This window comes from Cupressus sempervirens, chromosome 2, assembly GCF_028749045.1.
Source record: "Cupressus sempervirens isolate cs-2001-9-10 chromosome 2, ASM2874904v1, whole genome shotgun sequence".
Lineage (NCBI taxonomy): Eukaryota > Viridiplantae > Streptophyta > Pinopsida > Cupressales > Cupressaceae > Cupressus > Cupressus sempervirens.
The window spans coordinates 122,609,050-122,753,228 of record NC_143119.1 but is presented as its reverse complement, the minus strand read 5'-3'; the positions used below and the strand labels follow the sequence as shown (position 1 = coordinate 122,753,228).

Below are 144,179 nucleotides of genomic sequence, written 5' to 3'. Positions count from 1 at the left end.
ATGGAATTGTGACCCACAAGTGTTTCTTGAATCCTACTACTCCCACTTCAATCAAGGAAAAGGGCTTTGATTTGCTCTTGTTATTGTTATTGTTATTGTTATTGCTATTATGAGCTCTATTTCCCATGCTCTACTGCTGTTGTCATACTGGCTATTTATGTTGCTATGAACCACATTTGATGCCAAAAGACCTCAGAACTATAACCCACAAGTGTTTCTCAATTAGGTATGTGAGAAATTAACTTGATGGTATTTGAAACAAGCAAAAATTGTCTAGAGATGGTCGCTTGAGGACTGTCTTGACTATTTTTCAGCATTGAAGGACTTGTGTTGTTTAGGGAAGTCCAAAAGGGCTATCTCTCATCTCTTTGCAAACCAAAGGTGGCGTTCTCACTTCTTTTTTACCAATTTATTTTTTGTTTTTGCTTTTTTTTTTTGGTATTTTTAATTTTTTTTATTTTTTGGTATTTTTGATGTTTTTCTCAAAGCTTTTAGACATAAAATTGTTTGAGATGGATGCTATTGATAGGTGTAGACACCTAAATATGATTACATCACTTAAGTAATCCTATTTAGTCATCTCCTACGACATCATTAATTAAGTATTTAATATTTAATTAATCTATTGTCATCCCCTAGTTAATTAGTTAATTTAATTAACTATAGTCCAATTGATAAAATTAAAAGATCACCCAAAATCAATTTATCAATTAAATCCCTATTCCTCTATTAAATTGAATAAATCCTCAAAACTATTCAATTTAATTCCATATCCCCATTTTATTAAATAAATCATTTAATAAAATATCTAAAATCCTAAAAGCCTCCCTAAACCCTATCCTAACCCCTAATCCAACCCATTCACACATACTAACCTCACTTAGCCACCTAACTAACCCATCCCATCAAATCTAAGCCACTTTCCCCCTAATCCCCCTCTAATCCAAGCCTAATCCTCACTCTAACCATGTACACAACCTTAATCCTAGATTAAGAATTCCTAACCTAAGCCAAAGTCAAGACTTCCACCCACCTCATATTTTAATATTCAAAATAAAGACTTCATCCCCCATTTTAAAGTCACAACTTCCACCCACCAACCATTTTAATATTCAAACAAAGACTTTATCCTCCATTTTAATATTCAAACAAAGACTTAGCATCCTCTTTTAATATATTCAAATAAAGACTTGACCTACCCAAACCACTTGCCTCTTAATCTCATCCTAAGCTAAGCCTAATACCTTCCTTAAGCATGTGCACAACTTTAACCAAGGGATAAGAAAGTCTTAAACCGAACCAAAGTCAAAGTTCCACCCTTAAAGTATTGCATTCCTATTCAAGAGCCTTAAAGGCTCTTTAAAGACTTTTTAAACCTATTTTCCACACTCATCCTCCCTTTTCTTCCCTCATAACTCCCTCTAACCACCTATCTTGACCATCTTTCCTATCCAATCCCTTTGTGACACTTGTCACAAGGCTAGAGCTTTGAAGAAGCACAATCCATGTGCTCTCTTCTCCTTGCATCCTAGCCCTCCTTAACCAATTCCCCTTCCTTGCATCCTAACCCTCCATCTCACTACCCCTTGGCCTATAAATGAAACCCTCTCCCTTCACAAATATCATCCACTTCTATGCTAATGTTATAATGCTATTTTGAGAGACTAAGGACTATCAAAATACCATCATAATGGCAAAATCTATCCACAAATCCACTTTGATCCATATTTTTCATTGAAGCTTGAGCAACATTATTGAGCACACATCTCCATCCAACAACACATCTACATCAAAGATGCATCTACAAAATCAAGGAGGCTTTTGGAGTGATATTCCTCTTAGTTTTCACTCTCTTACACCTTCTTTTGTCTAATCTTATATGTGAATATAGTTTTAGTTTGTGAATGTTTTCCTTATTGTTAATGTTCTTTGCACACTAAATCTTGTTCTACAATAGGTTTTGCTAATTTTGTACCATCACAATCTGAAAGTTGGTAAGTACCAGTCCAAAGGATTCTATGATAAGATAAGGACCAATCTAGTTGGCCTCCCATTTGCCTTTCTTTTCCCTTGTTCCTTGGTTCTTAGGGTTTTCTGTGAGCACTAGGTCACCAATCTGAAAGATATAGGGTTTGACCTTTTTGTTGTAATGCCTTGATAATCTATTCTGATACATTTTGAGAAGTTCATGTGTTGTATGCTGATGTTCTTCTAACAACTCTAGATGTTCTAGACGGGCCACTCTGTAATCCTCATCTGATAGGACATCTTGAAGAGTAACTCTTAAGGATGGGATCTCAACCTCTAAAGGGAGAATAGCTTCACAGTCGTAAACCAAAGAGAAAGGTGTCATGCCTGTAAGCATCCTAATACTCGTCTTGTAGGCCCAAAGGGCGGGGTTTAACTATAAATGCCAATCCCTACCAACATCATTGAAAGTCCTTTTGAGGATGTTGATGATGGCTTTGTTGGTAGCCTCTACTTGGCCATTACCTTGGGGATAATAAATTGATGAAGAATGGTGTATAATGTGAATTTTTTCACATAATTCATCAATTATTTGATTTTTAAAATACAAGGCATTATCTATGAGAATGGCATGAGGTATGCCATACCGACAAATGATATGGTTGAGAATAAAAGAGGAGATCTGCTTTCCTGTAGAGTCGGCAAATTGTGCCGCTTCGACCCACTTGGTGAAGTATTCAGTGGTGGTGATAATCCATTTATGCCCATGGAGGAGGGTGGATGGATGGCTCCAATCAAATCAAAACCCCACTAATAAAAAGGCCATGGTGTGGCCAAAGGGTTTAGCTCTTGGGCTGGTGCATGAACAAGGTTACCATGGATTTGACATTTTTTGCAAGTTTTGACATAGTCAATAGAATCCTTTTCCATAGTTGGCCAAAAATAGCCCATTCTAAGAATCTTCTTTGCTAATGTAAACCCACTAGAGTGTGACCCGCAAATCCCTGCATGGACTTCCTGCAGAGCGACTCTAGACTCATCCTTTTTAAGACATCTAAATAAAGTACCATCAAGACATTTCCTATATAGTGTATCAGCCACCAAGGTGTAACGGGAGGCTTATCGAATGAAATTTCATTTTTGGTTATGTGAGAGGTTAGACGGAATGGTGTTATCATGGAGGTAAGTGATAATGGGACTATACCAAAGGGAATCGAGAGTGTTTAGGTGGCAAGTAATAAGGGAATCAGGTTGAGTAAACGTGGGTTGAACCACCTCTTCCACTAGGAACTCATACCGCTTGTGCTATTTCAAAAGCTGAAGTAAGGAGGCCAAGGTGACCATAGCATTTGTTGCTCTGTTCCTTTCTCTGGGAATTTGTTCAAAAGTAATGTGAACAAAACATGCCTTGAGTGTATCAACTATATGTTTATAAGGCAATAATTTTTCATCTTTGGTCTGATAAGTGTTAGTAACTTGATTGATGATTAACTGGGAGTCTCCATAAACATCTAAGACTTTCAATTTCCATTCCAAAGCTAGCTTGAGACCCAAGACCAAAGCTTCATATTCAGCCATGTTGTTGGTGCAAGGGAAGAGTAGTTTGTAAGATTTGGGGATGGTAATACCAAGTGGCGTGATGAACAAAATCCTAGCGCCTAATCCATGGTGTGTGTAGGAACCATCAAAATAAATTTTCCATGTTACTGGCTGTATCTAAAGGATGTGCATATTAGGGAAGTCAACTAAGATAGGATTGGAACTTTCTATAGGCACATTTGTCAATTGATTGGCAATGGCATATCCTTTTATCGCCTTCCTATCAACATACTCAATGTCAAATTCGCTTAGGATCATCACCCATTTAGCTAGTCTACCCATTAATGTTGTCTTCTGTAGAAGGTATTTGAGAGGATCAATTTTGGAGATGAGCTTGACTTTGTGCGTCAAGAGATAATGACGTAGTTTTTGGGAAGCAAAAACTACAGCTAGGCAAGCCTTTTCAATGAAAGAGTAATTAAGCTCATAGTTGACCAAGGTATGACTGATGTAGTAAATGGCTCATTCTTTTCCTTGGTCATTTTCTTGTGCCAGGAGGGCTTTGATTGATTTATCTGTTACAAAAATATACAATAGTAATGGTTTGTGTGATACCAAAGGTACCAACATAGGCAGATTCATCAAATAGGTTTTAAGTGCTTCAAAAGCCTTTTGACACTGATCATCCCACTTAAAATTTATGTCTTTATGTAACAGGTGTGTGAAAGGTATACACTTTTCCACCAACTGAGAAATGAACCATTGAATTGATTGAAGCCTACCTTGAAGAGAGCATAATTGATTTAGGTTCTTCGGAGGTTGCATACTAATTATGGCTTGTACCTTCTCGGGGTCAACTTCTATCCCTTTGGCTAAGACAATGTATCCTAGGAGCTTGCCTGATTTGATGCCAAAAGTGCATTTCTTGGGATTGAGCCTGACCTTGAATGCTTCTAGGCAGGTGAATATTTTGGCTAGTATGGGAAGATGTTCTTCTTGACTATGGGATTTGTCAAGAATGTCATCCACATAATCTTCCATGAAGATGTGCATCATATCATGAAAGATAGTGGTCATGGTCCATTGATAGGTAGCCCCAACATTCTTTAACCCAAAGGGCATTATATTCCAACAAAATGTGCCCCATGCACAAGTAAAAGTTGTTTTCTCTTGATCTTCTAGTGCTATTTTGATTTGATTATACCCGGAAAAATCATCCATGAGTGAAAACATAGAATGACTTGGTGTGAGATCAACAATGGTGTCGATATTAGGGAGGGGAAAGTCATATTTAGGACATGCTTTGTTTAAATCCCAGAAGTTGATACAGATGCATATGTTGCCATTCTTCTTTGATATGGGGACAATGTTGGATATCCATGATGCATATGCCAGGGGTCGGATGAAATTGGTGCTGATTAATTTTTCCAATTCTACTTTGACTAACAGGGCTATATGGGGATGCATCTTTCTAAGTTTTTGTTTTATTGGCTTGACCTCCAGAGAAATGTTAAGATGGTAGAGGATTAAGGTCGGGTCTAAGCCAGGCATGTCCACATAAGACCATGCGAAGTTTATCTATCTTTCTTTAAAGAATTCAATGAATGCCTTCTTTTCTTCTGGGCTCAAGAACTATGCCAAATAAATAACCTTTGGTTCTTGTTTTGTGTCGATGTTGACTAGTTATGTTGGCTCAATCAAAATAGAAGATCACTCCTCAGAATGTTTAGGTAGGGTATCAATTACCCCATCTACGAGTGCCACGGTTGAGTTTTCACCTTGGGATGCGTCACTTCTATTTGTTTCCATCTTTTTGTCACTATTAACCACAACTTGGTGGTGGTCAATAAGGTTGCGCGATGCTTGCCCTACTCTAGTGTGACTGAGGTGATTGATACCTGACCTGACCATATGCTCTTCTTCCATTCTTAGTTAACGAGATGGTTCAACCGCATTAAGGTAGATGAAAACTTCATGGTCAGTGTCAAAATGAGGGAGGTGATGTGGCTCGGTTGTATCCCAGTTAATGAGTTCGAGATGGACTAGGGAAAGTGATTTGTAGTATGGGAAGGGTTTAGCAGGGTTTAAAGACATAACTTCATTGGATGGCTCATATGCTATATCCATCAAATCTATGACATGGACTTCTTCTAGAGTGTCGAGGAAAGTAGAGCTTGAGAGAGGCTCATAGTAATCATCTTCGATTTCTACTAGAAAGAAGTTAGGGAATAAGGTTTGAAATTGAAACCCTTCAACGTGTTCATCATCTTCTAAGCTATCCTGATGTACTTTGTTTCTTGGTGAAGTGAACCTTGAACTATGAGTTGTTCTTTGTATAGCCAAACTATCAGGTTTGGGTATGTGGACAAGATCACATTCTTTATCGTGGAGAGATTCCTCAAATAATGACTCAAATTCCCATTTAGCGAAATCATCATCGTCTTCATTATTGGAGGTATTTATGGGTGATTCTTCCACGAAATGTGAACTTAAGAGAGACAAATTCACATTTATGATATCAGTTGTTGCTAGGGTATAACTATCCTTTTGTTTGGGTACCCACACCAACGTAGAAGAGGAAGGATCATTATGCTTTCAACGAGCTTCAGAAGAGGTTTGTGCCTTGTCTTGTCCATCATTCCCTACCCCTATTTTAGACTTATTGGACCTGAACTATGCCATTAGAGGTTTGATGATGCCTATCCCTTTCCCTGAGGAACCATCTCCCATGTATCCCATCTTTTTCATTAGGTCAAAGCCTTTCCTGTGTAGGTGGGAGGAGATGTCAATGTTCTATTGACTGATGTCTTCCACTGAGTTTGGAGGCGTACCACTTGCTTTGATAAAATGTGCATGATATGGCTTGGTGGGTGACGATTTTCCATGAGACCTTAGAGAAAGTGGAAGATCAAATAGGGAGACTGAGTACTTGCCTACCCCTTTACAGTGCAACTTACACTTTCTATCAAATTCTTTCATTAGTTTATCCATTTCTTCATAGTGTAGTTATTTAGGATATTTTGAGGATGGTTGTGGTGAAGGAGTGGAAGGACCCAAATGAACTAGTTTTTCTTTACCCTTAGTTGATGTCGATGAGTGGTTTCTCATTTGGTTAGTAGAGTGTGAGGTGCCTGTAGCTGTGGGCTAGTTGATGTCATATGTCGATGTGTTAGCTTCTTCTCTGTTATGAGGGACAAGTGACTTACAATACTGGGCAAAGTGTTGATTTCTGGGTATGGTCACCTCTTGACCCATGTAAGGAAATTTAAGGCACTAGTGGTAGGTGGAGGGAATGGCTTGCATGTCATGAATCCATGGTCTTCCCAATAGGACATTATAAGTTAATTGTAGGTCTAAGACCTGATAGACATTTCTTTCACAACCATTCCTACTCTAATTGGTAATATGACATTGCCTTTAGAGGATCTTTCTTCATCGTCATAAGCCTTGATGGTAATCTTTTTTCTTGGGTCAACAACATCCTCTGTGTACCCGAGGGATTTCAATAAATTGAGTGTGCAAATATTGAGACCAACCTCACTATCGACCAATGCTCTCTTAACATGATTCCTATGGATGAATACTTTAATGTGCAAAGGAGAATTTTGTGGCTGGATGACAGACATGTCATCTTGAGCTGAAAAAGAGACGCGGTGAGGGGCAACTAGATTGCTAACCATGTTCTGAAATCTACTCACATCTAGGTCATTTGGCACTAAGGCTTTGGTGAGTATTTCTTTATGCTCTAGGGAGATTTGCAATAGTTTGAAAATGGAGATGTGGGTTGGAGTCTTGAGTAATTGGTTAACCAAGTTGTACTTGGGCATGGAGGAACTTGGAGTTGCTCGGTCAAGATTTGTCACAGGTCTTGGTAGGATAATTTTGGAGGCTTGTCCTTGGGTAACAGCGTTTGAGGACTATTTTTTGTTTTTATCTTTAATTATGATGATATTTACAATGTCATCAAATCTGGAAATCAGGTCAATGGTATTATCGTAGTGATGTGCATAATTAACCTTGGTTTGCGGAGGTGCATTTTGATTAGCCTTGGAAGACTCCCCCTTTTCATGACTCGCGAAGGGGTTCTTGAAGGTTGTACGGTCTTCATTATTGCTAAGATTGTTTACTTCAATGGTTTCATCATTTATTAATTTTTGGATGACCCCCTTGAGGGTGAAACAATTATTTGTTAAGTGCCCCCAATTTCGATGATAGGCACAAATGTGTTTCTCGTTCCACCATTTCAGCTTGACTTGGGGTTCATATGGTTTAGCCTCAGGTAACACGATGAGGTCATTGACCAAGAGTGTTTGTAAAGCACTCTTATAGGACACCCCTATGGGTGTTTACTCCTTAGGTATATCAGAAGACTGATATCTTCATGGGGAGGAGCTTGATTATAAGCAACTTGTTGATTAGACGTAGAGGGAGTCTTTGTGTTACGTCGATAAAATGGGTAGGCATTATTTTTTTGAGGTGTGACAATGGGATCCTTTTGATTTAAAGGGGGTTGAGTTTGAGTTTTGACATGATTGGCTTCAACTACCCCATCATTTCTGGTGTTTTTGTTATTGTTTCTCCACCTACGATTTCTGTTTGTCAGTGGACCGATCATAGGAATTGTGCATCTGTGTGGAATTGTTGGAGAAACCTTTACCATCTTTGGATAATTTAATTATGTCATTGTTTACCAAGGTTTCTTCCACCTAAGCGACGTTTTCTAAGGTGGTTTTAAAATCTTTGGGCCCTTGGAGTTGGAGCCAATAATTCATTGGCTTTGAGAGACTGTTGATGAAGATATTTGTCTTCTCTTTATCCAGTATGTCTCTATGATACTTGGCAAACATGTGCCTCCACCGTTGTAGGAAGGCTTTGAATGATTCACATGGGAGTTGTTTGGTGTTACATAGATCAATCATTGTAACCTCTCTTTCAATGTTACAAGAATATTGGGTGATAAAAATGGAGGCCAATTGATCGAAGGTTTTAATATTGGAGGGTAATTTGGAGAAGCACTCCATGGCTTGTGCCTTGAGGCTCCTAGGAAATAGATGCATTAGGTATGTTGTGTCGTGGACAAACTCCATACTTAGCGTATAGAATTTCCTAAGGTGATCTTGTGGATCCAACGTGCCAAAATATTTATCATATTTTGGTATCTGCACATTTGGAGGAAAAGTTGTGAAGGTAATGCTTTTATCGAATGGTAGGGGACACACCTTTTCGAGGCTAAACTCTGCAAGTTGTGTTTTTCCTCTTTTAATCTTTTCCATTTCTAGCTATAAGTCTTGCAATTTTTGTGTGACTACATCTAAAGGTGACTCTTCTTCATCTCATTTTAGATTGGTCACATCAAAATCAGATGGCAATTTTGTACCTTGTTATGCTAATGTGAGTATGTAGTGTTCTTTGTGTTTTTCCAGTATCTTGTCCATGATATCAAAAAGTTCAGGATTTTGCAAAAAATCTTCGATTTTAGATTCAATACTTATGTCATCCCATGCATGAGATGAACCCATTGTGGCTAGGGATTCTGAATTTCGATCGAATAAGGGTGACTTGAGAGTAACTTTGTTCTATGCACAATCTATTGTTGTAGTAGATTTGAGGAGGTTTAGAGGTTCTATGTGTTTGACAGTTCTACTTGCTATCCTAGCACTCACTCGTATGGGAAACCATTTCAATTTTGTTGGTACACCTATTTTGCGTAGTGGCATGAAATGTGAGTTGGATTCTTTTAGTTTTTAAGCATTTTTCAAAAATTAAAAGTTTTCGTTGACCGTGATTTGTGTGTACCAACAAGCTAGATTGGACAACGGGTTTGCCAATGTTGGTAGGATAAGGTTCAATTTTGCAAAGTCAGGTAAAGGAACGGATGTGTGTCTCTGAACGTTCTTGGCCTGATGTGCAAAGTGAGGTAATGGTAACTGTTGGGTTGATGATGATGTAGTTTTGCTTGTTTCAAAAGATGTCTTTGGTCAAACACAAAAATTTTCAAGTTTTACAAAATACCAACAAGGAAAAGAGTATCCAAATTTATCATTTGTTAGCAATTATCATGCATGTAGATATCCTCTATTTTGTTTTTTGCTCAGATGCATCATAGGAACGGTCAGATGCTCTATTTCAGTAATCAAATGCATTGTTTCATTGTTCATAGACGCTATTTAAATGCTCAAATGTGCTATTTTAACTTTTATATGTGTTGTTTTCTGAATCAGATGCATTGTTTTAAGTCTTAGATGCATTTTTCTATAGGTGTATGCATCATAACAGAGATCAAAAGTGTTACAAGAATGTTCAGAAGCATTGTTTTATGCAGTATGTGCCCTACTTTAAGGATTGTCCAACAATGTCTTCGTCTTAGACTTGGTTTCTCGATACTGGTTTGAGGTTTGTCTTTCTGGAAGGTTTGTGATCTGCACTGGTGTTCATTATTAAGTTTTAAAGCACTTCCAAGCACAATAGTAGTGAGATCAAAACAAAATGAAAAATAGCACGCACCTAGAAAATGGAAAAAAATTGCTTCTTATCAAGGTTATCTAAGGCCGATGCCTAGTGGATTTTAGTGTTCTAACTGTGTTTGGATTTACCTCTCCTATGACAAAGAGCTTCCCACCAATGCTAGGGAGGTTTGGCGCAATCCCTTGCCTGGCTACTAAAGGAAGGCTATGTTCTAGACACAGGTGGCTTGCATTCAATTAGGAATACAAGATTGGGGGGCAATCCCTCTCACTGGCCCTACTAAGGCAACTCAGGAGGTAGCCCTTCTATGGCTAGATAATCCTACCTAGTGAAAAGCGAGAAATGGAAGTCACAAATAGGTTTGGGAATCTAATCACTCGAGAAGAGTGAGAGCATATCCCTATTGTTTTGGCTCCCCAAACATGATAGACATAAAGGATTAATTACCAGCCCTTGTATTACTGAAGACAAGGGGGCTCCTAATTAGACTATGTGTGGGTTCTTTCCTTATTCAATTGTGACCAATCTTTATAGAAGGTCGGGCATTCTGATCAACTTGAAGGAGTTGAGAGCATAGGTCTACTTCTTTATCAGATCAACGAGATTGAACATTCTTATTAAGCTATGTTTGAAAAAATTAGAAATGCCACACTTTTAATTAACGAAAACTGAGGTCCACCTACCTGATTCGAAACTAGCAAAGGCTAGGCACATTTATGAGGGTCTTCGATCCTATTGTGTGTTGTCTGCAATCTGAAGGCCTATTTGTTAACACAAAAGGGACTTGTAAGCAAAAGATATTCGGATCTAGAAGTTAATTTCAGAAAATAGCAACTTTTATCAGATGCACTACATAAATGCTCATATGCGTTATAGAAAACATTATATGTGTTATTCTACCATGCAAACACATTATAATAAAATCAAATGCACTGTAAGATGCTTCATATGCTCCACAAAAATGATCAAATGCATTAGAAAAATATTCAAAAGCCCTGTAAGAATATGCAAATGTGTTACAACACTATGCAAATGCTTTACAGAACAATGTATATGGGCTACAGAAATATTAAATGCATTAAAAAAAGTTCATAAGCATTAGAATATCTCTCAGAAGCATTGAAATAGAGCACAAAAGCGTTAGAATATTTAGATCCAGCCCTTCTGTGCTCGAGGAAGACTTTGGAATGTTGTTCTGGCTTATATGAGGTCTCCCAAATGTAGTAGAACCTGTATTTGATCTAATCTGCACAAGAGAATAGAAAAATACATAGAACTATACTAGAAATGAAAGATTAGATTGAAAAACTTGAAAATAGAGAGGCTTTTAGTTCAACCCCATGGTGGGCACCATTTTGTACACGGTGAGAATGCATATTCATGAAACTTTAGTGTATAATGCAAATGGACTAAGGACGAACTATACTAGACCCAAGATATCATCATCAGAATGTAATCTCTACAAGTGTCTCATGTTTCTCTAACTACAACTACTAAAATAGCTCTCAGAACAACATCTTAGTGATAGTTCTAGAATGGGATTGTGCTAAAAATGCATATCTACAATGAAAACATGCAAGATCTATGACAAAAATGTGGATCATATGTGAAATACAACTCCTATAAATGCTCTTGAAATGATCATGCTATGAACTAATATGCAATAAATGATGCTAAATGATACAAAATGATGCTAAAAATGCTATGAACTTGCTACAATGAAAATGCTAAAATAATGAACCTAAATATGCCTATAGTGTAGATGCATAAAAACTTGAGTCCTTTGCCTCTTAGATTTCTTTTCTATTTATAGGATTTCGGAAGGGGTTGGGGTAAGAATTAGGATTTTCACTTTTGGCTTGGTGTGAAACTAAAACTAAAAATATCTCATAAGAGGCCAGGAGGAAGAGTCCAATAGACTTGGTTTTGAGGATAATATAAGGATTTTTCAAATTCTTTTAAATGGTAAAAGGGAGATTTTCAATCTTGTTAGGATAAATGATTTTATTGATTTAATAAATGATTTATTTTCAACACTTTGTCTTTTTCTCCCTCCCTTTTTGAATTTCATTCTATGAATTTGAATTGTTTTCTTCCTCTTTTAAAGTTGATTTAGGTCTTGTCAATTTGATAGGTGATTAATGACCTGATGTGATTTTTGATTTGAAAGTCTATTGTGTTTCTTCTAATTTTCTCTTTAATTTGGACTTGATTGATCAGAATTGTGTGATTTAGGTCTTTGCCAATTTTTGGGTGTTTACAGAAACACTTCCTTATGTTCTCTTAGATGATCAATCATCAAAGCACTCCATTTTTTATAGTTCCTTTTTGTCAATTTGAATCTTAAACCAAAGTGACACTATTGATATGACTTTATGAGATCAAATAATGTATGCACCCCCAAAATGCAAAAAATAAATAAATATAAAATCAAAGGAACCCCCCTAATGCATGATTTGGCACTGTATATTTAGTGTGATTACAATGGACACTTGCCAATTTAGGGCCTAGTGGACTTCTAATTTTGCTAGTTACAACAATAGATATCAAGCTATATTGGACTCAACAAGATAAGACACAAGACCTATCAAGGATCTAATTAATCACAAGTGCCAATAGGCCAAAATGTGACCAAAATTTGAAAGTACTGTATGCATGAAAATGTGGCCTATGCTAACACACACACACACTTCAACATGGTCCTTATTTGCGGATTCATCTCGGAATGAACATTGGATTGTTCATCCGAAAATCTATTGGCAAGGCGACCTGTTGCCTTCTATCTAAAGGGAATTGCTTGTTAGATATCCTCAGATTTGAGGTGTTAAGCAACCAGACCCTCTAAGAATGAAGGATTTAAGAAATGAAATTAATCTATATGATTATGTAGATTAATCTAGAATGAGAAATGCATTCTAATCTAAGAACAAGTAAAGGAAACTAGATTAATCATATGCATATTATGCTAAATGAAATTAAGCTAAGGATGCAAATGTATGTAAAATATGAGAAAATATGAGCAAATGTGAGTATGAATTCCAGCAGCAATTTGATGCAAATTCCAAATTCATCCTCTCTCAAAATGAAGAGATGAGGGTCTCTTAAATAGACTTTCCTGAAATCCATCAACGGTTGAGATCAATTTCAATCAACAGTCAGGATTAAAGGTGAAGTTCAGTCATAAAGGAAGATTCCCAAATTAAAGGGAGTTAACTGATTTAATTTGAGTAAAATAAGGAGTTAACTGATTCAATTTGAGTAGAATAAGGAGTTAACTAATTTAATTCCTTTTTTATCAACAGTGAACTGGAAATTTCCCTTTTTGAACTGAAGAGAGATTTTGGAGAGATATTTAATTTAATAAAATGAGATATACTCTCATAATTACCTTTTCTATTTAATTAAATAATCCTTTAATTAATTAGAGACACTTTTCTTATTTAATTAAATAACTTCATTTAATTAATTAGGAATGGCTTCCCATTTAATTAAATAACTTTGTTTAATTGATTAGAAGTAAGTACTCCATTTAATTAAATAATTTCGTTTAATTAATTAAAATAGGCACATTATTAAATTAAATAAATTTAATTCCATAGTACATTAGCCTTAGGAGATAATTTAATTTAATAAAGTATAAATACTTTAAATTAAATTATAATTAAATCAAGTAGGTTTAATGCGACTAATATGAGTACGTACTATAGGAATTAAATAAGAAATATGATATATGCATATTAGGGTCTTCTGCATCTGACAATTAAGTCAAGTAGCGAATAGCAGAAGGAGAATTGCCTATTAGAATAGGACTTAGAATTGATTAAAAATAGACCAAAATTGGTATCATGGCAATGAGCCAATTTTGGGGTATTACATTTTGCCCCTCTTTGAATGAATGTGTGAGCAGCACGTTCAATTCAAAAATAATCAGAAAGCATAATGCGAAGACGAGATTGGTTCTGAAGGTGATGACACAAAGACCAATTGATAAGCTTTTGAGGACTATCTCTAGAACAGAGCTTAATCCCAAGGGATCCAAGTAGAACACTTAGATACCTAAGATTGATAGCATTTAGAAGATTATCTCCAGAACGAAGCTTAACCTTCAACAATCCAGATAGAACACCTAGATACCTGAGATTAAAAGCATTTAGAAGATTATCTCCAAAACGGAGCTTAACCTTCAAGGATCCAGATAGAACACCTAGATACCTGACATTGATAGCATTTAGAAGATTATCTCCAGAACGGAGCTTAACCTTCAAGGATCCAGATAGAACACCTAGATACTTGAGATTGATAAAAGATAACAAGATCCAATCATGAGTCATGGAATCATCCCCAGAATGAGGCTTCATCCTCAGGAGTCGGGGTTTAGACTGTCCCAATACCTATCCATCAAACTCTGAGAAGAGTTGTTATAAGATTGATCAATTGATGAAAAGATGAAGTAGATGACAAGGATGCCAGAAAGAGGAGGACAAGATGCCCTGAGTAATGAGATGCCCCAAGTGAGAAGGACATAAAATGGTAACTAGATGCCCCAAGCAATGAAACTCAAAATGAGTTGAAATTTAGTTCAATGATGTAATCATCCTGCCCCCTCGGGAGTGAAATCAAAAGATGACACACCAGAATTATGATGTAAGGAGAGTGATGAAAGATACAGAAGAAATCCAAGGTTTAGTAGAATATAGAAGAGATTAGAATGATTAGAAGAAATATTAAGAGATTAGAATGATCTTGAAGAAATATGAAGAGATCAAAATGATCTGAAGAAATTTGGAGAGATCAGAATGATCTGAAGAAATATAAAGAGATCAGAATGATCTGAAGAAATATAAAGAGATCAGAATGATCTAAAGAAATATAAAGAGATCAGAACGATCTGAAGAAATATGAAGAGATCAGAATGATCAAAAGAAATTTGGAGGTTGATCCGAAGTGATTTCAAGATCCAAAAAACCAAGTTTGAGTTGAAAAGATTCCAAGAATTGTAAAGTATCAGAAAGATTTGGATTGCACAAAAAAATTTAAAATGCATTTTGAGCCACTTAAGTGTCTCAGATTTCAAATTCGATCCTAAAAAATGGGTTCAAAGCAACCAAAGTAGCTAAGAGGGTGATTAATCAATCATTTGTGCAGTTTGTGAAAGAACATGATACTTTGAAGAGATCAGCAATCCCTCATCAGAGAAGGTGAAAGTAGATTTGCAATTGAATCGCATGCTTGTGCAAGTGAAGTATGCAATGCAAGACTATGTTAAATGCAACCCTAGGTCTGGTTACCGAGCCTCGATATTTAATCATCACCGGATATAGAACAAAGCTCATAGGTCATACAATTCCCACTGACATTGCAATCATGGAAATATGAATATAACATACATTATTGGTTTTTCGGGATTAAATGTAAGCATTTGAGGCACAAGAAGCCAGAATGACCAGAACATTTGTCCCTTTTAATGTAGCAAGTTAACATAAGCATCAAAGCATAAATGCTAGGATGACCAGAATGTTGCTTGCGTGACAAGCACACCAAACACAAGGGAGATCCCTCTTATGCTAAGCATTCAATATTCATTCTGTCCACAACGACCCTTGCATTCGTAACCTAAGATAGAAGTGTGCTAGATATACTCGCAATGACCCGTACGTTCACTTAGTAGGACGAGTATTAGTATTTACTGTAGCATGAAGAGTTCACTCCAACAAACAAGGAGAAGAACCAACGTTATTGGCGTATTCATATAAAAGGAGTCGAGGTACACACGGCCATCCAATACGAGATGAAGGCTCTTATAGTTGACACCCCTTTTATAGGAATAGATCAACTTATTGGAACTAAACTACAAACAGAAAGCAAAGAAAAAGATCATGCCCCCAATCATTACTTCTCTAGTCAAAGATGACATCATCGAGTTGCTTAAGGAGATATGATAAAGCAAAACAAAGCAAACAAAGAAAATGCTCAGCATATCCAAACAATTATATCATTTTTGAGTTCAATGTTTTCGAGATTGATGTCAAGTGTCAATGTCCAGAACATGTTTGAAAGAAATATCTTCAGTAGGCAGATGTAGTCAGAACAACTGGTGACTGAGGTCAAAGAGGAAACTTCATGATGAAGAACCTAAAGAGGACTAAGCGATAGTAGACAAACATAGCCAAGATGACTAGTAACCGAAGCAAGAGAGATTTTTCAAAAGGAATCTGGAGACAAGACCTTAGCAACAGTAGGCAGACACAATTGAAACAACTAGTGACTATTGCAAAAGAGATCCTATGAGAAGGATCTCAAAATGAGTGACACTAACGACAGTAGGCAGACACAGTGAGGACCACTGGTGACTATCGTGAAGGAGATTCTATGAGGAGAATCTCAAAAGAGTGACACTAGCGACAGTAGGTAGACGCAGTGAGGACCACTAGTGACTATCGCAAAGGAGATTCTATGAGGAGAATCTCAAAAAGAGTGGCACTAGCAACAATAGGCAGATGCAGTGAGGACAACTGGTGACTATCGCCAAGGAGATTCTATGAGGAGAATCTCGAAAAATAGTGACACTAAGGGGGAATGCCCCCGAGCTGTGACAAGACTCAATCCATGGATACATGAGTAGGAAAAGTAGGAAAGCAAAAGCATGAAAGCGACTATATAGAATAGCCAGAAGATGCGCTGCAAGATGGAGCATTGGGAACAAGAGGTGCTTGTTTACCAAGTTTTCACCTTCTTGGCAGGATTTCCTTTTTTTGCTACCATGATGCTTGTTTCCAGGTTTTCACCAATGGCACTTTTCTTGTTTTTCAATTTTTTTGTATTTTTCTCTTTTTGATTTTTTTTTTGTATTTTTGAGAATTTTTCACTTTTTTTGGTGTTACCAAGGCGCCTATTGCTAAGTTTTCACCAGGGTAACAATTTTTTTTAGGACTTTTTTCGATTTTTAGATTTTTTTCAGAGATTACTAGCTCTCAAGAAGGATTACCTTGATTTTTTTTCAGTGTCTAGCAAGGTGTAGGACAAGATGTAGTAGCAAGCGAGTGGATAAGCAGAGATGGATAGGCAAGGAGTATGAAGTGGTGAATGTTACCCTCAAGGAAAGCCTTAACAAGGTTACCCAAGCTAGGGAAAAGGATATAACAATATGAGCTCATGGTGTAATGAAGGGTGTCATGTAAGTAATCCAAGAAAGTGACCATGTCAAGAGATTGCCAAGAACTGAGTTTTCTTCTTTCTTTCATTGATCAAGACCAAAGGGTTAACTGAGTAGGACAGAAAAGTTTCGTTATGGAGGTTATGAGTGAATGACTTCAGGAATGAGGACATTTGAAGGATAAGCAAGATCGTGATAGGATGTCATGGATGGAAGAATTACGCATGATGCCTATTTACTAGGTTTTCATCATGGTACTTATCCAAGGTGCCACAAGAAGTGGTTTTCACCATAGGATGGATTTATTTTTCTTTACTTTTGCTACCAAGGCGCCTATTTCCAGGTTTTCACCAAGACACATTTTTTTCTTTTTTTTCTTTTTTCCTTGTTTTTCTTTTCTTTTCTTTTCTTTTTTTCTTTTTTTGGAATTTTCAAAGTTTTTGGAAAGAATTCAAGCCTTTCTCAAGTTATATAGCATGCCTATAAGAAAGATAAGTTATGATAAGCCAAGACCATAGCAAGGTACACTCAAAGATGCTAATAAGGTAATGGAAGGGAAATGGTAGGAAAATGAGAGGTAGATGGAAGATAAGGTTGTTGGTTTTGGAAGACTGAAACAAGCAAGGATGGCAAGCAGGCATAAGATTTAGAGGATCTCGTGAGGGTGGATAAGATATTAGGAAAGATCAACATTGACACACACCTTGAAGGGTAGTGGAATGATGGAGGAAATATGGATGAAATAGATTGAGGCTTAGATATATGAGGTAGCAAAGCCATTTTGGAGATGGGTGGAGTGGAAGGTTTTGAAACCTTTTTAGGAAGATGTTGGGAAGGAGATGGAGCGAAAGCCTTTGGAAGCTTGAATGTCAACTTTGATTTGTTTTCAATATTCAAGTCCTTCAAAAGAGACTTGGGAATCCATATAGCTTTTGATTTTTCATTAGATTCTTTGGAACGCATTTCTTCAATAATAGATTTAAGAACCCATACTTTCTTTGGTTGAGCTCTTTGAATAGTGGACCTTTGCAGTCTCTTTTGTGTATTTTTCTTCTTGACATTCACATGTCGATTAGAGGAGACATAGTGAACTTTTGAGGATGGATTCATCACTTGTGTTTGAGTTGATCATCCAAATTGCTTCCAAAGGACTTGGGACTTGTGGATGAATGAGGCCAATATGACTGGTTTAGATGGAAAGGTGGATGTGAAGAGTTCAAGTTTGTGCATCTTTTTTGATCTTGGGGTAGGGTATGAGGAATGTGTAATGGGCTAAGAGTGGAAGTAGGAGATAGAGGAACATAAGGTCCCAATACGGATGGAAGACTTGAAGGTTTTAGCTTAGATGGGTAGGGACCAAGGATAGATTTAGAAGATGTGAATGAACCATGAGTATGGATATCAACATCTTTAGAGTGAGCAATATGACCAAAGTCATCAATAGATTTATGAGTAACTGTTATAGGAGCAATACCTTTGACAGGAGTATTTAAAGCTTGAGCATAGTTTGGAAGTGAATGTAGCGAGGTAGAATAAGAGAGCGAGGGAACACTTTTCTTTTCAAAAGGAATTTTGGGTAACATAGGAAAAGTATCCTTCTCTTGGTCTCTTGTAATTTCCTTAAGGATGGTGGAAGGAATATCTTGATCTTTCTTAGTAGAGGTGCATGGCATGGGAGATGGAGGACTATGTGGCTCTTGAGATGGAGGCACAAGATCTTGGAAGACTTGAAAGGGGATGAAGGAATCTTGGTCTTGATTAACACTTGTTTCTTCATCATTTAAGTGGTCCTCTTGACATGAAACCAAATCCAAGGATGAGGGAGTATCTGAATCTGTATTCGAATATATTTCTAGAGTCTCCATAACAGGCTCTTGAAGGGACAATGGAGGAATAGTTGGATTGGGGATAATAGGAGGAGCAACACATGGAGGTTTTGGATCTTTGCTTTGTGTAGTATGGGAGAGGTTTGCAATTAAGTCAAGATTAGCTTGAGTTTCCTTTAAAGGTAGTCCTTGAGGGTACACATAGTCAACTAGGGGAGTAGTGAGTTCTTTTGGTGAATATGGATTGGAAAGATTGGACAATTTAGAAGGTGGATGTATGTTGGAGGCAATAGAAGTTGTGTTTGAATTGTTACTAGACATGGTTTCATGAGGTTGATCCTTCTTGAGAGTATAATCTTTAGTAGCTGAGAGCTTATATTTTTGAATTATGCCATTATCAAAGAGATCTCGAATCTTTTTTTTCAGTTCCTTACAATGTGAAGTTTTATGTAAATTATGTCTATGATAGGCACAATAGTTACTCATAAAGGAAACTCTCGCCAAAGTGAGCTTAGGTAAAGTAATGAGTTTTTCTTCAAGAAGTTCTTCCAAGGTTAATTCATAAGATTTTCCCAAGGGTGTGAAATCACGCTTTGGTTTAGGTTCCCAAGGTTTTTCTTCAAAAATATTTGTAGATTTCTTGGGTGTTTGTGAGGTGTTCTCAGATGTCTTGGATTCAAGATCACAAGAATGTGATTTTTGGTTGTCATAGGAGAAAGGAAAAATTTCTCTCAAGGAGAATTTGTTCGATGACGTGTTTTCTTCTTCTTTTAGTCTTTGAAGTTGAGCACTTATTGTTTCAATTTGTTTCTTCATGTTTGTAATTAGAATCCCTTCTTCCTCACTAGGAATATTGGATTTAGCACATTTGTTGTTAGCCATTTTGATGTACTATGTTTCAAGTAGTGACAGCCAAGTTTTAGAACATAAGTCAAGTTGCCACAGTCATAGACAATGACAAGTAAAAGCTTAGACAAGGACCACACTAGAACATAGTCTTAGAAAAGCAAGATAAGAGTGTAGTATACTAAGGTACAAATAGTCTGATTTGAAGGCTAGAACAGCCAAAGATTATGACTATCATGACACAGAGTACAAAAAGCACTAAAGGACAAGAGCAAGATAAATGAGAGACAAGACTAGTTAAAGTATGGATCGCAAGTCATTAGCTAAGCAGGATGCCACTGTTAGGGACTGTTTTCAGATAGAGAAATAGTAAACCAATGTAGGAAACAAACTTGGTACAGAGCACAAATAGCTCTAACAAACTAACTTGACAGTTCAGACTCAAGATCTCACATGAAGATCCTTTGAAAGGCACATGAGAAAGTACACAAGGCCATGCAAAGACTCAGGATAGCATAAAGATTTCACACGAGGATGTGTTGTAGGCCACACAATGTAGTGCAAGGTTAACTTGGATAGCATAAAGATCTCGCATGGAGATGTGCAACTGTTTGCACGAGAACAAAAAGTTGCGTGAAGAAGTGGTAGAACAACAAGTATTTGCACAGAAGTTTGCAAACTGTGTGTGAAAATAGAAACCAGACTGACAACTGAACTGGATTTTGAAAAGACTTTGAATATTTCAGACAGTTTTGGACAGATTGTTGATTCGTTTCAGTAACCAGGCAGATAAATAGGCATGTAGAACAGCAAGCAAGTGATTTCAAGCACGTCTGAAAACAATGAGCAAGGGCAAAAGCAACCTTGCACATGAACAATCAAGTGACTTAGTTTGTGCTAATCCCTAGGAGAGCTATTTGTGTATGTTTTCAAAGAGTTTTGCAATCATTGCACACATTCCTAGAAAGTAAAAGTTGGCCTCTCTAAGGTTTTTAGTAATGTTTTGACTCTGCAACTTTTATGACTCACAGGGGTGACCTCCAATCCCGGTGCACCGAGGTTTCAACACAGTCTGAGAACTTAATCTTCAAGAGCTACTGGGGAGATCTAACAACCCACAATGAACCACACCCATGGAGATTTCTTCCACAAGGACATTTATATAGCGGTTGTCACTACCACGTCAAAAATGGCTATTACCGCTCGAGGTTCCGTCAACACAGTTTGCCCTGTAGAGGGATTGTCTGCTACAGTTAACCCTCTCTAAAGTGACCGACTCACAATAGTGTACCACAAGGGGACTTAGCTTCCAGATTCAAGGTCTTGACACCTTTTCACTTTTAGCCCAATAAAAGCAGACAGATTAATCTGACACGCTAAACTAAGAGTATCTCTTAAAGATCTATGATATCAACTCTCAGTGATCTATCAACCTCTCTGGAGAAAGGATGCCTCAATCAACAAGTTGAAGATTCATCTATCTGCGAGATGCTCAAAGTATCCTCCCCACCTACAAGGAATCCATCTTAGAGAGGAGTTTCACTAGGAACCCACTCCCTCAAGATCCACGAATAGTGTTCATGGGGCCTAATTACTATGTGTATAGATGTTAATTCCCGAAAGCAAATCTATCCAAAAGTAGTCAAAAAGCACAAGGTGGTACACTTAACGCTTTAACTAATGTGAGGTGAGTCCAAAGATGTGGAACATTTAACCCCTCGCACAAGCCAAAACGAGTCCACAACTTAGAAACTAGTGAGTTCTAGAAAGCACAAAAGGGTTGCCTTGTGGAGCATTTAACGCTTCTTTCCTGTAGACCCCTCCCCTTTAACCTGGTGCTGATCTTGCAACCACATGGTGGAACGAGGGACTGGCAGATTAGCGAGTCCAATAACCCAAGATAGCTAATTAGATCTATCACTAGTAACTAAGCCTGCTAGATGAAACTAATAGAGATCACAACCTAGTATCAAATTATGCATGTGTTGTAAAATGAAAACATGGAAGAAAAAACACACAAGCTTGACACGAGAGATGTTTGTTTTAGATCCAAATGAAATGTTATCAGCTAAGGAAGGTTACCTGGTGATCCTCGCAACGCGCTTAGTAGATTTTACCTAATTTTTAACAATTCTTGTGTTGTTTTCGAAGCTAGCAAAAGCAAGATGCATTTTTATTTTTATTTTTGCTTTCTTTTGTCATATTTGGATGGTCTTTCTTTCTTCCTTTCTGTTTTCCAAAAAAAAAACTTGCAATAAAAATTATTGATTAAAATTCCAAAATTTGCATCATGAGTTAATTATTTTTTTTTAATGAAAACACATAAATTTTTTTATTAAAAATAGAATTATGATCCAAAAAATCTGGAATTTTTACTGTAGTCTACAGAAAGTGTCCCAAATTGGCAATAAAAATTTCAGATCAAAATGTTGAGATTTATCTGATAAATTAATTTTTTTATGGAAAACCATAAAAGAATTAATAAAAATATATTTTAAATCTGAAAACTCTAAATTTTTTATTATGATATTTGGACATCATCCTAAACTTTCAGTAAAATTTTTAGATTTTAATTCGATGATTTGCTATGTAAATTAATTTTTCAATGAAAAAATCATTAACGAATTACTAAAAATCCAATTTTGATCCAAAAATTTTGTACTTTTTATTGTACACGCCAAACATTGTCGCAAATTTGCAAAAAAAAAATCAGATCAAAACGTGTTATTTTACTAGCTCAAATAATTCGCATATGAAAAAATCATTAAAAATATATAAAATAAAGCTATAATCAAAAAAATCTAAAATTTTGCATGTGATTTTTCCCTATTGTCTAGAACCTTCAGTAAAAATTTCAAACCAAAATTCATCAATTTGGTCTACTTTTTATGATTTTTATGAAAAATCATAACAAGAATTAAAAAGAGAATTTTGATCGATTTTTTGTTTTTAAATTTTAGAACATGAGAAGGAAGAAGAAGAAGATGAGAAATAGAAGAATATTAAGACAAAGAAGAAGAAGAGGTTTCTCAAATGCTCATTTGCTCATGATTGTTGGATGTCTTCTCAAAGTGTCTCCCAACCTGCAACAATTCAAACCTGCAAAACAAGATATAAACTAAAAACTAAAAAATGCAAAATAAGAAGAACGAGGCCAGAAAATTGATTTCTCAGCCCCATGGTGGGCGCTAGAAATGTATGCGTGAAAATGCGGCCTATGCTAACACACACACTTCAACATGGTCCTTATTTGCGGATTCATCCCGGAATGAACATTGGATTATTCATCCGAAAATCTACCGGCAAGGCGACTTATTGCCTTCTATCTAAAGGGAATTGCTTGTTAGATATCCTCAGATTTGAGGTGTTAAGCAACCAGATCCTCTAAGAATGAAGGATTTAAGAAATGAAATTAATCTATATGATTATGTAGATTAATCTAGAATGAGAAATGCATTCTAATCTAAGAACAAGTAAAGGAAACTAGATTAATCATATGCATATTATGCTAAATGAAATTAAGCTAAGGATGCAAATGTATGTAAAATATGAGAAAATATGAGCAAATGTGAGTATGAATTCCAGCAGCAATTTGATGCAAATTCCAAATTCATCCTCTCTCAAAATGAAGAGATGAGGGTCTCTTAAATTGACTTTCTTGTAATTCATCAATGGTTGAGATCGATTTCAATCAACGGTCGGGATTAAAGGTGAAGTTCAGTCATAAAAGAAGATTCCCAAATTAAAGGGAGTTAACTGATTTAATTTGAGTAAAATAAGGAGTTAATTGATTCAATTTGAGTAGAATAAGGAGTTAACTAATTTAATTCTTTTTTGATCAATAGTGAACTGGAAATTTCCCTTTTTGAACTGAAGAGAGATTTTGGAGAGATATTTAATTTAATAAAATGAGATATACTCTCATAATTACCTTTTCTATTTAATTAAATAATCCTTTAATTAATTAGAACAACTTTTCTTATTTAATTAAATAACTTCATTTAATTAATTAGGAATGGCTTCCCATTTAATTAAATAACTTTGTTTAATTGATTAGAAGTAAGTACTCCATTTAATTAAATAATTTCATTTAATTAATTAAAATAGGCACATTATTAAATTAAATAAATTTAATTCCATAGTACATTAGCCTTAGGAGATAATTTAATTTAATAAAGTATAAATATTTTAAATTAAATTATAGTTAAATCAAGTAGGTTTAATGTGACTAATATGAGTACGTAATATATGAATTAAATAAGAAATATGATATATGCAGATTAGGGTCTTCTACATTTGACAATTAAGTCAAGTAGCGAATAGCAGAATGAGAATTGCCTATTAGAATAGGACTTAGAATTGATTAAAATAGACCAGAATTGGTATCATGGCAATGAGCCAATTTTGGGGTATTACAAGTACTATGTCTAGTCAAAATTACTCCAAATTGATACCAAATCTAGAAAGTAGACAAAAAAATCATGCACTCTCAAAAAAATTAACACCTAAATATGTGTCAAGATGAGCCCGAATGAAGCCTTTGAAGTTGCAAAAATTGGGATTTGTGATTTTCAGAAAAATTCAGGAACAGATATCACAAACAACCTCTGTATTTATTTTTCTTAAATTGTCACTATCGCACCTTCAAAAATCAATTGACTCTAGATTTCACCTCAGATGTCCAATATTGATGAAACAAAAGTCAATTTGGGATTTTTTTGACCTTCTAAATATGATGCCAATATCATATTTGCACCAACAAGCACCAATCTTGACCTAAAAAAAAAATTCTCTCTAATGGCTATGCAATGAAACTCCTATGGCTTTGATACAATGTAAGAATTTGGTATAACTTTGATACCATGTAAGAATTTGCCTAAGGCAATAATTCAACACCAAGATCAAGAAGCTTAATAGATAGCACAAGAGAGAATAATGATGATCAAAATGATAATGGATATTAGATAATTGGATATCAAATGATTAATTACACACTAGAAGTGCCTATATATAAAGGCCTCTAAAATGACTAGGAGTCAGCAAAGAGATAAGGATTACAACTTAGCACATGTCCACCAAAGGTATCCTCCATTGAGCATAGGAGTTTGTGTGATGATAAGAGGATAAGTTTACATAGTTGTATCTCAGAAAGAGATGTTGTAGACACCATGTGCTCAAATAAGTTGCTAAATCCTGTGTTGTCAACAAGACAACTCATATATCTATGCATATTCCTAAGTGTCTACATGACAGCTAATAAAATAATGCATTTAACCTAAGTAAACTTCAGTAAAGTGTAATAATAATTAATTATTTATACTAAAAAATCAAGGAGTCAATTGCATATGTAATTGATGATCATTAATCCTTATGTAATGAGATTAACCAATCAGAAAATTAGAAGGACTAAGAGACAAAAAAGATGAATCTAGATCATATATTTGGATCTAGAAGCTCCATCAAATGGTTATTTAAAGAGGGGCTTTAGACCTAATTTGTGTGGTTGTGAGTTAGAAGTTTGGATGTTGAAGGTGAAGTTAGTAGACTTAAGTGATAAGGTGTAGTAAGGTGATCGAGCAGTGCAAAGAGCAACTATTGAAGATCTATCATAAAGAGGTGATATTAGATTGTATAGAGGTGGTATATTATCAACATTCAAGTGCAAATTATAAGATCAAGGTACTGATATATTCTAATGCGTGTTTTAGGGTAAATCTCTTAACATAGTGGTCATAATAGGCCTTTGTACATCTCCTAACAAATTGCTCACTTAATTGTGTAGTTAAAATTCTTTAATCAAGGTAGACTGAATAAGTCTTGTAAGCTCTTAATAGGGCATACCCCTCACAAGGTAGATCATTATAAGTGATCAAACATTGTAGCCCTAACAAGCACACTTTATTACTGCAGTACTAAAAATTTTGTGGGTGTCATCCCCACCGTGGTTTTACCTTCACCTTGGAGAGTTTCTGCGTAACCAAAACTTTGTGCCATTTGTTGATCTATTGCTTATATGTGTTATGCATGTTATTAGATATTAGATCTAATGTTACATTGCAGTGAATGATTGATTTGATATAAGGTTAATAATTAATGAAGGTTTATGATTAAGATGTCAAATATGGTTTATGTTTGATTTGGTTCAAGTTTTGAAGATTCTAATTCACCTCCCTCTCTTAGCATCTTACTTTTCCCTACTAGATTTCCAACATATAGATCCTATATGTATTCTTATTTTTTATAAACTATTACTTATTTAATATTATTAGTTCCTGCCGAGGCAAGATACTATAGCATCCTAATGGGTGCTACTGCCTTTTTTTCGGACGAATCAAATTGTTTTATTATAAATATACAAATGTTTTGTTATTGTATTTTCTTTAGATTGGGGTAGATTTTTTTTGGAGATTCTAATTTGTCAGTTGTTCATTGGCCTATTACATGAATAGTAGGTTAGCCACTCCGAAGGGTGTTCCAAGAAATGGCTCCAACAAAAAACAAAAACCTGAAACTGGTTCAAATATGAATAGCATCGGCTATAGCCTATGCAGTCCCCCCATCAATTCAAAATTGAGAATGTTGATCATCTCAGCCTCGTGTCATTGTATGTTTGTACACAACTTGTGCTTATCTCCCCATCCACCACCTATTTGGGTTACTTTTTCAAGGTGGTCTTTGAAAGCCAAACAAATAATAAAAAACTCGAAAGTGTTATCTTCTACAGATCTACCTTCCCCATATGCATTGTCTACTATAGTGATTAATAAAACCCTTAAAATTGCCATCTTGATAAGGATGATATTATTTGTTTCTAAGTTCTAAACCATCCCTCTACACGATCGAAATGAAATTCACAGCCAAGATATCTAATTACACCAATCACATTCACATATCGATCTGACAAAATTTAACATATCCATTTGCCATTTTGGAAATAGTGTGTGATGTCTGGGCTGCTTGCTACTCTGTCAGACAAGACGTGTTGATGCACAATCAATTGACCATTTATGTGCGACAAAACAACTCATTAACTAATGCCCTCCCAGTTTTTCAATGAAAGATTGAATGGATCTTTTGAGTGGACATTTTGTGGCGTAGTTACTTTGAAATGTCAAAAACCAGACTATACACAATTAATGCTTGGAAATTATCTCATCTGCCATTCATAGAAATGAGTGTTGCTTTAATGCACTTGAAATTATCTCGTTTGCCATGTTTGCCATTTATAATAAGAAGTGAGTGGTTTGAAATACAAATGTTGTTTAGGATTTGCAAAGAGAAACTGATAACATTTTTCGATAGCCATATTTCAGCAAGGTTTTCTTAGCAGGGAAAATTATTCATAGTTGTGCTCCGTAAAGGTATGTTTCTGTGTTGAGATTCATTACTCTATGATTTTCTAATTTTTGAGAATTTTGTTCATCTAGCAAGTAATTTTTTTGGGTCCACAATTATTAGGGTTATATTCCCAGTTTCTTTTTTGGTTAAAAGCTATAAATTATTTATTGTTGAAAGACCATTGTTTGAGTCCTATAATCTAAATCTAGTAACCCATGTATGATAGGCAAAGATTTACAGGTAAGGCATAGAAATTGTCATTTTGAATGCTTGGATTGTTTATAAGCCAATAGTATCTTGACTCTCAGTCTTTAAAGCACTTCATAGTAGCCACTATAGGAATGCGTTGATTTAGGGGTCAATGCTTGGATGTGGAAACAAAATCTAACATTTGCATCCCTGACAGATCTCTAACCTACTATTTATCGTAGCATTGCAATCGATTGGGAAAAACTAAAATGAAGGTTTTCATACCACAGTCCCATGTCCATATCTAAAAATAAAGTAGCCTATCACATCGAGTTTTAGGGCCATATATGAGGCCATGTTCAAGTCGGGAATTTTTTTTTTGCCCAATTGATACCCTCAAAATCAGGGCATCTAAAACGAAGGTATGCCACTATTTATCGCCCAAATAATGGCTATTTTTTTCTATTGCCCAAATTGAATCCTCCATACTGCAATAAGGTAGTCTATAGTTGAAAGAGCGTAAAAAACTCCATAAAAAATCCAAGGGTTTTTCATTTTCCATGCTTTCTACTTTTGAATCATAGTTTTCAGGTTCCAAGTTTGAATTATGTGTTGTCCTTGGAATTTGGTGAACTTGCAATTATAGAAATTTGTTGCAGTCTTGGTTTATTTATTTATTTTTGTCTACACGTGATAACCTTCTATTCAACAAGAGAGTAAGTCAAAAGTAACCACTAATAACATCATGTTCCTCTCAGTTCTTCGAATTCAGACCTGCTCCTAAAGTATGTTATCTTCTTGTACAGGCATCCATAAACCCAAAACATTAAATAATAAATACATCATTTCAAATGGATATTTTAGTTGCAGTTCAAAACATTTAAAGCCAGAAGATAAACTTAAACGACAATTACCCAATTCCTCCATGACAGAAATCAATTATAGATTACAAAAAAGCAATATATGATTGATATCATACATAATACATTATATTACAATGGGCATCTGTGGTATTTTTTTTGCATTTCCTGAGCATGTACCTGTGATAATATAGATTTAACAAAATAACATCTTCCACAATCATCACCCACCAGCCAATGCTAATCATCACAAATATCGCTCTTTTTTGTTACTCGTAAGCTACCCTAAAGACTACAAATTGTTTGAAAACCATATTCTTAGGTCTAGTCTTTCATTACAAAATAGATCACTCTTTCATCATTTAGACAATTTGTACTTTTGGCGCTTACACTGTACTCTTGTAGGAGGTTTGCATTGCATGTATGTAACATGTCAAAAGTGCAACCACAAATAGGGCACGTAGACTGTTTAGAAAAGGTCCCCATATGACTATTCAAACTACCAAGCTAGGAAACAACATTTCAACCCATAGATTTGTAGGGAAAGACAAGTAGGCACTCTACCACACCAACCTCGCTATACCCAGTGCAAAAGAGCTACACATTTGGATTCTTGAACAGTCAAAGCCAATGAACATGTGGCAAATGAGATGACATGTATAGTCCAAAAGTTAATTGAAAGCCATTTTGAATGAATTGGAAACTGCATTTCAGACTACAAGTACTTGCAGCTTTCACCTCGGGAACTAAGCATCTCTCAACACTAAATTTAGGTTGGCTTATAAAGAAATGACTCATGCCCATGCCTAGATAATTATGAGTCCTATTCCTCACAATGCTTATGTACTTCTAACATATCTAATATTAGTTATTGTGTATTTTTTAAATAATACTTTCATTTTACATATTTCAAGGTTGGACATTCAAATTTTTAAACAAGGAATGTGTCAATTTTTCCTATAATTTTGTAAATAGTTTGTTTCTGTTTTTACTAAAATTAATATATTAATATAATTCAATTTTTCACAGTAGTTTTAAATTTTATTTTTTTGGAATATTATTATTATTGTTGTTTAATGATATCATTGTATGAAAAAATTTGCAATAGCACAAATTTAGTTTTAAAAATATGTGAAGTTTAGAAATGATTAATTTATTTAACAATGTCTATTGAATTTAATCTTAAAAGTTATATATCTAATTTAATAACTAATTTATTTTATGTACATAATTTAAATTAATTGATTAATTATACACACACACACACACATTAAGTATATTGTACTAAATATCAAATCTATATATTAATATAATTTTGCTAATATATTTAAATAAAGTTAAAATAAATACTTTAATTAGTGCTTATAATTTAAATTAATGCACATACCTTATAATATTTTGTTAAGATATTAAACTAACATTACTTTTTAGTAGTTTAAATATTTAATTTGTAGAATTAAACTTGATCTGCATTGTGCATTCTAAGATAATATACAATTAGCACTCACCCATAGGGGGCCCTGATGCCCTCTAGATATTAGGCGGATGCCCCATAGATAGTAGGCATAAACTCCTCCTACTGCAGGTGACTATGGCTTTTCTTCTGGGCCCTATTGTTCAATGGCCGAAAGATATTACATTCATCTATAGATAATTAGTAAATAGTTTTGTTCATAAGTAATATTTAGATCCATCTATATGATTAAGAATTTAAAAATGAAATTAGATTTTACTTCTCTAATACAAAATATATTTAAATGCAATATATAAAGAATTATTCTTAGATTATTAAAAAAATGTAAATAAAATCTTATTTTAATATTTTACTATTCTACAAATATTAATATGTAAACTTTAATTGCATTAATTATTTTAAAAATTCAAAACCTACATCCTTTATTTGTCTGATTCTTTATAGTATTTGCTCTATTCAAGATGGTAGAGAATTTTTTTTTTTTCATGAAATCTATTTCATTTATTCGTTATAGTACTATTGTATTCAATTTCTCTACTTATTGAATTAATCTACACCAATGACCACCAATTTGATAATTAATAAGAAAACAAATATTATTATTAAATCTATTAAATATTTTTTAAAAACACCACAAAACTATATATTATATTTATATTAAAATAAATTGTTTGGTGAGATTTTACCTAAATCGAATGGTGTAATGTCAACAAGTGTTAAGAGTGGGCTCTAAGTCCGATCAAAGTGTGAGGCAGATCAACCCCTTGTAAACATGTGGTTTTTGGTTTTACTATTAAAAGGGTCATTGACTGTAAGCAATCCTTTTGGTATTAGTTTACTGCTCCATGCAATCTGACAATTGAAGATGGCTAGAAATATGAAAATGAAAGAAAAATAGTTAAGCTTGATCGTACATTAAGGGCATTTAATGCCTAATATGCCTGGTTTCAACTTTATGTTCAAAGTCAAATGATTAGATAGTTGTGGCATTTCTTTATAGTCCATTTACACTATATTTATACTCTGATATGTATTATTGCTATCTGATTTTGTAATTTATTGTGGCAGAATCTTATTTTTGACAATGTGCAACCGAGTTTATATTCCAACTCCAAGTCTTGAGTGGGATTGCCTAGTCACTGGCATGATCGAAACAATTTTTTTAGAAAATGTGTTTGCCATAGAATGTCTAAATGTGGAGAAGTCATTACGCCTTATTTTGGGTGAAGATTTTTTGGAAAATAGTTATGGATGATCCATATGCTACAAGGACACTGTTTCAAAATTCTTTACCAACTACATGGACCTTCTGGAGAATGTAGAAATTGTGAAGCAAATGGCAAATACATATGTCAAGCATCACTTCAAGCCTCTTGAAGACTACGATCCATATATTAGTGCATATGTAATAGAGATGAGTAGTGCCCTCATAAGTGGCTTGTTCTCGCTCGAATCCTTAAGTTTGAGTGATGTTAGTACATGTGTCTATTATTCCCTAAAAATTGCAATTAGTAGTAAGTACAAATCTATTGTGCACCATGTACTGCGCGTTCATCATTCCCAGTTCTCTAACCAAAATGCATCAAGAATTTTAGATGTTTGTGGTGTGATGATATTCCTACAAATTCATGTCTCCTCTTCCAGTACTTCCTTATGTTCACACCAATTACTCCATGATTACGTCCTCTAGTAGGGAGCTACTATAAGCTACCAAAGATTTTTCAAAAGTGTCTATTGTCCATGAACATATGTCACATATGTGTATATAGTAAATATTATCTATAGTTAAATCTGTTTATTCACAATGTTGAAAACTTTTTTAAAAACATTGATCTGCTTCTTTGACTATGCTTTCCTAATAATACATGATATTTGAATTTCAAAAAATGAAAATATTAGTCATGGTTTATGTTGATTTAACTATTGTTTCTTTCATAATTCACTTGGCCATTGCATATAGTACTGTGTGCACACTGTTCAACTAATCAAAGATACGTGGTCCACTCATGTTTTTCCTCTATATCATATTTTACAGGTTCCCCAAGCCTATTTCGATAACTACAAATTCAAAGTACAAGCTAAATAGAAAACAACTATCTGGTATGTCTGAACCCTATCTTATCAATTACTAATTTATTTCTCACCTCTTTATCGATTTCATTAAAATCTAATTCTTGTCTTTGCTTTTATGTTTTACCTACTAATTTTCATGTCTTTCCTCTCTAGTAGAATAAAATTGATTACAGTTGCAAATTTTGGATTTGAAAAAAAAATCCTGTATTCTTACATAATATAGTTGCTAAAAATATTTTCCATTCAATATCTTGTTAGATTTCCTTTAACATATCAATTCTAATAACATGTAACAATTAATCATATGTATAATATATAATTAAATATAATTATCATATTCAATATATAGGACTAAAGTCTATTTTTCAATCAAGCTCATCCACTCCATTTTTCATGGGTGTCGGGCCATAGGACTCATCTTCCATGGAGTCCAAATGTGGCTTCACTAAACTAAACTACTAAAACATAGGAAGTCATGGTGTTTCAACTATGTTAGAATCACCTGGTTGTAATTCATGTGATGTGTTCCATTTATTCTCATGATATTTGGGTTTTGTGAACCGTTACATAAGCAAAATATACCTCATTCACCTAATATGGTACTCATGTTTTTAACGGCTATAGTACTTCATGAATATTACGTTCTTCATCGTTTTCCTACTTCAACATGTCTTCATCCATAATTATGCTAAATGGCAATAGAAAATAGGATAGTCAAATTTAAACAAAGGCTTATTGCATGAAAGCAATAATAAATTAATATTTTTTTGTGCATACCATTTGAAAACTTGGAAAGAAGAAAGGAAGACAGTAATGAATGGATCTATTCTTTTATAAGCAATGGTTGATTACGTAGAAAAAATAGTTTTCATGGATACTTGAATGTCTGCTATGTATTTTTCTATCTTGTTCTCTATTCTTTAAATAGATGGTTATTTATATATTGCAAATGCATTAAATGATTCATATATTGATATTGTAGAAATCTTACATGGCTCATCATTTTATACATTTTCAGTTTCAGGGACTGTTGGAGTCTATTAGGAGTGCTTTCAAGTTTCAACCTATCTAACAACATCAATTGCAACAATCTGGTATGTTTCTATGCCATTATTTTCAGATAGAATATCAACTTCTTCCCTCAAAATATACAGATAAAGTTGAGATTACTACATCTTAAAAAGAAACCAATCTTCCACTTCTAATCGTCTTTATTTTTTTGCACATTTACATTTTCCATTTTTTATCTTTTCTTCAAGTATTTTTTGTTGAACGGATGTTTACATAATTCATGAGATATATCAAGAATTTTATGATTTGATTTGACATTATTTAGACCACACCAAGTATAGTCACAAAACAAACTACAAACATAAACTATAATTGTTTGGAGAAAAAAATAAATCATATTTCCAAACTTCTTTGCTTATCACCAATGACAAGCACTTTGACATTGACGAAAACTGATCAACATCATTCTGCTATAAAATATAATAAAGTTGTAAAGCAATTGAAAAGAACCAATGTTAAACATTATGAAGACTATTATAAGCAATATGATGCCAACATTATTGAATACATACCATTTTAGACAACTGGCAAAAATGATAGGTAAATAGTTTATGATAGGCAACATTATCCACGTACTGTGTACTAACAATGAAGTTAACCTATATCTTACAATTCAATCATGGTTATGAAAATCTAAGATCTGTTGCTTGTTGTCAACAGGTTTCATCTCTCCACATTGCATAAGTATGAATACCATGAATGCATTGGCTACAATAAATTGACAAACAGTTTATCTTTTTCAAAGACCACAATGTAGTGTCCTTGAAAAAATCATACAACTTCCGAGTGAATGCCAAAGAAACATATTGGAAAGATATCTTTATGACAACCATGTTGTCATGTTTCCATACAATGGATGGGGAAACATTCAGTCGATACCAAATACCAATCAAATTCATGTTCTATCTCCATTCATGACAAAAGGAGAATTGATTTACTTTAAATATTTGGTGTAGGTATATAGGGAAGCTTATATCATTTTTCATTGTCAAGATATTATAATCCATTTCCCTTATGAAAATCACACCACAGAAGAATTGACTACCATTTTCAATCCAGCATGTAAAACATTGTTTTGTCAGTTATCACCATTTAGGGCTACTATTGAAGGCGAGACACTTTTGTGCATATTAAACCTTGTCATGTCATATCCAACTCTTACACTTGAATGGATTATAAGACATGACAATGTAGAGCTTATGGGACAATGGTATGATGATGATATAGGAGTCCTATCAACTAAAACCATAGAGCACGATTACTCTTACCATTATTTGTTTGTATTTACAAATAGTGACATTTTAGCTGGCATTCATCTTGTAGCAGATATTGGAAGGTGGTGCATTCTCGATGGATGAATTATCTATTACCACATGTAAATTAGTAGAAGTAATAGGTATGACGTATAAGATTAGGCTCCATTTTCATGGATTGAAAAAATCTAGTACAATATGTATCTGAATAATGTGTGCATATCTAAGTTTCAAAGGTTGTGATCTCTTTTCAATATAAAAATTTATTCTACATTAATGTCACAGTTTATGAATATTGCACTATCTATTGCATAATGCAACTGTAATGATCATATGAAAATTATGAATGCATTGAAAAGCTCAATTGTTATATATAGACTTGTGATAGATATAATTCCAATTTTCTAATACAAGATACCTGCAATAGTGTCTTGTTTAGAATTGAACCAAAAGCATTCAAATTTCCCTTGTTAAACTAAATTACCAGATCCACTCAGCTCATTTACTCTCTCCCAAAGATAATAGCATCTGTCATTATATGTGGCTAAAAATAAATAAATGAAGAAAAATAAAAAGATTCACAAAGATGGGAAATATTAGCTACAATTTTGCTAAAATTGCTAAAATGGGCTTACCAAACTTGCAAGCATATATATTATAACCATAGACAATTGTACACTGAATCAAACTCCAGGTGTTGCTTGGATCCCAAGCACCTCCCCAATGGCCCCTAGAAATTTGATACCCAGCTATGCAATGGATTTAAGCCAAACATCACTATAGCCCTACACTATACTAATACATTGTTATCATCCCTGGTACAGGAGGTACCTGTACAAGGTATACTGTAAAATTGATGCTAGCATTTTGTAAGAAATATGTTAGACTTCATCCCATTTGGGCATGGTAAGACAACCCTTAGATAATCCAAATGTGAGAAAAGTATCCCACATAAATGTATAGCAAGGTTGTTACAGGGGACCAATATCAAACAATGGTTTGTCTTCCACTGTTCAACCTAGCCTAACTTTGAGCAAAGAAATAGTTGCATTCAAGCACCATGGCTGAGACCATTTCTATTTGTTCCAGTTACACTGAATTATAGTGGGGGTTTTTTTGTACTTGTCCCCATTGAACACTTTTAATACAAGTTATATAACTACAAGAGCTTGAAGCATATGATTGAGAGAAAAGTCAATCACTAAAAACCAATTGAAAGAAATATGTCACCTCCATATTAGACACCTACTCAAAGCTATGCTTTAGACTTGAAAATGAAATGATAGATTCGATAAAATTAAATCGAGATGTGGCAGACAAAAGTTTATAAAACCAAAAGTATTGTTGGAACATCAACTTATCAGGGAAGAGTTGTTTGTTATTTAAAACATAGTTTGATGATTTTTATTTCATAATAGGTGACATTGTTAGATGTGTTTAGTGCTTATTTCTAAGAATGCAGGGGGACTGAATGCTCAAACTAACAAGTAGGTGGTATGTTGAACTTTGCATATAATTAATTGCGGGGCAGAAAAAGTTGGGGAAGGAGAAAATCAAAGCATGACCTACACCAATTGGTGTAAGAGAAGTATGAGATTTGGCCCAATTAAAACCCAAATTTGTTCTTCCTCTTCACATTGAGCCATAATTTGTATTTGAACGGTGAGTTGAAGTGAACATATTCATGTGGCAGAGTTGACATATTTGAGGGAGACATCTGTTCCCTTTAAATTTTAGTTTCACATCAATAACCAATCAAGTTGATTGCAACTCACCGTGGTCAATTTTCAGAATACTATGGAACTTGTTGAAATAGTATTTGCAGTTGAATTATGCTTTCTCCTGGTTCTTTTTCTCACTGTAAATGAAACACCCACTTTCATTTCGTTGTTGGCTTTCAATGTAATAATTTTCTATGCAATTCTCTATGTATTTGAAAAATATATGTAATGTTTGTAGCAAAGAACAAAAATCAATACTGAGTGTTGCTAAATTGTTTCCTGCTGGAGAACTAACTATGTATTCCCTTTTTAAAATATATAGTATCAAATTTTATTAGTTATCTATCAACTATAATGACAATCTTAAGAGAATAGAATGTTCAATTGGACAGTTGAGTGATTATACTCATTTCTTGTGAATCGGGGAGAGATTTATTAAGTTCACATGAGAGGATGGGATGTTTGTATTCGTTGTTTAAGAATTGAAGTTTGGGGATTTCTTAGGTAATACTTGGTGCATTTGAAATTGGAAATTAAAAAGTTAGTAATAGCAAGTGTATGAATGTTGCAAGCATTAAGTCAACAAATGGCTTCTAAAAAATTGAGAGCATTTGCAACCATTACATACAAATTGAATGCTGATGCTATAAGATGAAACAAGCATTTGTAGCCATTGCAGATGAATTCAATGGCAACAGTATAAGATGAAAGTAAGACATTTACAAAGATATACTATTCAACGTGTTTCCTATTCCTCCTACTCTTTATTCATTTTTAGTATGACGATATTGCGAACCAAAAAACATGGCAATGATGGTGGCCATGTTTTGCCATGCTGTAATTATTTGTTTCAAAGCACACCCCAATCATGAATATTGTGGTCACTTGAACTGCACGACAATGTCCTCATTTAGGAATACCCTACCTAAAAACTAGGAAAAACTTGTAAAAGTGGTTGTTGTGGCTAATTTATAGTTCCATGATGTAGATGCAAAAGATCACATTAACCAGCTAAATAATTTTTTTCCATATAGAGACTCTCGTACCAACAAATAATAATAACATTTTGGTTTTTTTTGGCTTCCCTCACAACACTTAGTAACCGTAATCACAATGCCTCTGAGATCCTAAATATAATGCTATTAGGATCTGCCCATGGGATCAATGTTGCTTAACTACTTTTTTAGCCACTAGAAAACTTGCTTTTGCATATGGTAAAAAGGTGTTTCTAAAGGAACAATATAAACATTTATTTCATTTAAAATCAAATACTTGAAAGAAAAAGATAATTACATGTGCATAGGTGAAAATGTGTATCGAACAATAGGCTTCCATAAACTATTGTGCATGTCATGGCTCTTACTCAAAATTTGACCATGCTACTTTAGAGTTACATAGATCTTTAATTAACAGAACTATTGCTTTTCTCATATGAAAATTTGACAATGATTTCAATTTCTACAAATGCAAGTTGATTACTAACTGCATTTTATGAGCCTTGCTCAATGTTTTGTCATATCTATTTATCATGACATAGTTACAATCTCAAAGACAACTATCTATAAAATCACACACACACGAACAAAGTTGATACAAGCGATCATATTTACGATGCTCACATCTAATCTAATTATAATATTCTTATGCTAATTTAACAAAATTGAAATTGTTCACTCATAAAACAAACATGGAAGTACAAAAATACAATACAAAATCCCATCTACAAAAAATTGATATTGACAAATGTCTTCAAGAACATGGATTATGTAGATTTGATAACTTTAAATACAATGTTGGTGACTGTTTGTTTGAGTTGTTTGCATTTTTACTCAATTTTCAGCGCACCTCAACTGAAATATGCAAGGGAGTAATAGATTTCTTCATCACTTGCCTTCAAGATTCTAATGAAGAGGCTATACATTCTTTCACTCATGAATTGCATCTAGAAACATTGAAAGAGCTACATAATATAGTTGATCATAACACTTATTTACAAAGAATGCAACTATCTGCAAAGGCAACTAGCTCAAAAAAAGATCAAGGTTTATGGGGTGATATATTCTGCATTCATTGGCTCTCTAAGTGGCTAAACGTTCACATTTCTGTTTGGTTTTCGACTTCTAGAAAATGATATCTTGACTTTAACAAGTTAGTCAGTTCTACTGCATACAACATTCTATTTCATGATGTGAATCCTCTCTGTGGCCATTTTGAGCCATTGGTTATTACAAATACAAAAAAAAGACATAGCCAAAGCATGACCTTGCATGAAGTAAAAAAAATTATTAGAGACAAAAGTGAAATACAAATGAATAACATAAATAGGAAAAGAAAAAATCATTCTACAAATGACAAGTTGACTAATACTGCTAAACTCAATAATGCAAAAAACCTTGGACATAAAAACTTGCATGCAACAAAGAAATTTATTAGAAGTCAACCTCAAAAAATGGATGAAAAAATAAGCAAGGATGACAATTTGAGGGTCTGTCAAACAACGAATCAAGTTAAACAAAACTTGGAGATGGAGCCAAATATGACAGTTAATACTAAAAGATTGTCAAAAAAGAAAAGCATCACACGAGTGCAACGATATTTAGCTACAATAAAGGACACACCAAAACATCCCTATGCAATATGCAAACTCCTCAATTTAAAAAAAGATGTAAAATCACTTAAACACAACCATAAAATTACATATTACAATTTAACAAATCATAACATCATGTTTTGCAATGAGAACATATGTAAAACATGTGCAAATGCATTAATTACAAATAAAGTCCCAAAATATGTTGTTCCTTTAAACATTAGCAAAAACATTCCAATAAATAGTGTACATAATTTGACTCAACTAGAAGAGCACTTATTCTTATTGAGAATTACATTTGGACAAATATGGGAACTAAGACACAAAAATTCACAACTAGGCTTAACTAGTTCCATCATAAATGTTCCAGTAAACATGCACACAGTTCAAAGTGCTTTACCACTATCATTATCAAACACATCAACTATTGTTGTCTCCCTCCATAAATGTTTAGCATATAAGAATGCTTTCCAAAAAGGCATGGTGCGACCAAACATTGTCATGCATGCCTTGCTTGATTTGACTAGGATAACACTTTATAAAATGCAAAATGTACAAATAAATGATAAATGGATACAAACATTAGAGACCAACATTGACAATGATGACAAGGACTATTTAGACTCAACTAATTTAGAAATGAAATTGAAAACCCAACACAAACTCTAATTCATGGATACAAAGACTCAAGGAGTATTCAGAACATGCAAGACAAAATCATTGAGATCACTCCTTCCAAGGAATGTTATCCAATTGAAATTTTCAAAGACAAATATTCAGAGGAAATGAACTTCCCAACACTCTTCTATGGTGAGCCACAAAGTATGAACATTATGGACAAATTTACTTACCAAAAGTTGGCACAATGGAAATTATTGCATTATCATCAAGATTTTGCATTACATACAACAAACCTTTTCTTCAAAACAATTACTCATACATCAAGTAATGTCAACAATGTGGATACGAATAAGAAAAGGTCAGCAAAAAGGAAGAAAGTTACTTGCAAAGGATGTGAAACAAAAACCAAACTTATAAAAAATATTAAAATCTAATGTTGGATATGTAGACTTTAAAAGAATAAGAATATCTCCAGACTACGTAAACCAATTGAAGAAAAATGTCTTTGCAATGATCTGACAACTTGGACCACCTACATTTTTCCTCACTTTTACTAGCGCTAAACAAAACTGGGGCCCTATAGTCACAACATTGCAATATTTGCACAAATTGCGTCAACAAAGAATGCAACATATGACATCATTTGAATCCAATGACATCAACAATGTTGAACTAGTAAGAAAGGATCTGATTACATGCGCCAGATATTATAGACATAAGATTAATGCATTAAGGAAACTAATTTTGACAGATAATTCCTTTTTTGGGAAAGTTGTCAACTACTTTTCAGTGATAGAATTTCAAAATAGGGGAAATGAACATGACCACATGCTCATTTGGACTCAAAATGCTCCAATATATGGAAATGAAAGCAATGATAAAATTGTCAAATTTGTCGATCACCACATAACATGCAACACTGACCACTTGCAAACACATATGGCTAAATTGCAAAAACACTACCACACAAGACAATGCAAAAAGTCATCAAAGAAAAAATGTAGATATAATTTTCCAATACCTCCATTACCATATACCATGATTTTGGAGCCATTGTCTGATAATGATGCCATAGTCACAATGCCTACTTCAAAAAAAAATTCAACTTTGGAGAGCAAGAAATTTGACACATTCTACACATTTGAAATGCTCTTAGTAGATTTACAAACAATGCATAAAGAATACATTATATCGGTGAGATCAATGTTTCACAAACCAACTTTGTTCCTAAAGAGAAAACCATTAGAGATATACAACAATAATTTCTGCAGACAAATGCCAGAGTTATGGAGAGCAAACACATATGCTTAATTTGTCTTAAATGCTTATGATGCAGCAATGTACTGCAGTTCATACATGAAAAAAGTAGGCAGGTCTATGACACATGCTTTCAAAAGAATACGAGATGATCACCAAAGAGAAAACATAGATGCAATAGGGATGATAAGAAAACTAGGAAATGCTTTATTAAATTTGCAACAAATGTTAACACAACAAACTACTCACTTAGTTCTATCACTTCCCCTCAATAAAAGTTCACGCAAATGTATCTTCATTGACACAAGACCAGACAATGAACGTATCTTTGTTCTAAAACCTACTATTCAAATTAACCAAGAACTAGATGAATCTGAAAATGTAATATCAAAATCTCTAATAGATCACTAAATAAATCGACCAACAAGTACCTCCCACATATGTTTGGTTGATTTTGTATCAAAATATAATATTAGAGCAATGCAAAATATAACAAAAAAAAAAAAGTAACCATAATACGATTCATCAATTACAATAAACATATTGATGCCAAAAATTACTGAGAGAGCAATTACTTCTTTTTGTACCGTTCATAGAATATGAAGTTTGTTTCAAACAAAATTTTACATCTTGGGAATCAGCATTTAGACATCACGAAGCCACAATAAAAATAAACTGCTCAAAATTCTTCTTCAAAATGAACCCTACACGGGGTGACATTGATACTGAAGCCAATGATATTAACATGCAAACAATAGAAAACAATAACAATAATGAAACAATGCAAACCTATAGGCCTCAAGAAGGATATGACATTCACAGTGACATTGAAGCAAAATCACATAAGAAAATAATAAACACAACATATTTAGGATTTGAAGTAGCAAAGCATCCACAAATACTCAATAATGTTGACTACTTTGAACTTGGACAAAAGCTCAACGAAGAGCAACAAAAAATAGTCAAAGACATTGTTATGAAGAAAATGAAAAATGACAAAACTCCAATTAACCTATTCCTTACAGGAGGTGCTGGAACAAGGAAAACATTTATAACAAAGGCCATTTACCAAGCACTTTTGCACATCTATAACAACAATACATACAACGATCCTAATAAACCAAAAGGCCTAGTTACAACTTATATAGGAAAAGCAACATACAACATTGGTGGTACAACAATACATTCAATATTACATATTCCTTTTAACAAATCAGAATTCTTACCACTAAACAGTGACACACTTGACAAACTGTCAAAACATTATAGTCAACTAAGACTTATTTTGATTGATGAAATCTCCTTAGTAGGTTTATCCTTCCTATGTTTCATAGACAAACGACTATGAGAAATTATGCACACACCTACAACTTATTTTGGAAACCTGGACATAATTTTTTGTGGCAACCTGTACGAAGCACAACCAGTACTAGACTCCAATGTATTTGAAAGTAGGCCTATAGACAAAGACTTGTTATTATATAACTTTTGGAAAGACAACGTTAAATGTTACAATTTACATGTTGCCATGCGACAGATAGATGAAAATTTTATTCAAATATTAAACAGGACCCGCAAAGCGAAACAAACCTTGGAAGATATAAAGTACCTCAACCATCACTATCTTAGAGCAATACTAATTGACCCAACACTCCCTTTTCTCTTTTATATAAAAATTGATGTAGATACCCATAACAAAAAAATGCTTACAATTATAGCCGGACAAATTATTGTTCTAAAGTCCATTGATGAATATGACAACAACATTGATGGTATATGACTCTACTCCCATACGACTACTCTACCAACTGAAATACAACTAAAACGTAACATGCTCATAGAGTTATATTAAGGAAATTACAACACCAATGATGGCTCAGTAAATGGTTCTAATGGTATTTTCAAAGAATACACCAAACATGATACTTTTGACATTGTCTGGGTTAAGTTTAATGATCCTAATGTTGAGCATCAACAACAAAAGAAATATACAACATACTATAATGACTCAATTCAAAAAGATTGGATCCCTATTCTACGCATTTTAAGAGCAATTCAGAAAATATCAACTAGCAAGAAAATAACTATCAGAAAAGAATTCCCTATACAACTAGCATGTGCACTCACAATTCACAGATTATAAGGCTTGACAATGAACACATTAGCTTTTGACCCTACAACAATATGACAACATGGAATTACATATATAGCATTATCATGAACAAAAACAATGGAAAACTTGTTCCTTGTAAAACCTCTAAGCCCTAAACATTTCCGAGTGAAATAAAAATAAAAATAAAAATAATAATAATATATATATAGAAATGGAGCGCTTGCAATCAAATGCATCTTGGCACCTTGACATTGATCCTACATGTCCACAATCAACTCCACATTTTCTCTTGTGCACATTAAATATGTTGAGTTTATATGCCCATGAACTTGATTGACTAAATGACTTTGAAATCATGTCATCTAATGTACTATGCTTACAAGAAGCACACATTTCCCTACCCCAAAATCATAGTTTATATGGATTATTCACTGCTCATTGCAACAATGCAATACATGGTGTCATGACAATGATACAAAATCCAATCACAATAATAAGAAAAAAAAATTACACATCACAATATGTAGAAGCAATAAAATTGACCATTTCAAAGTTAAACAATACATTGAACATTCCAAACATCTATGCAAGGCCAAATTCTCCCATAACAGACATTAAAAAAGCACTAGACAATATTGCAAATGCAATAGATCAAAATATAAACACTTACATTGTTGGAGATTTCAACATTGACATGACATCTACTAGCAAAAGTAGAAAAGCCTTAACAACACATATGCAACATCTTCACCTAAACTTCTTTCTCAACCACACACATGCCATGAATAAACCACTCATCGATCACATTTGGTCAACTATAACGCCCAATATATGCTCCATCCATAGAACATAGGCATATTGGTTAAGCATTTCCCAATAGTACTGCAGTTGCATTTAACACACTAGGCTACTTACTTCAACAATAGCACCTACTTTACCTAATTAGCAAACACCCAAAAAAAGATTCCCCCATTCTCCTCTTGCTCACAAGATTATACTCAAAACAAAGGAAACAAAACTAGTATTGCACCAAAAAGTTAAGTTCTTAAAAAGTCTAATAACCAAACTCTTCAAAAATTATAGGAACAATGGATGCAAATAAAAGAACAGGAAAGTCTACACAAACAAGGCAAGAACAATCTACAAAAAGGTATTCTCTATTCCTCATTACATATATCATTTCTTTCTCCACTTTTGCATGCATAATAGACTAATATAACAACCTTTTTAGGACAAGAGTTAAAAGTACTGCTCACATCTCCATTGAAGAGCTCAATTCAGGCAAGCTAGGAAACACATTTGAAGGAGATGTTTTGGTTGTGTACAAAGCCACTATTGACAAGGTGAATAAAACCCATGAAGTGCTATGTGTAGATCTAGTAGACCAAAAAGCATAAATGACAATAACATGGGTTGTCAACACATACTTAGTACAACAATTTGAAGACAAAATAGTACCAGGAATGGGTGTTTTTATAGAAGATTTTGACATTGCACCAAAATTGGAGTATGATAGAGGTGATTGTGACTATATACTTGTATTGAAAGATTCAAGTACAATGGAAAAAATCAATAGCATATGCAATCAATACAACTTCATTCCAAACATCACAATTATCGTATTGGAATTGTTGGTGCATTGGTGTTTGGCAAATTGAAACAAGGGAATGCCAATTTCTTAGAAATAAAGGATGGTCAATCAGAGGAAGATTATGCACAGGTAACATGGAATGACAAAAATAAGTACAAATACAATTGATATGGTCAATAGGACATAAAACTAAATATTTTTCATTCAAGACTTACATATGTCTCTTTCATTGTTGTCTGTGCAGCTAGAGATCCATCCCAATTTTCTTCATCATTACATCACAGCCAAAGATCAACTTACTCAAAATGAGATGCTAGCATTACTGTTCAAGAACATTGTTACAAGAACTAACAAAAAATAAACACTCCACACAGGCCAATCAACATTCATCTGCAAGCTCAATGATAAAATTACCCTAGAGATGTTACATGAAATAATGCAAAAAATTACAGAGGCAATATATGTGCACTTTTCAAACATAAAAAGCTCATAGATTCTGCTACAACTACTACTTATAGAGTGTACTGTGTAACAGGTAAATGGTGTATTGAAAGTTGCAAATCCATTCTCTGTTCCATTTAGTGCCTTTTGTCCAAATTGTCAACACATATTTGAAGGACACAGACTTCCTGACAATGAAACAACTCACTGTACCGGGTGTAACCAGAACATCATTTATGTCAAGAAGTTACACTTAAACAATGCTTATTATAGGAAAAAAAAAAAAAATCTACTGCTCCATTAATGACTCAATGATTGGCAAATTAATCCTAGCAATCTACAACCTCAAGTATGAAGATTACATGCAGAACAAATCCAAGGTTGTCTTCACACTTAGACAACTATCTATTGAAGGTTGTTTTACACTTACTCAATCAAATGCAATTGTCTATGTTAGTCTATTGTAGACAACTCAGTCAGGTGAAAAGGTATGTGAAACAATCGAATGAAACAAGCATTTCAAAATAGAACTGCTTCAATAACAGTGAATATCTTAGTCAAAGTTTCCTAACTCTAATATCTCAGTCAAAGTTTTCTAACACTAATTATATGGCAATTCTGCAGGCTAAAGAAGAATAGTTGAACTCAAGCACATATCACAACGATGGAGTCTTCTGAATAGTCACATGAAAGCAGTAAACAAAATTAAAAAAGTTGTACATGAGTTACTAGCACAATCAAACTTCTCTACCAGTAGCTTAGCTTAGATATTAAACTAAAGTTAAATAAATCTTAACATCAATCATCCTTACATTGTGCCAAATGTAAATATATAAACACTAAAACACATAATCATAAATCTTTTGTTTATAGTGCTATAGAAACTTGTACTTCTTATCTACCTTTAATATCAATATGTATTTATTATATATACAAATGTCTGCTTGTTAACAGTGTTGCCCTTATTTTTTATGCAAAACTATCATTTTCTGCCAAATATGCAATCTAAAATTTGTTACTTTATTATATAATATTTCTGCTCTGTATCATTCCCATTGGCATTATCAATATGTTCACTTTGAGGACCAAAAGAAGAATATGTGAAATGGTGCGCATAACTATACAATAACAAATAGATCATGTTTTTTGACATTAAGGTAAACATGTATAATTGTAAAAAGTAATTGAGTCTACTTATGAAAAGTTGCTTGCTGCCTACACTATCTTTTTGCTGCTTGCTCAATTGCAATATTGTTTATACGCACACCTATCCACACGTATAATATGTTAGTATTTAACTAAAAATGGTTGTATTTATATCAATAGTAATAAAAAAATATAGATCTTGTAATTTAGATGTTTGACATTGCGAAGCCTTTAAATATTATAATGGTTCATATTACCAAGTTGCTAATGAATGCAAATGTTTAGACGATCTATCTTAAGTTTCATATAAGAGAAAGAAAGATGTCTGATAAATTAATTCCATTGAATTGTTATAATTCACTATTTTGAATTCTTGGATTAGACAAACTTCGATACCAAGTCAAATTTATAATGTTCAATGATAAAATTAATGTTCATTGATAAAGTAGTTCGATTATAATGCTAAATTAATCTTGATAGATGAAATCATTACAATTGCAATTTCTACTAGAGTGAATTAAAGATGATTATTGTTGTTTCTAGGTTTGTCTCTTTGAATGTGCAATGACCCTCTTATCAATTTGGTAATGGAATTGATTTATCACTATTACTATTCTCTTCAGTTGTTATATATGCTATTTTCTATTTCTTTAAACTTAGATCCCTTTGTTGACTGCAGGCTTGTTCTACTCTATTCCCTTGTGATGTTCCTAGTAATTGTACGAGTTACTGATTGCTGCTTGTTGATAGTATTCTTCATTGCTAACTGTGTTGTCTCCCGTTGATTGGACACTTACCACATAACATGATATTTTCCTGCTTCCCTCCTTATTCCCACTATGCTGAATGCTATTAGTACTTGTATTTGGAATGAGTAGTCTTTCCATAAAAGTCACATCCCATAGTAATGTTTAATCACATCTCTTAATAACAATGCATGATACCTTGTAGTTTTAGTACCAGCTTAGAAATCATCATTGTTTTCCCCAAATTAAGATATTGACTATGGCTGCAATTTGCTTAAAGACAAACAATATCTTAATGATGATCAACTGTGATTGGATTATTTTCAATTATCAAGTCCATACTAGGGATGCAAAAATAAACAATATTGAATAGATTTGAACATTCAATAGTCTTGATAGGTACTGATCATTCTTGACGAGTGACATAGGCTAGATGAGCTTATTCTTTTAGAATCTGGTACTGTTGCTATGTAGCCAATAGTTTTGAACTCACAAATGATGCGTCTATATAGAGAACATTACTCTGAAAATGATTTATGAACTACCAAATTCCATTTGTTGTTTTTAGAAATTTTCTGACCAGCATTGAGATTTCTGCCAATCTAAATCAGAACAGAGAACAAAAATCCAAATACAAAGAACCATCCCAAAGTTTTGTGCACATCTATATGAAAGTCAAAGAGGAATAATACTTACCAAGAAAAAATGAAATAACTTAGGTAAACAAAAAAAACATGCCCTAATAATAATAATAACAAGCGAGTATAAATCATTAGCAAATAAAATGTTAAATGCGAAGTAAAAATTTATGAATACAACTAACATAAATGCATATAATGATAAACTTACCAATACACAATAAGCTATCATGATTAAAAGTCTTCTCGTCAATAAGCCCTTGGAATTATTGTAGTTTGAATCTCCTTATTGAGCTTTTAACTAATATTATCTCACATGATTTTTCTTCATATACTAAAAAATATAGAAGTTTCTAAATGCTTCTCAGATTTTCAAAAGTGAAGAACCATAACAAACTTATGTAAATGATTAATTTAAATTTACTTTTCAGAAATTTATTAATACTTATTAATTACTTAAATTACCTTTAATAATACATCATTAAGTTAAACAAAAAATCAAATACATTCAAATTATCACATTATGAAATCAAATTGACATTTTAAAGTTCATCTATTATTTTAGAATATCATTTTACCTCTTACAAATAAGCAGGAACTTAATAGCTTTGCAACCTTGTTTCTCATAAGATAATAAACTATTTCCTACCACTAATAAATTATTGACACATGAATATTATTATTGATATCCTCAAGCGATATTGTCACTCTCACAAACTTTGAAACATTACTTGATGAAAAATTATATGTTCACTAAATATTTTTACATTTATTTTCTATTTTTTCGAATTGAATGCATCATTTTAAAACCAAAAAAAATTACAATTGCCCACATGCACAATTGACAAGCTAAATAAGCGATTGACATGACAAAGTAAAATTCTAGGGCCTATGACATTCGACCTTTCTTATGACGAGGACAGGACATAGGGCCATCAAGCATAAAATCTGCGTTTGTTTCGGAACGAATTCTACAGCTGGATTCCAGAAGAGCCAATAGCGCATCTCCATAGGACCGCTTCCGAGGAGTGTGATAACCCTCGTTTTACTTTTCGGGAGCTCTTCTTTGGTAATGAATTCCGGTAAAATCGAAGAACCCAATCTATTATAAGCTCAGGTCGTTGCAATCTCGGGGGCTAAACACAGACACGGTAATTCTTTTTCTCCGACACCCAAACACGAAAATCTTTAGTTCGGACATTTTGAAGATGATCATCAAGAATTTCTTTTTAGCTTTTTAAAAAAAAATTATACAGAAGAAATGTCTTCATATTCTCTTATTCCTTCCGATGCAATAGCCGATATAGCGTTTTGAGTAGGCTTTGACCCCGAGCCGTTTTGAGTAGGCAAGCTGCTTCACTTCTTCAATTCTCGAGTCTAGTGGTTTTGTTTGAAAGGTAAGGTGGACCATTGCCTATAATCCGACCTAAAACGATAACCTATTTGCGTGTAATTCGAGGGGCTAATAGTACAGGCTTAAATTTTCTGTAAATCTCTGTAATACTGTTCTTTAAGATTTTAGATGGATAGATATACGAAGTGGTAATGTGTATGCGATATTTTTGGTTTGGTTGCCAAAAGGTTTTAAAAGAAATCAATTAGTTTTTTCAGTGCAGCGTTTATGTTGTTTCTACCAAGTTTAGCTATTGATGGGACCTCTGATGGATTTACACAGGAGTGCAAATGGAAATGAGTTTGGCACACGCGCAAGAAACTCCACCCTTCTCAATAATCGCCACAGCAGCAGTTGTAGGTGTTCCATTGAAGACTGATCCCAATCTTCCTATAGGATCACCTCCTGCACTCTCATTGTTCTCTGGGTATGTTTAGTTTACACTGATTTCTTCGATTTCAAAATTCACGTTTGATAGGTTTTAGCGAGGAGTAATAGCAAATATCTTTTACAAAATATTGATAACAGAATTTGCGATATTATCCCTTGGAAATACAACATTCATAGTTTGCTTAAGCATGCTTGCATATTTGGTATAGAGAGGAATTGCATGGAACCGGCGTATTGTTGAGATACCTTGGACGCATTGCAACTCTTCCTGATTTTTACAACCGCGATACGCTTTCAACTGCTCAGGTGCTCGTCATTGCCATTGTTTGTGTAGTTAAAAGATTCTCCGTTGCTTCTATTTATGCCTGGTTTATGACTATAGTGGTTTATATTTATGAAATCTAAGATTACTATTTGTTGCCTTTCAGACTTTGTTTTCATGAATGTATCAGAAGACTATAAAGTTTGTTTACTGATTCGTTTGGGGGTGCAATATTGTATCCCTTTCTTGTATCTAGCTTCTTCTCAGTTTAATTTGCAACTCTCTTGCAGTAAATATCAATGTGATATCTCTTACGCAAACTCGAATTGAATGATAAGATATAATTATAAAATAAAATAAATAAATTATCCAATAATATATTATTAATAAAATAATATGTTTTTTTGACTGGTAAAAAGTTGATGCCATAAGATTATTTTATTAATGTTAAAAAGTTAATAAATACAATCTCTGTTCTGTGCGGGCATTGATAGGAAAGAACGGAGTAAAGAAAACCTCCACTCTAGTCCAAGACTTATGCAGTCCGGAGTACAGTATGTCCAGATTTTTTGTTTCTAAGTTTAATATCCCTGTTTACAAATACTTCCTTATTTGACAGGGATCTATCACTCGTTTGGTCAGTACCTAATGCCTGGCATGGAGTATAGCATATAGAAATCATCTCTCAGTTATTTAATTGAAAATAGATAATTATAATGCTAGGCGAGATGATATGACGAGGCATTTTAAGATGGCTTAGCCTCTTGCCTTTCTTCTATGTTGTGGTTCCTTAGCCATAAGATGATTGGAAGAATAGACAATTGTATCTTAATACTAGTTTTATTAGTCAGTAGCTAATGCCTGGCTAGGAGTCTACAATAAGAGAACATCATCCAAGTTCGCTATTAATGATCTAGAACATAATAATGTATTTTTTCATTGTTCTCCGATCCTAGCTTCATCTTTGTTATAGTCCGAAATCACCTCCATTTCTGAGTGAGGCTTCACTACTACGAATATCTTCAGACAAATCCTTCTACAACATGAGATCCATAGATTAGAAGTATATATCCGCTAACTGCTTTTAACCTTTCTTTTGCTGGTTCCTAATTATGATTACCAAACATACATAGAAAATCTGCTGAATCACATACAGAAAATCTGCTAAATCATATCTATCTGAATAATTAGATAAAATCCTGTATGAAGGAACCCATGTTGCATGGGTATGGGGGTACTTGGGTACTTTGGGTACGGGTTCAACTATGTTTCAAAACATGGTACATGTGTAGGCCAAATTTTGTAATATAATTTTGATATTTATAGAAAATCTGAATAAATGAGTCACGAGTCATGACATTGAGCTTTCAAAGCAAGAAAAATATGAAAATATGAGTCATGAGTCATAATATATATGCTGAATGTTTAGACTTTAGATGCATAGGAAAGAAGGCAAACCTTAAATATGAACAAGAAGATCTTAAATCATATAATGACATATTACAATGATAAACTTCTAATTCTGTCTTAAACAATGAAAATCGGGAAAAAAGACGAAGTTTGTTTTTAATCAATGTTCTATCAAAGTTTCAAACTGATTACATATTGAATTAAGCTTGATAAACAACAAGCTGATATGCAAATGAAAAACTGAAACAAAATTCAGACATTTTAATCTACATGGCAATTTTTTTAATCTTTTGCAAAGGGTAAAAAATTTGTGAGCTGATATGGCATTTCCGGTTGTAGGGCATGTACCCGGGCAAGTACCTGGTACACGATACATGTACCAATCCATGGTACGTGTTCTAGGGGTCTGGGTACACGTATCTGTGTAACCTTGAAAAGAAACCATTCGCGTCGAAAATGATTTCCTCTTTGAATACTTAAACATTAACTTGTCCAAAAGAACTACTGATATATACATTGAATGGTCCCGAATACACATCTGACAGATTATATTATGCATACGAGAATGCAGACAAAGAAATTGATATATAAATATTTACTAAAGTACCATCAATTACTAACATTGTAACAATTTCCTTGAAATGCTTTTAAACTAGAAAGTTATCCACCTTGATAATGGCAGCCCCTGTATTCCTTCCGAGAGGCTTCAGATTGACAACTAACCATCATAAAAAGCAAAGGAAATGTCCATCGAGGAAAACCAAAAAGATAAACAAACCATAGCTTGTCTAATCATCAGAGTTTTCAATATGAGCATTACCTATGAATTCTAAAGTTTAAATGAGGCAGCAGATAACATATAAGCTTTTACCTTGAAGTTCATACAAGAAGTATTAATACGTTAGTATCAGTTATGGGAAAATACCTAAAATAAAGAGTTATAACTGTAAAGTATGCTATCTCTGTTTTACACTGATGTCTAATGAAGCTATACAAGGCCCCACTTATACCAACAAGACTGTGGGCCACTTATCGCATCTGCAAAAAGATGTTGCCTAAAGGATTCTACAGTTGACTTAGTTTGGATGTGACCGCCTCCCTAAGATCTTCAATAGCGCTAGCATTGGCCACTCCCTTGGTCACACCTTCAGCTTCAAGATACTCCTCCAACCAATTCTCCTCAATGGGATTAGCTACCTCAAAGGTGGTCACTAAAAACTTCATGTTTCTTTCTATGACAAATTGTCAGGCCTAGAACCCCTCCATGTCTTCTGAGATATAGTTGGGCAGTTTTGGATAATCAGAACTCCATAATTTTCTGGCCAAGGGATAGTAAGGTTATTCATAATATTAATCACAATTGTGTCCAGATCAGCCATAATGTCTTCGATGAGGAGCTCCCTGCAGAGCCTTGCTATACTGTCCATGTTATTGAAAGCATGCATGGTGATGGCTATAAACATTGGATGAATATGGGGGGTGGCACAAAAATGGTCCTTACAATCAATGAATTGATCCCCAAGACTCTTTAAGACTGCTCTCTAGATAATCCTATTCTTAACCGTGAGAACTTGACAAATTCTATCAACAGTGACCTCATTATCAAAAGCCATGTCTCTGTTTTGGTTCCCAAGCTTATTGGGTGTCTCCATGAAGAAAAATGGAGGCTGAATACCAAGATCAAAGTAAACAAGACAAGTACAAAAGCTTAGAAAATGCTACTTTAAAAGGCGAGCCATGTTCCCATGACAACAATCATTACCTTTACATCCCCCCAAATTTCAGATCAAATCAAAGATTTTAAGGCATGAAAGCCAACTATTCTGCCATAACCAAACTGATGGTTATAAATGAATAATAAATTCATGACATCATTAGGAAAGAACCTAGAGAGAGAAAGATCAAATGACAGCCAATGACAAATAGTTATGATGTGTTTGACGCGGGTCGAAAGCCAGGGTGGCAAATGAGATCCGTGAAAAGATTTAATAATTGAAGCCCATGAAAAGGACCATACCTGATTAAAATATCCAAGGGCGATTTTGTCCGTTGTTAATAACTTAATAATAATACCCAATGGGCCAAATTGCTCTATATCAACAAACTGTAAAACCAAAATACATTTGAAAACAGATCATGCAAATGAGGCTATTGCAAAGCATGAAATTCCATTATATATATATATACACACACACACACTAAGTTGCCAGTTTGGATTTTGGTTTGGATGCGAGTTCGACATTCAGGTTCAAAATTTGATCAATTTTTTTTTGAGCTGGGTTCGGGTTCGTTTTGGGTTCGTCTGTACAAGATTAAAATAAATAAATAAATAAATATACATACATACATACATACATACATATATGTATATGTATGTATGTAAAAATATGCTGCAGCAAATAGAGTTCATACGCCACTATGCTAATCTGAAGCAATTTAGCAAATTGAACCACCGCATATATTAATGATTTTGTTCAAATGGCATGACAAAATATACCACCATATGAATGTTTCAATTCAAAAACTTTAATACATGCATACATACATATATATATGCTGCAGCAAATGAGTTCATACACCACTATGCTAATCTAAAACAATTTAGCAAATTGAACCACCGCATGTATTAATGATTTTGTTCGAATGACATGACAAAATGTCAAAATATACCACCATATGAATGTTTCAATTCAAAAACTTCAAAACAACAATGTCAACATTACTAATCAGTAATCAATAATCAGTCATAGACTCATATTTGATCAAATATCAATGTATGATTATGTATCATCAAAGATTTTATCATCATTAGGCAGTTGCGGATTAGAAGCACAATTAGTGCCACTAGCATTAGTAGTCTCAACCATAGTTTCAGCCGTAGCCTCAGGATCAGCTCCATCACTACTATGTATCTTAGGATCACCATTTTCAATCGCAAGTGCATCAAAGTGGACTTCCAACTCCGCGACCTTTGGTTCAACATCCCATTGTTTTGCCTCTTTTTTTTGTATGTATTCTCTGTGAGTTGTGAGCCTCAAGTTTGAATGCACAAACACCAAGTTATCTGCTTTCTTTGAGTTAGTCGGTTGTGTTTTATTGAGTGGATGAAGGAGTATGTGCTCCAATTCCTCTCAGATGATGATGAACTAGCAACCTATCAAGATTTTCAAATTTACCAACAAGAAACTAGAAATTAGAGTTTTGAATATTTACCAAGAAGAAACTAGAAATTAGAATCTGAAGATTAAAAAACTTACCCGTGATAAATTTTTTATGGCAATGGGCTGTAAGTGTTGGTATCTTTGTCCATGGAAGTACCACCATTTATGGGCATCAACATTGTTCTTGTCTTCAAGAGTTTTAAGACCACAATCATCGGTGCTCGCAAAACTCATAAATGTAGACCTCATTGTAAGTCGTAGGTGCTCAGGAAAGAGTCTTTGGAGGGCTGCCTTGTACCCTTAAGCAACTTCAAAATCTCTGTATGGGGGAACTCTAGTGGTACTCCCCTTGAGGACCGATTGGCTATAGAACCTGGGGCTCAATGCAAAGGCAAGTAGATGCAAAGGGGTAGTCATTTTGTTTCATCTCTCTACCATGATTACCTGTAGCTCCTTGAAGAACATTTCATTAGGATCTTGCTCTTTCTCATTTATGATATTTCAAATGTCCTCAATCATGTAGTCAATGCCATCATATACCTCACCCAAGCAAGGCCTATCCATGTCAGTGTATCGAATCATGCTCAATATAGGCTCAGTGATCTTCACAGGATGCTCAGCATGATCCCACCAAGATTCATTTAGTATCAATCCCCTTATGGCAGTTGCCTGGTCACTATTAGATTGCCTCCATACGCTGCAATTAGCAGTAGTTACCATTCTAGTCAATGTAGCTTTAACCTTGATAAGGCGCCTCAAAACAATGGTGTTGGAGGCAAAGCGGGTCTCAACAACCTATTTTAAAATCAAAACAGTAATAGATTAAAAATTTGAAAACATAGAAAGTTTACTAAAGTGGCTAGATTTCTAAACATGTTTAAATTTTAAACAACTCAACTTACCTTCAAGAGCTCCAATTTCAAGAATTGTCTGAATATGGTTTGCGTCATATGGTGGTTCGTGACAAACATTTGGATCTCTTGTGCTTCTTCATACATTTTTTTGATCCACTCAACTTTAGTGCCAATTTTTTTGCAGCATTAGGTTGAGTGAATGCACAGCACAAGGTGTCCAAAAAATATGTTCATACTGCTCCTCAACCAATAAGCCGAGAGCCCTATAGTTTTTCGCATTGTCGGTTATTACTTGAACAACATTATGAGGGCCAACTTGCTCAATAGCTTGGATGAGGATGTTTGCAATGAAAGGACCATCCTTTACCTCTCCTTCACAATCCACTGCTTTTAGAAACATTGCACCTCTTGTAGACAGTGCAAGAAGATTGACCAAAGAACGGTTCCTTGCATCTTTCCATCCATCTCATACTATTGTCATGCCTGTTTTGACCCATGAATGCTTGATGGGCAACATGGCATTCTCTATATGGGCCATCTCATCATCCAATAAAGTAGTATGTACCTTCTCATATCCAGGGCCCTTGAACTCATTTGGAGCCTCATTAATTGCCCTCACCATGTATTGTCAATATGGTGAGTGAACAACATTAAATGACAATCCATTTGCATAAACGCATCTGGCCATGGCTTGATTAACAATGTCTCTAGCTTCATTTTGGAATGATGATTCCAAGGGTCCCACTGCTCTCTTACTTACAATTTGTTGTTGAGGAGGACGCAAGAATGGATGGCCCTCTGCAGGTGGCTCATTAGGAGTGTTAGTTGAAGACATAGATGATGCTTTTCCTTTCTTTAAAGGCCTACCACTTTCCAATGGTTGCGAAGAATTTTCCCTCCCAACAGCTTCCTCTGCTTGCTTCTATTCTTGAATATATCCATTTACGATGTGATTTGGAAGGGAAGTTTTAGGTAGTACTTCGTTTACTCTTGGTTTCCTAGTACAAAATATGATGCCTTTCTGAGGAATAAAGCACAAATGTGCTTTTACTCTACTATAAGAGCTAGTAAATTCCTCTATGTAGTGGCTACAAATCCATACATAAACTCCTCCACATGGCATTGATCGAATCATTTGCTCATGTCTCCAAAGTGGGGAACATCTGTTGATTTTGAACTTGGGGTTATTGGCAATAGATGCACTTGCAGCCATGATAGAATCTACAAAAAAATACACAACAAATAAAACAAAAAATAAAAAATGAATAAAGCTAAATATGTACACAAATTGTCAAACTATAATAGTCTATAATAGATCCTTAGCATATATCAGTAAGTTCAGAATGATCTCAAATTTCATTTTCAGTTTGATTAAAGAAATTAGATTGCTATCAAGCTGTAAGATTAAAGAAATTAGAATCGAAGAATGGTATCTACTATCAAACTCTGATGTTTTAATAAGTTGCATGCAAATTTTCCTACCTTTCTTTTATCTCTAGAGTTGCAGAAGAAATTGTTGCCTCTGTTATTTGCTATGAATCATGATGCTATCACACACAAACTGCTTCCTCAGCCTCAAGACTCAAGAGTAATCGGTGCCTCCGAGTTTGGAATGAAGGCGAATGAGTGAACTTAGTGAAGTGAAGAACACAAACAATTGTAAAATGTAAACACAAACAACTGCAAAGCTCCAAACACAAACAATTGTAAACACAAACGGGCGTAATGAGGAAGTGCAAATACAGGCGATGTAATGAGAATTTGTCCTTAAATGAGGAAGTGCGACCGTTGTTTTAGGGTTGGCGTTGTTTTAGAGATGAACTAATTATAAATTAGCAAATGCCTTTTTAAAACATTAAAAAGTCAACGTTTTATGTTGTTTGCCCAAATTCGGTGGCATTCCTCCCGGGCTCTTTCGTCAACTCCTGAATTCGTTGTACATCCTCCAACATTTGTCTAGGGTGCGAAATGAGGAATCCGCAATGAATTCATTAGACAATTAACAAATGTGAACAAAATCGGGATCGACTTTGACTTTCCTGTGAATCGAATTTCGAATTTGCCTGGAAAGGGACGAATATGGTAACTTAGCACATATATAAACAAATACATATATATCTATATCTATATCTATATGTATAGATACATATGATTTAAAGTATATATATGTAAATATATAAAGAATCAAGTCCTACAAGTAAGGATAAAACCAACCAATAAGCAACTACGAATAGCCGATAAGTTTTCACCATAATGTTCCATCTTGAACAGATCAAACATAAAACATCAACTACCAAGGCCTATTTACCTTCTAAGCTTCAGTGGTATGCTTCCTCAAGCTATCCTACTTTCCTTTGCATTTCCAAGCTACATGCATACCTTTTCAAATTATAAAAACAAAAGTACTGGCTGCATAGAAATGTTTATAAGGGGATCTTGATTTTGTAAACATGAAGCTAAGCGTCTTCTATTGATGATTTTCCAGTCTTCAAGCCAAATATAAACAAGCTATAAGTCCATATAGTAGGAAATTCATAATACCTATGAAAGATCATCGTAATCTAAAGCCTATAGGTCCATCTTGGTCCCGGTTAACTACATTATTTTCTTGCCTTTGGAGTTGGATACTGGCTTTATTGGCACTGCTGTCCTCCCCAGAAACCATTCCAATTGTTTCCACCCCTTGCAGACGTGAACCTTTATGATGCTTAAGAGGAACATCCAATTTCTTAGGGATAGTGGACATTCTTCGGGCAAAAGCAGGGTAATCCTGAATTTCCAGAATTGGGTAAACAAGAACAACCTGGTCTCCTAGACCATGGTCGCTCTGTTTTGGAATGTAGATATATTACTGTCAATATTCTCCAGCACAATGCCCAGTTCTACCCAAAGATGCTTCTTGAACAAGCTCTTCTTTATCAGCATGCAGATTGGTAGCAACAAACATCACTACTACATCTGTGTTGTTGTTTGACTTATCTTCCAGCATGGAAAACTCCTTCCCTACTACCCTCAACACTGCCCTGGGAATTAGGCTATGCTTAACCTTCATCATCTTCCCAAGCTTGATATTGGTTATCTCCCCCTAGAAGGGCATTCTATCTTTCTTGGTTTCATTCAAATTGGTGTATCCATGGCTACTATACAACTACAATGTCGGGATGGAATATTAAACGAGTTTAAGAAACACTATCATAATAGCCACAATACATGTAAGCTAAATTGATAATGATAACTATTAATGTCTGAATGACCACGAGTTTAAGAAAGACTATCATAATAGCCACAATACGTGTAAGCTAAATTGATAATGATAACTATTAATGTCTGAATGACCAATGTAATAATGGAAATTACAACTCCTACACTAGATTTACAACTCCTAGATTATCTTCCATACTCACAGACTTTTCTGTCATACTCACCTCCTACCACGTGAATTCCCTTCGTTAATGTTGAATGAGGATCTGAAAATGCGTAGTGACTTAAAAATGGTAAAGGCATGATGTTGCTCCTATACGAGATGTGTTCTTTGATTAATCCTTCCTATAATGAGGGATGACTTTTTAATAATATACAGATTATAATCCAAAATGACTCTATTTACATTGTAATATCTGCGAAGGCTAGTGCCTTATTACAACTCCTATTCTTATGAGCACGATGCTCATTGCTATTAATCCTATCATATTACTTTCCTTAAATGAGAACCACGAGTAAAGTCATCCAGTTCCCTGCTTTTTGCCATTAGCTCCAAAGTTGGCTAATCTGTCCACTACTCTGTTGCGATCCCTTTATGTTATTAATTTCTTAAATCTAGTTATTAAGATAATATCTTATACTTTCTATAATAGTCAACTACTTGTCTGTAGTCCGTCTTTCAGTCTAGATAGGAATGTTTCCTATTCTGTCTCTTTTTTCTTCAGTCCAGATAGGAATGTTTCCTATCCTGTCTCTAGTTTTGTTTCTAATTCCGTCTTCAGTCTACGTTGTTTCTTTTAGAAACAACGTCCTTGTAATTCTTTATAAGGAATACATTTGTTCCTCTGTTTATCAATCAATCATCCGGAAATCCGTTAATCTGCCAACTCTTCTTGAATCTTGTAACATGGTATCAGAGCTCTGCTATTTCATAAATCTGCCACTGTTTTTGTAAGGTCAAACACGACTTTTTTAGTCCCGTCTCAGTCTGTCATCGTGCTCTGGGAAGCAGATTCGACCATTTTTATCAAGAAATCTGAAGATTTTTCAAGCATTTTTCAGCCAGAGCCGTTTTTTTTTCGAAACCCTAATTTTTGGGGTCGGAAATTTTTTTTGTTTGGAAATTCTTGGTGGGTTTTTCGAGACCTCATTTGGGTCTTCGTCAGAATTTTCTGGGTACCTCATTTTTCGTGCCTCGATTTTTGAGCCGGCAGATTTACATTGCGACTGCAGATTCCTTCTGGGTTTTCTGTCTACTCTTCTGGGCACTTGTCATTTTTTTTCTGGGTCAGCCTCAACATTGCCTCGAACTTCGTGCAAATGGCATTTTTGACTAATCTGATGTTGGAGGGCAGTCTACGATTCAATGGCCACAATTATAATCATTGGAAGCAGTGCATGTTAACCATCTTCGAATATTGTCGTTTGGATGAGCTTGTTCTAGGCACAAAGACTCGTCCGACCTTTGACCAAGCAGAACAGGACAAGTTTGATGATCGCAATCGAGAGGCTGTTATGCTTCTTAAGCTCTCTGTTATCGATGATCAGCTACCACAGATTCCTTCAGGCAAGTCAGCTGCAGAAATCTGGAAATATCTGAAGGAGCTGCATGAAACATCTGACAAAAGTCGGGCATTCTTTCTAAAGAATCAGTTGTTCTCCATTATGATGGATGAACGTATGTCCTTACAAGAGCATCTGACAAAGATTAAGGACATCCCTGATCAGCTCGAAGCTATTGGTCGGAAAATGGAGGAAGAGGATATGGTAGTCATCACTCTGAAAAGTCTACCATCATCCTATGAGCACTTCATAGAAACACTCAACATTACGTCAACTAATGTTGATCTGAAGTTTCCAGAATTATGCACCAAACTTCTGCAGCAGGATCGTTGGAAACAATAGTTTGGCAGTAGTGCTTCTACAGCCTCCTCAGAGCAGGCATTTGCTGCAAAATCCTTTCAACAGAACATTGGCAACCATTAGTCTTCTCAGCCTTTCCAGCATCAACCTTCTGCTCAATCCCTGGATAGCTCTACGAAGCAAAATGTGCAGTGTAATTACTGTCACAAGTTCGGCCATATGAAGTTCGAGTGCCGGAAACGTTTGGCTGCCCAAGCAAGGCAAAATGCTTCCCAGCCAACAGCACAAGTTGTTGAGCTTCCTGATCAAGGCGAAGCTGCATTTTTCGCCTTCTGAATCTGTTTCTGTTTTTCTTGGGTTTGTTGATTTTCTCCTCAAAAATCATTTCAAGTTGTTTGTAATACGCAAGGTTGCGTGAGATTCTGGGTTTGTTGATTTTCTCCTCAAAAATCATTTCAAGTTGTCTGTAATACGCAAGGTTGTGTGAGATTCTGGGTTTTACCCTTTTTTTCACAAAAACGAAGTTTTGTAAATGCAACCTATTTTGAGTCATAGCACTCTTCTGGCAAAGCTTCTTGGTTTCAACATTCTGTAGATCCAAGGAGGGTCTCAATTATCACAGAATGTTCCGACATCCGTACGTTGACCATTAAGGGAGGGTATTAAGATAATATCTTATACTTTCTATAATAGTCAACTACTTGTCTGTAGTCCGTCTTTCAGTCTAGACAGGAATGTTTCCTATCCTGTCTCTTTTTTCTTCAGTCCAGATAGGAATGTTTCCTATCCTGTCTCTAGTTTTGTTTCTAATTCCGTCTTCAGTCTACGTTGTTTGTCCTTGTAATTCTTTATAAGGAACACATTTGTTCCTCTGTTTATCAATCAATCATCCGGAAATCCGTTAATCTGCCAACTCTTCTTGAATCTTGTAACACTAGTATCTAGGTAAATAGATCAGATCTAGATTTACGCTACTAGATTTAATTAATAGATCTAGATTTACGCTACTAGATTTAATTAACAGATCTAGATTTACGCTACTAGATTTAATTAATGAAATAAAGCAGCGGAAAACTTAGAAAATCAAAACACATTCATACACAGTTCATATGCTCTTCAATCAGTTCATCATTCAAAATAACTTCAGAACTTACAAGAGATCCCAGTACATGGGAAAATGGTCCTGAAACAAGTTACAAACAAAACAGCAAACGTGGAATATACTTGGTATTGCTACCTTCTCCTTTGCTGTTAACTGTTGTAAACTTTCTTCATTCTGCCCTGCTGAAAATCAGAAATCTCTTCTTTGGTTTTCTCTCTCTCTCAATGTCCTTCTTGAGAAAGATTATTTTCTATTAAACCCTTAGCTTCCTTTTATATTGCTGTTGGGAAAAGTAGAGTCCTACTTGAAGTCTACTTCCATAAAGTAGAGTCCTACTTGAAGTTTACTTCCTCAAAGTAGAGTCCTACTTGAACCCTACTTCTAACTTACCTTTATGAGCTACAATTATCAACATATGTTTGATTGATAGTGACATGTTTTAGAAATTTCAATAGCTCTACAATTTGTGTAAGTAGACCATTAAGCTGCCAGTTCCGCAATTTGCTCACCCCTACAGTTCTGAACACAACTACCAATACCTGCCACCCCCAGGTTGCCTCTTGAGGCACAATCAAAGTTCAACTTAAACCACCCCTCTGCTAGGGTCTTCCATCTACATTCCTTTCTCATCTAATCCAACTGGTATTTGGCATTACCATGAAGGGTGGTATCTTGAGACCCTGCCATATGTTCCTCATCTTGTCATCCCATTGGGTAAGTACTTTCCCTGTCTTGCTCAACTGATTTCTGTTATTAGCTACTTCCACTATAGTTGCTTCTATTTTATTACTCAGTTGAACGCAACCTATTTTCTTGTCTTTGAATATTCTTCTATTTCTCTCCTTCCATATTTCCCATATTAGAATTGAGGGAGCTATAAGCCATAAGTTACTGTATATTTTTTTCTTCTATATGTCGGCCAACTAGGAAAGAGGTCCATCACATCAGCTGGTAGAGCAGTTTTGCAGTTTAGTTTATTTGAAAGCCAACGCCAACAATTGTTAGGAAAGAGGTCCATCGCATCAGCTGGTGGAGCAGTTTTAAATATTTATTGTTTCCTCTTACTTTTTACAAAGGGCACACCTCAAAGGACCTTGATAGGCCATCTTCCAAAACCATTCAGCAGTGATGATCCTTTTTTTTAATGCTACCAATGCAAACATTCCTTCTTTAGGCAAACATTCCTTGCCCCAACACCATTTCACTGATATCTTGGTTTTCCTTATCTGCTTCTTCTTTGTAAAGAACATTGCAGCCTTCCTTTGTGCTATATTCCCCATTCTTAGCAAAGACCAAACTATCTTATCTGCTTTCCTAAGGTCACTCAGGGATTTCCTACCTCCCCTTTTATTGGCCATGGCACAATCCGCCCCATCTTTATCCTTTCCATAATGAACAAGGCCTAGCATTCTACCTTCACTACTGCAGTAGTTATTGTTTACTCTTCATTCACTATTGCCTCCTCAACAATAAGAGCATAAACAACCCTTCTGAGCATTTCTTGACTCTTGCTCTGATTTCCCTCTGATATTAGATCTAGTGGTATGAAATCCTCCAATTCCTCCATCTCTTCCTTTTCCAAATTATTAATTTCCAATGCTGCTTCTCTTTTCTAATATAAGAACCTCCTCTGCATCTCGCCTCTTGCTGCTTCTCATTAAAGATGAATGCCCAATCAGATTGTACCCTCCCACTTTCAATATTACTCAATTCCCGTGCCGCTTGGTGGAGAATATTTTCCAAGGACTCCTTATATTCATTAATATTGATTTCTTGCTCCTGAACACCTATCCCATCACCTACTCATGAGATCTTCTGCCTCTCCTTCCTCAATAACTCCTCACTATCCAGATCTACAATCCTTTGCCTACAAGCTGAAGTTTCCTTAAGAATTTTGCTCCATAGAGACTGTTATAGGATTCACCTCCAAACCCTTAGTCATTACATTATCATCTTTCTTTTCTACCTTCTCCAATACTTTTGCCCTTGGGCTTATGCTATTCCCATTATCCTTATTTTTTACTTCCGATTCCAATTCCATGATTTCCTTGTTACCTTCATTATTTTGAGACCCCACAATCTCTCCTTCCTCTACCTCCTCTTCATTTGGTGTCAAATTATGTGCCTTTTCGACAACACTGAACCCACTTCAATGCTCATTCAGTCTAATTTCAACCTTCTCATTATGGAGAGAGTGCCCTGATTGAGGCACTTCCTCTTCCCTATAATGTCCCCTTCTCCGCACTAGGCTTTCTGATGCCTTGTTGGTCTATCTTTCCATCCGGATAGGCTAATGATATTAATCTTGAGGATGCCAGCCAATGACAAGATTCTATTTGGTTTCGTTGCGGAGATATTTAAATTGGGGAGCTTTCTATAGTTAAGTCACTTTATTTTATAAAGTTAGTTTATGAATTAAAGTCATTTTATGACAAAAGTAACTTAAGTGACTAAAAGACGAAAATGGCTTTTATCCCACATTGCCTAGTTGTTTGTATTTCCCCTCATATCAAGGTTATAAAAGCAAGGAGCTTCATTGGGATTGACACCATGAAATATAATATTATGCAAATGAAAGGTTGCTTAAATGTGATGGTTGCTTTGAGGACGAAACCCCTTAAGGCAGTGTGAGGAGTTGGACGTAGCCCCAGCCTCTCATCAGAGACTTTATTCATCTTTAGAAGTGGAGTGCATTAGGAGGCGTCACTGTTACGTGGAATCCGCTACCAAGAAGTAAGTTAATAGGAAGAAGTAACAGTTGTATATTCTGAAACTAATGGGAGTTGGCATGAATCAATTCTCATTACAAACCCAGATGTGAACAGTATAGCAGCAAGGGATTCACAGCCGTGTGGGCATCAATGTAGGAGACTGACAGTAGCATGGTGTTTGATATACTGATATCTGTCATTAATGCAGCGGGAGACTGGTTATATCAATCGAAGGGAAGGAAGGGTGCTCGGTAGGAGCGATTGTATACCCCATACAGTGGGTAACATACCATACATCGGGTATGAAAAGTCCGTAGCAGGTTGTCGGATGTTGGTGGAAGGTGTAGTAGATTGCAGGAGTTCACAGCAGTCACAAGGTGTGCCGGCAACTAACTCAGCTGCCCAATATCCCACGGAAATAAGAGACTTCGTTGAACATGCACCACCGGCCAGGTTCATTTAGGAGGACAACCACATCACAGCCATAACAGTGGTATCAAGTCTGATAGACTGCGGGTAGTAGAACTGGGACTGCAGACCGAGTGGCATTGGCATTAACCGCAGGAGAACAGTGGTCTCACTTACAGGGTTCACGAGCTTGATTAATTGGACTGGCCAGCAAGGAACAACCCAAACTCTGGTCACGTGAGGAAGCAGGACACCCACGGCAATTGCCAGGTGCCATTGTTATTTTATCTTACAATTGCTTATGTAAAACACCCAGACTATAGTTCAGACCAGTATAAGACATTTCCTTATATTGTTGCCAAGGTCCATTGTGGAATGAAATTCGTGGTAACTAAATATTTGATTAGTTGTGTTTGAAAACATCTGCAACTTCTGAGTTTCCTTTGAGTATTCATGTCATTGCATTGTTATTTTGCCATGTTGAGGGTGAGTTAATTGCTGAGGTAATCCCGATTTGTCATCACTCCTAACCATAAATTAAGTTTGATTGGTTCATGTTACTGCTGTGTGGGTTTGGTTGCTTACATTCCCCCTCTTCCTCTGATAGCTTGAGAATCCCATCATAAAGTACCAATTTAAATCCCATCATAAAGTGCCGATTTAATGATAAAGGTGAATTCTCTAATTCTTAATTCTATGGGCCTGATTGATAGATACTGATATCCATATTTACAATTATAACGGTATTTGCTACAGGATATCCCTCATCTAGAAAACCAATATATTCTGCTATTGTATTGCCTATTTTCCTTATAGTTTCTTTGTTAAGCAATTCTAGTGGATGATCAAGAAGCAAAATCAACCTATCTACCTTAAATGATTTTAGTTTGACAGGATTAAAATCTGGTTGCCAGTTAAAAAATACCAAAGGGCAGCCTTTGGAACAAGGATATTTGCCTATTAAAACTCAATTAAAGAATACCCATTCCCTGTGCTGATCATAGAATACCCATATTGCACATACTTGGTTAAGCTGAAAAATTTATGCTGCCTATGCAATCAACTGCCCTTGCAAGTGAACAAATTTAGAGCCATTTTGTTTTTGCTAAATCTTTAATATAATAATATGTTATTAATGTAATAATATAATATATGATAACAAAATTATATAATAATAAAAAGAAATTATATTAACCAATGTTCATAATGAAAGAAAAGTTAATATTCAAATAATAATAATAATTTAATATAAAAATAAATAATTAAATAATAATAGATAAGAAATTTCCATGGACATCTCCATATATCATAAGCTTTAAGAATTATTATATGATATAATCTAATTTTGTTATCAATTCATTAAGAATCAAACCATTTGGAGATTGAACAACAAGTGTGTGATCAAAGTTCAAACACAGAGGAAATAAGATTAATCGGTATGCATTAAGGAATATCATTGGCTCTTGCATGGGATGAACCAGATGTAACAATATCACATCAAGTAAATCAAACCATCATTAATAATAAACAAGCATTAGCATTCACAATGCTATTGGCACCAATATTTCAGCAGATTCCTAAGCAGAAAGGCCCACATTGCTGCCTTCGTCCATGTCTAAAAAGACATAGAAGTCAATTACATAGATTATTAACATAGTTGGGAATAGTTGGGATTTGGTAATTGCCAACAACAACAATCAATTTCTAATAATAATCCAAGTGGTGATCATTAACCATATATATATTTATATGATATTGTTATCAAAACCATGTGATAGGATTTGAGTGACAACTTGTTCATTTGTCTAAACACTAAAAAAGTATTGTGATAAAATAATACAAATTACTTAATAAAAATTAATCAGGATAAGATAAGATTATTAATGTCCAACAAGAGACAACAAAGAGAGCCTAGGGGACTGCCAAGTACAACGAAAGAAACCAACCAGCAATAGGACCACCAAATGATGTCCGAGGAAAATAAAGCAAAGAAAAACAAGAGGTGGGAGTAGCAGCTAGAAGAGGAGGGGGGAGAATGTGTGACTAGAAAAGAGGTAATAAGCTGATCAATGACTAAATCTGTAAGGTGTGGTCCTGAAGTTTTGTGTTCTCTTGTAGATAAAATGCAAGACACCACTGGTTGGTGTACTCAAAGAAGGAAGAGAGAGATTCACAACTGTGAAGAGACAATAAAACCTCCTCTTGATCTCATAATAAATAGTACAACCAAAAAATAAAGTGTATATCTGCTCCACCTTTGCGTCCCCCATGTCGCAAAGCTGACATACCTGGTTCTCTTGCCAATCTGGTGATCAATTTGGATATGGAACCTATGAGAACCCACTTTAAAGGAACTAAGGTGATGTGGAGAGCATGAGTCCAATGTCGAGAAAGATATGAAGTACAAATCATGACTCCATCTTGAATAACCAAAAATTGTGCTACATCGAAGGCCATCTTTGGGTGAACGTCCCCTGAGGGTGACCCATGTGGTGGTGGTAATGTACTATCTGTACATTTCCAACCCGATGTGTTTGTTCAACTCCTACCGTGAGGGGAGGAGATGAGCAGGGGCGTCAAAAGAGTACTAGAAGGGAGAGAGACAGTTAATGTCGATCGCCACTGTCCTTAGAAGAGTTGAAGCCTGCGCATATCAGTAACGCGTCCAACTAGTGGATTCTGAAATGACAACCTCCTCAAAAGAACTATAAGAAAGTAGGAATATACGTGTTGCCCATTAGCTAAGTCTAAAAGCACTGAAGATGGAGAAACCAAACAAGCTTGAAAATGACCCCAAGATTGAAATGATGAGCCCTAAACTCGACCAAAATGATAATGAGGAGGGTATACTAGTCACACTTGATGATGCGTACAAGAAGCAACTGGATTGTCTCCATTGTAGCCCAATTTGACCCCAACAAGTAGGGCCCCCAACCCAAAGGATCATAAACTATTGTAAATATTAGAATGTTTCTACTATTTAGTTAGCTATAGCTTTTTTAGCTTTCTTTCAGCTAGAATAGAATGTTTCTATTCTTTATGATTGTTTCCTAAGGAAACATCGTTCCATTCTTTTGTATATAATGACCTCTCGGTCTTTGTTAATAACAAGCAAATATTTTACCAATTACTTCGTAATATGGTATCAAAGCCAATATTCTAATTTTTTTCAAAAATATGGTTGAAATTATTTGCCTTTCATTTTCAAAATTATTTACATGCATATTTGCTTCCAACTCTCTCTATAATCCGACTAGGGTTTCCATTTTGAGAGATTTGAATCTGTCGACTTCTGATTCAGTTCTATGACCCATTTCTGTCCAGATTCGTCATTTGTTCTGCATATTCGACCTCCATGGATGCTGACCTATTTTTTTCCTCGAAACCCTAGTTTTTGACCTCTAATTTTTTTTTTATGATTCCAGATTCTTGGTGGTTTTTTCGAGAGCTCAACAAGGTTGGCCAATTTTTTTGCATGCCTTGATTTTTGTGCCTTAATTTTTGAGCTAGTTGATCAAGAAACCGACAACACATTCTTTCTAGGTTTTTCGAGCTCTCTTTTGGATCACCTTTCAAATTTTTTGGGTCTCCACTTTTTGAGGGTTGCATGTACTTGCGTGTTTGTTGCATGTTGTTTGCATGTGCTGCTTTACCTTGGGCTCATGCATTATTGTCTAGGTGTTGAGGTTTGGCAACAATCTTTTGGTATATTTGTCTCTCAATCCAAATATGTTAGGGCTCTGTTAGACAAATTTCGTATGCAGGATTGCAAGCTTGCATCTACACCTATGGAGAAAGGTCTCAAGTTATCCACAAAGTCTGATTCTCTTCCCGTTGATGATACTACATACAGGCAACTAGTAGGCAGTCTCATCTACCTCTCTGCTACTAAGTCTGACATTAGCTTTGGAGTTAGCTACATCTCACACTTTATGACAGCTCTTAAGGTTGATCATTGGATGACAACAAATTGTGTTCTTCGTTATGTGAAGGACACTTAATAGTATGGACTTCTTTACTGTTGAAGTTCTCATCCTAGACTCAATGGGTTCACAGATTCAGATTGGGCAAACTCTGTTGATGATAAAAAGTCAACTTCTGGATATGTGTTCAATTTGGGATCTGATGTATTCACATGGGCTTGTAAGAAGCAGCAGACAGTTTCTCTCTCTACAGAGGCCGAATACAGAGGGACTGTTAAGGCAAGATGTGAAGCTATTTGGCTTTGTCAGATGCTTGGGGATATGTAGATGTCACCAGTAGTACCGACTACTCTGTTTGTTGATAATGAAGGCATTATCAAGTTAGCCCGAAATCCTGTCTTCCATGAACGAACCAAGCATGTGGATGTTCACTGTTACCACATATGACAACTAGTTGAAAACGGGACAATAGATTTGTAGTATGTTCCTACCACAGATCAGACTGCAGACATTCTCACCAAGCCTCTTGTTCCTGATAAGTTTGTCAAATTTAGAGGACAACTTCGTGTTGTAGATAGATTCACCATTAAGAGAGGGTATTACTATAATAGACAATCGTCTATTATTAGTTAATGGTAATCTATATGTAAACTTTTGTAAATATTAGAATGTTTCTAATATTTAGTTAGATTTAGTTAGTTGTAGCTTTTTTAGCTTTCTTTTAACTAGAATAGAATGCTTCTATTCTTTACGATCGTTTCCTAAGGAAACATCGTTCCATTCTTTTGTATATAATGACTTCTCGGTCTTTGTTAATAACAAGTAGGTATTTTACCAATTGCTTTGTAATATCTTGGACGTAGTGTCCTGGAAGTGATGATAGAAGCACTATCTCTCAAGAATGGCAAGTGATCTATACCTTTTATTTATACGGGGCTGCATGATAGGTCTCATGTTGAAGGAGGGTGTGAAGAACTTGACCTCCAAGTATGTATAGGTAGAGGAGATCACCTCGGTGCCTTGGAAAAAGAAATGGAGGTGGGAGGTCTTCAAACAATCGAAGACCATCACTCGGGTTTTACCTAGGTTAACCACTAGTTGTCTTAAGTCACAAAAGAGGCCAAACCATCAAGAAGCCGCTATACTCCTTGACGGAGGAGGCCAGAAGAACCATATTGTCGGTGAAGAGAAGAATGGAGATCAAAACCTGATGAAAGTAACAACCATCATTTTGGAGCAAGTGTTCCCTAAGGAAAGCCTCTAGCTCATTAATGTAAATGCCAAATAAAGTAGGCGAAAGAAGGCAGCCCTACTTCCCTACTTTAGACGGGCTCTGAGAAGCCATGAGATGTCCTAAATCTGCCGACCACAATCTTGTAGAGTCTTATAATGGGCATCTTCTTTACGTAGTCTCTGGAAGAGGGTAGCCGAAGGGACAAATTCAAAAGCTTTGCAATAGTCCACAAAGCAACAATAGACCGTTGCAGAGTGATACCTAACGTCCTCGACTATGACTCAAAGAGTTAGAATGTGGTCAATGCTATGAAAGTCCGGCCTAAAACCAGCCTGCCCCCTTGCACGAAGATGTCGTCTATCAAGCTCCCTAGAAAGAATTGTGTGCAAAACAATGGCATGTTGTATGGAGAAAGTGTGTCCCACCATGATGGTTTTGTAGTTATTGGGATCGGAGGTTTGCCCAGCCTTGTGGATAATATGCCGTGACCAAGAGGGGAGGAAAAATCACAAACAACTCTGTTGAGGAGAGTCATGAGGAAGGGGCCAAATTTTTCGTGATTCCAAGCTTGAAGAGTTCCACTTGGAACCTTTCCTCATTAGTAACTCTGGTACTGTTCATGGATCTGACCGCCTCATAAATACTGGAGATGGTGAAGATATGGCAAAGGGGCTAGGGGGTGGGGGTGATGGGGTCCTAGCCGGGGATGTCATATAGGGTGGAGGTATGTAAGATCAAGGAGTTGTGGTCCAAAACCAAGAAAGAATGTGTCCATTGGAATGTCCTCCATTCAGTTTGGAGGCTGGGTTATTTGTACTCATTCATTTTGAATCAGGAGAGGCATCGATCCATCTCTATTTATTTTATACATCCTCACTAGATCAAAGAAAGGGAGAAAGAGAATTAGATATTACTTTGGCATCTACAGGCATCACTGGGCATTGGACATTAAATCCGAGAATTACGATATAAAGAACTATATACGATCAGGTCCAAAAATCTGATAGGTATAATGGAATTATAAGAAAACATTCAATACAATTTAGTTTCATTCTTTACCAAATAGAGACCAATAACTGAATATTACCTCTTCTGCTTATCCCAAATCTGCAATGGGATCAGCATGCTAAACCAGCATATCGATAAGCAGTCAGATAATCTTATGCTATAGGTGCAGTATCAGAGATCAATGCAATCTGCACTAAACTAAAGTCATATTTCCAACTTTTATTATGACCCTTGTATAAAGTACCACCTATCCATGATGTTTATGAGATTGGGTCATTAAGTCATTAACATTGCAGGTAGGTTTTGGATATAACCTCAATTGCACAGATTCATACATATACACTAGATACTTTATCCTATAATATCAATGTTGCTCTAACAAGTATCCAATTGGTATATGATAACCATTTTTCAAAGTTGCCGATTCGGGTTTAGGGACGGATTCGGGTTTGAGGTTCGAGTTCGTGGGTTCGGGCAAATTTTTTTTTTCCCATTTGGGTTTGTGGGTGGGTTCGTGTGTGTATATATATATAAACACACAAGAGAAACATGCATAGTTGCAAAACAAAGTCATTTCACAGTATGAATAATTGTTGCTTGATCATTGATCAATGCCAAATGTCAACGATAAACATTAAATACTTGCTCATTAATCGATCTTCATGATTGTAAAGAAAATTATACATTGAATTACTAAATTGCAAAACATAGACTAGTTCATTAAATAATAAGGTTTGAAACATCGTGATAGATGACAAGTGTTTAGTAGTTTATCAATAATCATTGTATCAAATGCACTCCAAGGGTCAAATGGATCATCATAAAATGATGGGTCAATGGCTTCATCCCCAACTGCAACTATATCTAGATCCTCATCATTGGAACCCAAACTGGTTCCACTAGTCCCATATGCTGCTATATCATCCTCCTCCTCAACATAAGAGATTAGATGAGTGAAATATCTTTTATTAAGTTCCTTTTAGAGGTACATCAGAAAAAAAACAAAAAAACACACTCTTTAAAGTTGTTTTAGCCCCAGGTCTTGTTGGGTTCGCTATGGGTTTGTCTGGGTTCTCTCCAACAAGGACCTGGACAAACCCACAATCCAAACTAAGGACCCTGCCCGGACCCGCAGCGGACCCGTGGGTGAATCTGGACCCATGCGGACCTGGACCCAAATCTGAGCAGTAGGGGATGAATCCAGCAACTTAGCCATTTTTGTAGTGTCAAGATTATCTCACTTTGCATTATTCTGTTGAAGAATATTGTTATTATACATTGGTGGCAAACTAAGGATTTCAGTACAGGTCAAAGAATAAAAGGAGTCTTTCATAATTGAAGGAATCAGTCCCAAAATCCCGAATGTCATAACCGGGGACATTACAGGGATATTATAGCATAATTTTGTCATCATGTGAATAACAGTCTATACAAACTATTCAAAGGAAAGTGAAGACAACTACCATGAACAAAATGGCTAATGAGTTGAGGACTTTTATGCAGCAAACAAATCAGACTATTATGAGTCCAAAACGAAAGATTAGTAAAGTCCAATCAGGCCCTCCTACAAGCCTTGCAGAATATGGGAAATTCAATCAATAGCATTAAAAGCAATTCTTCCAATAGGAGAGATATAAACTCCAATTCAGAAATAATGAGTCACCCCTCTTCCTATCTGGGGAATAAATACCAAAGTGGGAGGAAGGAATAGGTCAACCAATGAATAAGACTAAGGAAATCGCAAGAGTTTATGCGAATTTCTAGCTCCATATTAGAGAGTTTGTATCATTTAGAGAGTTTTGTGAGGACAAATGAGGAGAGTCACCTCAGAGGCACATAAACAAAGAGCTCAAACACAAAGTAAACAAAGTAACACTTCCAATTTTTGATGGATCGGGGAAAATCACAGCTCATGCATGGCTGCAAAAATTGAATACTTTCTTCACCTTGAGCCCCATTACAGAAGAAGACACTCTTGTTTGTAATACTTCATTTGGAGTGGGCAGCACATGAATGGTGGCATCATGTTCTTATTTCCCTAGGCCACCAAAATATAAACTCTTATGGGGAATTTTCCCAAAAGCTCATTAGTAGATTTGAAGAGACCCCAAATGTTATTTCTACGAACTAGCCCAGTTCAAACAATCTGGAACCATGGAAGAATTTGTCTGCAAATTCCAAGGGTATTGTTATGGTTCTGAATCTTTCCCAAAAGAGGCTCACTTATATGTTTATAGGACATACAAATTCCACCAGAAACTTTGTAAAACTATTTGAACACCAAAACTTGGAGGAAGCCATTAAAAATGCAAGAAAAGTTGGGTCTATTACACCTAGGGAAAGACCTAAGAATTTCCCATCCAACATAGAACATGGGTTATGAAAATTCAAAGAAGGACAATAGAGGGAAAAAATTGTTGTGAATGTAATGAATGATGGATTACAGAACATAAATGTCAAGCAAGAGATGAAGTCTTGAGGAAGTGTCTATGTTTCAAATATAAAGAACCATGGAGACATAATCATCAATGCAAAAAATTGCGAGAACATAAAATAGCAGAAATGGATATTGAATAAACACCTAGCAAGAAATCAAGACATACTTAGTGAATGTCAAGAATCAAGGTCTTTCTTAGTGATTGCCAGAGACATTCTTAGTGAGTATCAAGATCAACGTCATTCTTTGTGAGTGCCAAGAATCAAGGACATTCTTATTGAGTGTGAAACCAGATCAGGGCATTCTTAGTGAATGTCAATATTGAGGACATTTTTAGTAGGTGACAAGGCGTTCTTAGTGAGTGCTAAGGACATTCTTAGGAGGAAGTGTCAAATCAGATCAAAGTGTTCTTAGCGAGTGCTGAGATCTAGGACAATCTTAGTGAGGGTCAAACTAGATTAAGATTTTTTTTATAATTGTCAAGATCAAGGGCATTCTTAGTGAGTGCCAAGAGATATGGACATTCTTAGTGAGTGTGAGAGTGAGGACAATTTATGTGAGTAACAAGATTGGATCAAGAGAATTTTAGTGAGTACTAAAATTAAGAAGACATTCTTAGTAAATGTTAAAATTCCTAGAAGCAATTAAGGTGGAAACTCTAATTCTTGAAGATTCATTCATCAAAGAATAAAGCAACTTCTAATAGAGAAGAAGTGTTATTGTAAATCAAGATAAGTTCTATCTTTCAATTATTCTTGGTATTTTTGAACATTTTGATCTTTATTATTTGTGAATATATTACAGTTCTAAACTTGTGTTGAAATTACAATTTCAGGGTTGTTAGATTGGGTACTAGAGTTACAAAGCATGACACCACTTACATTGAAGGTTCACATTGCTTGAAGACAAGCAATATTAGGAAGGCAGACTATGATATCTTATAAGCAAATTAGGATTGAATTATAAGATATAATAACAAAATTAAATAAATAAATGAACCAATAATATTTTATTAATATAATAATATAATATATAATTTTAATTAATATAATAATATTAACCAATGTTGATAATGAAATAAAAGTTAATAATTATATAATAATAATAACAATAATAATAATTAAATATGAAAACAAATAAATAAGTAATAATATATTTCTATTTGAAATCTATTTTTTGTTATTAGTTCATTAATAATTGAACCATTTGGAGATTGAAAGACAAGTGCGTGTGATCAAAGATCAAGAACAGAGGAAATAAGATTTATGGGTCTGTGTTAAGGAATACATTTGACTCTTGCATGGAATGAGTTAGACATAACAATATCACATTTAGTAAATCAAACCATTGTTAATAACGACATTCACAATGCTATTGGCACCAATATTTGATAGATACCTTGTCATCAAAGCCCACATTGCTGCTTTTATCCTGTAAGGAAACTTGCAACAGAGAATAATAATCGTTTCCACATAACCCATAATAGTTCTGAAATAAATATGCAATTAAAATCCACATGCAAGAGAATAGAGAACATACCCACAAAAATGTGACACAAGATATACCCTGGGAAACCCTCATTGAGGGAAAAACCTAGCCTCGAAAAGCCTCAATCACTATGTATTATTCAGCAAAAACCCATTGCAATACAACCATGGAAGCCTTAAGCCTTCAAAGCCATAGCCACAACCAAACAATCCATGTGAACAAGCACGAATACACACATCCCATGCCATGCTTCCAACCTTCACAAATGCTCCCTTGGTTAACCTGTCAAGCCTTGTCTTGCTAAACTCTTGCTTTTTTCCCTTTTTGTCTTTTTGTCTTGTATCTACTACTACCCTTGTGGCTGCTTATATAGTAGCAAGTCCAACAAAACCATCAAGTGGTATTACATAAGCCATGTGCTACCTAACCCACTGACCCCACATTTAGTATTGGACATTTAATTCTTTTCCCCAATATTAAATAATTACATCAAATACTATCACAATGTTACGATACAACTCATCAAGTATATCTCATGGGAATCTTTACATGTTGTACGTCCATTTAGAGGCTCCTATGTGCAACATTACATAATAAAATAAAATAATAAAATATAATAAATTATGCAATGTGTGCAACACACATAATCTCAATACATCCATGGCTAAAAAGATGTAGAAGTCAATTACATAGATTACCAACATAGTTGGGAATAGTTGCAATTTGGTAGTTGCCGGTGATAGCAATCAATTGGTAATAATCAAAGCAATGTTCATTAACCATATGTATCATTATATGATATTGCCGCCAAAACCATGCAATAGGATTTGAGTGACAAGTTGTTCATTTGTCTTAACGCTAAATCTGTATTGTGATAAATTAATACAAATTACTCAATAAAAATCTATCAATACGAATGTGTCCATTCGTGTAATGCCCCCTGTTGAGACTTACATTTATTTATTTCATTTCTCCGATTGCAAACCAATTGTATATATTTTCTTTCATGTTTCTCCAATTTTGAATAATAATTTTTCAAAGTTAATATTCTATATAAATAGTTTTTCTGTATTGTGATAAATTAATACAAATTACTCAATAAAAATCTATCAATAAGAATGTGTCCATTTGTGTAATGGCCCCTGTTGAGACCATTTATTTATTTCATTTCTTTGATTGCAAACCAATTGTATATATTTTCTTTTATATTTCTCCCTTTTTGAATAATAATTTTTCAATGTTAATATTCTATATAAATAGTTTTTCATTCTTATTCATGTCCTTTCATAAATAAATATTATATTATATTAATAGTTTTTATTATATTAATTATATATATATATTGTTATAACATATATTATATTAATAATATTATAAATTATATTTATTATTTAAGTATATTTTAATTACATGATTCTTATTTTGACGGGGATATCACAGTCCTCCCCTCTCATATTTTGCTTGTTCTCAAGCAAAAATCATTTACACACGATGTTTTTGTAGAACCATTATACAAAGCATATAATTGGATACAAGAAGATGGAAGGGATTTAGGGACTATACATCATAATGCATGAAAACACAAAGCATACATGAAGTAGACACATGAATGCATGAAAACACGAAGAAGACACGATGTAGACACATAATGCACACATTCTTGATTGATGCCTTGTAGTTGAAGAAGATGATTTACAAAATTTATCTTTTTGATGGAATCCTGCAACCACAAGTTATCATTAGTATATGTGTATGTATAAGTTTCAAAGAAAATGATAAGCTGATCCCATACTAAATCCAAGAGCAGAACTTTGGCTCACTTGGCCTCGGTGGTGACGTTTACGCATCCACATGAGGATGCTTGTTTTCATTTGCTCTTATTATTTTTCTTAGTCGAGAAGCATACTTAGGATGTAAACAAATTGTTTAGGCACCTAACTTAATGGTCTTCCACAACGTATCTATGGATCCAAGCCGCTGATCCCTTCTAGAAATAACCTCAAGGCAAGTTGATCCCATCTTGGTCAATCCTCAAGGCATCATATAGTGATGCTAATCCTTACCCATCTCAAAATAACCGATTGGTTGGTCTATCTTGAATACACCTCTGTTTTCTCTCCTGAGGCTACCTTTATAGTTAAGTAATAAACTATATGTGAATTACAAAGGCCATGCTATTCCGATTATAACTTTGGTCTAGAAGGAATGCTAAGATGCAATAGGTCGCTTTGACACCAACTCAACAGTCTTCCTCAAGGTTTCTGTGGATCCAAGCCCTTAATCCCATCTTGGAATAATCTCAAGGCAACTTGATCCCATCTTGGTCAACCCTTGAGGCATCTTACAGGGCTGCTGATTCTTACCCATCTCAGAATGTTCTGTTGGCTGGATTTATATAGGCTTTTCGCATATTGTATCCCTATCTATCCCTTCTAGTTTAGATTTTATAATGGGATTGTGCATTTATATTATTTAAATGAATTGATAAATAACATACTTACCTCAAAGGTACACGTATCTTAGCAAGATCTTTCCTGATTTTTTCTTCCAAGCCATAAAGCATGCTACTCACCTTTAATAGCTTCATTTAAAGATATAGATTTGATCTCTCTGAATAATTTACTGCATTGAACTTAGGAGTCTTCAGGAAACTAACATGCTCATAGATGATTGGAAAATATAACAATGTCCACCTCTACTGCTCCTGTTGACTGTAATTGTACCACTGTAAGAACCCTTAGTAATGTAGAGACAAATTTCCTTGCTGTGTTGCAGTTGCTCTAAGTCTATTGTCTATGTATGTTGGGCCACAGTTATGTGTAACTTAATGGTGTGAACAATAAATAGCTTGAACCCGTGTCTTATATAAAATGCCGTTATATAGAGGATCTCACAAGTGTCTTTTTCAAGCTTGAGGGAAATCCAGTATTGCTGAGCACAGACCTCCCTTTTTCTGCACACAGTTAATATATGATGTCTGATTTTGTAGTGGACAATCACTTTCCCGTGCAAACCTTGAACCTCCCAGTTAGAAGGATCTCTATTAAACAACAGGGAATGGAGCTCACTTAAGGGTACTCATGATAACTTAAATTGCATATGGAACACATCCAGTCTTCAACTGTTGACACTGGTTGTCAGACATGCATGCAAACAGACTATATCAATCTTGGGTGCCGTGTATGTTGACATGAACTCAATTTAGAAGAAATTGTTTACCTAGCTCTAACTAAACCATATACACTTCCCACAGTCCTGGCCACATCTGAGAAAAATTGTAATAGTTGACTTCCTGCATGAGTTTTGTCTCACTGACAGAAGGTTGGAACTTGGAACCATGAAATCCATTTGTTCCTCCCGTCTGTAGTGAGTCTATAAAGCACATAAGGATTCCCCTTTCTTTTGGCTTTTGTAACATCTTTAGCAATTGGACTCTACAGATTTAGCATCCCCATTTTAATCACTCTGCTGAAAACAGGCACGAATGCTCAGCTCATAGGAGGGCTTGATTTCACGTGTTTTTTTAATTTCTGCCCTATTATAGTTCGGTGTAGGATTGAGGGGATTTCCCATAACAATATTTTTTCCTCAAGCTTTGTTGTGAAGATAAATATTTTCAATAAAACCTGTGTAAAATGATGCAAAGAAAACTCCAGAAATGAAATTATAAAAATCGTCCCAAATACAATCAGGATTCACAAATTTTTTCACAATATAATATTAAAAGATTCCTCAGTACCCAAGAGAAGAAAGTGTCAAAAGTATTCTCCGCAAAGATATTTTTCAATTGAGAATTGCTGTAAATAATGAAGCCATACTTTAAAAAGTTGCTCATAATTAGGCCTCAGCCCATGATATTTTCCATTTTGTCCATCTTATGCCATGGGAAGCTTGTAAAAATTTAAAAATGTCTGACTTGCCCTTTTAAAATATTGAACTTTAGAACACAATGTCAGAAAATGAAAATCGGGCTGCAAATGATTGTTTTTTTAAAAGCTCTTAACTCGTTGCTTGACGCGAATTAATCCCATCTTGGAATAACCTCAAGGCATCTTGATCCCATCTTGGTCAATCCTCAAGGCATCTTACAGGGATGTTGATCCTTACCCATCTCAGAATGATCTGTTGGCTGGATTTATATAGGCTTTTCCCATATTGTATCCCTATCTATCCCTTCTAGCCTAGATTTCATAATGGGATTAAACATGGATATTACTTAAATGAATTGATAAATAACATACTTACCCCAAAGGTGCATGCATCTAACAAGATCTTTCCTGATTTTTTTTCCAAGCCATAAAGCGTGCTACTCACCTTACGAACTTCATTTGAAGATATAGATTTGATCTCTCCGAATAATTTACTGCATTGAACTTAGGAGTCTTCAGGAAACTAACATGCTCATAGTTGGTGGGAAAATATAACAATGTCCCAACCTCTACTGCTCCTGTTGACTGTAATTGTACCACTGTAAGAACCCTTAGTAATGTAGAGCCAAATTCCTTGTTGTGTTGCAGTTGCTGTAAGTCTATTGCCTATGTATTTTGGGCCAAAGTTAATCCACTTGTCACAAATGTTGAAAAGATAAAGTTGTAATTAATGCATTCATTAATTAATGTTAGAAAAATATTTGGATTTTTGTTGGAGAAAATTGAATATTACCCCTACAAAAATAGAGATCAGCCAATCACAAATAAGAAATTAATGTTTAAAAATTCATTTAAAAATAAATCATTGTAAACTTTGGCAATATGTTGACTTTGCTCATAAAATTTAATTGGTGACCACAACCAAAAACATTAGTACCCTGCCTATAAATAGGCAGGGACTAATAAAGCTTCAGCCCATCATATTTTCCATTTTGTCCGTCTTATGCCATTAGATGCTTGTAAAAATTTAAATATGTCTGACTAGCTCTTTTAAAATATTCAACTTAAGAACAGAACGACAGAAAATGAAAATCGGGCTGCAAATGATTTTTTGATTTTTTAAAAAAGCTCCCGACTCATTGAATCATATATTATTCCTCCCACAATAGTCTTTGTTGTGAAATATTTTGCCAGATTTTAGAAATTCTTAAGAGAATAAGACTACCCGACTCATTGAATCATATATTATTCCTCCCACAATAGTCTTTGTTGTGAAATATTTTGCCAGATTTTAGAAATTCTTAAGAGAATAAGACTATTCCCCTCACAAAATACATAGTGGGATCAAAGATTCAAACTTCATTTATTTCTGAATTTCACAGACTGACAGGTTCGATGCTCTGATACCATTTGTAATGTCCCCTGCTGAGACTTCCATTAATTTATTTCATTTCTCTGATTGCAAACCAATTGTATATATTTTCTTTCATATTTCTCCATAGTTCTCCCTTTCTGAATCATAATTTCTCAATGTTAATATTCTATATAAATATTTTTTCATTCTTAGAGTTATGTCCTTTCATAAATAAATTTTATATTATATTAATAATTTTAATTATATTTATTATATTAATAAGTATATTTATATTAATAATACTATAAATAATATTTCTTATTAATATATATTATTATTAATATTAATAATATTATTTTTAATACTATTGCATAATATATTTACTTTATACATTTTAATAAAAAATATTTAATCTCATATTTTAATACTAATATATTATGTAGTATGATTATAATAATTCATTAGCTATAACATTATTTATATTATTACTATTTTATTGATTTTAATTTTTTATTTAACTATATTTTAATTATATGATTCTTATTTTGGCGGGGGTATCACAATTTGTGTGTCATCCGTTCTGTTTGGAGACTGGGTTATATATAGGCATCAATCCATCTCTATTTATTTTATACATCCTCAGTAGACCACGGAAGAAGGGGAGAAAGAGAATTATATATTACTTTGGCATCTATAGGCATCGCTGGGCATTGGACATCAAATCTGAGAATTAAGATATAAGGAACTATATATGATCAGGTCCAGAAATCTGACAGGTATATCAGAATTATAAGAGAGCATTGAATGCAATTTAGTTTCCCTCTTTAATAATATTTCTTATTAATATATATTATTATTAATATTAATAATATAATTTTAATACTATTGCATAATATATTTACTTTATACATTTTTAATTAATAATATTTAATTCTCATATTTTAATAGTAGTATATTATGCAGTATGATTATAATAATTCATTAACTATAGCATTATTTATATTATTACTATTTTATTGATTTTTATTTAACTATATTTTAATTATATGATTCTTATTTTGATGGGGGTATCAAAATTCGCGTGTCATCTGTTCTGTTTGGAGACTGGGTTATATATAGGCATCAATCCATCTCTATTTATTTTATACGTCCTCGGTAGACCACGGAAGAAGGGGAGAAAGAGAACTATATATTACTTTGGCATCTACAGGCATTGCTGGGCATTGGACATCAAATCTGAGAATTAAAATATAAGGAACTATATACGATCAGGTCCAGAAATCTGATAGGTATATCAGAATTATAAGAGAGCATTGAATGCAATTTAGTTTCCCGCTTTACCAATTACAGATCAGTAACTGAATATTATCTCTTCTTCTTATCCTAAATCTATTAGATTAGCATACTGAACCACAATATCGGTAAGCAATCAGATAATCTTTGTGGTACAGGTAATGTATCCGTGATCAATGCAATCTGCACTAAACTAAAGTCATATTTCCAACTTTTATTACAAGCCTCGTATAAAGTACTGCCTATCAATGATATTTATGAGATCGAGTCATTAACATTGCAAGTAGGTTGTCGAATAACTTCAATTCCACACATCCATACATATATACTAGACATTTTATCCGATAATATCAGTGTTGCTCTATCAAGTGTCCAAGTGGTAATTGACAACCATTCTTGTATAGTGTCAAGATAAGTTAACTTTGCATTATTCTGTTGAAGAATTTTGTTATTATACATTGGTGGGGAACTAAGGATTTGAGTACAGGTCAAAAGAATAAAAGGAGTCTTTCATAATTAAGGAATCAGTCCCAAAATCCCAAAGGTCATAACTGCGGACATTACAATCAAGTGGGATAATTGTGGGTGTTTGGTGCACTATTTATTTGTGAAGTGTTCCTTCTATGCAAAAGTTTTTAGCAGACAACAAAAAAGTGTTATTTGCATGTGTTGTAAATTGTGGTGGAAGTTAGGCATTGTGGGGAGGTGTGCTATATGTTAATGAAGCTATGCTAGCGATGTTTCAAACTGTTCCATCAACTTTCCAGTGGTGATTGTAAAGTTTACTAGATCTTGTTGGTGGAGACTAAGCAATTATATTTATTGACTTGAGAGGAATTAATCTGAAGATCTTGAAGTTTATTATAAGAAAGCTTGATGATTTATATAAATTCAAGATATCTTCAAAATATATAGATAGTAGTATTCTGATATAAATCTGAGATCAAATATGCCAATGTTATTGATGAATGATCTGCAGATTGAAATAGACTTCTTATATATATATATATATATATATATATATATATATTGAAGCATAATCACGTAGGGTCATGACCCTATGTGATCATGACTTAACATAACCTAAACTGCACTGATTGGTAACAAAGCAAGACAAATCGACACTGAATCGGTGTGTTTAGACAAAACATAATAACCGATATTCATCGGTGTGTTTAGACAGAACAAGGTAACCAAAGTAATAGGTGTGAATCCCACCCGATATCAAATGAAGCGATTGCAACCCAAGACACCCGAATGTAATCGGGGTGAACATAAGACAAGACTCTCGATGGTAATTGATGAGTGAGATTTGACATGGATAATATGAACTTTGGTTTTATTAATAACAAACGGGAAGAACAGACTCTCACCGAAAATCATTATTGTAGTATAAGGTTATATCAAATTATGTTTCTCTATATATATATGAACAATAAATACTTCACTAGATGTTTCAATTCACTAGACAACTAACATTTTTAACACTCCCTCTTTAGCAATGAGGGATTTGAAACAAATATATATATATATATTTTTTGAGCACCACTTAATTGTGGTTAATCAATTATGGTGTCCGGCAAAACCCGGCCCGAAGAACCATGGAGGTTATCAATGTGTCCGGCAAAATCTGGCCCAAAGAACAATGATAACCCCTTCCTTCAACACTTTTGATGTCAGAAGGTCGGTCAACTATTGATAAGATCGTCACCTTATAATAGTGACTTGAAACACATATGAAAGATCGTCACCTTTCATTTAACAAGTTTGCAAACAATCTAATTTTCAATATCCACGAATATATATAAATTTACAAACATAATTACAAATTTGTCATACCAAGTTTACCTTTGAAGTACTCTATTTTCATCCTTGCAAGAGGCTTGGTGAAAATATCAACATTTTGATCATTAGTGCTGATGTAGGTCAGCGTGATTATATTCTTGTCAACCATGTATGATATAAAGGTATGGAGTTTCGATGTGTTTAGATTGATTGTGAAACATCGGATTAGCATAAAGCTTGATGCAGCTTTGGTTATCACAATGAATCATTACGAGATCTAATTTCTTTTCCAATAATCCAAATAATAGCTTTCTCAGCCATATTGCTTTGTGTGCTCCCATAGGGGCTGCCATGTATTTTGCTTCGGTGGAACTCAAGGCAACATACTGAACCATGATATCATCGCTAACCCAAGACCGAAACAATATCTTGTTGTACTCTTACGGTTTATGGAACAATCAGCCCAATTAGAATCAGTATAACCTTCAAGTTTGAATTCAACATTTCTGTACTTCAATCCAAGACAAATAGTGCCACATAGATACCTCAAGATATGTTTTGCAGCTATTAAATGTATCTTCTTTGGCTTACACATAAAGTGACTTAAGACATTTGTGGCATAGCAAATATCGGGCCAAGTATTTACCAAATACATGAGTGATCCAATGATTTGCCTGTAGAGAGTAGGGTCAACAGATTCTGAATGTATTGCTTCCTGCTTTAGTTTGTTTAGATTAGTTTCTATTGGAGTTGCAAGTGGTTTGCTATCCATCATCCCAAATTTTGTCAAGATGTCCTGAGTGTATTTTCCCTGATTTAGAAAGATATGATCTTTCTTTTGCGATACTTCTAGACCCAAAAAATAGTGTAGTAGACCTAGAGCCTTCATTTCAAATTCAGCGACAAGATCTTGTTTGCATCTTTCCATTAGGCGATCATTTCCTATTATTAATAGATTATCAACTTATAGAACAAGTATTAACATATCATCATTAGAGATTTTGAAATATATGTTACCATCAGCGTCGTTCTTCGGGTATCCTAATTTGGTGAGGTAGCTATCTATTCTTTCATACTAAGCTCGAGGTGCTTGTTTGAGGCCATAAAGAGCTTTCTTCAGTTTACACACATAGATTTTTATCTTTTATAACAAAACCTTCATGTTGTTCAATATATACTTCTTCATTAATGACTCCATTTAGGAATACAGTCTTGACATCCATTTGGTGTATCTTCCATCCTTTGGCTGCTGCAATTGCGATAATTGTTCTCACTGAAGTGTATTGAGCAACAGGGGCAAAGGTTTCTTCATAATCAATACTTGCCTTCTGAGAGAAACCTCTAGCAACAAACCTTGCTTTGTGTTTTTCAATACTGCTATCTGAAGCATATTTGATTTTGTATAACCACTTTGAAGAAACAATTGATTTGTCTTATGCTCTAGGTACAATGTCCCAAACATCATTTTGAAGTATGGATTGATATTCTTCAACCATAACATCTTTCCAAGCTTGACAAAATAGGGCTTCTTCAACAGTTGATGGTTCAGATTTAGTAAGCTTGGTTACTAATGCAGTATAACAAGATTTGTTTCTGGTTTTCTTGCTTTCCTTAGAAATTTCATTTGGCTCAACATTATTTTCTTCAATCATTTTCCTTGCCCATAATGGCCTTTTTTTGATATTGGAGATTTCTCTAACTTCTATATCTGGTGATAGTTCATTCTCTTCTGATATGTTCTCCCTCTGAATTTCAGTTTGTAGATTTTCATCTAAGTCTGTAAGGGGCTCATCTTCTATATTTGTTAATAGTCTTAACGTAGTGTTTTCCTCGAATATGACATCTCTGCTTACTTAAACTGATCTTTGTCCAGGTACATAATCTCTATACCCTTTAGAATTTTCACTGTATCCAACAAATATCCCTTTCTTCCCAAATGGTTCTAACTTAGTTCTTTTTTCTTTAAGTATGTGAATATAAACAGGGCAACCAAAGATTCCAAGATGACTTAAGTTAGGTTTAGTTCCTATAAACGCTTCTTCAGGTGTTGTGTTTTCTAGTATTGAATATGGACTTCTTTTTTGAACGTATACATCAGTATTGGTGGCTTCCACCTAGAATGATAAGTGTAGGTTTTGATCATGAAGCATGGCTTTTGCTGCTTCAAGAATGGTTCTATTTTTTCTTTCTGCTACCCCATTCTGTTGAGGATTATAAAGTACTGTATACCCCCTCTTAATCCCAACCGAGGTACAAAAGTCTTTGAAAATTTCAGAAGTATATTCTCCCTCATTGTTTGATCTTTAGGGTTTTGATTCTTTTTGACATTTAATTTTCCACCAATTCTTTGAATTCTTTAAATTTTGATAGGACCTCATTTGATTTTTTGACCTTTAGGAAATAAATCTAAGTTTTTCTAGAGTAATCATGTAGCAAGAGCATCCTCCTAGAGAAAGTGTTGGCATGGGTCTGCATAGGTCAGATTGAACTAATTTGAGAACTGATTTTGACTTGTGTTTACTAGGAGGAAAAGGTCTTTTAATATTCTTTCCTAGAGTACATCCTTTATAGGTGCCTATATGTTTTGAATTTAGGCTAGGTGTTCCAGTGGTGATTTTCTCTATATTTTGAAGTGAACTAAATCCAATATGTCTGAGTCTTCTATGCCATACTTCATTAGAATTTGTCACTTCATGGTTAAAAGCTTGCGTTTGAATATTTTAGTTTATATAGGGTCCCATCCCTAGTCTCTATGGTGATAGCATTCTTTTGATTTGAGTTTTTAGGCCAATACATAATTTTGTCTTCATTGAAGGTGACTTGAAACCCTTCATCAACTATAGAAATTGATATTAGATTTCTTTTTATGCCTGGTACAAAGAGAGCATCTTTTAATTTTAGTGTGACTCTAGTCCTTGATTGTATAGAACAGGTCCCAACTCCTTTAACTGGATAGGTGGAGTTGTTTCCAATGGTGACTCTTTCAGTGATATAGTTTCCAAAAGTTTCAAACTTATCTCTGAATCTTGTTATATGTCGGGAAGCACCCCTATCTATTAGCCACACATTTTAATTTGATTTCATCTCACTTGATAAAGCAGAGTAGAATAATAGATATTCATCTTTCTTTGTTTCGGCTAAAGAAGGTAAAATTTATACCTTGCTAGACAATTTTTGAAAGTATGTTCGAGTTTCTCACACTTATAACATTTAACTTTGGAGAAGTCATTTCTTGTAATTATTATTCTCTTTTCTTTTGTTATATTTTTTTCCTTTGAACTTCCTCTTTTTTCCTTTGTTGTTAGAGACTGAGAAAAGAGCTTGATTTTCTCCCTTTTGATTTCAAATAATACCTTTAGAGATTAGTCTTGATTCTTCTGTTGTGCAATCATTTTTTAGTTGATCAAACACTGGAATTGAAGGTTTGCTGGCGACTTGAATGAATGCTTCCCAAGATTGGGGTAGTCCTCTAAGTGCTATTATTGATAGTTCTTGGTCTTCTACTTTGCTTTCAATAGAAGATAGATGATTTTTAATTTTTGAAATCTTCCCAAAGTAGGATGAGATTGTTTCTCCTTTATTCATTTTTGTATTCATTAGCCAATTTTTTAATGTAATCAATCTACTTGAGTTGTGTTGATGTTAGTTTTGTACCACTACATAACATATAGGAACTGAATACTTGATATAGAATACCAAACACTCAACCCTCTCTTGAAAAGTAAATACTCATGAAAGGTTATTTACACTTGTGGATACTAACTCAGTTATATTAATGTGATTTGTTGGTTAATCACGTAGGCAACCTTACGTTGTTCTTTTTTGGATGTCGAACTTTTGCTGTGATGATGATGAAATCTAGCTTTGCAATTTATACCAGTGCCAAATGATGTTGATGGTGATGATGGAGGGCAGGTCCACCGGGAATGCTCAAATTTTTTCTCTTCTTGAACGAACTCCAACTACTAAACTACTTACTACTTTACCTCTACTCCTATGAATGGAAAGATTAGCAAATGGACGGGGATCAAATCTGATGAAAGCTTACTAGCGATACTACCTCCATAGATGCAATGATTCAAGGGAAAAAGGACTAGATTACCACGCAAGCTTCCTAACAAGCCACTAAGATGGTAGTGGCCTAGTTTATGTATCCCTATCAAACATCAACTAATATCACCATACAACTATCTATCTTTCTTAAAATCTACTTTAACAACTTCAATGGAATTTAACTTTAACTATTGGAAGTAGAAACCATGCAATAACACCAAGTGTCCTTAATCACCATGCAAGTCACAACGATGATAAGAGAAGCAATTTTGGTATTATCTTAGGCAACAATTTTCTTCAACCCTTGGAAGTAGAAACCATGCAATAACACCAAGTGTTCTTAATCACCATGCAAGACACAACAATGATAAAGAAGCAATTTTGGTATTATCTTAGCAACAATTTTCTTCAACCCTTGGAAGTAGAAACCATGCAATAACACCAAGTGTTCTTAATCACCATGCAAGACACAACAAAGATAAAGAAGCATTTTTAGTATTATCTTAAACAACAATTTTCTTCAACCTTTTACAAATGAGAGTAAATGGCCTTATATAGGGGCCAAAAATACAACCAACAGTAGAGATTAAGAGGCAAAATCAACGATCTAGATCAAATCCTAGAAACCCTAATTAGGGTTGCCACCCCATCGGCCAATGAGAAGACGCCACCTCATCAATTGACCAATGAAAAAAAGGAAAAATGGCAACCAATGAGAAGGCACCAAAATGGTAGCCAATCAGAACCAGACGCCTATCCTACTCAAGGAGGAGAATTTGCCACTTGGGCTTACATCAAATGATTTTCTAATATAATTCTACCTATTTCTTTCATCTTCTTAGCCAAGGCCATGAACTTAGCTAGCCTGTCGTTAATTTCCTTCATGGGAGGGCAAGGCGTGTGCTTCATCTTGAGCTCAGCTGAATTCATCATGTTGCTCGCTGCTTGGAGTTTTCTCATGTCCTTCATGAGTATTTACTTTTCAAGAGAGGGTTGAGTGTTTGATATTCTATATCAAGTATTCAATTCCTATATGTTATGTAGTGGTACAAAATTGACATCAACAAGTTGTTGATTTCAAATGTATTCTTGATTGTCTTGAATACTTCAAATGCCTTTTTTAGATTTGAGATGGAAGGAAGAATACGATCTTTTACTGAATCCACAATAATTTTCCTTGCTTTATTATTTCGTCTTTTCCAAGCGGCTTTTTCTGACCAATTCTTCAAGAATTGTAATAATCCGAAATTTCCAAGAAAAGAAATTTGCTGCTCCTTCAAGTCTGTCCTCTACTCTAACATTGTTTGACATGTTGTCACCTTTTGATTCAAGATTAAATTTGAGATTCTCTCTACCAATTTGGCTCTGATACCATGTAAAGTTTACTAGATCTTGTTGGTGGAGACTAAGCAATTATATTTATTGACTTGAGAGGAATTAATCTGAAGATCTTGAATTTTATTATAAGAAAGCCTGATGATCTATGTAAATTCACGATATCTTCAATATATATATATATATAGTAGTATTCTGATATAAATCTGAGATCAAATATGCCAATGTTATTGATGAATGATCTGCAGGTTGAAATAGACTTCTTATATATATGTTAAATTTACCAGTGAGAAGATGAAACCTTAGTTTCATTTTTTTGGCGAGCAAGCCTGAAACTTGATGATCTTTATGACAATCCCTGTATAGGTGTCACCCTATTTTATTTTTGGAAATGCTGCCAGGGACAACGGCAGCATTCTCGAGCAATGTTACGGACAGCTTTCAAGAAGGATTTTCGAGCAGAGTTGCAGGGTTTCATTCATTATTTTTGAGCAGTTTCGTGGTGCGTTGTAATCTACACTAAGAACTTGAACGGAAGGAAAATGGGACATAGTCTCGGATTTTGAACAAAATGCACGAGGATATTGGAGGTTTCGAGCAGGGTGGGATTTTCGAGAATATCTATGTATGCTGAGATGTTTCCACTAAAGAAAGGAGCGTATCCTAAAAACTAATTTTTTATAATGCATACATATTACACATTTTATTCATTCCAAACAGGTTGAAATGGATGGCAGGAGTGAGGCCAACATAGCCCTTCAGAATCCCAACAAGTAGGCCTTTGTTTGAAGTTTTGCATGCAAGTCACCAGCATGGTTGGGTTCATCCATGTTGAATGTTCCCTCCGATGCAGAGAAACACACACATCTGTGCCACAAATTCAATCAATCAATCAGAAACTCAATCAATCACATATGTATACACAAACACCACAAATAAATAAGCAAACCCCAAAACTAAATAACACAAACAAAGAAACAAAACAGGGCAAAATGTGTATGATCTTACCGGCCGACAGGGCAGGTATTGAATCATGTGGCTGACACCAGTATAACAAGCTAAAATTTCAGAAACTGATTAATTCTTAAATAAAGAAATCATATCCATTCTTAACCAAATGAAAAGAGATACAGTTAAATCAGTTACTCAACTTCTTCACGTGCAAAGGAAATACAAGCTAACTATGATCTATAATTTCAAATAACTAGAAATTAACAATCATCCAACTGCCAGCTCACATGTCATTCAGTTATTAACTACCAATTCACTTTGATTTCCTATCAGAAAAATTCCAATGGAAGCAGCCTAAATTAGCAAACGATGTACAAAAGGAAATATGAAAAGGGTTACCAGCGATTAAGCCAATGATGCCCTCACGACTTTGACTTGGCAAATGATATTCATTGTTGAACACTCTTGTTGGTGTTCAACCAAGAGCACAATGGTGTAAATACTGAGAGAGAAATTGAGAAATGCTAAGAACAATGAGCAATGCCCAACTTTGCCCCTGCAGTTAGAACAAAGAGCATAAATGAGGAACAAGTATCTGCCAAGATGAGTAATGGTCACCCGCAATGGCTCGGTTATTTCAAGATTGTGGTTTCAAGAAACGTTGCAAGACTTTAAAATTCAAAATATCAGAAGAAATATGATAGTCTGATGCCATAATTTGGCGGATACAAAAATAGGTGGTTGCTCCAAGCAAAATAATTAAATGATCATAGTTCAAAGTCAAGAGAATATTTAAAAATAAAGGTGGTAATACATGCCTATCCCATGCCTCAGTATAGAAATATAATTCCTATATATTCATGCTTGCCTGAGTAATTATGATATGTAGGTATCTATATATATGTATACATTAATGATGAAATTCGTGCGTGTGTACATTCGTAAATATTTCATACCCACCAAGTATGAGTATAGACGTGATGTTACTATACTAAGACATGATAGCTTGCAAGATACTGAGATCAATCCACATAAAGAAGGTAATATTTCTTATTAAGTTTATATACACATACATACATACATATATGTGTTATACATATGTAAATATTTCATACCCACCAAGTATGAGTATAGACGTGATACTACTATACTAAGACATGATAGCTTGCAAGATATTGAGATCAATCCACATAAAGGAGGTAATATTTCTTATTAAGTTTTTAAAGTATTTTTAGATTAATTGGATAGCTCATGGTAGTCCTTGTAAGTTCTTGCTTGTCTAGCTGTTCTAGTCCTTGGTCTAGGTGGTTAGGTTCATACCTGTTGGCCTGTCAGTGAATTTGGGTGTCTCCTTCCTAACTCACATTTTGGCAACACTCCCCTCATCGTCATGCTCCTGCAAAATGAAATTGGTCCAGATAATAACATATTTCTAATAATTTGAAAAAAAAATGTAAAACAAAATATCACATAATCATTTTAGATTCCTAAGGTGTTCATTTTCCAAATTCATCTTAATGGTTAACTAGCATGTCACATGACACATCATCTAATAACCAAATTTTCATTTCACAAAATCAAAATATAATCAACAACTATATTGATAAATCAATTTCACATGAACATAACAAATTTACCGAATAACTAACTTCACATAAGTTTTTCCAATGGCTAGAAGATTATTTAATGTAACAAAAATTGGGATGTAACAACCAGCCATTGACCGTGGTAACCCAAAAACCCTTCAACAAACCCAATTAACAAAATCACCTAGGCGGGCAAATAATTCAAACTGTGAATCAGAGTCTACAGGAGCACCAGTGGTAATGCAAATGTAAAGCCAAGTGAGTGGATTGTAAGCCATCGGGAAAGCCAAAACAGAGTATTTGGGGTCAACTACTCAACAAATATCTTAGTTACCGGATTCGTGCCCTAGAGGCCGGATCCGGATTCAGGTCCGATCCGGATCCAGATTCGTGCAGATCCGGGCAGGATCCTTGTTTTACACAGTGGATTCGTCAGGATTCGTGGCCCACGAATCCTGACGAATCCACTGTGTAAAACAAGGATCCTGCCCGGATCTGCATGAATCCAGGCACGAATCCTCAAGGATCCAGTGTGAATCCTCAAGGACCGACAGGTTTAAGTGAGTCTAAGTTATTTAATATGACTTTTTTAAATATATTTTTTTGCTTTCTAGTGCTAAAATGACCTTTTTATGCATTATATATACTAATAAATGAGAGAAACAAATAAATAAATAAATAAATAAATAAATAAATAAATAAATAAATATATATATATATATATATATATATCTGTTACTAGTTGGGGCTTGGGCAAGATCAGTTATATATATATATATATATATATATATATTCACGAATCCTCCACGAATCCTAATCGCGAAAAAAAAAAATCACGAATCCACGGATCCGATTCACGTGCCCGAATTGGATTCGTATCCCGAATCGGTAACTAAGACAAATATAGTTCCATCTGTTTCTTGATTGAATTTCATTTCATCATCTCTTACATTAAGAAATTCAAGTGGCACCTTTTCAATCTCAAATACTTAGTTCACTGGCAAAACTCCATGGGCTGTGGCCTGCCAAGTTCTACAGTTATTCCTATCTCTCATGTACGGTTGCACCCAACAAGTACCATATATTACATAATTCAATGAGTTTTCTTTTTTTCCTGATTGTAGACTTTTATATGGATTCTTTGTTCCACAGTTTGGAGGAATATTTCCTATACTATTTGATGTACTATAGTGCTACTTTTAGTTTAATTACATGACTGATTAAGAATGGCCCCTGTAGCGGCCTACTCATTTTTCCTAAAGATGCTGTAATCAGTTTGATGGAGCCCTAATTTTTAGGGTCTCCATTTGTGCCTCATACTTAATCTTTTCACCCTATGATATATATATTGTTGTTCTATTTTGCATACTTTGTAGGAAATTTAGTGACCTATACCAATTGCCAATCATAATTAGTCTTCTCCATATTCATACGAAATATTGTCCTTGCTACTTTATATTGCATATAAAAAGTACCCACACAAGGACACCCCTGCATGTAATCCTTTTGATGCTGTAACAAAAAATTGTTGTTAGCAGTCTATCTACCAAAAAAAATCATGCCTGATTTCATATCTCTTGACCATTTTCAATTGGAGTGTCATCTTGCGTGTGCTTTATGATTGGTGTGACCATACCTGCAATTAAGTGTGCAATCAAAGAAGAAAAGGATATTGTGCATAGAGGCCAGAATAATCATAATCTGAGATTATCATATGTTTAGATCAAAGTTGACAAAACTGACTGAGATAAAGCTGTGTTATCTAGAAAGTCTGTCCACATGATTTGATTCTAAAGTAGAACTCAGCACTAAAAAAGTTTTGCTCAAATACATCATAACAGTGGGTGTACTTCTTGATACATAAACAAATTTAATGATTTGTGCAAAGTTGAGGAGCATCCATTGGACAAAAGAAAGTCTGCATCCGGTATTTTCAAAAACAGATTGCAGAGGTTATTTTGCCAGCCAAAAGTATCATCTGATATATTAAGAGTTACTCTTAAATAGAGGTTGAATCTATATTCAACAAGGGCCATTAGACAGAAAAAATGAAGGTACTGCAAGTTCTCAATACCCATTCACATTAACAAAACTCTCCCACAGATGAAGAAGATATTGGCAAGGGTGAACCAGTTGAAGAAGGTGATTATTCAGAAGACAGAGTTTCTTCCATAAATACTGTTGACAGTGTGTAGGAGGAATAAAACAAAGGATTCGAGTCAAAAATACCCAGTCCACATAAACTTATTCTAGTGTGCTCAGCTTTCGACAAACAAACCACGGTGATTAGAGTGATGAGACAAAGCTAAAATAATAAAGTAACTGAAAGGGAGTTGTGTCATCCATGTAGATACGAAAGAAGGCTTACTTCAAAACCAAGAAGGAAGATTAATATCAAAGACAAAGACGATAATTATATGTTCCTCCACTGTGATTCAATGGTCGTGTATTGACGATGAGAAGGATTACGCACCAAATAAAGGCAAGGAAGCGAAGTAAAGAAGCCACAAGTCTAGGGAAAAGCATACTATCCGCAGGCACGATGCCCAGCCTAGTCTCACAATACAATAAATGATCACTTACTGAACCCGACGTGCCAGAAGTTTGCATAGTAGCAATCCATAGCAACATTTAAAATGTCCATACACAAACAGCGATGGAGGAGAGATGGCTTGTTTGTGACGGCAATACAATCTGCACAATGAGACTGTTAGAAGAGAAGGATTAATGCCACTACCGCTGCGGAGAGAAGATGTGCATATCGCTGGAGTTATATATATTGCAGAAATTCCATCTATATGGCACGGGTCTTCAATAATCAACATATATTAAAGTTTCAAAACTATTAAAAACTAAGGGAGATTATGCGGACAGAATTATCATCGATTAATATTGAAGAAATAATAATTAAAAGAAATCCCGTTCAAAGTAATGCTAATTATTTAATAAAGGGATATGACTTTTCATTATGAAACGTAATGTCTTTTTGTATATAAAGATATATAAGGAGTAAGAAGACATTGGAAAATATTCATCATTGTAATACATCCGAACATCCATATTCTTTTAGGAGAAGCATTTTATATTTTTATTGTATGGAGAGATAAGGGCAATATTATGATTTTGTAATAAAGTCCATTATTTTATTTTCAAATAAAATAAAATGTCTTTTGTTTACCTTTAATGGCGTGGAGATTTAAACTACAGGCGAATCGTCCTTCATAATTATATTTTAAAATTCTGTATATGATTTTGTTATCAGATAAGTGGATATGGTCAGTTAGCATTTTAAATTTGATCATCATAGGTGTTGTGAAATATTTAATTGTTTCCGCAGCTGTGTCCAGTTTGTCTCAGTGGAGTTAAAATTCAATCTGGACTAATTTAAGATTGCATTATAATTGGTTTGTCACATCTGGATTATCAAAATTATTGGTAGTACAAGTGCATTGAATATTATGAAGTTGTATGTAAAAGCTCACCGAAGTTGACTCTATTGCCCGGATGAGCAAAGGCACTGGTCTTTTTATTGAAGTCAGAAAATCTATATATTTCTTCTACAAGCATCAATTCCACTATTTACAAAATTTATACAAAACATTCAATTATCAAATATTCAACATCAAGTTTTAGTTTCATCGAGTTCGAGGACCTTGCCAGTCTAAGAGCTCCAATTTTAAATTCTCTATAGAAAAAACCTTGAATCGAGCAGTCAGTGTTCAAGGTGAAGGTTAACCCGCCTGAGTGTAGTGGAGCCCAAAGTGCAGGGGAATCTAAGCGATTTTCGTTCATTGGCCAAAATTTGATTGAGAGCTCCTACAGGAGAAGTGGTAGGCTCTTTGTTTACCGCATAGGTTAATTAAGAATTGCACACAGATAATGGACACGAACACGAACAGTAGAACTCTTATTATTATTCGCATATGCCAAGATATTACTTTAAGTTCTGATATGATGATTACAATGCTTCCCGAAGGGGTTATAAATACTTTTCGAGGAACCTTCCCGAAGGTATCTGTCAGCCAGATACATTATGTCCGCTACAAACTATTTTTCCGTCGGCTACATAACAAGAACTTTTTCGAAGGTACCCGTCAGCTGATACAAAAACTTTTCCGAAGGGTCCTGTCGGTTGATACAGAATTTCTACCGACGACATCATCCCCCCAAAAAGAAAAGTCGTTTCCTGACGACTAGCAAAATTAGGAGACAACCCATAAACAATAAAAGAAATACTAGAGAGAAGAAGTAGGTGTCCCGAAAGAGTGTTGTTGACGACGTAACTCATACACCTGGTCAGTCCGGATGCGCAGATCTGTCTGAATCTGTGAATTAACCTCTACGGCCTCCTTCAGTAGAAGCGCAGCATCCATAGCCTGTCTCTTGGCCAACTGCAACTCATGCTCTGCCGCATCTTTATCCTGAATAGCCGCATCCTTCTCCTGTACCATTGCTGCCATATCCTTCAATAGTTTTGCCCACTCTGCTGCCCACGCTGCCTGTTTGTCGGCCAAATCAATGGCTAACTTTTCTCTTGCCTCTTTCTCAACCGCTAAAGATCTCTAAGCTGCAACACTGTCTGCTGCCCTATCCGCCTCCGCGCGCTGCCAAGCATAGTAAACCTCTTTGTACAGTCCCACGATCTCATGTGCCAGCTTCATCATTAGAGTGTCACTCGGTCCCAACTTTGGCTCAGTGGCCCAATCTACCAACATCTCTGGTGTCTCAACTGCCGGCCAACCTCTATCCACAAAACAAGTTTGAAATCGCTTAGGACAAATCCCACGAATATATGCTCGGATCAAATGCCACTCCCTTCGCCGAGTGAGAGCTTGAATCGCCACATCATACCCCTTCTTCAATGCAGACTTCATAGTCCTGAGGTAGTCCCTGCACCTGTCCTCATCCGACCCGTAATCCTCCTTGGCAAAGTCCTCCAATGACCATTCTGCATCACTATTGTCCTCCTCATCAGCGGGAGCCATGCCCACATTCGGTGCCGCCTCCTCTGCTGTCGGCGCAATCACGACATGTCGCATTCCCTCCTCCTGAGACTGAGGCTCTGGTACAGGTGCTACTCCGGAATAGTTGGGGGACTGAATGGATGGGCCACGCCTGTCAGGAACGAGTCGGAACTATTGCTTCAGAAGAACACTGGCTCTATCCATGACCTCTGGTTGTTCGGACTGTGTTGGGTCCGTACACTCCTGCATTCCTCCGTCTGGTACGTTCTCTACTGGAAGTTCCTGAGCTTCTGTTGACTGTGCTACGGTAACAACTGCTGCTGGCTGACTTATGGCAGGCGCCACGGGTGCTACTACTGGAAGTGCTTTAGCAGGGGCTGAAGAAGTCTCTCGGGTGACGGGTGTTGTCAGGTGGGCAAAACCTACCGCAAATCCAACTCCCGGCCAGACAAGAGAAGGCTGTACCCCGTGTTGCCATGGTGCAGCTAGTGTGACTGCCTGGTGGGATCCTCCAGTCATCAATATCGATCGTCGAGTCTGTCCAAACCCCGGAATGTGAGCCATGTGTAGACCTTGCGGCACCAACTCGGAAGTCGCAGGAACTGTAGCACGCGGAAATAGCAAGGGGGTAGCCGTGACAATCTGAACCTCCTCATCATCCTTGCCTTCCCCTTCTTCGTCGTCCACACTATCCTGCTCAAAAGATGTCTCCTGTCGGCCGCTGTCAGTATCACCTGCCATGTCCATCCGGGGCCTCTTTTGGCCTACTGAACCCTTTTGCCCAGTGGTTGTGTCCAAGTGCTTCCACCGCATGATAGGAGGTTCTCCTGGAGCCAGTGGTCCAGGCTTTGTCTCTAACTCATCCGTTGGAATCATCCGTGCTGCTGCATCAAGGAAGAGACCAATGGCGTAATGGGGCATATAGAAGGTCTTGTGCTGGAGAGTCATAAACTCATGCATCCGTTCAGCTAGCACAGACGCCCAATCGTACACTTTCCCAATCATTATTCCGTTCATCATGGATACCTGCGGAAATGTGATATCCGATGCCCTAGAGGATCCCATGAGCCTGCTCTTGACCAAGTCCATCAGACACCGCCATGGCCCTTCCTGAATGTCGGTTTTCTTTAAACCCCTTCCCTTCGATGTCTCAACTAATGCCGCCTGTTCTGCTTCAGTCAAATCTCCACATACTAATCTGATTAAAAATAGCTTCCCATCCTTTGGAATTTTCTTCGGCTGAACCTTTTTGCCCTGCTGCCCTGGAATGCCAAAAACACATGTGAAATTGGCTACCTTGAATGATACCACTAAGTTCCTTCCCAGATACTGAAATGTGCTCCTCCGAGAAGCTCTGCCATATGTCTCAATCATGGTACGCAAATACCCTTCATAATCTCGAATGCAAAAAATAGGCATTTGAATGGCCCATTCAACTTGTGCTCTTCTGATGCTTGCTTTAATTGGATGATCATCAGGGGTTTCTTGCCACCATTTCCGGCAATCCGTTCCATTCAACCCTTCAAATTGTATGGTCTGTGGTGTGACTTCAGCTGCTGCAGGTGCTGTAGTCTTACGCTTCTCCTTGCTGCTGCTCGAGCCTTCATTCAAGTTACTTGCACCTGCCATGTTCCTGCCTTTGACAACTTTAGACTGTGCTAATTGTTTTTTCTACTGTCGTTTGCCTGTAGACTCCATCAGTTATATCTTTGTCTTTTCCTAACGGTCTTCGAAATCCGTACGGTGGATTGCAACCCTTGGAATAAAAATCCGTACTCTGAAAAAGTTAGAAGGAAAATCAAATAACAAAGCCGTACCACCAGAAGACCACAATTCCATACAACAGTTTCCCTCCCCAAATCCGTACGATGGTATTTTCAATGCCCTTCACTGATCAGCTGTACAGGGACCATAATAGGCTGAATCTGACTAGAAGTGATATACTGCAAAAACCGCCTTGCTTACTATTGAATTTCGTACTTCAACCTTCAGAACCTTGCATTCAATAATCCGTACAATGAAATCCGTACCCTTCTCTTCACAAGAAATCCGTACGCTTGAAATGCTGGAAATCTTTTGTATGGGTAATGATTTAACAGGCCGTACAGTGCCCTACAGAGGTGCATATGGTAACTTGACCCTTCTGTGATGAAATCCGTACGGCTTCAATCTTGACACTGTCTGCTGATTGCATATGGATGCCTCCTTCCTGGAGCTACCGCGCACACGAGTTTTGATGAAACAATTCTGAAGGCGTCTTCACTATTTCAATCTTCTGGAAAAGCCGTACTGCAATATCCCACCAAGTCTTCAAAATCCGTACGATGGAAATTAACAAAATTTGGCTCCAAATTCCGTACGTTAACCTGGAGTATTGCCAAATTCGGAATTTACAAAATGTATGCTTGCAAACTCCATAAATCCGTACGGTGAAAAAGTCCATACATTCTCAGTCTATTGAAATCCGTACGGTGGTTCCAATTACAATATTCAGCTCTTAAAAACCGTACACTACTTTAAAAAACCGTACAACACTTAAAAATCGTACATTGCATTAAAAAACTGTACATCTAAAAAAAGTGCACCAATCTTCAATTATGGAAACCGTACCACTTTTTCCTGATAATCGTGCGGCTCTCCTTTTCCCTGAAAACCGTACGGTACATATGGAAGCCGTACAGTATTCTTCCCTTCACTATGAAATCCGTACGGTACTTTTCCTTGAGTATAGAAACCGTACGGTACTTTTTCTTTTTCAAGTTATATATATATATATATTTTTAAATTAATTTTATTATTATTATTATTATTTTTAATTTTTAATTTTTTTTAATGAATAGTAAAGTCAGTTTTCTCTTCGACCGTCGTCACCGTCGGTCTGCAATGACGAAGGGGTCTCCCGAAGGCCATTCTGTGACGCAGAAGTCTTCCGGCCGTGGTATATCTTCAGCTTCGAGCCATTCACCGCCTGAGGCTCTTCCTGTCCATCCAAAGTCCATAATTTTATTGCTCCATTGTCCCCTACTCGGATCTGATACGGCCCGACCCACTTAACTTTGAACTTGCCCGATTTGATCTCATTTCGGCCGTCGTACTTCAATACCCACTATCCGGGCTGAAACCTGTTTAGCTTCAGGTGCTTATCGTGCCATGCCTTTCGCCTATTTTGCGTTACTTCAGTCGTCCACTGTGCTAATAATCGCTTCTCCTCCAACCTGTTCAGTTTATACAGCCGCTCCCTTAAGCTCTCCATGTCGCCCAACTTGTTTTCTAGTGCTATCCACAGGTTTGGTATCATGAATTCTGTTGGTACTACGGCCTCCTGTCCGAACATCAGTTGAAATGGCGTGTGTCTTGTAACTTTATACGCCATGCGGTAAACCCACAGAGCATAAGGTAATTTCTCCTCCCAATCCTCCCCTTCGACTGCGCAGGATTTGTATATAATTGATACCAGGATTTTGTTGGTAGCTTCGGCCTGTCCGTTTGCCCTTGGGTAGTATGGACTTGATAGCGAATGATAAATTTTGAACTTCGTGGTAAGCAGTTGGATGACATGATTTACAAAATGTTCGCCTCTATCACTCGTTAATTGTAACGGAATGCCGTACCTGGTAATTATTTGTTCATAAATAAACTTTGCTGTACTTACCGCTGAGTTGTCTGGTAGTGCACGCGCCTCCAAACATTTAGTTAAGTATTCCGTCGCGACAACAATGTAACGACACCTTTTGGTTCTGCTTGTCTTCAGAGGTCCTATGAAGTCCAAACCCCACTGTTCAAAGAGCTCCTGAGCATGAGAAGGATTCAGAGGCATGAAATCTCTCTTCAAAGGTTTTCCAGCTCGCTGACATGTATCGCATGCAACAACCCATTCCCTGGCGTCATTGTATACTGTTGGCCACCATAATCCTGCTCGAAGTATCTTTCGTGCAGTTGTGTCCGGCCCCATGTGCCCTCCTGTCGGTCCTTCATGTGCTTCCGTCAGTACCCATGGAATTTCTTCCTCTAGGACACAACGCCTCAAGACCTGATCGGGTCCCATTTTATACAACAATCCATTAATCAGCTGAAATGTTTCGGTCCGTAACACCAACTTCTGTCTTTCATTCGGTGGCATGGTATTTGGAAACTGTCCCGTTGACAAGTATTCGCCGATGCTTGTATACCACTCCGGTAGTGCAACAATCTGAAACAACTGTGCATCAAGAAAGTCATCATTTACACCGTCTGCTGGTTCTCCTGTTCGGATATGTGACAAATGATCCGCGCTTACATGTTTCTTTCCTGGCCGTACAATGATCTTGAAGTTAAACTCCTGCAACAAGAGTAACCATTGGCTGATTCTTCCTTGAATGACTGGTTTGTTGATCATATACAACAGGGCCTGATGATCGACATAGAACACAAATGGAGTAGCTAGCAAGTAATGTTGGAATTTCTGCCCAGCATAGACCATCCCCAATGCTTCCCATTCGGTTGTACTATAATTTTGTTAAGCTTTTGATAGCAACCGACTGGCGAAGTAGATCGGGCGATCCAACCCGTGGCTTCCTGTTTGCGCGAGAGTTTCTCCGATCGCATAGTTCGATGCATCAACATGCACATGAAACTCCTTATTCCAATTCGGGTATGCCAAAATAGGTGTTGTAGCCAGTCGTACCTTGAGTCCTTCAAATGCTTCATCCTGTTCCTTCTCCCATCGGAACGATTTTGTCTTGCAAGTTAACCTATCCAACGGATATGCTATCTTGGCAAAATTTTTGATGAAACGCCTGTAATACCCTATATGCCCGAGGAAAGATTTTACCTCTGTCACATTGGTGGACGGCTGCATCTCCAATATGACTCGCACTTTGTCCGGATATGTCTTTAGTCCCTCCTTACAGACTATGTGTCCGAGCAACCTTCCGTGTGGAACCATAAATCTGCACTTCTTCGGGTTCAAGGCCATGCGCGCAAAGCGGCACCTTTCCATACACTCGCCTAATGCTGCCAGATGTTTGTCCTCCGCATTGAACACTGACCAATCATCCAAAAATGCCTCGAAGTTTTCGACGGACATCTTATCAAAAATGTGTAGTATGATCTGCTGAAATGTCGCAGGTGCATTGTACAGACCGAATGGCATCCGATTATAGGCATACACCCCATCTTCTACGACAAATGTTGTCTTCAGTTTATCCTCCTCTGCAATTGAAATCTGATTGTAGTCGAAAAAACCATCTATAAATGAGTAGATCTCGTGTCCCGCTACCTCCTCTAGGATGCTGTCCGTGAATGGAATCGGGAACGGATCCTTTATGGTGACTGCATTCAGCCATCGGAAATCAACACATATTCGGATCTGAACGGAGTCCTTCAGTGAGATCACTATCGGGGATACCCATTCACTAGTCTGCACCTTGAAAATAATGCCGGCCTCTAGCATCCGATTGATTTCCTTCGTAACCCGGGCTGCGTAATTTTTGTTCATTCTGTAGGGCCTCTTTCGTACGGGTATTGCTCCTTCAATCAATTGAATGCGGTGCACACACAATTCCGGCGGTACGCCCTTCAGGTCCTTGTACGTCCATGCAAAGACATCCTTATACTCTAAAAATATCTTGAATGCTGCTGCCTTTAGTACTGGGTCCCAGTTGTCTCCCACCAGTATGTTCCGTGGTTCCGCTTCGTCTCCCAAATTCATGGTCTGCAACGCGACTTCATTGTATTTGATGGGTTCCCCTTTAGTGAACTTATGTGTCGGAGTCACATCGAGTGACGCATCCCCTTCCTTTATTTCAGTAAACTCCTTTGGAAATTCATCAGTATTGTGTTCTTCTATTGTCAGTACGTTGCAGGTTGGAAACAATTCATAATCCTCTATCTGCCAATGGTAAAGACCATTTACTAAATCCAAATCGTCATCTCCTTCCAGTCGTAGAACTCCCTCTTGATTTGGTTCCATACTTTGCCCCTTTTCATCCTCTTCTCCTTCAGAATCTTACGGTAGGGCTTCTTCCCCGACCATCTGAGTGTGCAGATCGATGACATACTTCCGGCCTTTGGTTTTGAGTGATATCTTCCAATCGTGCCTGGCTCTTGCTTGTATTAGCCACACCCGACAACAAAGGAGGCGGCAGTGGATGTGGGCATGGCTCCCGCTGATGAGGAGGACAATAGTGATGCAGAATGGTCATTGGAGGACTTTGCCAAGGAGGATTACGGGTCGGATGAGGACAGGTACAGGGACTACCTCAGGACTATGAAGTCTGCATTGAAGAAGGGGCATGATGTGGCGATTCAGGCTCTCACTCGATGAAGGGAGTGGCATTTGATCTGAGCGTATATTCGTAGGATTTGTCCTAAGCGATTTCAAACTTGTTTTGTGGATAGAGGTTGGCCGGTAGTTGAGACACCAGAGATGTTGGCAGATTGGGCCACTGAGCCAGAGTTGGGACCGAGTGACACTCCAATGATGAAGCTGGCACATGAGATCGTGGGACTGTACAAAGAGGTTTACTATGCTCGGCAGCGCGCGGAGGCGGATAGGGTAGCAAATAGTGATGCAGCTTAGAGATCTCTAGCGGTGGAGAAAGAGGCAAGAGAAAAGTTAGCCATTGATTTGGTCGACAAACAGGCAGCATGGGCAGCAGAGTGGGCAACACTATTGAAGGATATGGCAGCAATGGTACAGGAGAAGGACGCGGCTATTTGGGATAAAGATGCGGCAGAGCATGAGTTGCAGTTGGCCAAGAGACAGGCTATGGATGCTGCGCTTCTACTGAAGGAGGCCGTAGAGGTTAATTCACGGATTCAGACAGATCTGCGCATCCGGACTGACCAGGTGTATGAGTTACGTCGTCAACAACACTCTTTTGGGACACCTTCTCTCTAGTATTTCTTTTATTGTTTGTGGGTTGTCTCCTAATTTTGCTAGTCGTCAGGAGATGACTTTTCTTTTTGGGGGGGATGATGTTGTCGGTAGAAATTCTGTATCAGCCGACAAGACCCTTCAGAAATTTTTTTGTATCAGCCGACGAGTACCTTCGGGAAAGTTCTTGTTATGTAGCCGACGGAAAAATAGTTTGTAGCGGACATAATGTATCTGGCCGACGGATACCTTCGGGAAGGTTCCTCAGAAAGTATTTATAACCCCTTCGGGAAGCATTGTAGTTATCATATTAGAACCTAATGTAATATCTTGGCATATGCGAATAATAATAAGAGTTTTGTTGTTCGTGTTCGTGTCCATTATCTGTGTGCAATTCTTAATTAACCTATGCGGTAAACACTATTCTACGTTACTTCAGTCGCCCACTGTGCTAATAATCGCTTCTCCTCCAACCTATTCAGTTTGTACAGCCGCTCCCTTAAGCTCTCCATGTCGCCCAACTTGTTTTCTAGTGCTATCTGCAGGCTTGGTATCATGAATTCTGCTGGTACTACGGCCTCCTGTCCGAACATCAGGTGAAACGGCGTGTGTCTTGTTGTAACTTTATACGCCGTGCGGTAAGCCCACAGAGCAGAAGGTAATTTCTCCTCCCAATCCTCCCCTTCAACTGCGCAGGATTTGTATATAATTGATACCAGGATTTTGTTGGTAGCTTCGGCCTGTCCGTTTGCCCTTGGGTAGTATGGACTTGATAGCGAATGATAAATTTTGAACTTTGTGGTAAGCAGTCGGATGACATGATTTACAAAATGTTCGCCTCTATCACTCGTTAATTGTAACGGAATGCCGTACCTGGTAATTATTTGTTCATAAATAAACTTTGCTGTACTTACCGCTGAGTTGTTTGGTAGTGCACGCGCCTCCAAACATTTAGTTAAGTATTCCGTCGCGACAACAATGTAACGACACCTTTTGGTTCTGCTTGTCTTCAGAGGTCCTATGAAGTCCAAACCCCACTGTTCAAAGAGCTCCTGAGCATGATAAGGATTCAGAGGCATGAAATCTCTCTTCAAAGGTTTTCCAGCTCGCTGACATGTATCGCATGCAACAACCCATTCCCTGGCGTCATTGTATACTGTTGGCCACCATAATCCTGCTAGAAGTATCTTTCGTGCAGTTGTGTCCGGCCCCATGTGCCCTCCTGCCAGTCCTTCATGTGCTTCCTTCAGTACCCGTGGAATTTCTTCCTCTAGGACACAACGCCTCAGGACCTGATCGGGTCCCATTTTATACAACAATCCATTAATTAGCTGAAATGTTTCGGTCCGTAACACCAACTTCCGTCTTTCATTCGGTGGCATGGTATTTGGAAACTATCCCGTTGACAAGTATTCGCCGATGCTTGTATACCACTCCAGTAGTGCAACAATCTGAAACAACTGTGCATCAGGAAAGTCATCATTTACACTGTCTGCTGGTTCTCTTGTTCGGATACGTGACAAATGATCCGCGCTTACATGTTTCTTTCCTGGCCGTACAATGATCTTGAAGGTAAACTCCTGCAACAGGAGTAACCATCGGCTGATTCTTCCTTGAATGACTGGTTTGTTGATCATATACAACAGGGCCTGATGATCAACATAGAACACAAATGGAGTAGCCAGCAAGTAATGTCGGAATTTCTGCACAGCATAGACCATCCCCAATGCTTCCCGTTCGGTTGTACTATAATTTTGTTTAGCTTTTAATAGCAACCGATTGGCGAAGTAGATCGGGCGATCCAACCCGTGGCTTCCTGTTTGCGTGAGAGTTGCTCTAATCGCATAGTTCGATGCATCAACATGCACATGAAACTCCTTATTCCAATCCGGGTATGCCAAAATAGGTGCTGTAGCCAGTCGTACCTTGAGTCCTTCAAATGCTTCATCCTGTTCCTTCTCCCATCGGAACGATTCTGTCTTGCAAGTTAACCTATCCAACGGATATGCTATCTTGGCAAAATTTTTGATGAAACGCCTGTAATACCCTATATGCCCGAGGAAAGATTTTACCTTTGTCATATTGGTGGACGGCTGCATCTCCAATATGACTCGCACTTTGTCCGGATATGTCTTCAGTCCCTCCTTACAAACTATGTGTTCGAGCAACCCTCCGTGTGGAACCATAAATCTGCACTTCTTCAGGTTCAAGGCCAAGCGCGCACGGCGGCACCTTTCCATACACTCGCCTAATGTTGCCAGATGTTTGTCCTCCGCACTGAACATTGACCAATCATCCAAAAATGCCTCGAAGTTTCCGACAGACATCTTATCAAAAGTGTGTAGTATGATCCGCTGAAATGTCGCAGGCGCATTGCACAGACTGAATGACATCCGATTATAGGCATACACCCCATCTTCTACGACAAATGTTGTCTTCAGTTTATCCTCCTCTGCAATTGAAATTTGATTGTAGTCGGAAAAACCATCCATAAATGAGTAGATCTCGTGTCCCGCTACCTCCTCCAGGATGCTTTCCGTGAATGGAATCGGGAACGGATCCTTGATGGTGACTGCATTCAGGCATCAGAAATCAACACATATTCAGATCTGAACGGAGTCCTTCAATGAGATCACTATCGGGGATACCCATTCACTGGTCTGCACCTTGAAAATAATGCCGGCCTCTAGCATCCGATTGATTTCCTCCGTAACCCGAGCCACATAATTTTTGTTCATTCTGTAGGGCCTCTTTCGTACGGGTATTGCTTGTTCAATCAATTGAATGCGGTGCACACACAATTTCGGCGGTACGCCCTTCAGGTCCTTGTACGTCCATGCAAAGACATCCTTATACTCTAAAAATATCTTGAATGCTGCTGCCTTTAGTATTGGGTCCTAGTTGTCTCCCACCAGTATGTTTCGTGGTTTCGCTTCGTCTCCCAAATTCATGGTCTGCAACGCGACTTCATTGTATTTGATGGGTTCCCCTTTAGTGAACTTATGTGCCGAAGTCACATCGAGTGACACATCCCCTTCCTTCATTTCAGTAAACTCCTTTGGAAATTCATTAGTATTGTGTTCTTCTATTGTCAGTACGTTGCAGGTTGGAAACAATTCATAATCCTTTATCTGCCAATGGTAAAGACCATTTACTGAATCCAAATCGTCATCTCCTTCCAGTCGTAGAACTCCCTCCTGATTTGGTTCCATACTTTGCCCCTTTTCATCCTCTTCTCCTTCAGAATCTGACGATAGGGCTTATTCCCCGACCATCTGAGTGTGCAGATCGATGACATACTTCCGGCCTTTGCTTTCGAGTGATAAAGTATTTTTCTTCCAATCGTGCCTTGCTCTTGCTTGCATCAGCCACCCCTGACCTAGAATAGCATCGTACCCTTTCTGCCTGAGAGGAATCACAACGAAGTCCAACAGGAATGGTTGTGTTCCAATTATCACTGGTTGCGCTGTGAGTATTCCCAATGGCTTGATTCCATGTTGATCGGCTGTTAACAGCTAGAAGGTAGGTGGCCATAATGTCGGCTGTCCCAACTTTTTTCGAGTATCCTCTGGTAGCACATTGACACCGGATCCTCCATCCACGATTGTGTCCGTTAGCACAGTCCCGAGAATGCCCATTTCAACAACCGCCGGATAGCGTCCGGATGAAAGAGCTAACAGCATCGGGTCTTCTATACTTGTACCCCCCTGTTTCTCCTTGTCTTGTTCTATGGGTTGCTTAGCACTCGGGACTATATTTGTGAGGGCTGTACGGAGTTGAGGCATAGTGAGTAACAGATCATTTATCTTGATGGGTATCTTAGCTTGCAATATTTGCCATACAATGTTCCGTTCTGCACAGTTCCGTACGGAGGTACTTGGCGTGTCCTTCAGATGTGCCGTTTCTGCCTGTGTTGCTTTCTGGATTTCTGCCCGTGCTTCCTCCAGTCTCTTCTTTTCTTCCACTGGGTCAGGGTATAGCTTCGCCTGCTTTCGAGTGATTGCCAGAACTTCTTCCTCATCCATCCCGACAGTAATCAAGTTGACTCCGGACTTCGGGCACCTAGCATTGTCATGATCGCCAGGTCCACACCATCGGCATAGTAACTTCGGTGTGTTCGCTGTTGTGCACTCTCGGGCAAAGTGACGCCACAGATTGCATGCACGACATTGGACTATCGGCCGACCATTCGCATCATAGTGGATTTGACTCCTCCCGCCATTATTGTTGTTGCCAGTATTGTTATTGTTGCTGCTGTTGTTGCGTCGGTTGTTTCTGTATCCGCTCGATGTGGCACCTTCCGTACTGGTGTTCCTGCTCCCTCCTGCCGCAGACGCTTCCTGCGCGAGGAACACTTGTGGTGTTCTTGATTTCAAGTTGAAAGGACATTCCTTTACCGAGTGTCTTAGAATCTGACAGATCTCACAAAATTGATCTTTCGGGCAGGATCCCTTCGTATGGCCTTCTTTCTTGCATTTCGTGCACCAGAGGTCATTGCCCTTAGTCTCCTTGTTCATGTTCTTGAACTCCATCATCTGAATCATGTCTTTCTGGAGGGCACAAACCTTCTTGTTGCTTCCCTCGTCATCGCTGCTGTCTTCTCCTGAGGATGCATCGTCATCTGAATCAGACGAGCTGTTCTTCTTCTTCTTTGTCTTCTGGTCACTTTCGAGGTTCATTGCCCGATTGTACGCTTCAATGTATGTTGATGGTGGCACGATCTTAATCTTCTTTCGTAGCTTCGGGTGAAGGCCTTCCATGAACCATCTTTTCTGGGGCCCATCTGCCGGCTTATTCTCCATTTTACTGATTAAGTCCTTCAACCTCCTGGCGAAGACCCTTATTGTTTCATTCTTCTTTTGTTTGGTATTGAATATCTCCGCTACAATTTCATTATCGTCGCGCAGGAGTTGAAATTCTGTGATGAACTCCTTAATGTTATCCCAACTGTTTAACTTTTGTGGATCAGTATCAGTAAACCAATCAATCGCAACACCCCGTAGGGTAGCGGGAAATTGTCGGATCCATTCATTTGTATCTGTTATGCCATTTGCCCTCCAGATGGTTTCACATGTTTTACAATGTCGAATGGGATCAACTGCTTCATCACCATCAAATTTAGGCAACTTTTCCTTTGGACTTGCCATTATCACTGTATGTTGAGGGTTTTGTTGTGTACCTGCGCTGTTTTGCACTCCCGCGCTGTTTTGAGCACCTGCGCTGTTTTGAGCTCCCGCGTTGTTTTGAACACCCGCGCTGTTCTACATACTCGCGCTATTTCCAACACCCGTGCTGTTGTGGACACCCACACTGTTCTGCACACCCGCGTTGTTCCACACACCCGCGCTGTTTTCGGCTTCCACGCTGTTTGTTTTCAACACCCGCGCTATTTTGGACTTCTGCGCTGTTTGGTGAAGAAGAGGGTTTGTCAACCGAAGCTGTTCGTTCCGGAAGTATATCTCGGACGAAGAGGTCACTCCACGCTCGTGCTCCTTCGGCACTCCGAGCCGTGCGAGTCGATCTCCTTCCATCAGGATTCTCTTCCCGTGGCGTATGCAGGTTTAGAAACTCCTCCCTCGCTTCTTCCACCAAATCAAGCCGTTGTCGAGTCTCCTTCAACAATCCTTCCGCACTCTTGTTTTCATCGGCAATCTGCTAAAATCTCCTTCGACGCTCTATCTATTTAGCCAAAATTAAATTTTCCTGCGCAACGCGTATGTCATCTTCTTCCTTCAGCTTACTCTTATCTTTGTTCAACTGATTCGGCATTTAATTCATATCCGCTTGCCTGCGTACCAGGTCTATCGGGCAACGGCGCCAAATGTTTACCACATAGGTTAATTAAGAATTGCACACAGATAATGGACATGAACACGAACAACAGAACTCTTATTATTATTCGCATATGCCAAGATATTACATTAGGTTTTGATATGATGATTACAATGCTTCCCGAAGGGTTTATAAATACTTTTCGAGGAACCATCCCGAAGGTAGCCGTCGGCCAGATACATTATGTCCGCTACAAACTATTTTTCCGTCGGCTACATAACAAGAACTTTCCCGAAAGTACCCGTCGGCTGATACAAAAACTTTTCCGAAGGGTCCTGTCGGCTGATACAGAATTTCTACCGACGACACTCTTGGATTTCCAATCTGCGATTTTGGGAACCAACACAGTTAACTGATTAAGAATGGCCCCTGTAGCAGTCTACCCATTTTTCCTAAAGATACTGTAATCAGTTGACTGATCAAGAATGGCCCAGTTGTGGCCTATTCATTTTTCTAAAGATACTGGGAGTATTGCAAAATCTTGAGAACCCAGACTTGGAAAAATTGAAGTTTTTGTGGTGGTTCCATACTATGTAAGAGTGTTAATGTTAAGGAAATATCTGATGTAACGGATTAAGCTTGAGGTATGGGTTTCTGCAAATTCTATTGCATTATTAAAATGTCACAAAACTTGCTATGCTGTAAGAGAATTGAAGCCAAAAAAAAATCCATAGTAATGAAAATTCGAAAACCACACTTAGAACATTTTAGAATTTTAGGTATGTACTGTAGCCTAAATTTCAAAACTTAAGTTGATGACCATATCAACTGCTTTTTGGGACTTCTTATGTCTAGGAAAATGGTTGCATGGGGAACCAAAACATTTGGTGATTACAAATAATGTAAGCACGACATAATTTTCCTACTCATGTCACACGTTTTTTGAACTCTACCATACAAGATAGAGTGACAAATTGAACTGAAACAGAAAGTCTACTGTAAATATTGTGTAAGCAATATATATTGAAAGGACATTGCCAGCATAAATTGCAACTTGCATCGATAAATAATCAATTTTAGCTTTTGTATTTTCCTTGGCACAAAATAGATTTTCAACCTTACGAGTTAGAGATGTTTGAAGACGTACTATACAATACAGAGTGATAAATTCAAATGAGAACAACAAGTGTATTGTACACTATGTGTAAGCAATATTTATTGTGAGGACATTACACATAAATTTATTGGCATAAATTGCAACTTGCACCCCTACATATTTAATTTACTTTTGCATCATCTATAATCAAAATAATTGAATGAAACAAAAGCACCGACCAAAACTCCAAACTTCACTCATTGTTGAAGGATACATATCACACATCTAACTTGAGCAATATATACCACACAACATATCTAACTATCGGCGTCATCATTGCACCTTATAGGTGCATGTGCTGGTCATTACAAAATACCAATATTAAACATTTATTAAACTGAATCAGTAAATAACAGATAAGAAAGGCTTGACTTCCTTATCCCTTCGCACACATATACAGAAGAAGTCATCAAATAGGAGGGGGGTGGTGGGGGGGAAGGTAAAAATTTAAAAAGAAGAAACAATGATAATTTACTGAGGAATCTGACAACAGATGGGTCAGAGGAATACACTATAGCCAACTGAGCTATGGATACAATAAGAAACGATAATCCAATCAGTGGCTCATCCCATCAGCATATAAATTGCCTTATAGTCAACGAACAAGGATCATTCTATGAAATGGAGTAGTATATAATTGACGGAGACAATATGGGAATTATTTTTCATTCATGAAAAATTGGGTGCTGATCAGTCAGGAGAGATCCTTTCTAATCCCTGTATCTGTGAACACAACTATCATGTCATATTGTGCACTCTGCAGTCAATTGTCGACTCTATCTTCAGCGGCTATCAGAACTCAGGAAAGACATGACATTCACATCTACAGGCTTTTCCATCATCTAATGATTGAAATCATATCCTTGATTGTAGTCGATAGATGCATACTTCGGAGGTTGAACATGATTCATGATCTACAAACTTCTTAATTCACCCATTGCAATCAGAACATACGGAAGACCCTATGATCACACAAGTATACAGAGTGTGCATTTGCTATGTACCCAGGCACACAAATTAATACCCGTCAGCAAGCATATCACATATATAATTAAGAATTTTAAGAGTGGTATTCATTGGCACTATGCTTCACATTGATCGCAGACCCAGTCCACATACAGTTCCTTGTTACAATTCTGATCCTATAAAGGTTCAATCACTAGAAAATAGAAAATACATATGTAGTGATGTACCTATCATCACTAGTTTGTAGATATTATACATGAATGTTGTAGTGACATACCTATCATAACTGGTTTGTATTTCTATCCCTTATATTTTAATTGTTTTAAATGAATTGTTTGTGTATTGTTTCAGCATGTATATATAGCTCATTATTTTTTATTGTGGTCATGACTTGTGGGAGTAAAAGATTTATATAAAATTTTGGAAATGGATCTTATTAAAAAATTGTAAATTTGTAGATTGATGAATGGCTGGAATATGCGCCCATCTTTTCCTCTGGAGCTGACTTTGAAAAAGCATGTGCTAACGTGGATAGCTATCTCTCAGTGCGCACATTCCTGGTTGGATATAATCTATCTGTAGCTGATATAGCAGTTTGGTCTGGTCTTGCAGGTATAGCTGTTTTATTAATTGTTAAGGCTTTTTTATAATTGTAATCCTCTTTTCCTGCAGTCAGTACCAATTGAATCATGTTTTAGCCTATTATTTGTTATCTTCAAAAAAAGTAGCCTGTATATTTTTAAAAGCTTGTTTTCTAGTTTGCATATAACTTTTCTTTTATTTGGTCCAGGGACGGGGCAAAGATGGGAAAGTATTCGCAAATCAAAGAAGTATCAAAGTTTAGCTAGATGGTTTAACTCAATATTGTCAGAGTATCCTGTACTCAGTCAAGTAGCTGATAAATATGTTGGTAGAAGAGGAATTGGTAAGACAAAGCCAGTAAGTCTGAAAGAAAGTGAGCGTAATGGTATCAAAAGTGAAAGCAATGAGAAAGCAAAGGAGGAAGGTTCTTTTGACATTGATCTGCCGGATGCAGAAATTGGGAAAGTTTGTACTCGGTTTCCTCCTGAGCCGAGTGGATATCTTCATATTGGACATGCAAAAGCTGCTTTTTTAAACCAATACTTTGCTCAGAGGTATAAAGGGCGCTTGATTATACGCTTTGATGACACAAACCCTGCTAAAGAAAGCAATGAGTTTGTAGAGAACATATTGAATGACCTTGATACACTAGGCATTAAAGGAGAAGGACCTACATACACTTCAGATTATTTTCCACAGTTAGTAGAGATGGCTGAGAAATTGATATCTGAGGGGAAGGCATATGTGGATGACACACCTCGAGAGCAGATGCAGAAAGAGAGAATGGATGGAATTGAGTCCATCAATAGGAATAACTCTGTGGAGCAAAATATGTGTCTGTGGAAAGAAATGATTGCTGCTACTGAAAGGGGGATGCAATGTTGTCTAAGAGGTAAGCTGGATATGCAAGATGCTAACAAAACATTGCGGGATCCTGTTTATTATAGATGCAATCCTGTCCCCCATCACCGTGTTGGATCTAAATACAAGATATATCCAACATATGATTTTGCATGCCCATATGTGGATAGCATTGAAGGTGTGACACATGCTCTCCGGTCAAGTGAGTACCATGATCGTAATGAACAATATTACAGGGTCTTAGAAGACATGGGTTTGCGGAAAGTACATGTGTGGGATTTTAGCCGTTTGAATTTTGTTTATACTCTCCTGAGCAAGCGAAAACTACAGTGGTTTGTAGATAATGGAAAAGTGGAGGGTTGGGATGATCCTCGCTTCCCAACAGTGCAAGGAACATTGCGGAGGGGATTGACAGTAGAGGCCTTAAAGCAATTTATTCTGTCACAAGTAAGTTTAAATGTTGGACTTTTTCTTTGGAACATATTTTTTTTCACTTAATATTCTATAGTTTTCCATACAGATTCTTATAACCTATACCGATTAAAATTATAAATCTGAGTTTTCTTTGGCACTTTTGTTTCAGGGAGCATCAAAAAATCTAAATCTAATGGAGTGGGACAAACTTTGGACAATGAATAAAAAAATCATTGACCCTGTCTGTCCTAGACACACTGCTCTTTTTGAAAATCGTGTTCTTCTATGCTTAACAAATGGGCCTGAAGAACCTTTTGTCAGAATTCTGGCTAGGCATAAAAAGTATGAAGGTGCTGGCAAGAAAGCAACTACTTACACAAAGCACATTTGGTTGGAGAATGCTGATGCTGCTCTTGTCTCAGAAGGTGAAGAGGTAACACTGATGGATTGGGGCAATGCCATAATAAAAAATGTTGAGAAGGACTCAAAGGGTGTTATTGTACGGCTTCATGGCATGCTCCATCTTGAAGGATCAGTCAAAACAACAAAGCTAAAGCTGACTTGGCTACCAGAGATTTCAGAGCTTGTCAACTTGTCACTTGTTGAAGTTGACCATTTGATTACTAAAAAGAAGGTATATTTTTCACTGACTCAAAGCCTTTATGGTCAATAATGGATGAATTTACGTATGTTTCTGTACATTTTGTTGGTATTTTACATTGATGTCCAAATATGACTCTCATTGCAAGCTGTTGATATAGCTTTCAGCAGTCTATTCGAACAAATATGTCCAATTTGGCTCTGTGTCACATACACACTGGCGGGGGAGCTCTCATAACTATCATTTGGTGTTAGTAAACGATCAGGCTGATTTAAACTTGTAGAACACAACAACAATCCTAAGGTGCAGGGGAATAGGATTGTGCTTGAAAACTTATACCAACTTATACCAATTTAGTTTTGCTGTTATAACTATTTTTTAAAAATATCTCACTGCACAAAATATAACATGGAAACCCAACTTGGGAAAAATCACCAACGCAAAGGCTGCTAGGATCTACTGTCCTAATCCAGCCATCTCAACGAGCCATCTTAATATGTCCAATTTGGCTCTGTGTCACATACACACTGGCAGGGGAGCTCTCATAACTATCATTTGGTGTTAGTAAACGATCAGGCTGATTTAAACTTGTAGAACACAATAACAATCCTAAGGGGCGGGGGAATAGGATTGTGCTTGAAAACTTATACCAACTTATACCAATTTAGTTTTGCTGTTATAACTATTTTTTAAAAATATCTCACTGCACAAAATATAACATGGAAACCCAACTTGGGAAAAACCACCTACGCAAAGGCTGCTAGGATCTACTGTCCTAATCAAGCCATCTCAATGAGCTTCACTTACAATTTTAAGGGCTCCAACACTTACGAACAACAATCCCCTTCTCAGAGCAACAACTCTGTCAATCTGTGTATCATTTCAACCAAACTGAACCACAATTCAAAACTGATAATTCACAATCTGTATTTCTGAACAGTATAAACTGATAAATATATCATAGCCTTGCAAACTAATTGTGTAGATAGAGCCTGCAAATTCTTTTAGACTGAAATTAGCTTACTGGAAAATATTTTAGCATTCCTTTTTATTCTCTGTATCTTCAAAATTCAAATATCACTAAGCATTATACCTGTGTTGTTTCACAGAAATTCAATACCATAAAGTGATCCTTGTCAGTCTGTCTCTGTGCTCCAGTAACTTCCAGACTTTGAGATTTCAATCACATTCTCTCCATATATAGTATACTTTCAGTCAAGAACTTTACACTTTTATGGCAGACCACTGTAGTTTTTTACACACTTTGTCTTTTCTAATAAATGGCAATATATAGACAATATAAATCATAGAAACGTGAATCGGAATCGGATCGGAATCGGCAAGGCCAAATCGAATCGTGAATCGGCAATGAATCGGCGATGAATCGGCAAATTTGAAAAAACCCTTTAAATTTAAAGATTTTAACAATTTAAAACTTATTTCATGCACCCTTTATTGAATATAACTTAAGCACACTATAACATCATCAAATAGAAGTTAAAACTTAACATACATAAACATGAAACATAAAATCCATCACATACGTAACTATGTTATCTAAGATTCTAAAATGTAAATTGTAGGCTAGCTGAAGTAAATAGAAATCAAATGATCATAATGATTTAAATCATAGAATGTATGTAAGATGATCCATAAGACATCAAATCATAAATTTATGTAAGAATCTAAGATGAAGATCCATGAAAGTTTGAAACTTTGAAACATATGTCTATCAATGATTCAGTATCAATATCTGTAAACAAAATATAAAAACAAGGCTCCAGCTCAAGCCTCAGGCTCATAGTCATCATCATCCTCAACATCATCCTCAAGCTCGGCTACAGCCTCAGCCTCAGCCTCTGAGTATCCAGTCTGCCTAGTAGCAAGGCGTCTAATGTAGGTCCTAGAGGACTATCGAGCCATATCTCCCGCATATAAGATGGGCTCACGAATGTCGCTAGGGCCTGTGTCTGTGCGTGCACGTGTGCGTCTACCAATGCCTGAAGAACGTGCTCTAGCTGCCTCAGCCTCTATATCCACCTGGTCAATCCACGCACGGTCTTCCTTAGTGAAGACTGGATCTACAACCTCTGTGAGCCACTCTGATTCTGGATCAATCTCCTCCAGAATGATCGGAGAGGAGTCAGTGCCCAAAATCTGTCTGATCCTAAGACGGAGGTTGTAATGAACGAAGACAAGATCATTCAACCTCTGCACTGTCAACCTGTTTCTCCTCTTCGAGTGGATGTGCTCGAACATGGACCAACTGCGCTCACATCCAGAAGCGCTGCTTGGCTGACTCAGAATACGAATGGCAATTTTTTGAAGTTTTGGGGTTGTGGCCCCAAACATTTGCCACCATCTATCTGAAATAAGGGAAAATAAAAATAATTAGTCTCATTTACAAATTACAAATTACAAGTTAACTCTAAAATTACATAATCAACTTTAAGTTTAGAATCTAGATTCATGAACATTGAATATATTATTTAATTTTTACCTGGCTGTATTGTTTCCCGAGCATCTATGGCTACCCTGCTAGAGAAAAGTGGCCCTTCTTTATTATTGAACTTATCAAGCTCACTAATTGCAGCACTGCTATCCTCATCAGTACTCAACCTCTGGATCACTGTATATAATCCGGTGAGAACCTCCTCATCCGCCTTGAAGTCAGGACGGAAACGAAATGCCGAATTCAAAAAGTAAGCTGCTGCATGGATGGGTCTGTGGAGCTGATTCTGCCATCTCCTATCAATGATGTCCCAAATAGGGGCATACTTCTCCTGCACTCCTGCATACTGAGCTCTAATGGCCTCCTTGGCCCTATCCATGCCCTCATATATGTAGCCCATAGAGGGCTTCTCCCCATCAGCAGTTCGTAGGAGAGATACAAGAGGCTCAGTGGCCTACATATAAAGTAAAACAAAAATTTGAGTCAAAACTTAAACATAGAGTAATTCAATAATATAAGGTAAAACTAAATCATTAAACAATTAACATAGTAAACTGTAAAATATTAAATGTTAAATTGCAATAAAATTACCTTAAGTATTTCTCTAGCAGGTTTCCAAAAACCATCATCATCAAATATGCAATCCACCACATCTATCCCTGCAGTGGTCGTAGCATAGGAAGATGAAATCCACTCCCGCCCAACAAACATGCTCCTCAAATCATCCCTTGATGTCAACAAGGACTGCAAGGTGATGAAATTCGAGGCAAACCTCGTGATCCCTGGACGAGCTAACTCTTTGTCTCCTGTGTACTTCCTCATTGTGCTAAGGACAAATGAATGATTATAAATAAACTTACATATGTTTTTTGCCCTTTCCACACATGACTTGACCCACTCAAGTTTGCCAATTTCCTCCAACATGAGGTCAAGGCAGTGTGCTGCACAAGGGGACCAAAATATGGTGGGGTGCCTTTCCATCAAAAGTTTGCCTACAACAATTTTAAGATAATTAGAAATTCAAATTTCAAACATGTTAGAACTTAGAACTTAGGAAACTTAGAAATTCTAAGTTAGAATTAGAAAAAGTTCAAAATTCAAATAAATTTATTTTCAAAACTTAAAAAGTTAAAAGTTTACCTGCAGCAACATAACTTGCTGCATTATCCGTCACCACTTGCACCACATGTTGTTCCCCCACCTCTGCTATAACTTCCTCAATAACCTCACATAAGTATGTGGCGTTTTTTACATGAGCAGAAGCATCAATGGATTTGAGGAACATGGTATATCCTACAAGTAACAAAACAACGAATTATAATTACTATTAGCAATCAACAAATCAAAATTTGAAATAGTCAATCACGATTCAAAATTATGTATGTAGGAAAGTAGAATGATCAATCATCTCCACAGGATTACAAGAAAATTGAGGAGTGTTCTTCCCCTCCTATCTGTCCAACCATCAGTCATGATGGTGCAACCCTTTTCGATCCACTCCTTTCGGTTGTCCTCAAGCTCATGCCTCATATCCTCAACCATTTCCTCCAGGAGGTATCCACTCAACTCAGCCTCAGTTGGGGCTTTAAACCCTGGACCACAAATGGCAACTGCATCTATCATGTTCTGCCAATAAGGAGTCCTGTCACAAATAGATAATGATATTGATTAGAAATTTAGATGTCAAAAACTAAAATCATAAAACAAGTAGATATAATTAAAGTTTTACTTTTACTTTTAACTTTAACTTTGAAGATAACAAAGAAAAAAGAATCAATTACCTGGCTCCAATAAATGGAATGTTGCAAAAGTACCAGAATTTGCAAATCTCTTTTCTGGCAGCATCATGAATCTCCTTGTTCAAACCCATGCCCTCAAGCGTGGGTTGGGAGCCAGGAGTAGTGCGGGGCACAAAGTAACTATCCATTCTGCTTTTCCGCACTCTAGGCCGCAATAGGTTGGTGTTGGACTCTGTCTCAGTATGAGACCGACTACCACTAACACTCACATGAGCACTAGCACTAGGATGAAAAGGAGGCCTAGAAGAACCCTCCCCAACACAACCTATGGATGCGGAAGCTAATGCAGATGCACTTGCAGATGTAGATGCGGTTGCGGATGTGGGAGCACGGGAGCCAATACCTCTTAACCCTTCAAGTTGCATTTTCTTAGTCAACTTGTTTTGTTCAATTTTTTCTAATGCCACTAAACAAGAGCGTTTTGCCTCAGCGGTTTGTTGAGTGCAAACTGTGACATCATGGCCAGGTATGCCAGCAATGTGGTATTTCAATCTATAGATACCTCCCGAATTTATTTTTTCTTTGCAAAATATACATTTTGTTTGATATTTGGTTCTCCCAGGAAACTCTTCATTATATTTCCAGCATTCATCTTTTTTACCCATTGTGGAAATTGGAAAATGAAAGCAAAGGGCTGCTGCAATAAAAAAATTCATGTAAAAAATCAAAGTTTGCAACTAATAAACAAAAACTACAAAACAACAAACCCTAGTTTGCAATTTAGTAAAACTAAAAATAAAAAACATTCAAGATTTGCAAATGAAGTTTGAACACTAAAAAAATTTAACAAAAAATGCATACTACACTAACATGCAAAAAAAAAACCAACACTTACCTCTTGCAAATGAGTTGAGGAGTGTTGATATTGACTCCTTAATGCTCCCAATGCAATTTATGGCCTCCCCAAATGGACTTCTGATTTCTTTGGTGCTCTTCCTTCTTGCCGGTTGGAAACCTATGGATTCTCTTTTCTCTTCTTCTCTCTCACTCTTCCTCTCTTCTACTCATACTAAGCAAATAGAAGGCTCTTTAGGGTTATAACAAAGAGGAAAGTCAACTTAGAAAGCAAATAAAACATGTGTTTTTTTTAAAAAATTGAACTTTCTATCCTTGCTGCCGCGGCCGATTTCTGGAGATTCACGATGGCGATTTTGGCGATTTTTGCCATGAATCGCCAATTCAGACGATTCAGGCGATTCACACGAAAAAATCGCCACCAGCGATTTCCGATTCCAAAAAAATCGGGAGCCATGAATTTTATCGCGATTTCGGCGATTTCGGCGATTTCATGGCGATTTTTGGAACTATGATATAAATTGCCTAAACTCCTCCTATGTGTAACTGCAATAGTAACTGTTGCCTTAACCAAAAGGAAGGATATGTGATGTTTCAAATCAACCATATACAGTTCCATTGGGATACATGCAGATCGAAAAGGATTCAAGGAGGCTGGAAGGCATTATATTCTCTGCAAAACAGGTGTAGGAACGCAGAATTATGGGATTGGGCGACCATGAAAACTCTTTTTAGTCTGCTGGTCACGCCGGTGATTTTGTATGGGTGTGAAGTTTGGGGCAGCAGTATGTCCGAACAGAAATGGCGACAGGTAGAAAGAATTAAAAAACCACTTCATTATTTGCAATCTCAAAATCAAATCTACGGTGCCCTATGAGATCTTATTGGCCGAGGTGGGTTCTTTTCCGTTAGAAGCCGTCTCATTGGTCTGATCGCTAAGTTATTTGAAGAAAGCTCAAGGTTTGGAAAACTATCGTTGGCCCAAGATAGTCATAGATGAAAAACTTGTTAGGCGAAAAGGCACGTGGATGAAACAAAATGACAAGTGGATGCGAAAATGGGATGTTAATATCCATACTTGTCTGGATAGCTCAGTCTCAGATATTGATTCTTCTTGCATAGGCCACGCTTCCGCATCTGAAGCGGACGGATGCTTGGTGCTTCTGGAAGCCCTGTGAGCTGACAGGAAACCAGCCATAGGCTTCTGGATACAGGCTTCCACACATATCCAGAAGCCTGCCAACTTCCACAAGGCTTTTAGAAGCACCAAGCATCACCCGTAGGCCTAGTGGCCAATAATGTAAAGAAAAACCCAAAAACAACTTAAGTTCCCTATTATGCATGTGTCTAAATTGAGTTTTTTAGGTTATTTTTTTTTTCTATGAAACCCTAAAATGACCCTAAAGGTGAATTTTAAGGCATTCACAACTCATTTTGGAACATAACCAATTTGAACTTAGACATCTAAGACTAAGCTTTAACGTTGGACAAACACACATTGATATATGATATATCAGATGAATTTTGAAATATCTTGAATTTTGATGAAGGGTGAAGTATCATAGTCATACTATCAAATGATTTATTTTTGTATATTTCTTACATTTCTTTATATATATATATGTTTCCTCTTGCATCCGCATTCAAAAATAAAAATAATTCCCGCATTCTGGAGTTCGCATCCGAGTTGGTAACTTAGCCGGATCGTAATAAAGAAATACGTCATGGAAAAATTTCGCAATGTCATCTGGACTAAACACAAGGGGTGAAAAAAATCTTACTACACTAAAGAATTTAATCTCACTTCTAGTCATGATGAAAAGGCTTATATAAGGGCGCCTATTAATTGGAGATGGCGCAAATCAGAACTAGTTCACACCAGCTGAGGTGAGAAACGGGTAGATGGCAGATTCCAAAAGAAGAGCGGATAGACAGAATTTGTATACTGTGTAATATGGGAGTGGTAGAGACGGAGCACCACTTTGTCAAGGAATGTCCGGCATACAGTGACATCAGAGCGGGGTATACAGAGCTATTAGAGAACAGAGACCTGAACTACTTATCTGAGGATGATCAAGTGAAGAGAACAGTGGCTTTGATTATCAAAATTCATTGGCGAAGAGACAAGTTAACCAAAAGTCTATAACTAGATTTGATTCTCTCCTTCCTGAGGGGTTTCTTGTGTGGGTCCCATACGCCACTCTAGCTTCGCTATTAAAATCTTTCCTTTCATTTCATTAGACCATCCTCTCGTGATATAGGAGAAATATAATATTTCTTGTATACACGTCACATCTATCAACAGGAGGTGCCATCGAACCAAATCTGGAAATTGTATGTGTCGGGTTTTTATTTCAAAGACAAGTCTGCCGTTATTTGGCTTTATGCTGTGGACATACTGTTCATAAAAATCTCTGTCAGTCGCTGCCTGAAAGTATGCTGCTAATTTTAGTGACCTTCTTCATCTGCACAGATGTCTCTTCCACATGTCTTCATCCCTGGCATGATTCGAAGAGCCCATTGGATGTTTGTAAAGAGTAATATGTTGTGTGCCCCGGACAATGATACGTTGGTGACAGTCCTTGCAAGAATATTGCTCAGAGTATGTAAGGTGACTAGTGTCGTTTGGTAATGCCGTTCGCTGTTTTGGAAGTTGTTTTTGGCAAATGGATGATGACGGGCTCCATATGAGGATGCTGGCGTTTTTATGACCACTGCATGAGACTTGTTAACCAGCGTTAACACCAACTTCTAGGCATTTTGACAGAGGCGAGGTTTGGAAACACACGGGTTGATTTTAAACGCTTTCTGCATAAACTGTTTTTGGACCATGTGTCAATGCTGCTTGACAGTGGAAAAATATGGCACTGTTCGATTTCAAATTGCAGAGATATTCCTTAGAAACGGTAATGGACGAAACTCCACGTTTCGGTTTGTAAGTTTCTAAACCCGTGTGCAATAGTACCTCACCACCCAATGCATGCAGAGGCGTTATGAACAGATAATTCATTGTGTGTGCGTGCCGTTTCTTGGGATGCGCCTGATATCTGCTAAGCATTTATCGTTTTTGCAGGCGGATGTTTTTGGTGTGAGTTTCTTACATAGAAAACGACAGAAGATGGGCTACTGGTGGAAATTGAAGAGGTGTAACGAAATAAAACGGTGAGCAAGTCTGACGATAAGAAACTATTCTGAAAAAGGTGTAGATATGCTTTTTTGGCGTATAGTGTGAAGGTTGTTCTTTCTGCCCGACTGTTGCAGGAGGAGGAAAGGAACTGTATGATGGGGCATGATTAGGAGGTTGGCGTGTGACAAAAAACTTTATATGAAGCTTCCTATCTAGATTAGACGGTGGGTGTGGAAAAACCAAATTTTTTTTTGGGTTTTTGGCATCGTGTGGGTGAAGAAAAAGTTTTTTTGAAGATACGTATTTTGATGCGATATGGACAGCAGTAGAGTTCTGTTGAAGTCTTGGTGGGAAGACAGTTATTGAAAGAGTGCATGTGCTTTCACAGACATAACTGTGAATCCAAGCAGTTTATATATATATATATATATATATATATATATATATATATATATATATATATATTCAAGGAGTGCATTTCTCTTTTTAAACAGGGGAGGCTAGAAGTAAAAGGAAGCTTGAGTTCGACAGCTAGGAATTTGCTCTCAGTCCAGGATAACACGGAGAGTATCATACATTTAAGTAGAGATTTTAGTTTCTCCAAGAAATCTGATTGTGACAAATTTGTGCTTCTAATCTGTTTTGTAGAATACTGATTCACCCGCTCCCCCTTTCAGTATTTTTGTGGTTTTCACATAGTATCCCTGCAAAGCATGTCTGTTATACTGATTGCTGCTATTGTTGCATTACTCGTTTTTACTTCAACATTTGAATGCTCAACTTTTTGGACTGATAATTATGTGAAATTCTCTCCTCTTTTGAAGATTCTCCCTTGGGAAACATTTTTTATATTGTTTCTTAATAAAGAAAGTAGTTTATTGTTATGAACTGTTCTTACTCGATCTTTTGTCCTGTCTTTTGCAGCTTGAGGAAACAGACAATTTTCTTGAAGTACTTAATCCATCTACAAGATGGGAAACTGCAGCTGTAGGTGATGCCAATATGCGAAACCTCAAAAGAGGTGAGATTTTACAATTAGAAAGGAAAGGCTACTTTCGATGTGACGTGCCATATTTGAGACCATCAAAACCTGTGGTTCTAATTGCAATACCTGATGGTAGACAACAGTCTGTCATGAAAAGACCATAACTCAGAATTATATGATCTGATTTAGGTGCATATGTCATAAACTAAAGTAAACAAATTTTGTAGAGTATATCAGACTGTCTTGAGAGGTCAGTGACCAAAAGTTTTCTTAAAAACTTGATAAGTTTGTTTTGTTATTATCAAGAAAACTAAAAACTTTCAAAATATCTCCAAATTCTAATAAATGAATCACATTAGCTTTGTTCTTTTCAGAGAATTCAAAATGTTGTTCAAGTTTTTTCTTACTCTGATGTGAACTTGATTTTCTTTAACAGGTTCTGTAACAACTAATAAGTAGTTTTGTTTATAGCATATGAACATCTTTTTATAATTCAATGCTGTGATTCTTACGGATTTTAAATTGTTTCTCATTCGTGCATTAGATTTGATGTTTAATCCTTCATCTATAACATTGAGATTTGCTTCTCAGAAATCTGAATTTTGGAGAAGCACATCGAATAAAATTGTATGGATCTTCAGAGTGTAAATTATTTTTTGTATAATTTATTTATTAATTTTGTAGAGGCATATACATCTTAGAAATTTTTTTTTTCTGAGAAAGATAAAAGCATGGATTTGGATTTGGAGAGAGTTTTTTTCTAAATGTGTTATTTTGTAATTTGTACATGATAGTTATATTTATTTGAAAAAATATTTATATTATGGAAGGAGTTATATCACTTTCAAAAATTTAGATTAAAATTATTTAACATTTTGATTTTATTGTAAATTTGACTTTAGTTTATTTTATGTACAGTATTCTCATAAGATGAAATTTAGTTATCTTAAGATTTAAGGAGTTCATTTTTTTGAAGATATATAATGATTTTAGATTTTTTATTATCAAGAAATATACTAATAGAATAATCAAATTTTTTCAAAATCTCTTAAAATAGATATGTATTTTTTTTATTAGAATAGGTATCCAAAAAGGTTCAAAAATCTGAAAAATATAATTTTATATTTAAACAAAAGGATATAAAGAATCCATTACAATCTAAAAAAATATTCTATATAAAAAAGTGATTTTATATTTAAACAAAAGCATATAAAGAATCCATCACAATCTAAAAAGAATATTTAATTAAAAAATGAACATTACACAAATTAAAAAAAAAAAAAAAAAAAGAATATTACACATATGGTAGAGACAATATAAAGAAGGGAGTACATGTTACGAACGTAAATGGTAGAAGACTTGACTTATTAATCAGAGATCAAATGTTCTATATATACAAAGAGGAGAGTCGAATAGAATAGAAGCATTCTATTCTAGACTACACCTAAATATTATAAACATTTTAATATTTATAGAGATACAACAAGATACAATAATGAGCATTAAAAAAAAAACATAAAGATAAGTACTTGCTCTGTTGGCTTGGGGTATAGGACTGGACTTTAGTATGCGAGGATTTGAAATTGGTACAGTTAGATGGAGGATTAGATGCTGGCAACGGGTAGATATACGGAGAATAGTCATTTATTGCTGATGGGTGACGCTGCTGGATTTGATAGGGTCGCACGTGAGAAAACTAAGAGATTGATGTTTTGTTCTCATTGTTATTTGAATAAGAGATTTGTGTCAGAAGAGAGTCTTGATTCGACAACGGTGGTATATGGAAGCTGGGTTTGACATAATGATTTAAGCGTGCGAGTTTAATGCCTCTAAGCGAATGGAAGTGAGTTGTTTAATTATAAAAAGTGGGGAAGACAATGTTTATGTCCAGTTTTTTTAGCAAGGTGTGGAGAAGACGATAGAAATGGAGGCTTCCTTTGCTAAGGACTCTAACAAGCAGTTGAAGGCATTTAAGGGACCAGTAAGCAAGGAGCAGCTGAAGGGCCTCCTGAAGATTAAAATGGAGGGAATGATTGAGGCGGTCTTGGGTGTGATTGGAGCCCAGTTTCAGGAGCGAGCAGTGAAGTGTCGATCTAATTTGGACTTGATTGCGATGGTAGTGGTGTGGGGGTTGGAGCTGAATAATACAACGGAGGAAGTGGGCTATGTAGCAAGGTCACTGTTTGAAGAAGACATGTTGGGTAGCCTCAATTCCATCCTAGAATGGTCTATCCCGGGTATTGGGTCAGATTTTACAGAGTGCTTTGAGGATGAGGACGAGGGGAGGCGATATGGCTACATCCCCTTCCTAAGGTGGAAGGCAAAGGCGGATAAGCCGTCTTTGTATAAGGCTGCGAAGGAAGCTTGGGAGAAGTTACAGGTGGAGCTGAATCGGGCGAAAGGTGGCGAGGATAAGTCAGAAAGTGAATGGGTTAACTTCCCACATTGACGGCGCAGTCCACAAGGCAAGAGAGCTGCCTCCGAATGTCAGGGGAAGACATTGGTGGAAGATTAGTGTGACGAGTGTTGTTGGGTAGTCGTTGGGGGTTAAAGTTTTTTGGATTATGGTGTTAGTATTGTATGCAATGTATTGGTTTTAGAAGAATGTAGTGGATTCAGGCCAGGGGTAGGTGGGTTTGAGGGTTTTTGTTCATGGCTGTTGTAGTGGTATGAAGATTTGGTAGGCAATTGAAGATGGGGTTTTTAGTTGTTTAAGGTTTTTTTGTTAATTATGGTTCGATGCTCTTGGAGAGCTTATATGTAACTATTTTGTTTTATGTTTAATATATATATGAAACATTATCGACCCAAAAAAAAAGGAAAAAAAGAAACATAAAGATTATTCTAATACCCCCCCTTAATGCTCAATCTATTTACTACACCAATAGATCCCCTGAATTTAACAAACTTGTCAGGACCAAGGGGTTTTGTGAAAATATTTGTTGGTTGCTCTGAGGTAGAGACATAGAGTAACTGAATAGATCCATCTTCTACTAACTGTCGGATGTAATGGCAATGAAGCTCTATGTGCTTGTGATGGAGACACAACCAAAGCCCAGAATGAACACACAAGAAAAGGGAAAATATTATTATCAATGAAAAATGCCTTATGGGCTTACAACAATATGATTCTGGAGAAAGAAATCCTCCACACAGGACCTTCTCTCTAACTCCACTAAGTGCTGCCTTTACAATGTCAGAAATGTTCTTAAATATGCCCCAAATGGTTTAGGGTTAGGAATACATTCTAGAATATGCCAGTTGGCATCCACCACCAAAACGGAAGGTTCCATAAATCATGTTAGAAGTCGGTGTAAAATGAGAAGAATCTAGAAACGGTAGTCGAACTTTCGGGAGGCATAACTTCTGAACCGTAGCTTCGATTGACGAACCATTTACATTTTCGGAAAGCTCTCGAAGTGCTCTACAACCCTATAGATAGCTTCGCTTGTCCCCCATTTTTCAGCCCTGTACGAGGCTGCTTAGTGCCTCATATCTAACTTTGAAGTGCTCTTAAGAGGTCTCCAAGAACCGAAAAATTGCAATAACTTTCTAATCGTGAAGCCTTTTGACTTGATTCTTTTTCTGGAGTGTTCTAAATTACAAATATAACCATCCTTCCAATTTACACCCTCTAACTCACCATAATTATGGATCAAGTACACAATCCTATTTTTTTAGCATTTACATGTATCCCAAGGTGCTTAAAAACTCTAACCCAAAACACTAATAATAGAACTGTGAGAGTTGGAACCTTTATTTGACCCAAATGGGTATCTAAAAATGAAAACACATTAAACATAAACTATTTCTAAGCATATTTTTGGGTGATACAGGATTGCCCTTACACCATTGGATGCTCTTGCATTAGCTTGGTTTGTTCATGAAACACTGGATTCTTGGCAAGTTTGAGTACTCCCTAATTGTCTGAAAATAAAGAAGTCGGACCTGCTTGAGGAATATGCATATCTGCAAGCATCTGATGGAGCTAAATTGCTTCACAAGTTGCCTTGACAACTCCTCTATATTCTACTTCTATAGAGGAGAGTGCCCGTGCCTGTTGCTTCTTACTGGTCCAGGTAACTGCTGGAGATCCAATACTGAACACACAGCCAGAAGTAGATTTCCTGTCATCAACTGAGCTGGCCCTATCGGAACCGGTGAATCCACTTAGCTGAGGAGTAGCACTTCTTGTGTAAACAAGACCATAATATGAAGTACCATGTACATAACGCAACACACATTTCACTGCAATCCAATGATTAGTCTTGGGGTTCGTCATGAACCATGAGATGTAGTTGACTACAAAATTGAGATCAAGTCTAGTAGTAGTAAGGTAGATGAGACTACCTACTAGTTGCCTAAAGAGTGTTTCATCTACAGGAGGAGAATAAGATTTTGCGGACAATTTTAGACCAGTCTCCATAGGAGTGGAGGCAGGTTTGCAATCTTGCATACAAAACCTGTCAAACAAATTTCTGGCAATACTTGGACCGAGACAAAAAAATACTGTTGTCAGTCTGCCAAACCTCAATACCTAAACAATAATGAAGCAATCCGAGATCTGTCATATCAAAAGTTCTGCATAGATCTTGTTTGATTTTTGAAATCAAATGTTCTGAAATCCCAGTAATGATCAAATCATCCACATAGACAACAAGAAAAAGAATATCATTACCAGAGTGTTTAATAGACAGATTATTGTCTGATGAGCTACGCTGAAATCCCTGAACAACCAAGTATTGATCCATTTTTATGTACCAAGCCTGCGAGGCTTGTTTAAGACCATAGAGGACCTTCTGGAGTCTACATACTTTTGGTTCTGAACTGGCAACCTTGAAACATGAGGGCTGTGTCAAGTAGACTTCTTCTTGTAATTCACCATTAAGAAAAGCACTCTTCACATCCATCTAATGAACTTTCCAACCATACTGAGCTGCAATGGCAAGAAGAAGGTGAATACTACTCATCTTGGCTGTCGGGGCAAAGGTCTCCTCATAGTCAATGCCTTCGCGCTGGGTGAATCCTCAAGCAACAAGCCTGGCTTTGTATTTTTCCAAGGTACCATCTGCATGGTACTTGATCTTATAGATCCATTTACAGCTAATGGGTTTCTTCCTAGGAGGGAGATCTAAAAGAACCTAGGTGTGATTCTTTCGAAGATTCTGAAGCTCAACATCCATTGCTTGTTCCCATTCTGGAATTCCTTTGGCCTCTGTATATGTATGGGGCTTAGGGATACTGTGGATGTTGGCCATAAGAGCAACATTAACTGTGTTGTGCTGAATGCTCTTATTTCTGGAGGTTCTACCCTCAATGAGTTCATCAAGACGAAGATCACTAATTGTTTGAGCCCACCATTTTGGCCGAAGAGTAGAGAAGCCAATATTAGATGCTATCAAAATAGCTGGATGAGGAGCAGGAGCAAGAGCTATATTATTTGGAGGTGGCTAAGGTAACGTATTAGTAGCATCAGATGACTCATATAAAATAGAAGGACCCAAGTCAAAGATTGCTGAAGATTGAATCTCAGAATGCGGTGGGGAGGTAGAGAGCTGAAATGGTCAAAGTTCCTCATCAAAAACAACATCATGACTGGAGATTAAACAATTAGTGTTTACATTAATTAGTCTGTAGGCCTTATGTGTATGATTGTATCCTGTAAACATGAGTTTTTGGCTTTTGGAATCCAACTTAGTGCGTTTGGCATTAGGAATCCATACATATGCTAGAGAGCCAAAAACTTTCAAATGGTTGATCCTAGGTTTGCAATCAGACCAAGCTTCCTCAAGAGTCTTATGGTTCACTACAAGGGTGGGTGACTAGTTAAGAAGGTAGATAGTTATGGATACTGCTTCTGCCCAATATTTTCTGGGAACATCTCTATGTTCTAGCATAGCTTAGCCATTTCTGTGCTGGTACGGTTTCAATGCTCTACAACACCATTTTGCTGAGGGGCGTGAGGTGTGGTGAACTGATGTCTAATGACATGAGTAGTCTAGAAGGTAGAGAATGCAGAAGAACATAATTTTCCCCCCATTATCAATTCTAAGAGTATGGACGGGGGAACCAAACTCTTTTTCTACTAGGGCTTTAAATTGCTGAAATACAGGAAAGCATATGATTTTTGCTTAACAAAATATACCCACATTTTGCGATTGAAATCATCCACAAAGAGTAAGAAGTATCTATTCCCAGTAATAGAAGGAGTATTCATAGGAACAGATCCATCAACGTGGACCAGCTAGAGTACTTTAGATGCCCGCCATGATTCACCATCCTTAAATGGTGTCCTATGTTGCTTCCCTACTTGGGAAGCTCCGCAAACACAATGGTTCTAGGTCTAGATATCAAGAAGGCCATGGACTAAATTATCCCGAGCAAGTTGTGCTAGATATTGAATGTTCAGGTGACTGTATCGCTGATGCCAGAGGCTGCTGAGAGTGGATGATTTGGCGATGAAGGCACGCTCAAGGGAATCGCCTGAATCTACAAGCCTATAAATACCATGATCCTCAAGACCGACAACAAGTGTAGTGGAAGAAGCATGCTCAATAATCGAACACTTATTTCCACTGAAAACAACATCCAATTGAGGGGAGTGCTTCATAATCTAACTAACAGACATAAGATTATGTTTCATGCCAGGAACATAACATACATTGAGGAACATGAGTTTTCTTCCTTCAGACTGAATCTGAACATTGCCCTTGCTGACAATATTGTTTTCTTCATCGCCTCCAAAGATTACTGAGTCAGAATAGGGAGTGAATTCAACAAACCAATCACGCTTGTGAGTGAAATGTCAGGAGGCACCAAAGTCTATGTACTAGGCATAAGATTTCACATGATCTGTAGGTATGCTAGCCATAAAGGCATGGTAGATAGATTCTTTCTACTCTTAAGTGTTGGGCAACATTGGCTTGCTTTTTAATTGAGCCTGACTTCTGATGCTGCTGATACAGATGCTCATAACGTGTGAATATCTCAAATGGCACAAATTTTGAGGTGAGAAAATGAAAGAACTAGAAAAATCAGAGAAGTACCCAGAAATAATATGTTGTCGGAATCTAGATCCATTGACTTGAAAGTCGAGGCACCCAAAAAAATCTAACGACAACCCATTTGAGATCTAAAAAAAATCAGCAAGAATATGTATTCAAAATAGTTTTTTGACTGATTTTGAGGGATCAAAAAACTAGCCGATTGCTTCAGAAACCCTAGGCGACCATTGGAGAGGTAGAAAATAATCAAAATCACCAAAAATGACCACAAACAATAGGGAAAGTCCAGAAAAGCGTTGGCACCCACAATGAGAGGAAAAAATGCAAGCAAAAGGGTAGATAAATCGAGCCAAAGATAAGTGAAAAAAAATGGTCAACTGCTCTCACAAATAGACCAAAATAAACCGTGCTAGAAAGAGACTCCAAATCGCGGTGGATGCTCAGAAAAAAATGTAGCCAAGGTGAAAGAAAGAACAGGTAACTCGTAGCCTTTTGTAGAAGAAAAACAAGGGCAAAACGAACCAGAAAAATGATGCCCATGAACCAATCCATGATTTTGCAAAATGAGGACTGAAAAAATTTCACCTAGGAAAAACAATAGATAGGGGAATTGCAATTTTCACTAATCTGAGGGAGAGAATTCGAAAAAAGCACAGATTTTTCAAAAATACTTGGAAAAAAGTTCAATATGAATTTTTCTTTTGAAAAATTTCTCAAATTTCAAAAAGGCTTTGATACCATGTTACAAACGTAAATGACAAAATACTTGACTTATTAATTAGAGATCAAATGATCTATATATACAAATAGGAGAGTTGAATAGAATAGAAACATTCTATTCTAGACTACACATAAATATTAGAAACATTCTAATATTTATAGAGATACAATAAGATACAATAGTGAGCATTAAAAAGAAACATAAAAATTATTCTAATAGTACACTACTAGTTAAAAAAAACAAACTCAAATTTATTAACTCTAAGAAAAAAATCCTAAAAACCATGGCTATTCAATAAAGATCTCCACAGAAAGAGATATTAATACTTAGTGGTAGTTTGATTACTATAACCTATTCTGTACCATCCCAAAAAAATTCTCATTAAATTTACTATGATTGTAAAATACTTTTAAAAAAAATGCAATCTTTTGAATAAATTTCCAATGATCTTAGATCTGGTATACTCCTTTGATTGTTGTTCATTTTTATTCTTTGTAATATGGTCTATATTAACAAGAGCTCCGAAGAAGCTAGAATCCATGCCTTTTGCTTCAAATAGAAGATTGATTTATGTCTAGAACATAATTTATGGACATTTGTGCCATCTTTAGTACAATAGGGGAATGAATGACTATGTAAGAAGTTTTCATCATCACCAAAGTAATTGCTAAATGACCCTTTAAAATATATGATGATGCCTTTTGTTTGAGATAGAAGATTGATTTATGTCTAGAACATAATTTATGAACATTTGTGCCATGTTTAGTACAATAGGGGAATGAATGACAATGTATGAAGTTTTCATCATCACCAAAGTAATTGCTAAATGAACATTAAAAATATATGATGATTCAATTTTTAGTACTTAATATTACAATTATAATGTCATATTATACAAGTGACATCAAATCTGTATATAAATACAAAGGTTTGAAAGATCCTAGCCAAGTATTTTTTGTATTTATCCACAAGGCTTTTTTTTGTTTTTTTTCAATATTGGTTTGGATGTGACTTTTTGAGGGTGAAAGCACAAAGCTGTGTCACCTATCAGGCCGACTTATCAAAACAACCAAATTTGAGTATTTTTTTACCTAAAAATCAATTTTGTTCAAACATATGACCTTGATAAATTTATTCTAACTAAGTTATATATGTTCTTACACTTTTCCAATTGGAAATATCTATTAAATGCACATTTTATAGTAGTTAGTATCTAACTACTAAAGAAATAAAATTATTTTAGAAAACTGATGTTTCAATAACTCTAACTATTTTTTATGGCCTTTTTAAAATAACATATAAACATCATTTTATAGAGCTCAAAGTTAAGAATATTCTCATATAGATTTCATAGTGTTTTAATAAGATATAGTATATTATAATTTAAAAAAATTCTACAAGTACGTATTTTAACACTCGAGAAGATGTTGATTTTGAGAAAGAAAAAAAAATTATATCATATAAAAAAAAAATTAAAAATTATATGACGTTCTAGAGAAGAGAGTCCTCTTCAAAAATCTACAATTTTTATTTGGTTGGAATATATTTATTTTGAAAAATGTGGTGGGAGATGAAAACTATCGATTTGAATAAGTTAAAATTTGAATCATTATAAAAGAGAAAATATAGGTCTAAAGCAATTTTTACTTTTGATTGTTCTAGCTACATATGTTATCTACAACATAATCTAAGATCAAAGGAAAATACGTTTATTTCCATGTAGTTTTGTGGTGGGAACTAGACCCCTAATTCCTAGCGTTTTTTGGCAACTAAAAAGTTTTCTTTAAAAAATAAAAAATTATATCATTTCTTTTTCTAAATAATTATTAAACATTATAATCCTAAACTTCATCCATTTCTATTAGTTTACTTCATTTTCAAATTCTAAATAATAATACAAGATTTATGTCATTGAAGGTGAAAAGTTAGTCTTTTCCTTTGTAAAAGGGTGACACAGGTTTGTGCTTTTACTCTTGAACATATAATTAGTAGGCATAAGGAGAAAATGCTAATTTTAAACAATTTTTTATGTGATATTATAAAATTTTATTTGTGGTGAGTATTAATTTTAGTCTATGTTGACCTAGTTGAAAGTGTTATTTTTTGCAATAATTTCCATTCAGTTTCTTTTATTTGTATCTTTATGTTCAATTTAAAAAATCTATAAATTAAAAATTTAAGATCATTAAATTTAAGATATTGAAATTGGTAATTCACAATACAAATTATTAAACTTTTTAAATTTACATTTCTTTAATATTTTTTTAAAATTTTAAAGTACTCTAAAATTTAATAATATTTTAAAGTACTCTAAAATTTAGTAATATTTTGTATTATTCTTTTTTCAATAATATTATTTAGATTCATATATAATTTTATTTTAAAACTTTCATTTTCAACTTAAAATATTGTCTACTAAAATATATTTTTCTACCTAGTTTTTTGAATATACAATGAATATATGCATTGTCTGAGTGAACTTCCTTCTCTCCAGTAACTTGCTGAGTCGGTGAGCTCCTTAACGCATTGTCATCTATTGCACTTTAAAAATAATAATTTAAAAATCAACTTTTACAATAAATTCATTCTTATCTCATTCGTTTCTTTTGTTTTTTCCACTTTGCCATTGGCAAAAGCAAAGTCATTATCTCCCTTACATTCGTCAGTCACCATTGAAGCACTAAATTTTTGCACAGAAAGTTTGAATAAACGTTAGGCAAGTGGAGAAAAATGAAGTAATGGAGGCAGCGAGGAATAGAAGAGTGGAGGCGTTGTCGAAAGGCAGGCATGAGGAGGTCGTCACATTGTGCAAACAACTTCTCGAGCAGCCCGACAACAAAAATAATTATGAGGCCCTTGTTTTTACTCATAACTTGAATCTAAAAATACAAGTGCAAAAGCCTGCTGCTTTGTGCATTTCATAGTTAATGTATGTAGTTTTGTGCCATTAGTGCTGGAATTTTAGTAATTGATGAAGTAAATGGAATGAGGGCTGGTGTTATTTAGGCCTGATTGGGAATTAATTAGGGCTTTAATGCTTGTTGTTTTGTTGTGTAGTCCTTAAGCTCTTATAACAGTAAGGAGCTCAGATTTGGTCCAAAGAAATGAAACACATGATGATTTTGAAGCTTCAACGATGTTGCGTGCAGAAGGCAAATTTATTGACCAAGAATCCTAAGCTTTATGAAGTGAATTGCATGACATTAAAGATAGAAGACACTTTTTGTTGTTTGATTTTCACACCCTAAAGTGGATTCCTCCTTTTGAAGAACCTTTTGGAAATTTATTCTTTAATTTTTGATCTTGAAAAATCAACTTTACCTCTAGAAAAAATGTTACCAGCCAATGGAAAAAATAATAATAATTATTTAAAAATTAATTTTAAAAAAATCCTTTTTTAACTTTAGTATTTTTTTTGATTGGTAAACGGTCGAAGCCTTCTAATATATTTTATTATAAAATAAATTTTACATGTCCTCCATTAAAACGGGCACTGGTAGGAAAGAACAGGGAAGAAAATCTCCTGTCTTTCCTGGGACAGATGTCCTAAAATACAAAAATTCAAAGGGGTATACCCCTGAAACCATATCCAACTGCTTAATGGATATTGCAATCGAGATTTACAATGAATTTTACAAATTACATAGTGACTTAATGAGTCTTCTCGAGGAAACTCTAGGACCTAAAATACAAAAATTCCAAGGGGCATACCCCTGACATGATATCCATCTTCCTAAAGGGCGTTAGATTCAAAATTTTACAATAATTTTAACATATTACAAATGATTTAATCTTTGACCTGAAAAACAAAACATGCAAACCAGTTAGAGCACTAAAGAAGCAAAGGATTGTTAGACTCATTAGCTTCAATACCAGGAACTATAAATATTAATAAGGATAAAAAAATAAACCTTAAGAGTTAAACTGCAACTTGAATCTCTGAAAATTAGATCTTAATCCATCAGGACAAATTATAACTAAAATAGGATAACAGCTTAGCCGAGGATAATACTAAATCTGGATCGAAGATGCTGAGAATCTAATCCCAAAAGTGTTAATAAAAGAATACTATTTTGAGATTGGCAATTTAAGAGACCTACTAAAGATAAATAGAAACTACCAAATAGAAAGTTTCCATTTAGAGAAGCGTAGCATCCTAAAAATACTCTAAAGAGTCTGAGAACAGGACAAAACCATAGAGCAATCATATATTTTTCTAAGAATTAAACTAAACCTGCATATACTCTAAATTTCAAATTAAAGATAATCCAATAATCTAGCCAAACTTCTACTAAATAATACTTACCTTAAGACATACAAATCGAGATAATATAAAAAAGAATCCACTACTGTAGGTGTCTTAATTACAACTCCAAGTCTTGGCAGGCCATAAAATAACAGAGATAAAGAACCAAAACCTATAATATGAAGCTTCTTCAATTGATTATCACCTATGCCCAAGGTCAGCAGTCTAGAGATATCCTAAAAAAAATGAACGCCAATCAAAGCATATACAAGCTAGATTGCAGATACAGATGATTGCAAAAAGAAGATACCTAAGAAAATAAATACTTAAAATATTGGAACTAATTTACCCCATCAGCTATCTACATGTAAATACACATAGAGATGCCTCTGAGAATCATCGATAAAGATAAAACAACTCTACAGAAGCCAAATTAAAGGCAGCTGTCATAATAATTATATAGAAACATTTTACTAAGATGTATTTAATTATAAAAAATAAGACATAAAATCGAGGCAAGGGACCCAGCCTGAGGACGCACCTACAGGTGTATACCTTAACTTTTACATCTGTATATATGATCCAAACCTCATTAATCTATTCTTACATACATATGTCAACAAAGCCCAACAAGCCAGAGGTTTCATTAACACATATACATAGGCCAAACTAGATGCATATATACATTTGAATACATATATACAAATGGAAGAGTTAATATACACATCTTTAGATGATCCCTAGATTGATAATGCATGAAAGAAACTAACCCCAAGTGACTAAAAGATACTGATACCAGGCCGATTTAATATAAAGATGTTTTCTTACTAATTACATCATTAAACATTGTTCATATTTAGGATATCTACACCATTTAATATAAAAGGATACTAAGTTTGGTTCATAATGCCGAAAAAGACTTTAAACACTGCTTGAGTTTGTCCACATAATAATTAGCCTGATCAACTACCCTAGGAAAACTAAAACTACTCATCTACAAAGTCACTTTTTTCATATACCATGATGACTTTCGATATTTCAATAAAATCTGCAGAAACAAAGTTAGGATGAAAAACTAGTGTAGTTCACTCCTTACTAGACTTGTCGAAGTAGGGTAGACAGAACTCCAAATTTACCCAATTGTTCATATCAGTTCCTAGCTCTATATAGGAGTTGAAGGTGTTAAGATAATTAAGCAACCAATCATTGTTCTGATCATCCTTCACTCCTCTCCATCTCAGTAAGAAATTGATACTAACCTCCATTTTGGGCCAGGCTCCCAAAAACTCCTGAATGTCCCTTATTACTAGAGCTGGATGCCTTGGCACAATGGCCATATTTGAGCTGCCTGGAGGATAGGCCATATACGTTTCAGGAAATGGAACCCTACCTCTGTCATCCAGGCTCATTATAACTTCTTCTATACCATGGCTCTAAACGAAATTAAACAGATTGGAACAAAGTCTAATCATTTCCCATTTTTCTATTTTGGCCCTTGCCAAACAGCCAATGAATGCTCCTATGATATTGCTGTTGGTCCTCTAGGTGAATTCATAATTGAAAATTCCCTCACCTAGAACCCTATTAATTGCTACCCAAGTCATATTGTCAACCGGGTTGAGAATCCTACTACACCTTTTAGGCTTGATTCTACCCCTGAAAGCCATCGTTCTAGTTTCAGTTTCATGAAAAACAAAGATATTAGTGTCCATGTTCTGGTATGATGATGATCGAATCGAGGCTTGCTAGTAAATAAAGATATGCTCCAAAGTTCTAGAAGGGAAGGTTCTGGAAGGAGTGATTTAAATGATTCGATGACTTAACCTAGGCCTAGTGAAATCATTAGAAGATATATCAAAACATACTTTAAGAGGCTAGATTGCTAAGACTTATTACCAATATGTATCCCAACCTAACTTAATTGAAACACTTAACATAATGGGATATAATATTATAGAGGCTAGAATAGAAGTAATCTAGACTAAGAAATGATATTAATAAAATTAATGAGAGGGGGTGATATTGAAAAGGCTAGATTAGAAGTGGTCTAGACTAAGAGAAGTTGTTAATACTGAGGATGTCTGATCCATCGGCTTCTAGATTGGCCAATTTATTAGCTATCTGATAACCTTCCCTGAATATGTGGGTGATTTGATAAACTTCTAATTTGTCTATCGGGGAGAGAATTTCTTCAAGTTTAGAATTCAAGACCCAATTTGGAGTTGATCTTTTACGCAACGCATTAAGGACAATTTGAGAATCACCTTCTATGATCACCTTGGTTATTCCTATTTTATGGCATAATTTAATGCCTTCCTAGAGGGCTTCAAGTTTAGCCAAATTATTAGACATGGGATTGATATTTTTAGCTCTTTTTATAATTCATTTCCCTTTTTCATTATTAATGATACAACCGATGCTTGATTGACCTGGATTTCCACGATATGCGCCATCAAAATTAAGTTTGTACCAACTAGAGGGGGGGGGAGACCATTTGCAATTTTTCCTAGCCTCTATATTTTTAGTTGTATAGACTTGAGGAGGATTGATTAGTTTGGTCCAATTGTCTTTAATCCTGCTATCCCAAATGGAAAAGGATCCTTCTTCAAATTTAGATTTTCTAATATGAGCATTGAGTGTTTCAGTTATAATAGCCTCAATTTTGTTAATAAGGACGTCAACCTGCATTTCTTGATTTTAAAAAATCCTTCTGTTCCTTTCCTTCCAGATTTCCCATGATAGGATAGACGGACAAATGTTCCAAATTTTACTATACATGCCATTATTTTATCCTTTTGGCCAACCAGTCAGAAGATCCTGATAAGATATTGGAAACAGAGAGGTCCAGTCCAATTTTAGTTTCAACCATTCCCAACAATGCTTAGCAAAAGAGCAATTATATAATAGATGATCAGCTTCTTCAATATTTTGTTTACATAGGACACATCTAGATGGACCTTGTATCCCTCTTTTTTGTAATTTGTCAGTAGTAAGGATCTTACCTTGAAAAGCTAACCAGAGAAAAAAACCTGCTTTAGGTAAACAAGAATCATCCCAACAAAGGTGTAAAGGTATGTTAATTCCTTCCCATTTCTGGGAGTTAATAATAGTTTTATACCCATCTTTAACGCTGTATTGGCCCATTTTGGATGCTGCCCAAATCAGTTTATCTTCCTTGTTGATCTGTTTAACTTTCCTCTTATTGATCATCTTCTTAAAAGAGGTTTTTGCATCCGGTTCTAAATCTAAGTCATCTACTAATTTCCATATCCATACTTGGTCTTTATTGAGGGTCATATAATCTTTGACTTTTGATCCCCATATGCTGGTAAGGAGATTTTTGCATTTATCTGGGATTCCTAGAGAATCTGTAGGAGGTTCTCCATCCCAAGAATCTTCCTAGAACAATGCTTCTTGACCCCTGCCTATGTCCCATGAGAGGTATTTTGTAATGAGATGCCTGTTATTGGCTATAAAATTCCAACTGTCCGAACCCTTGGGTAATTTTTCCATCCTAAATATAGATACGGGGTTATCTACATCAAGGTATTTGTTGTATAAAATTTTGGCTTAAAGAGCCTCCATGTTAGTTTAGCCCCAAACCCTTCATTCTGCCAATTCAGTTTCTTAATACCTAAGCCTCCTAATTCTTTTGGTTTACTAATTTTTTCCCACTTGATGAGAGCCACTTTCTTATCCTCTTCACTCTTTCCAAAGGAAATTCCTTAATTATGCTTCTAGTTTTTATTAATGGATTTAGGGAGAGGGAGACACGAGAGTGGGTAAATGGGTAAAGCAGCAAGGATAGCTTTGATTTTAGCGATTTACCCGCCTTAGTTAACCATTTGTCCTTCCAACCTCCAATCTTAGAATCTAATTTATAGAGAACTTGCTGCCATACTTTATGATATTTGTTGCCACTTTCTAATTCTATACCTCGGTATTTACATGGAAATTCTCCTCTCTTAAAACCCAAGACACTGCAAATTAGCTTCTCCATTTTTGGAGTGGTGTTTATAAGATAGATTTTAGATTTATCTGAAATTGATTTTTTGGCCTGATGCTTCCAAGTATGATTGAATAATAGACTTGATATTAGTAGCTTCTGCTAAGGAGCTCTCACTAGGTAGAATTGTATCATCTGCATATTGTTGGTGAGTAATGTTTGGAACATTCTTTGTTACTGTGATACGATTAATTTTCTTTTCAAATTGTGCTTTCGAAAAAGCTCTACCAAAGGCTTTTGCCATGATGATAAAAAGGAAGGGAGAAAGCAGATCTCCCTGCCTCAATCCTCTTGAGGTATCAAAGAATCCTTCAGGCGTACCATTTATCAGAAGGGAAATTTTAGTTGTAGAGATACATTGATATATTAGGTTGATCCATTGTCGATTAAATCCAAATGCTTCTAGTGTTTTACATAGAAATCTCCAGTCAACCATGTCATATGCCTTCTAAATGTCAAGTTTAATAAACATGCTCAAAATTTTACTTTTGGTGGCTGAATGGATTGCTTCTTGAATGATCAAAATACTGTCTAAGATAGAGTGCCCTGATACAAAACCAGTTTGTTCTTCGGATATAAGTTTAGGTAATATGGGTTTTAAGCGGGAGGAGAGGATTTTAGAAAATATCTTATAAATAGTGTTACAAAGTGCAATTGGTCTAGACTCACCTGGGTTTTTTGGGTTATCAATTTTGGGGATTAAAGTGAGAAACGTGAAATTAATTTCAGATAAAAGACAACCACCATTTCTTATAGCTTCAGTAGCTTTCCATAAATCTATCCCAATTATATTCCAACATTTTTGGAAGAAAAAGGCCTGAAAGCCATCTGGACCAGGAGATTTGTCTGGATTCATGCTAAATAAGGCAGACTTAATTCCTTCCAAAGAAATAGGTTTATTTAAATTTTTATTATCCTCTACAGATATTAGAGAGGGAATGGTTTCCAACATTTTATCTTGGGTTGTCTTATTAGAGCTCTCAAAATAATTAAGAATTTTATGGAAATGATTCACCATAGTTTCTGCAATTTGATTTGGATTTTCTATTAGATTTCCTGATGCGTCTGTGATCTTTGTAATACTTTTAAAGGCTTTATTAGCAATAATGCTATTATGATTTTTTTTTTTTGTTGCAATCTCCTTCATTCAACCATTTTTCTCTAGATTTTTGTCTCCAGAAGACTTCTTCTTTTGCTAAAATGTTTTCTTGTTTATTTAATAGTTCTTTCTCCAGAAGGTAAGAATTATTATTCATACCATTTTTAATAATTTTTGAGTTTAGTTTATTTAAATCTTCTTCTATGTCTAATTTCTCTTTAAAAATATTTCTAAAGTGTTCTTTGTTCCATTCTAGGATCTTCATTTTAATGTGTTTCATTTTAGATACGAAGGAGAACATCTTGGACCCTTTAAAAGTTTCTTCATTCCACCAAATTTTAATTAGATTCATAAAATTATTATCTAAGAACCACATCTTTTCGCATTTGAAAGGATTTCTATGTGGTTTTTTGGGTTCAATTAGAGAAATTCGAACTAGAAAATGATCTAAACTAGCTATTGGGAGAATCGAGGATTGGATATCAAAATTGAAAAAGCTACGGTCTCCCTTGATGAAAAATCTATCTAATTTTTCAGCTATATAGTTGAAATCCTTCCTCCTATTATTCCAAGTGTATTTACCATTGCTGGTAGGGATGTCAGCTAAATGATTCTTATCTACCCAATTTTTAAAATCTATTGAGGCTGGATGCATATGTTTTGCTCCTCCAGCTTTTTCTTCTAAGCTAATTATAGTATTAAAGTCTCCACCTATGATAATGATTTCATTTTTATAATTATTTATGAAATTACTTAGTTCTGCCCATAAAGTTTTTTTGTTTAGATTTTGAATGGGACCATAAACATTAATCAACAAGAATTGAAGGTAAGAGATAATACCTTTGACATGACAACTAATCCAAGAATGTCTTGATTCAATGATATTGAGGCATACCTTCCTTTGATTCCATATAAAACCTAGACCTCCTAAAGCCCCTCTTGATTCTTGTAGATGCATTTTCCATCTTCTCATTTTATTTTCTAGTTTCTGACCTTCTTTGTTAAGTTTAGTTTCTTGTAACATTATGATTTCAGATTCAAAGGCTTTTAGATTTTGGAGTAAAAGCCTTTTCTTGCTAGAGGCATTTAAGCCTCTAGCATTCCATGTAGTGATTTTCATGTTTCCTTGGGAAGGACCTTCCCCTTCCCAGCATTAAAGATATCACTGATTTTTTGCTGTTCGTTGGCTTGGTCAGCTACTTCTCTGAGCTCCTTCAGCGACTTTCTGCCTCTTTTAACTTTCACTGTCCCATATCTTGGAGTTTTGATGCCTTCTTGATTCATGGAGATCCCTAGCTGCTCATGATTGTTAATACTGATATCCTTATCTTGTTTTTTTTAAGTCATGTTTCTTTCCTCTTCTTCAAGTTCTAATACAATTCTATTTGATATGTTGGTTTGATCCTCTGTTGTACTACTGATAAAGTCTGTATTTACTTCTTCTAAGATTGCATTCGGATTTAGCCTCTTTTTACTATCTTCTCATTCTATGCTCATTAAGTCTCTCCTTAGATTTTCATTGGAGTAGTCCTCTCCTCCTAACTTGAGGACTCTTTTAAGAAGATTTTCCTTCTGAGCTAAATTGCTTTCATTGATGTTATTTGGACTAAAGACTTGAACTAGATCTTCAGTAAGGAGTTCTAAATCCTCATTTTCATTGAATTCCATATCTAAATCTTTGTTATAGCTGATATCATCATTCAAAAATTTGCTAAAATCCTGAGATATTTCTCCAATATCCTGATTATTATTGTTTAGCTCTTCATTCCATCCTTTGATGCTCTGATTCTCAGGAGTTTGCCAAAACTTGGATAAAGTTTTATTATCTCTAACTAGTGGAGTTTCTTCTGGTACCAATTCTGGATTTGATTCTGGAATCGTTATATTTTTATCCATCTTTATACTAGTGATAATGATTTCCTTATTCCCCTTCTTTTGATATGTTTCTTGGCATTCTTTTCCTTTGCTTAAACTAAGAAGAGTCTTCTTCTTGGATTTCTCTTTCTTTTTACTGTGTTTTTTCTTCTTTCTGATGATTCTAAATCTTTTTATAGACTCTGATTTTTCCAAAGGAGTATTCTACTGGTGATCTTCTTCCTTATCATTGGGATATCCTTCCATAACATTAGTTGTTTCTGCAATAATTTCTTTAGCTGGATTTGGTTATTCTAAATTTTTTGCCCTCCTTGGACTGCTATCATTGTTTACATCTCTGATCACAATTGATTTAACCTTGGGCTTCGGGACATCTGGTAAGTTTTCTTCATGCATTTTATGATTATTACAATTCATCAAAGGTAGGACATCGTCTAGATCCATGGTAAGCTATATGTTCTTGAAACCATTGGTATATTCTGTATCCAATCTGGTGATTTCAAACATCTCCGAATCCTTTCTTTGGCATTTGATTCTATAAATAGTTGAGTTTGTGATGACTTTGATAGCATTAAAAGAGAAGGAATTGACCTTGCATTTAATTAATAATCTAAAGCTCTTACAAAATTCACATGAAGCATCAATACCAATTAGGTCTACCAAAGAGGAGCCTAATTTTTTAAAGATTTCTAGATGCATTAGTTCCAATGGGATTGACTGAAAGGTTATCCAAGTGGGGATATGGAAATCTAGATTTTCCTCCTTACAGTCAGGGATCCACTCAAAAAACTTAATGACATATCCTTTAAAGAAACATTCAGACAATTGCAAGAATTCCTTCTTAATCAAAGTGTTATTACAGTGCATGTATACTAACCTATTAGTAAAGTGAGAGATACTTACCTGTTTGAAACATAAATCTTCCAGCCAGTCTGTAAGATTGTTGAATTCTTTCACTGGCCCATTCCAGTAGGCAAAGATGCCAAGTTCTTGGCAATCTTTCCATCTTTTTTCACTAAAATGATTACTAATAATAACCACATTCTCCTCATTTTTGAGGGATAAATCTTTTTTAGGGATTGTTTGAAACCTATTTTGCTTTGGCTAATCTCTCCTACAGTGAGGAGGAATATATGCCAAAGACAAAATAGGGTTTTTTGATTTTGAGCCCTTGTTTTTATTGGAGAATTGGCTAGATTAGGTCTAGATGTGTTAAGTACCCCTTGCTTTGCATATTTCGTGAGATTAAAAACCTTGAATTGCTGTTCAATTTTTTTGGCTGTGAAGATAACTGGACGCAAATTTAGTACATTTTTATTCTCAACGACAACATTTTGTTGATTTTTTACAGTGTTCGATCTTTTCGATTTGTTCTCATTCCAGTGCCTTGTCATTGCCTAGCAGATGAAATGGGTTCAATAATTCCAGACCAGGGGTTTCGTATTCTCCTTCATGATAATGCTTTGTGGAGCGAGGTTCCTTTTGTTTCCAAATTTTTCCTTTTTCTTTTGTTGCTTGCTTCAAAGAGCCCTAACTTATTTTTGGTTTCTTTCTATTTTGCTTCGAATAACTCCACGATTTAAATTTGTAATTCGGCATTTTTCGAAAGTAGAGCACTTTTTTAAAAGATTATTTTGGGTCCTTTTTGAACTTTAATATTGTGAAGATTTTGTTTTATAAAAATTAATTGTGCACCATCACTTGGAACATTAGTTCCCTGCCTCATAGATAAGGCAGGGACTAATAAAACAAAATATATTTCAATATTCAAGTGTACTATTATATTGCAACCCTGGTTGCTCTGCATTTTTTATAACTTATATTATAGGAGTATTGAATGGTCTAGATTCATCCTATAGAGCTACGGGTGCACATACAACCTTATCAACATTTCAGACTGTGAAAATTAACATTGTTGTAGTAACTGATTATTAATCTCCTATCATAAACGATTATTAAACTATTGGATAAAAATTCATAGCTAATACAAAAAAATAACACAATTGCAACTTCACCAATAAAATACAAAAATAAATTCAGATGACAAAGAACACAATGTTTTCAGACAAATCATCCTTGGAAAAACCCCTAAGGGAAAACGAGTTTTGCAAATGGAAATATATTAACTTAAACAAATCAAGAGATACAAAATTCCTTGCCTCTCACTGGCAAAATTTAGAAAACCTCCTAATTTCTCTTGTTGATATTCTCGATTGCTATTCCCAACGCTATCATTGCACCCTTGCTAACACTACAAGACTATTTGCTATCACTGCAAACTCATTTGCTAACACTACAAATGCTTCTACAACTCTTGTTGTTCTTTGTACTTTTTTATTCTCCAAATGCCTCCCTTGACCCCCTTTTATACTACTTAACCAAGAGGTTTCTAGTTGCTTTTTGATCAAGACAACTCAACCAAAAAGTTTCTAGTTGCTTCCCGATTAAAACAACATAACCAATAGGTTACTAGTGGCTTCTAGAAGGAGTCAATTAATTAACAAATATTTTTTGTAACTCTAACAATTATTTTCCAATTAATCACATATGGATGAACAAGTGTCCAAGCTACCTAAAACACTCCCTCTTAGTGAGGAAGCTATTTTGCATGACACCTAACTTATTCTGAAGAAGATGAATTTTTCCTTCCCCAATGCCTTTGTTAGAATGTTTGCTACCTACTCCTCTATAGGTATGTGCTGTAGCCGAACAACCCCCTATTGTACACAATCTCTAATGAAGTGATATCTGATGTCTATATGTTTAGACCTATCATGAAACATTGGATTCTCAGACAACTTGATGCAACTTTGATTGTCACAGTGTATCACAGTAGTCTCAACCTTTTGACCAAACAAGGCTACTAACAAATTTCAAAGCCATATAGCTTCACATGTCGCCATGCTGGTTGTTATGTATTTTGCTTCTGCTGAACTTAGAGCCACATATTTCTGCTTCCTATTGAACCAAGATACAACTCCTAATCCCAAACTGAAACAACACCTTGAATTGCTCCTTTTGTCTATTGTACTTCCTCCCCAATCTACATTAGTATAGCCCATCAACCTGATACCTTCATTTTGGACATATTTGATCCCATACTCAACTATACCATGCAAGTAACATAATACATGCTTGGCTGCTATCCAATGCATTCTCTTTGGCTCAACCATGAACTAACTAAGAAAGTTTACTGCAAATGCTATATTTAGCCTAGTGTTGACCAAATACATCAGTGGACCAATCAACTATCTGTATAAGGTGGGATCTACATCCTTTTCCTTAGGTGTATCTACCTTCCTCCAACTCGTGATCATGGGTGTAGACATGGATTTACAATCCTCCATCCCCAATCTCTTCAAGATTTCAATGCAATATTTCCCTTGACCAAGGAAAATCTCTCCATCTATCTGCCACACCTCCATTCTTAGAAAGTAGTGCATAAGTACTAAGTCCTTCACCTCAAACTCTTCTGCAAGGTCACTCTTGCAGTCTTCTATGAGCCCTAGTGAACCTGTAAGAAACAAGTCATCCACATAAAGAACAAGAATGAGAATCTCACCGCCAACCACCAAGTAGTATAGGTTAGCATCCGCTTCACTCTTCACAAAGCCCATTCCCTACAAGTATGTATCAATGTGCTCATACCACGCTCTGGGAGCCTTCTTGAGTCTGTACAGTGCTTTCTTCAATTTGCACATGTGGGTCCCTTTGTTGTGTGCTACAAAGCCTTCTGGTTGCTCTATGTATACCTTCTCCTTTAATTCACCATTAAGGAATGTTGTCTTGACATCCATTTGATGGATCTGCCATCCCATCTGTGTTGCAAATGAGATCACAACTCTTATAGAAGTATACCTGGCCACTGGAGCAAATGTCTCCTCATAGTCTATTCCCTCCTTCTAAGA

At 36.0% G+C, this 144,179-nt stretch overlaps 3 protein-coding genes and 1 long non-coding RNA gene across 5 annotated transcripts; 2 read left to right on the top strand and 2 right to left on the bottom strand.

Annotated features, from left to right (window-relative positions):
* The first annotated feature begins 47,892 nt into the window (after positions 1-47,892).
* On the top strand, positions 47,893-121,705 carry LOC149571320 (glutamate--tRNA ligase, cytoplasmic-like). 2 transcript variants are annotated; one of them, XM_089812874.1, is made up of 7 exons: positions 47,893-48,070; positions 48,595-48,739; positions 48,912-49,008; positions 110,163-110,316; positions 110,495-111,594; positions 111,731-112,195; positions 121,260-121,705. In XM_089812874.1, the coding sequence occupies exons 2-7, from the start codon at positions 48,603-48,605 to the stop codon at positions 121,482-121,484; spliced, it is 2,178 nt and encodes a 725-aa protein (XP_089669000.1). In that variant the 5' UTR covers positions 47,893-48,070; positions 48,595-48,602; the 3' UTR covers positions 121,485-121,705. The 2 variants fall into 2 exon arrangements, with proteins under 2 accessions (XP_089669000.1, XP_089669001.1); XM_089812875.1 differs by having other exon boundaries at positions 48,054-48,316.
* On the bottom strand, positions 113,757-115,943 carry LOC149571323 (uncharacterized). The gene is made up of 4 exons (XM_089812876.1): positions 115,755-115,943; positions 115,206-115,606; positions 114,663-115,068; positions 113,757-114,528 (listed from the first exon to the last, which is right to left on the bottom strand). The coding sequence occupies exons 1-4, from the start codon at positions 115,897-115,899 to the stop codon at positions 114,074-114,076; spliced, it is 1,407 nt and encodes a 468-aa protein (XP_089669002.1). The 5' UTR covers positions 115,900-115,943; the 3' UTR covers positions 113,757-114,073.
* LOC149571322 (uncharacterized) lies at positions 116,064-117,563 on the bottom strand. The gene is made up of 2 exons (XM_089812877.1): positions 117,249-117,563; positions 116,064-117,050 (listed from the first exon to the last, which is right to left on the bottom strand). The coding sequence occupies exon 2, from the start codon at positions 117,016-117,018 to the stop codon at positions 116,392-116,394; it is 627 nt and encodes a 208-aa protein (XP_089669003.1). The 5' UTR covers positions 117,019-117,050; positions 117,249-117,563; the 3' UTR covers positions 116,064-116,391.
* LOC149571321 (uncharacterized) lies at positions 118,791-120,757 on the top strand. Its single transcript, XR_016358487.1, has 2 exons — positions 118,791-120,370; positions 120,470-120,757. It is a non-coding gene; the product is annotated as an uncharacterized LOC149571321 (long non-coding RNA).
* Positions 121,706-144,179: the final 22,474 nt, after the last annotated feature.

What these genes read in the sequence shown, in the direction of transcription:
- LOC149571320 (XM_089812874.1), top strand. Translation starts at nt 48,603, where the DNA reads ATGGAAATGAGTTTGGCACACGCGCAAGAAACTCCACCCTTCTCAATA. An exon ending in GCACTCTCATTGTTCTCTGG is followed by an intron (nt 48,740 to 48,911) that starts GTATGTTTAGTT and finishes TATTTGGTATAG; the next exon opens with AGAGGAATTGCATGGAACCG. An exon ending in ATTTGATTACTAAAAAGAAG is followed by an intron (nt 112,196 to 121,259) that starts GTATATTTTTCA and finishes TGTCTTTTGCAG; the next exon opens with CTTGAGGAAACAGACAATTT.
- LOC149571323 (XM_089812876.1), bottom strand. Translation starts at nt 115,899, where the DNA reads ATGTTCCTCAAATCCATTGATGCTTCTGCTCATGTAAAAAACGCCACA. An exon ending in AGCAAGTTATGTTGCTGCAG is followed by an intron (nt 115,607 to 115,754) that starts GTAAACTTTTAA and finishes AAATTGTTGTAG; the next exon opens with GCAAACTTTTGATGGAAAGG. An exon ending in CTGCTAGAGAAATACTTAAG is followed by an intron (nt 115,069 to 115,205) that starts GTAATTTTATTG and finishes CTTTATATGTAG; the next exon opens with GCCACTGAGCCTCTTGTATC.
- LOC149571322 (XM_089812877.1), bottom strand. Translation starts at nt 117,018, where the DNA reads ATGGGTAAAAAAGATGAATGCTGGAAATATAATGAAGAGTTTCCTGGG.